This window comes from Pituophis catenifer, unplaced genomic scaffold (assembly GCF_029215685.1).
Source record: "Pituophis catenifer annectens isolate HBS135680 unplaced genomic scaffold, rPitCat1.0.hap2 SCAF_6, whole genome shotgun sequence".
NCBI classification, from domain to species: Eukaryota; Metazoa; Chordata; class Lepidosauria; order Squamata; family Colubridae; genus Pituophis; species Pituophis catenifer.
In genome coordinates, this window is record NW_027256886.1 from 45,446,227 (window position 1) to 45,568,122 (window position 121,896).

The following is a 121,896-nucleotide window of genomic DNA, read 5'->3' on the forward strand; positions in this document are numbered from 1 at the left end:
GTTCCATGATGAAATGAATTTAGCTCATTAAAACTTATCCCTTTTAATAAAATGTATAAGTTTGAAAAGATGATACTAGACTGATTCTGATTTTTCACTACTATTGACTACCATGGCTCTCCTCCTATAATATATTTAAGAACAAACCTAATAAAAGGATGTGAAAGTTTTACCAATCTGACCTGATGTTACTTATCTTTGCCTCAATTTCTCCATTAAATTACCTACATATTTAATTAAGATTTTTGTACCTCAGTCTATATGCCTTCAAGTCAGTATTGATTCTTGGCAATTACCTGGATAAGTCCCTGCAGTTTTCTTGGCAAGGTTTGAGAAATGACTTTCCAATGCCTCCTTCCACAGAATGATTGGCCCAAGGTCATCCAGCTGGCTTTGTGCCTAAACCGGGACTAGAGAACTCGTGTTCTCTTCGTTTTTAAATTGGTGTTTTTACTGTTGCACCAAAGTGGCTCTTGTTAAGTTCTTTACCTTATCTATATACTATATGTATGTCCCACCTTCTCATTCTGGAATTTAGGGCAGCATAACTCTGTGAAATAGGTTAGGCTCAGACAGATTGGCTCAAAGTATCCCAATGGTCAAGAATGGAATAGCACTTGATCTCCTTCTAAATCCAACACTTTAGCCCCTATACCACACTAAACAGCCTTTTTGTACTCTTTTTATTTTCATGCATTATTGCTTTTGGCAGATTTGGAACATGGAAACAAGACTGTCTCACCCAAGTTGGTGGAGAAGTTTGAGGATTTTTTAAATATGCGACAGTGTTCTTTAACTGAAGGTTTTCTTTGGTTTCCTTTTGAAAATCAGTAGGAAACTGCAGATAAATTTCATAGGTACAGTCCCAGAAGGCCTTTGAAACGGCTAAAAAACCCACATTTGAATGCCATACAGAGCCAGCAGTTGTGTACCAAATGCTATATCTTCTGCATGCTGGCAGGAAAGAAGTTTCAGAAATAATTCTGAATATGGAAAAAATGGAGATGGATGGTGTGCTTGCAATATTGGCTTTTCCTTGTTTACACAGAAAGCATAATGAAGGAAGATATATAGCTCTAAACAAGCAACAAATATACATATTACATTTTCCAGGTGTAATTGACCTTGCAACTTCCTGAATTTGCAAATTCTAACCGGCAGACCTAGCACATTATCAGGTTGGAGGAAGGGATTACACAGTTCTAGTGACCAATATGCAGTTAAATGACTTTATGTCAATGTTCTTTGTTAGTTTTTTCCCATCTGTGTCTTCTAGATTTTGAGTTTCTCAAACTGAATTTCCCTTTTTATGTTACACAACTCTGCATGATATTTGAAATAGTCCTATACCATATAATTTAAAACTGGTGTCAGGTTAATACATAAGATAATCTAGTTAAATTCCAATCTCACACAATATATATTTTATTCCTCCTCCAACACTGTAACACTAACTATAATACTTCAGAGACGGATTCTGCTGTGGATTGGAGTGGTTTTGATATAGTCTCAAAAATAACCTCTCAATATTTACTATTTCTTTATGTGCAGATCCTGATGGATATGATGAATTACAGCCTTCCTAACATAAAGATCACAGTCAAATGCTGATTACAAGCACCATGCTGCCAGTGAACATCCCCAGGGACTGCTTTTCATGACTCAATACAATAATGTTGGCAAACTGATAGAAAAATGAAAATGGCTTTATACTGCTTAGGTGAATCTGCAAGGAATTATATCAAAGGAGAAAACTATAGAGTGATTTGTTTTTGTACAACTGAACCACTACAACTAATACTGATTTTTTTTTAAAAAAAGAAGTGTAATATGGAATGGATCCAGGGATTGCAAAAAGAAGAAATGGTGCTTTTGCTTTGGAAACTGCTACATGTGAGCTCCGGGAGAGCCTCATAGATGACAGATCACAACCTTATGTGTGACCTTGTCCAGAATCCTGATAGAGCAGGTATAGTATCTTAAAAACCTCTGCAAGAGCTTGTGTTGAGAAATGATCCAAAGCCTGAGAGAAGCATATTGACAGGTTTCTGTTCTTTTAAGCAAAACGATTGTTCTAAATGGATAAAAGCATTTCCATTTGCAGAAGAGGCTTTGTTCTTGGAGAAGGGGGGGTCCTGCATTCAACCTGATATTGCTTTTAGTGTGTTGAATTTGAGAATTGCAAAAATGCATTTACTTACGAACCTATCTAGTGGAACTGTGTGAGTTAGGTATGATAAATGTGCCAAATCCTACAGTCACCAAGGGAGTTATTTCCCAATCTGTCCCTGACATCAGAAACAATATTAAAAGTTTTTCTCTACTGGAGTTCCTCATTATGTTGAACATATTTTTCCAGATAGTCAAATTTAATAAGCGCATTAGACACATTTCAGTGCCAAGCTACAACTTCTGTTATTTGTCGTAACATTTCATGACTTTGATTTACTGTCACTATCTCTTCTGCAGTGTTTTATTTTCTGATTTTGGTTTTAAGATTTGCTTTTAGGGGAACATTTTGGGTACAAATTAGGAAGATGAACCGGAGGGGGAAAAAGTAGCTAAGATTTAATGTTATTGGGCTTGCATAATTTCTTCAGAGGGCAGGGAATTTCTGGGCCTGACTGAATCAATAAGTAGGGTGACTTTGTTGATATTCATTTCTTTTCCTATAGTCCAGATTGAGTTTCTAGTAAGTTACAATAAGAAATAATTGAGTTGTGATATTTTAAAAAAATTATATTTACTCTTCTTCTCATGTCTGCATCCATACAGTTGTGCCAAATGTTGACTAATATATTTCCTTGAAGTAAACAATCAGGCGGTGCATGCTTTGAAATTTTTAGCAAAAAGGGCATCAGATCCTGCATGATCAGATGGACCTTACCTCTCTCAGAGTTAGGAAAGCAACCCCACCTTTCCTTTTGGCTTCTGCATGAACGTGAAGGAGAAATGCTGCTATTTTAAGGAATCAATCTCCTAAAGATAATGTGACTTTAAAGCAGCCCCAATTGTTGGGCTATTTAATGAATAGCTGAGAGGTGGTTATGCTTTTATGTGCTTGGAAACATTTTCCTCAAAATCATTTTTAAAGAGTGCTCAGTCTAGTAAACATAGCCTTAGGCCTAATGTGAAAGCTCTCCACAATCTTCAACTCGGATTTCTAATAAGAGAAATATGCATGAGGATAAAAAGCCTGCTGTGTGAAATTTAACAGAAAACAAGAAAAGAAAAAGAAAATGGGGCTTTTGCCTCAGTTCTTGTTCTCTTGCATTTTACCCTTCATTGAATTTCAACTTATACTATCCTCAGTTTGCATATACAGTATGGTGTCTTAGAATTATAAGTGGTAAACTAGCACAACTGGATGGCATGAGCTGAAGACAATGTGCAAAGATGAGGAAATATTTTACTTTAAAATTAACTAAGAATGCTTTACTGAAAATGGCTGATTTGCCCTTTTGCAAACTAGTGTGCAGATTATACAGTATGTACAGGACCTACTTACTGATCTATTTTCATGAAAGTGTGTTAAACATCAATATATTGATTTCAGTGCTATCTACCCATCCTGTTAAGATCTGGCAGGAGAGACATGCTCCAGATCCCACCTGCTAAGGAGTCTTGGCTAGTAGCGCCCAGGAACAGAGCCTCATCTGTCATGGTGTCTACTCTCTGAAACATTTTTCCTCTGGAGCTTAGATTGGCCCAATGCCCATGCTTCTTGGCCTTCCCTAAGACTTGGCTCTGTACTTGAACGTGGGTGCCCAGGTTCATAATGGAGCCCAGCTCTTGCAATATTGAAGGTGATTGATGTTTTGAAATATTTTCTCTACTTTATGTATACTTTTTATCCTTTTTAATATTGTTAGCATCCCAGAGTCATGTACATGAGATGAGCAGCCATATAAATCTACTAAATGAATGAATAAATGAATAACACAATTAATATCTTCATCATGTAATTATTTATATCAGCTTGAAAATGCTTGGTTGAAGGTGAACATTCTGGAAAACCAAACCAAACCTCTTGATCAAATGTTGCTATTCCCCTTTTAACTAAAAAAGAGGAGCTTTCTACTACTTAGCATGGCAGATCTTGAAAATAAGGAGAAATTTCTGCATTAACACATTGTATACATTCATTTAATATTATTAGTCAAGACACACTGAAGAAATTCAGTTGAGGATTTACAGAAATAGCAACACAGTAAGAAAGATTTTATTATTTCAGTATAGGATAGGCAGGAACAGTAGTTTTTCACTTTTGATTCCAAGTTTCTACACATCTTTGTCATATATTTTCAGTGGTTTTAACTGTTTTTTCCTTTCTCCCATTGATTTCTTTTTTTTTTTTTTTTTTAAAACAAACTTTATTCATATTTAAAAGAAGACATTTAAAACAATTATAAGAAAAACTGAACAAGTTTTTCTTAATCAAACACACAAATTACAAGTACATATACTATACATATATAGTGCTCAATTTCATCTATCAACTACTTTCTAATGTTATATATACATATATATATATACACACAGTGACTATATTTCCTTCTATATCTCTCTGACAGTGCAGTTGTTTATTTACATTGATTTCTCCTAACTTTCATCTCTAGGCATTCCCTCTCTCTGACTTATCCACTGGTACCAGCTATTCCATATTTTAAAATAATTTGAATCTTCCTTATCCTGTAATTTTAGGGTTAATTTGTCCATCTCTGCGCATACATAGATTTTCTGTATTACTTCCTGATCAGTTGGCAAACGGTCAATTTTCCAGAGTTGTGCCAATGCTAATCTTGCCGCTGTTATAATATGGAGTATTAGGTATTTTATGTCCTTCCTAATATTTTTATTGATCATGCCGAGTAAAAAGACTTCAGGTGTTAATTCAATTTCGTGATTTGTTATTTCTATTATCCATGTTTTTATTTTGTTCCAATATTTTTTGATTTTTGGGCAAAGCCACCAAGCATGGTAAAAAGTTCCCTGTGCTTTTTTACATTTCCAGCAAACCGGGTTCACATTTGGATACATTTTTGCTAACCTTGCGGGTGGCAGATACCATCGGTACCACATTTTATAATGATTTTCTTTGTATGGTACCGATTTTGTCATTCTATAATTATCTTCCCAAGCTCTTTCCCAATCTTCTAATTGTATATTATGCCCTATGTTCCTCGCCCAGGCTACCATCTGCCCTTTGACCAACTCTTCTGCCAGATCGAATTCGAGTAAATATTTGTAAATTTTTGAGATTAGCTTCCCTTCTTTTGATTCTAATAATTTGTCTAATTGATTTTGTTTTAAATCTATTCCTTCTTTCTCTTGGTCTTTTCTGTATCTTACTTTTATTTGCGAGTAGGGCCACCAGTCTATTTCCATTCCTTGTTCTTTGAGCTCTTCCCTAGTTTTCAAATTCCCCTGAACATCCACTATTTCCCTATATTTTAGAATCTTTTGTTTTGATAATATGCTGGGGTGAGTTATTGCTTCTATAGACGATAGCCAACCAGGAATTTTCATGTAGTGTTTTTGTTTAATTTGTAGCCATGTGTTAATTAAGGATCTCCTGATTGTATGGTTATTAAAATGTTTATATATTTTATTTCCTGAACTCCATATAAAGGCGTGCCATCCTTTCATTAAATCATGCCCTTCTAAATTTAGCAATCTTTGATTATCTAAGGTTATCCAATCTTTAATCCATAATAAACTGGCAGCCTTGTAATATTTATCCCATGCCGGGAGTCCAAATCCACCTCTTCTTTTATCATCTTGTAGTATATTCAATTTTATTCTTGATTTCTTCCCTTCCCACACAAATTTTTTAGTTATTTTATCCAAATTATCAAAGAATTTCTTATCTAATTTTATTGGAATTGTTTGGAATAGATAAAGGAGTCTTGGCAGTATGTTTGATTTTATTGCTGCTATTTTCCCCAATAAAGACAGTTTTAGTTTCCCCCATTTTTCTAAATCTTCCTTTATTTTCTGGACTAAAGTATCATAATTGTCTTCTTTTATTGTTGTCGTTTTGGCCGTCAAATTTATCCCTAGGTATTTAATTTTTTTTACTGTCTGCAGACCGGATTCTTTTACTAATTTCTCTACTTGTTTTGTTGTCATATTTTTTGTTATCATTTTTGTCTTTTCTTTATTAATTTTTAAACCTGCTACCTTTCCAAATTTTTCAATCTCTTTTATTAATTTTGGGGTTGTTTCTAATGGGTTTTCTACGAAAAAAACAAGGTCGTCTGCAAATGCTTGGACCTTATAATCCTCTCTCTTGATCTTTAATCCTTGAATTTCTTTATTTGCTCTAATTCTGATTAATAAATTTTCCAATGTTAAAATGAATAGTAAAGGGGAAAGTGGACATCCCTGCCTTACTCCTTTATCTATTCCAAAGAATTTTGTTGGGTCACCATTCACCAAAACACATGCTTTCTGATTCTGATATATCGATGTTATCATTTTAGTGAATTTTTCTCCAAAATTCATACTTTTAATTTGTTGCTTCATAAATTGCCAGTTAACTTGGTCAAAAGCTTTTTGTGCATCCAGAAAGATCAGTGCTACCTGTCTCTCTGGATGCACCTCATAATATTCTAGAACATCCAATACTATTCTTAAATTGTTTTTTATCTGCCTTGTAGGCAGAAAACCATTTTGATCCTGGTGTATTTTATTTTGTAATATTATTTTCATCCTATTGGCAATTATGCTCATGAAAGTTTTATAATCAGTGTTCAACAAAGAAATCGGCCTATAATTTTTTATTAGTGTGGTATCTGTCCCCTCTTTAGATATTAAGGAAATGTATGCTTCTTTCCATGTGTTGGGTAGCTTTGCCTCCATTAGGGCCTCATTGTATATTTCTAACAGTATTCCATTTAATGAGTCTCCAAATGTCTTATAGAATTCTATTGGTAAACCGTCTGTCCCCGGGGTTTTATTATTTTTTTGCCTCTTCAGTGCCTCTTTTAGCTCCCCCATCGTAATCTCCTTATCTAATAATTCTCTTTCTTCCTCTGTTAGTATTTGCAATCCCTCCCCTTTTAAATAGTATTCAATTTCCTCCTCTGTTACTATATCCTTTTCATACAGTTTTTGATAATATTGGACTATTATGTCCTTTTTTTCCTCTAGGGCCCATTGAATCCTTCCCTCATCATCTCGTAATTTCTGAATTGTTCTTTTTTCTCTTTCCTTCCTCAGCTTGTACGCCAGCCATCTCCCTGGTTTGTTTGCGTTTTCAAAGTAATTTTGTCTTGTATATTTCAATGCTGTTACATATTTCCCCTGCTCTAATATGTTTAGGTTATGTTTTGCTGTTAACCAATTTAACCTTATTTTTTCATCCCCTGGGTTTCTTTGCAATTTACATTCCCAATTTTGAATTTCTTCTAATAATTTGTTATATTCTTTCTCTCTCTCTTTTCTCCGTTTTACATTATATGATATCGTGAGGCCTCTTATATATGCTTTAGTTGTATCCCATAGGTTTTGTAGGGAAGTGTGTTGCTTTGTGTTTTCCTTATAAAACCATTCTAACTCCTTTTCTATATAATTCTTATATTCTTTTTCTTGCAGAATCTGTGTGTTCATAGTCCATCTATTCTTCTTTCTCTGCTGACCTCTCCACTTCATCATTATCGGGTTGTGGTCAGCCCAATTATTTGGTAAAATCTCTACTTCTTCTATCTCCATTATTAACATCTTAGTTACCCAAATCATATCCAACCTTGACCATGATTTATGCGGATTCGAATAATATGTATAATTTCTTGCTTCAGGATTAAGGCATCTCCAGCTATCTACCATATCTAACTCTTCCACCATATCCATAAAGGTTTTAGGTAATACATTTTTTTTATTTTTGTTTTGTTGACCACACTCATAATCTTTTCTTACATCTAATATAGCATTAAAATCCCCAATCAGACAGACATTCTCCATTTTTTGTTCTATAATTTTCTCATGCACTTTTTTGTAGAATTCTAATTGTTGACTATTTGGGGCGTATATTACTACCAATAATATCTTTTTGAGCTCAAGATTTAGTTCTACCATGACTATCCTACCTTCTGTATCTACATACCTCATATTACTGTCTATTCCTTCTTTGATATATACCACCACTCCTCTTTTTTTTTCTTCTGCCAATGAAACGTATTCTTTACCTAATTTTTTATATTGTATATATTTGATATCCTGTTTTCTTATATGTACCTCCTGGAGGCACACAATATCTGATTTTTGTTTCAAAATTTTTTTGTAAGTTTGGTGTCGTTTGGATGGTGAATTGAGTCCATTAACATTTACAGATAGTATTTTTAAAGTCCGTTCCATTTTTTTTTTTTTTTTTTTTTATTGACTTTCCTGTTGTTTCTTCTTTATTTCTTCCTGTTCCTTTTTTTTGCCTCTTGTCTGTACTCCTTCCTCTTCCTGGGTCTCTCCTTCATCTGCTTTCCCTCCTTGTTGTGGTGTTCTTTCCCGATCTCTCTTCTGTTTTCCTTTGATATATCGTCCTTCCTCTTCTTTATTACCATTTGTTACTTCAGCCCCCATCATTTGGTCATATAATTCTTTTGCTTTACTGTGCGAATCCACCTTGATTTTCTTTCCCTGCCACGATACTAACATTCCTTCCGGGGTTATCCATTTGAATGGTATATATCTTCTGTTTAGTAACGTGGCCAGGAACCAATAATCTCTTCGCAAATCTCGTATTCTTTTAGGTACTTGCTTTAGGGTGATTATTTCTTTATTTCTATAGTACATCGGTTCGTCCTTTGTTATCTTATATACAATATCCCTCACCTTCCTTCTTACAAATCTTATGTGTACCTCCCGAGGGAGTTTGTTTTGTCGGGCGTAGTTGGTGTGGACTCGGTAGACTTCATCTAGTTCATTAATTATCTCGTCTTTTTCTCTCTGGAGTGCCTCTGCTATCATCTCAGCCATTACCATCGTCAAATCTTCCTCCCGGTCTTCCGCTACGTTCTGGAAACGCAAATAGAATGCTGCCTTCTCCATTTCTAATTGGGCCACAGTGTTCTCAAGTTCCTTATTTAATCCTGTCATTTTTGTATCTAATGCTTCTAATTTTTCTTCCGTCAATTCAGTTTTTTGTTCTATTTCTTTTATCCTTTGATCATTTTTTTGAATGATTTCTTGTATTAAGTCCATTTTTCCATCAATCTTTTGAATGTCATTCTTAACTTCTCTCTTTACCTCGTCCATATCTTTTCTAGATTGTTCATGGTTTCTTGTCATACACTCTTGCATTTTGACCATAGTTTCCTGAATTGTTATAAGCGTGGCCTGCATTGTTGGCATATTAGGTGTACTGGGTTGCTTGTCTGATGCAAACATTCCCTCCAAGGTTTTCTGTGTCACTGGGGAGGCCCCTGTTCCTGTTAAAAATGGTGTTGGCTTCTTAGCTGTTTTCAACGTGGTTGTGGTGGTGCTAGTCATTTCTTTCAAAATCTTGTATTGTTCTCCCAGTATTTTATCAACTTTCTCCCAAATCACCATCCAAATTCTATAATTTCTATAATTCTTTTCTTTTCTTTTCTCTTTTTCCCCCCTCCTTATAAAAGATCAATCCACTAACCCTTCTTTAAATGAATAGATTCTTTTAAATAATTAATTCTCTCTGTATGAAATTATATATAAATCAATTAAGAATGTGATGAGAATATAAATATAAATATAAATATAAATATGAATATAAATATAGCTACAAATATAAATATATATATAAATAAATATCTTATCTAGTTAAAAACTATACAATTGATCAATTCTTAGTATCTTAATATCTAATAATTAGTTATTCAATAAAATCCACTAACAGAAGATATTCTAATAATATCTACTGGTTAATATATAATATATATAATAATTAATTAATTAATAGTAATATGATATTCTAATAATAGTACTTCTAAATCTCTATGTATTGTAAATATTTTCTAAATTGATTAAATACACTCTATATTTCTTAATTAATTAATTCCAATAAATAGCATTAATAATAATTCATCTATACTTAAGAAAAGAAAATGATGATAAGCTAGAGCAGTGCTTTTCAATGTTTTTGTTGGGCTCGATATGTTTTCAATAAAGAAAAAAGAAAAAAAAAACCAGTTCTTTTACAACTCTTGAAGTCTTTTCCGGTTACAGTATGGCGGCCTCTATTCTGCACAGTCACTGTATATAATCCTTACTTTGCCAAGACTTTCTCACTCCTTCCGCTCAGGCAGCTAAAAACGGGGGTAAAAGAGAGTCCATTCTTCTTTTAATCTCCTCTATTTAAGTTCTTTCTCCTCACCTTCGTTTTGTCTATTGTAAAGTTTTTTAGACTTTCTTCACTGCTCCGTATTTTGCCCCTTCCTTTTTGCTCGCCTTTTCAGTTGCCGCCCGGTTACACTTTGAGATCTTCCTTCTTCACGCTGTCCCTCCGGAAAGAAAAGAAACTTTCTCCTCTGTTTTGCGCTGAAATTAGTAATCCAAATTAGTTCTGTTTCTGTTCAACCTCCGCAATTTTGCACTGTGCTCCCTCCTTTGCTCCCGATGGTCTCAATCGGCTCGTTTGGGTCTCTGGGCCGACTGTGCTCACCGCGCCAGCCGACTTCTTCCCGAACCTGGATTGAGGGCTCTTTACGGTACGGCGGGAGATCGCACCTCTCCTCGCCTCCCCCAAAGCTTCCCCTCTTTATTCCCGGTCTCTTCGGGACCGGTCTCCGTCAAAAACAGGCGCCAAAGCTCGGAAAATCGGCAACAGAGAGAGAGCTCTTCTCTTCTGTGCCGCCACGACTCTACGTCACCGCCGGAAGTCTCTCCCATTGATTTCATTTAACTAAAATATTAAGTAAATAATGGTCTGGACTTACAACATGGGGGAAAAGAAATTCCGGGGAAGCAGTAAATGATACAAAGTAAATCCCTCTTTCTCCTCCTTCTATTTTTTTCCATGGTACACTTCCCTGCCAGACAATTTGCAGCCGGATATGGTTGTTGGACAGGGATGGAAATTAGAGTTACTCCTTCATTTAATTTTCTCTTAAATTGCAAAGTGATTTACCATTGCATTCTTCTGCCATGAGTTTTAACCTTCCACGTCGAAGTTGGGCACATTGTCCCCATTCACCAAACTGTATCCTTCCTGGTGCAGAACAGAAGATAGATCAATTGCTACCTTATTTTCCATCCCTAGTCTGTTGTTATTAAATGCATAAAATGGTTAGTTGGATTAACCACTAAAGGCCACTTACCCACATTACTGTATCCAATGGTTCTGAAAAGTCCTGTGAAGCTATGCATAGTTACACAACAAGACTTTTGGCTCAGAATTGGCACAAATTTTGTGAAGTTTCATACTTCCGGCCTTGAGTAACAAGATTGGAAGCACTTTTCTCTCCATTTTTCCAGAATTGGATTGAAGGATGCCGGGCTTAGTAGAAGGGGTAAGAATTTCTCCAGGCAGGAGCGGATGTATCAGGAGATTCAACCTGACTGTGGCAACCTAGAATAAATCTATTTTATGGATAAAACTTTAAATTACTGTCATGAGACTTTAAATTACTGCCTCCCTGCCCATTTTGTACAAAGGATACTCCTCCCTATAAAATGGTTGTCTCATTATGTTTTACTTTGATGATAAATGAAGCAAGGGCCATCAAGCAAATTAATAGAGTTGCTGTATCTCCTAATTATTCTTACAGATGATAAAAATAGATAAGAATTGTGACAGAACTTGTTAGGGATAAGCAGTAGGTAAAGCTAGACTCCTTCCTTCCTTCCTTCCTTCCTTCCTTCCTTCCTTCCTTCCTTCCTTCCTTCCTTCCTTCCTTCCTTCCTTCCTTCCTTCCTTCCAGCTTGTTGCAGAGTGCTATGATTAGTCTAATTGTTTATCACAGTATGTCACTTTCATACCTTATAATTCCAATTAATTAAGGATCATGTTACTTTTTTGCCTTCTTTCTATTCTCAGCTTTTCACAAAGGGGAAACGATAGAGATTGAGGTAACTGATAAAAAAAAGTTCTAGGCAGAAAGAAAATATGCAAAAATAAGTTCTGGATTTATTTCTCCCCTAGAATAGCCTTAACCAACTGGAGCCACCAAAACACAAAGAGTTATAATGTTTAGTTGCTGTAACATGAATGGGTAGCATAGGATCTATTAGTACAAAATTTACCACTTTGGAGAATTTGAATGTTCAACACATTCAGAGGGCAACACCTAAAGATGCACAAACTAGATAATAACAATAGTTATTCACAATGTTCTCTAATGCAATTTATGCCTTTCAGATAAGAATGGATGGAATTTTCATCCATTGATATTAAGATATTCAGCTAGCCTTTGTAGATGCTTAGGATATGAAACTTCTTTTGCTATTCCTTTGCAAAATTATACACCAAGTAATAATGTTTCTAAAATTGAAAATTATTTCTCATAAACTAAAACTAGTAGGCATCCAATTGCATAAATCATAACCGGTAAATACATTTGTTTTAACATAGAGAAAACAAAGGAAAAAATTAAAAGAAAAAAGACAATGAGGAAAACATTATTCATGTATCAACAGCTTAATTTTAAACATAGCGTTAAACCTTGACCACCTAGAGCAATATTGATCAATTTTTCCATTATATTGATGAAAAACCACTTTGTAAGCAGAGAACAAACACATATCATCAATCTAAGATTGTAAATCTGGGTAGCCCTACCTTTCCATCACAGAAGTAATTTATTTTGCCAGCTCCATGTTTAGAAAACCCATTATTCTTCACGTAACAATTGATTTGAAAATTTTGTGATATTATTCAAAATGGCATTCACATCAATAAACCACGTTAGTCTTCCCCAAACCTTATTAATATATATTAAACTAATGATTGTGGGGCAATAACATATTCCTAAATCCTCCTTCAATCCCTTTACACTTTTAAGGATTATAAAACTGACAATCATTTTAATTTTTTGAAATGTTCAACAAACATAGAAAAATTAATTAATCTTATTGTATAATCAAAAGAAAGATAGTATTCTACAATCCACTTTTTGTTAATATGAGGTATTCCAACTCTTTACATCAATGGTCTTCCAAATAATTAATATTCACCCTAATATTACTTTTTAATTGATTGTAAAAAAATCAGTAGATTTGGAACAATATCAAGCAAATATTAATTAAAGATTTTAGACACTGCTAATTTATATATTCAGACATTTGGATTTTTTAATAATTGGACAATTTAAATTTCATGTTTTTTACATATTTAAAAAGTTTTCTTCGCCAATAGCTGCTGCGACTAAAGGAATTATTGTGATACTGCACAATTTTACATTATTGTAAATAATGAACTTATACTCAATCAGGTTCTGGAGCTTTTATCTAAAAGCAATAGAAAGAATGACATGTAAATGATAAATATATAATTAATTTAACAGTTGTGCAATTTATCTTACAGCTTTCATATTTGTGATTTTGCAAAAAATAAAACCACATGTGTATATTAAAAGATGGTGATTTCTAATTTGAATTGCTTGTTTCATTTCCTCTTATAATCTAAAGACTGATGATCATGAGTATGAACCAGCAGTCACTAGAAGTGGCATTTCTTTTTTTCTTTCACCTGTATTGTTTCTAGCACTTTTCCTTTTTTTTCCTATTTCCTCTTTATGTACTTTTCCTTGTTGACCTTTTAACTATCAAAAACTTTCAATAAAATTATATCTATATCTATATTCATATCAGCAGTGCTCAGGTCAGACAGAACTTTTGTGCAAATTTTGGGCAGGTATTGCATATTTTCAAGGCTGAGAAAAAACAGGTGAAAGACAAAGCTTAAAAGACTTATGACTTCAATTTTGTGTTTTAGCAGATCTAATATTCATGACTTGCAATCTTGTCTGCACTTGAAGACTTAATTAATCCACTTTGCATCATTAAAGTTTCTCCTGTTAAATAGTTATTGAATGCAGGACTTAGTTTCTTGAGAACCAACATTTATTGTTGTGAAGCCTGATTATCACATATTTTCCCCACACTATGTGTAGTGAGTATATTAAATCTTATTTATATTTTTAAAACCAACATTGTAGATCAGCCTGTTGAACATTCTGGCTGGCCTTTTCTTCATTGTTTTCAGTTTCCTGATAGAGACAGTTAAGATATTGATAAGTTAAGGAAAAACCTTTTATATGGAATGCAACAGAGGGACAAACACTGGAGAAAAGAAAAAAAAACTTATATACATCCTTCCCAGTTAATTTTATACTGAGCATAGACTGCTGACTGGACAAATATGGAAGTTTTAATTCTTATGCATCTAAATTAGGAAAATGGCTAAAACAACATGTAATGGTCCTTAAATTCATAATGCAACAGATATTGCCTAATTCCCAGAGGGCCTAAGGACTTTCCTTTGGCACAAGAAAGGTTGAGTCACCTGGAATTATTTATTTTCATAGCAAGCTGAAATGCAAATACACCTGTTCTCAGCTACTTACAGAAATCTGATTTGTATGAAGAATTATCAACAGTTTGGACTGTAGTCTTCTTGTGTCTTCTGACTGCTAATTCTAAGTATTAAGGTGAAGTACATGCCTTTTCAGAATGCCTAATATCTAAATATTTTTTTAAAATCTGGGAAGGGATGTCACTATGCAGTGAATTGCAAACATACATTGTAATAACATAGTGTGAAGTTGAGATATATAGAAGCAGTTATAAAAATGTGTAGTTCCCCCCCCCTCCGATTATGTTTATGTAGTATATGTCATGTTTATGTAGTGTATATTAGAGGTGGAGAGTCCCTTTGAGAGCTGTATGCAACAAAATTTCATTTTAATGTATCCTGATTCGTGTACATTCAAAGTGACAATAAAGTTATTCTAACTTCTAAGTCTGTCTTCCCCCAAAAACGCAGTTTAGATAAATATTAGCATATTTTCCAATTCCCATATACAGTGATGTACTTCAGTGAGTGAAATTAGATCCACACAAGAATGTCTGTGATTTGACAGATTGATTTACCGTTGAAAACCTCCTAAGATAATAAGACTCTCCTAATAACTGAGTTTTCAGTTTGGTAACTGTAAGTATTAGAGCAGTGTTTCTCAACCTTGGAAGCTTGAAGATGGGTGGACTTCAACTCCCAGAATCCCCCAGCCAGCGCTGCTTCAAGCTACCAAGGTTGAGAAACACTGTATTAGAGGGTATTTATGCAGAAATCTGGAGCCTCAACTTCCTTTAGTATACAATTGCAAAAAAGCATCTAGCTCTCAGATGTCTCAGATAGGTGTCATTTTATATCTACCTACCTTTGGATACAGATGTATCCACTTTGCCACCAAACACTATTATTCCCTCTTACTTTTGCACAAGGTATCAAAAGTATTTTTAGGAGAACTAGCACGTGGGCGGGCCACAGAATCTCAGTTCCTGATTTAATCCAACCGACTCTAAAGGGAAACAAATGGGTTAGCAGAGAAATATTTTCGGGACGTGCTCAGGACCACCCCTCTTCCTCATCCCTACCGTACCACCGAAAACATAACACCGCTAGGCAATCGGTTCACCTGCCGGTTCGGGGACTCGCGCCTAGGGCACCATTTCGGTTTCCGCGTGTAAAATTACTCGCCCCGCCGACCCTCTTCTCCGACTCCTCCCTCACAGCAGCAGCACTCCGGCGCCCGCATTCACCGGGTCGGCTGCCCATATTTTCCTTTCATCTGGCCAAATAGGTGCGCCTGCGCCCGCCCTTTTCTCCTCAGCGTCCACCTTTGGAGCGAGAGGCGAGGCGAGGCGGAGCTTTCACCGGCGGTTTTCGCTCCAAAACGATTCTGTGTTTCCGCCCCACGCCCGGTGAGGGATGTACGGCCAGGTACCTGTGGACCAGGTACCGTGAAAAGAAAAAAAAGGGGGGGGGCGAGGAAGGGGGAGAGGCGGGGTCGCGCCGCTCTCCGACCGGTCTCCCACTCCAGAGGTGGCACATCTGGTTGTCCACGTGACCCGTCCGGTCTCTTAAATGCCGAGCCTGAGAAGGCAGCTATCGCCATAACAACCAGATTGGAAAGGGGCGCCACAGCTCTCCCCCACCCCAGATAAGGAAGAAATGCCGGGGGAGGAGGAGGAGGAAGGTGGCGGGTGGGGGGTGGCTGATCGAAGGATTAGGAGACGCCAAGTTTCAGCTGCAGCTGATGGCTGAGCGAAGGCGGGGCCAGATGACATCCCTCCTCTTGCTTTGCCTGGGCAAGGTAAAGTAGACGGAGGGAGCCAGCGGGAAGGGAGAGGGGGTGAGAAGGGACGCCGAAAGAGAAGCGGGACTCGGAGCGAGGATTTGATGGGATTCGAATCCACCTGAATTCCCCGAGGGATACAGAGCAGAGCGCCGCAGAAGGCTTCCAGGCTGTTAGCCCAACGGGGAGACAGCTTCTTGCCGTTGGTTTCCCATGCATGACAGCCAAGGAGATGTGGATTTAGCACCATTTATGAGGAAGGAGAGACAAAGGGGATCTTAAGCCGAAGGGCTATCGAGAGAGAGGAGGAGGAAGGTCCGAAGACGGGAGGGGAGAGACCAGCCCTTTGCTACCCTCCATGACCCCCTTCCCCTAACCCAGAGCAGCACAACAAACCTAGAGCCTTCCAGTTCTTGTCATCCCCTTAGCTGCCTTTGGTGCCATGGGGAACAGTTTCTCCAGCATCCCAGCAATGCCTAGGGGCAACCCCAACCGCTTCCACAGGGTCCATCATCAACATCTCAAAGGTAAGAACTTCATCTGGTCTTGAATTTAGCGTGTAGCATGAAATGCTGACTGAAGCCCTTGAAAGTTTGGATATTATAGGAGTCCTCAATCAAAGCTTATACATTATTAAATATCAGCCTCTAAACCCACCCACCCTCCCCTCCATTCTGTAATACATCCCAGGATGGTTAAAGTCACCTGAAACCCTTCCCCAATAAGAATCTTTTTTGTTTGCTTTCTCTCTCTTTTTTCTTTTTTACTCTTGTGATGGGGAATTTTGTTGCAGAAATAGAAAAACTTGATTCCTTTGCAATCATGTATCTGGATACTTGGGAGTCAATGTTTTTCTTTGGAAATAAGTCTCGTTGGACTTTACTGCTGAGTTATTGCAGGGAAATGGGTTTATACCTCTCCTGACTCTTTCTTCAACTATGAATTGGGTAAATAACACATTAAGATGGCATCAAAAAGGAAGGAGGAATAACATGTCTTAAGGAACTAGGCGATATACTTCTGAATGAGTGTGCTGCAGCTGCTGTTGTCTTGGTAACCCCAGAAATGTCATCTTTTTGAGTGGGAGGATCCATTTTAGGAATAACAGATTTTATGTGCATCAATGATATCCTGATGGTTGTAATTCAGATTTGATTAAATATTACAATCCTTTCTAGATGCTGTTATGTTTAAAAATCTTCAGCAGTCACTACTGACATAATTCCCAATAGATTTGTTTGCAAATCTAAATACCCAGCATATGAATCACCTGAGCTTCTTTTGGTATACTGGACTCCTAGGCATTGCACAAAAATATCCTGCTGGGTCACAAAACATGAAGGCAGAATATACTTATTCCATAAATTGTTTGGGACTAAATGGATGTCAATTATACAAAATTAAATGATTTCTCAACCACTGAGAACTCTCTTATTTTAAAAAGTATTTCCATCTATTTATCTATTTACTTATTTTGTTGAACAATCTAGAATAACAGGTATATATTTCATGCATATTACATTCACTAATTCAGTTTTAAAATAAGACAACCAGGGTTGGCTGTTAAAAAGACGATTAATGAAAAATGAACCTTCTGCATCCCGTGTTTTCCAATCTTTCATACTTGCACTTTGGTTGCTTCATTTGTTTACAACATAAGAAGAGGCGATTAAGTGTAGGGCAATGTACAGATTGATAATGAAAAATGTTTGAAATCAAATGATCTATTGTTATTTTAATGAAGCTCCTATGTAGTTTCAAGAGTATTAGTAGCTTTGTCTAGTTCTGCAAATGATGATCAAGAAGACAATTACAACATGGACTGAGTCAGAGAGAAATCAGGGCAAGCAATTGCTCAGTTTAAAATTAGATGTGTAAAAAAGGAGGCAAGCAGATGAATCTTTCCCAGAACCATCATTCTGTATCAGTCTGCAGTAGTTAGGATTCTGTTGTAAACTGCCAAGAAAGATTTATCATTAGAACAAGCTTCTCAACTGGAAATTATTCTGGGAGAAACTTAAATTATAGAATCCATAAACTGACACCACATATCCTCGTAATTATTATTAGCTTATACTTATGGAACACAAATGCAGTTTGGAATAACCTGACTTGAATTGCTTTCATATGACATGCTTTTGGGTGCATTTCATATCTCTTCCTAATCCCCAGTTAAACTGGGTTTGGTTGCTGGGCTGTCACTACTTCTAGCAAATAGACAAAATGGTCCTTGTAGAGTTTAAATGCTAAAGGACTGAAATCACTTAAACGAAGTGTTAACTAAGCTTTCTCTTGCCTTGTATTTTAAAAACAATCCTGCCAAGTAACTGCCAGGGACAATATGTGCTTTTTCCATTTTTCCCCCCAAAAAGAAGATTGCCTTAGGTCCTACGTTTACATGAAGAATAAACAAGTTTGATTGCATTTGACAGATTTCTCTAAAATGCTTTGGAGGCATAGCAGCGCAAAATTATGAATGTGACACTATTTTGTTACACTTGTGGAAATATATTTTAACTGAAGATGTATTTTATTTCAGTCTATTTTCCTAACAATGTTTCAGATTGGGAGGGATGCAGAAATCCTCATAGCTTTAGTGATGTCTGTTTGTCTTTAAAATAAGGACTTCTTGCTTATCTTTGTGAATAATCTTCTCTAAACAAGATAGTGGTACTAATACTGAAATTCAGAGTCCATAAAAATTATATATATGGAGTTGTAGGCTCTCTCTCTCTTAAAGTCCATCTCACACTAATCTGTTGTCTATGAAAAGTGTTGGGACATTTTGGAGCATATACTCCTAAGGGACCTAACCCATCTGGAAGAAATCAGATTGGGAAAGGTTGTTACAGTTCTTGCAACTGTACAAAGAGACACAATATCATTTTTCCAGCTACATCTTACTTTTTCAGTTATCCAAAATGTTTTAAAGAAGGCTACCTATATCCGCATTTATAAGTTCAGGTAAATTTGGTGAACTTCATCCATTTTTCCTTCTCAAAACTTTTTAAAAAGTATAAAATGCACACACACAAAAAATAAAAAAAACCATTAAAAATAAAAAGAAATGGATAAGAAGGCAGGAGTGGGGAATGGAAACAGAAAGGAACAAAAGCTATTCAAAGAAAGTAACTTTCAACTTCCTTCAATACTGATAATAAGCCTAATATCAATGACGTTTTGAATTAGAATGAATGATAACAGTACTTCTATTCATCATAAACAAATTAATTATCAAAACCCAGAACTTCATCAATTTCTGATAAGCAGATTCAGAATAAATTTGATAGCATCTTTCTAGGCTTTTAGTGTTACCCTTTAGATTTTTGTTTGCCATAGAATAACATGGCTATTCTCCTAAAAGAACAAGATTATGAATGATATTTGGTGACTAAGTTTGAATCAATCTCAGTTTCAATTTCTGTCCATTTCTTATTTTTCTGATTCTATAGTACATTCATTTCAGCCTATTTGTATTAATTAATGAATTAATCATATAAGAAAGCTGTATGAAAATTCACATTTTTGAGTATATTTCTCCTAATATCAACATTGTTATATGCATTTCTTTGTGTTTGGCATGATATTTTTCCTTATAGAATAGAATATATTTTGTGTATTTTTCCCTATTTTACCCATTACTGGATATTCTTTTTGAATATACATTTTTTAAAAGTCAGTCTTGACTCTTGGCAACTGCCTGGACAAGTTCCGGCACTTTTCTTGGTAAGACTTCAGAAGTAGTTTGCCATCACCTGCTTCCTAGGGTTGAGAGAGAATGACTGGCCAAGGCCATATAGCTGGTTTTCTACCAAGGCAGGACTAGAATTCACCATCTCCTGGTTTCTAATCTAGTGCCTTAACTACTACACCAAATTAGCTCTCATATGCTTTTTAATACTATTTTAAATTGAGTTGCAAACTCTGATTTAAAATGTTGAAAAGTGTTAATTTCAGTATATAAGTGTTCATATATACTTTCAGTATATATGAACGAGAGATTAGCTAGATAAATGTATATATAAAAATGGTTACAAACAGATTTCTTCTTTACCCATCCCATCACTACTGATGAAAAGATGATGTTTCAAATTGCTGTGGTTCAAATAGATTGACAGAACTTTTATGCTTTTGAATCTTACTCGTTGCATTTGTAATTTATAAGAAACATTGTATGTTTCTTGTAAGTTATAAATCTTCTGAAAAGTACCGTAGCCAAGTCATGTCCTTGATAGGGGACTTCAGAGAGTTCATGGGGGCTAAGAAAGAAGCCATGTAAAAGCAATAGGACTGAGTATGGGTTTTTTTTAATTCAGTTTCTTGAACAATAAAGAGAAATATCTTTTGTGAAAAACTGTCTTTATTTTTTTCCATTGTCTTTACCTTATTCCAATCTTCTTGAATAGGATAGCATTTTATTGTGATTCATCACATATTTACGTAAAAGTAAGATGATCATTTCAGTATGAATTAAGTAATAATGGTATACAATAAGTCATTTTACTACTTGGCAGGTAGATACAAAAGAACAAAATATGCAGAACTGAAAAAGATCACCAAGAGAGCTTGGCTTTCTATAGGGATTCAGAAATGCCCTTATCAGTTGGAGATTCCCGAAACCTTCCTCTCCAATCCAAAAATGGATGTAAAACTCTATACAGTATACAGTATACCACCTAATGTTCTTAATATGTAGCTTTTAGGGAAGTAAGGACAGAAATAGACCTATAAATAAAAATCAAAGTTACTTTTCAATTTCATTAAATTTCATTTATGAAATTCAGATATGAATTTCTCTGTGTCATATATTATATGTGTGTATATACATAATTCTGTATTTGTTTTGTCATGTTTATGTAGTGTATGTAGGAATGTGGTGGCTCAGTGGCTAAGACGCTGAGCTTGTCGATCAGAAGGTCGGCAGTTCAGCAGTTTGAATCCCTAGTGCCGCGTAACGGGATGAGCTCCCATTACTTGTCCCAGCTTCTGCCAACTTAGCAGTTCGAAAGCACGTAAAAAATGCAAGTAGAAAAATAGGGACCACTGTGGTGGGAAGGTAACAGTGCTCTGTGCGCCTTCAGAATTGAGTCATGCCGGCCACATGACCACGGAGATGTCTTTGGACAACTCTTCGGCTTTGAAATGGAGATGAGCACCGCCCCCCCAAAGAGCCAGAAACAACTAGCACACATGTGCAGGGGAACCTTTACCTTTACCTATGTAGTGTATATTGGAGGAGGTGACCCTTTGAGGGTTGTACGCAATGAAATTTCAGTTTAATGTATGCTGATTAGTGTACATTCAAATTGAAAATAGTTATTATTCTATTCTATTCTATTCTATTCTATTCTATTCTATTCTATTCTATTCTATTCTATTCTACTCTACTCTATTCTATTCTATTTATTTTAAAAAGAAATAGCTTGTAAAAATAAATTTGAGGAAGATTAATTATTTTGTAAAATTGGCTAAATTTGAAATCCACAGAGGTGTTTTCTGGCACGACCTGGGTTTATTTGTATTCCATTTTCCCAAAATGGCATGTCTATTAAAATTATATATAATCATATATATAAACATATATAATAAACAACATACAATATATAACAAATAAACAACATACAATTAAAATATCCATGTTAAAAATTAAGAAACCAATACTTGTAAAAAATTAATAACTAATAATAAAATGAGATAGCCAGGGAATAAAATCAAAACAAATTAATTTGAAATAAAGATGATAAATTTGAAAATTAATTAATTTGAAAAATCAGTATGATGACTTCAACTAATCTCCAGATTATCCACTGAAAAGTTGGGTCTTAAGTAGCATCTAGATCATCAAAAGGGATAGGAGAAGGGGACATCTATCTAAAAGGCCAGAGCAGACACTTAGAAATGGTTCTTCCAGGTTTTCATGAATGAAGAAAGGTATAAAAACATTTCCTAGATAGAATGTCCAGGATGGACCCATGCTTTTGAATGGAATGTTAATTTGTAAGAATTGTAAAATTAACCAAAAAAATTTAGATGTTAGAATTGTCTTTTAAATATTTTTAATTAACCACTCTCCATTTTTTGAAGCTGGGGTACTTTCAGTTCCAATGAAATCCACTAAGGCTAAGAACATAAGCACTTTATTAGACAACATGCAAAGTAGTTTTTCTTATCTCAGCATTTTGAAGCAAAACAATAATGAATGATTCACTTTCTTTTGTGCACATGCAGTGGCATGAATATACTTTTGGACTTCCTTTTCAGTGTGTTCCCAACTTGCTAACTAAATCTCCTTTGAGGGTTTGTGCTGTAGCTTGCAGAATATCATTAAATATTCATATAACTTTTCTCATAGCAAAGCAAGGTGCTCATTGTGTGAAAAAATTGGGTGAGAATAAATAAAAAAAGAGAACAGAAGATACCAAACCCAAGTCCACTCCCTGGTATCTCAGGGATGTACATTTTATTCAGGGCACATACTTTACTGGACAATTTCTCATAGAATAAATTGCAAAGCAGAAAATCTTGTATATGTTAATGAACAATTCAAGAAAATGATTGAAAGAAAACAAGTCTCTCATAATTTAGAATATTTGTCACATTAAAAGTGAATTTTGCCCTGTGGGGAAAAGTACATGTTACATATAAAATTATACAATGCATATAATAAATATGAAGGGTTGATAATAAATTGCTTGGACTTGGTTTATTTAGCTTTTAATACCATTTGAGCATAAAAGAGAATGTGTCACATTTTTCAGTTAGATAGATTGTAATCCTGCATATGTGAGACAGGCTGGAGAATAGGAATTTGACTCATCTCAGCATGTACTTTTAGCTGAAAGAGTCTCGGTGCTTCTTTCTTTGGTAATATGAAAGATAAAAACAATATGATAAAGTACACATGATCCTCAATAAAAACAATGCCCAAGCCTTCCTAAAATTCCATGAATGAGACAGATTAACTGAAGAATTAATGTCTCACTTGGAATCACTCTAAAATTGTGGGCCATTATTTCAGTGTTTGGGGAGTCACAAGAATAACTATTCTTCCACTTTATGCAAAGCTGATTATTTACATGAATTTGCCTTTGGGATATATAAGTCTATTGTGTTATACCAAAACCAGAATTTGGCGTTTGATATTGTATGCATATGATTGATTTTGAACATGTTCAAATTGCAAAATTATGGTCTCAGTACTGTATTTCCCATGTGCACAGACCCCTGAAATGGTGGTGGAAATAGGCCTTACGTGCATATATAACAAACTAACATTCTTTTTCCTTACTCACAGCCCAGAAACTTTGCTTTTATTTAAGAGTTCTGAATATTGAATAAACATGATTCCAGGATAAAAAGAAGTTCAAAGCTTTATGTTAGATATGACAAATGTATCATGTGATTGCTCTTCCTTTGTCCTGGTTTTAATCAGGTGTTTTTTTAAAAAAGATACTTAAAAGTCAGCACTGCATTGTTTCATACCTGGTCTATATAATAGTTGTGCATAACATGTACCAACACCACCTAGATTTATCCCATATGGGTTTCCTCCAACTATATGTGGGACAATTGCCGATAGTGGGATCCCAGCTGCTCTTTCTATTTGACCTTGTAACAATGTGCTTTGAATATTGTTTCTCGTCCCATTATTATCCTATTACTGTGAGCACAGCTTTAATTCTGTTCTTTGTTTACGGTGAAACAAAACCATTCTTCTACCAGGTCTCTTGCCAAGAATCAAGAACAAAGGAAGAAGCTAAGGTTCCATTTCATAATGGGATTGAAGATAAAAATTGTAAAATTTTTGTTGCAGTTTTTGTACTTTTCCAGAGTGCAATTTAGATAAATTAGTTTTTAATTTCAAAACACAAAATTTTGGGACAGGTTGATCATTTTCTCCCCTCTTCCAAAAATTGGTGCCAATCAGAAGCAAGAGCAGAATTTTTCAACATGGAGCTCCATCTATTTCTTCAAGCCCTATCAAGGCAAGAAAGGAACATTCACTTACCTAATGCTGCACTACATTTCATATGTTTTTGGAAGTAGTAAAATGATTGCAGTAGTATTGCTTTTTAGTGTGACTGCACACCCAGAAAGAGTAACAGGAGCCAGGAAGATGGGGGAAGGATGTTTTTTCCTGTTCACTGAATTCTCAATGGGTGGACAGAGGTAGCCATCCCCAATTGCAGTAGGGAAACTACCCCGATTGCTCAGGGAAGAGGAGGTGTTAGTTACCAGAAAGAGTAAGTTGCCTTGTATTTTATATAATAGTTGAGCTACCCTGTTTTTCCATTATGGATGTTTCCATGGTTAGAGTACAGCAACTACTAATTATAGGCATATGAATGTGAGAGATATAATTTCCATTCATTTAGCACCCACCTGCCTTCTGCCACCTTGCTAGTTTTCACCTCCAGTATTTTATTTCAAGGCTGTAGCTTTGTTTTCTATTTATTTAACTGATTTGTACAGTTAACATCTTATTCCCCATAAGGAAAAAAAAAACCCTTACCTTAGGTTAGTCTGACAAAGCACACAGAAATTCACACCCCATCCCATTTTGTGTGTTTCACATCTGGCTGGTTTGTTCTGTTTGGGTTCTAAGGGCTCCCGTAAATAAGGCTCTCTGTTTCACAGGGCTGTAATTATTGACCTTTTATTTATTTTATTCCTCAGTTCCTCTTTTTCCCTTCACTTCTTCCTTAAAACCTCAGTAGCTGGTACTGGGTGATCAGGGTAAAAGTTACTGAATAAGAGATTGATGGTGTTATTAAAATAACCCAGCATACGAAAGGCAAGGCAGCACCTGTAAGTCAGTATCTGAGTGGCAAAACTGAAATGTTAGAGAGAATTCTTTTTCACAGGAACTGAGATAAGAATCTTAGCAGTTTATTATATGTCCCAGGCATTTATAACCTGTTGATGCCTTTCCTAACTGGATGCCTTCCAGCTGCATTATTTGCAGAATTCTCACCCAGATTATCAATTTGGGGATGATGCTATTCCCAATATATTCCGTGAGCAAATTTTGAGACACACTGGACCACAGAAATCTACATTTAGTAGAAATTTTGTGTACTGCTTTGTTTTCATAGTTGTCAAATAGAAGTAGTTCTGATTGTAGCTTTATTAAAAATAATAGCCAAAATTGATTCTAAGGTAACTTTTATTTTCACTTCAAAGTATTTGTAGGCATCTGCAAATACTAGCATGCAACGTTGTGACCAATTACAAAATGGTGGAGTTTGCTTTGTGATGTCATGTTGCACATTTTGTCATTTTGCTGTCATTGTGTTTGGGAAAGGAAATCTGTATGTCTGGGATTGGAATAATATTGTGATGGCTAGGAAAGTAAAGGAGAGGAGAATGAAGAAATTGGGGAACAGAAGAAACTGTTGTTTGAGGGTCAGGAAATTGTTAGATCTCAGTTGTTAAGAGTTTTCCTTTAAAATACAGAGGGCTCTTTAGTCTTAAGAGCTTTGTGCTTTGAAGGTTGTTCTCAGATATTTTTATGGTAAACATGATATGTATTTACGATCTGTGTATTTCTGTATGTTATAATGCTTTCTGGTTGGTTAGTGTATTTTATTATTGTAATATTTCCTCTTATTGTAATAGTATATAAAACTTGATACATTGTGTTGTTTCAATGTAGTAGTATTTATGTAATATGTTTAAAGTTATGAACATTCTATTATTTAGAAAGCTTAGAACACTGAAGATAAAAAGAGAACAATTAAAATTCTGCTTTTAATTGAAGTGCAGGATATCAATATTAAAGACATTAGTTTATTTGATTTGCAATCCAAAGTTAAGTGTAACATAAAAACAAATGGTTGCATCATAGTACTGGATTAGTTATATAATAATAGTTTGGTCTTGAACTAATTGCTTAATATTAAGTTCTCCATTGTATTATTACTTAATGTGTGTGTATTGTGTTTTCATAAGAAAACAGCTTATTCATTGCTACTATGTCATGATGTATGAATAGTGTATCGATATTTTGTGAATGGGATCATACATAGGTAATGCTTGGCTTATAACCATTCATTTTGTGATTGTTCGAAGTTACAGCGGTACTGAAAAAAGTGACTTATAATCATTTTTCACACTTACGATCCCTATATGGCTATGTGATCAAAATTTGGGCCCTTGGCAACTGGCATGTGTGTATGACAGTTGCACTGTCCTGGGGTCATGTGATCACCTTTTGTGACTTTCCCCGCAATGGAGGAATTCAGATTTGCTTAATGACCACATGATTCACTTAACAACTGCAGTGATTTGCATAGCAACTATGGCAAAAAGAGTTGTAAAATGGGGCAAAAATCATTTAACAACTGCCTTGTTTAGCAATGGAAATTTTGGATTCAGTTGTGGTTGTAAGTCAAGGACTACCTGTAGCTATTAAAATATAGTCAAGATGACATCTATTTGTACTTTGTACATCTTGACTCTATTGACGTCTGAATTCAATGATGTTTCTTGGAAGTTGGACTCAGGCTTTCATTAAAAAAACAACAGTGATAATTCTAAACAAAATATTGGTAAGTGTTGAAACATTGTACATTTACCCAAACAGACTGAATATTGTTAAGATGTAACCAGGGAGACAGCTTTGTGATGAGGAAGGGAAAAAAACTAGTATTATTTTGTGCATCTGTCGTAAATTTCTGCATTTTTTATTATCCTTTTATAAAGGAAAACTCTGTAGTAGAAAATGCTGAGTAAAATTCTTGTTTGCTTGAATGCACATAGATTTTGGTGATATACTATGTTACAGTGTTGTCCTTTTTAAAGACTCTATCTGAAATGCATAAGAGATTACTGATCAAAATTCCATAAAAAACAGCTGTTTTTGAGGGAATTTTTCTTAGTTACGTTCATATAGCTGCTTACTTAAGTACCTTTCTTTTTTAAAAATCTCTTCTTTTTTAAAAAAAACCTTTGTATATATATATATATTATGAATACAGAAGGAAATTAATTTTCATATCCCTTTGATTTTGCAGTACACAGGAGTCAATTTACAGAGCTAAAAATAGTCTTGTTATCTAACCTTGCAAACTGGAATATAACAGGGGAATCAGGTAAATGATACAACTCAGTATAGCTTTAGCCATATTTCCAGTGCTTGCCTTGATTCTGCCTTTGCTGGCTGGGAAATTCTAGGAGTTGAAGTCCACACATCTTAAAGTTGCGAAGGTTGAGAAAAACAGCCTTGTAGCAATGGAGAGGAAGATTTGATATTTTTCACAGTGTATGGTTGTTTAATGACGCTGGAGGCAAAGATAATAAGAAATACTAATGTTCTTAAATAGGTGGAAACAATTCTCTCTATAGATATCCCAGGTCTTATGTTGCTTTTCAGATTTGAGAGTTTTTATTATAAATATCCTTTGAGTATCTACCAGGAAAGCAAACATATTTACTCCCTTGTAAGGTATAAACTAAACCTGAGGAAATCCTGAAAATATTAACAGAGTGTCTGCAATCACACATTCTCCAAAATAAATTCTGGAAATTGTGTTCCACCACTCTTCATTGTCCCAATTCAAATTAATGGTAATATAGATTTTTTAATTTGTATTGATTCAGTTCTAATAAACCCTTAACATGTTCCTCCTTCATACACAAGGTGAGGCAGTGTAATAGTTTCATATAATTAGGAACAGACCACAATTCCCACTACACCTGAATATGGTATATTTGTTCATATGATAGTTGTTAAGCCATCTGATTTGAAATCTTAATTTGATCTATTTTTTTAATTTGAACAGATTATAATTTCCTGTATTTCAATATTTTTCCAATCCACAAGTAATAAACTTTAGATTTCCTCAGTTTACATGAAAAAAATAGGTTGGAAAAGAGAGAACATATAAAGTTGATGTGGCTCGCAATCACAACCAAAAAGCTGAATTTACGCTTTTGAATCAAACCATTCTCCTGAATCAAACCATACTCAAAAACAAGACTTGTGCTCCATTTATTTTAGTGTTTCAAAAATTCTCATAGCTATCTATGATCTTGAGTATCTGAAGAACAAAATATTGTAATATGCACAGTTGCTTAATGTCCAAGTTTAGTTTATAAAATCTGTTGCAGATGAAAAAATGAAGTTATAAATGGACTGAAGATCAAATAGAATGCAACTAATAAGCTTTCTTAAGATGTTTTCTGGGGGTTTGATATTTGTGGGATGATTGTTGGAGAGGTTTGATTGAACTTGCGAGAAGGTTTTCTTTTACAACATGTTTCCCTGGACACAACAGTGAGGAACGCGATGGAGCTGAAAAGGTAAGACGCATGTCCCGCTTCTTACCCACCCCACTTGCCACCCCCAAGTTGCATCCCTAAAGGGGGCGGGTGGCTAAGCAAGGGACAGGAGCCCTGCTATTCCCAGTGACTGGGGGGGGGGGGAGAAGAGATGGCAAGGGGAACCACATCTCGCCCCACCTGCCACTCCTCTTGATAAAAAGACGACGGGGAAGGGAAACAGCCAGGCTGCTGTTGCCGTTGAGGTGGGGTAGGATGTGTTGGGCCATGAGACACCCATGTTACCTTTCCGTGGTGTTCCTTGCCGTTGTGTCCAGGGAAACATGTTATAAAAGTAAACTCGTGAGTTGGAGAAGTTTGATTGAACTCGCGAGAAGGTTTTATTTTACAACGTGTTTCCCTGGACACAATGGTAAGGAATGCCACAGAGCTTGAAAGGTAAGATGCGCGTCCTGCTTCTCGCCCGCCCCACTTGCCATCCCCAAATTGCATGGGTGCAATTCTGACAGGTGGGGCGGGTGGCTAAGCAAGGGACAGGAGCCCTGCCATGCCCAGCGAGGGGGGGAGGAAAGAAGAGACGGCAAGGGGAGCCACATCTTGCTCCACATGTCTTGCTTCTCCCCCACCCTACCTGTCAGAAATGAGTCTTTGTGAGACTCATCGTGCCGCCGCCACCGCTGCCTCATGGAGCAGGACTCTGCAAGGCTTGTGCCCTTGCATGCACAAATGGCAGCAGTGCCACAAGGTTTGACATACTGGCGCAGCTGCAAGCAGCAGAACGCCAGCTGTGCCGGTATAATGAAGCTCGCGGTGGTGCTGCATTTCTTGTGTGCAACGGCACAAGCCTTGCAGAGGCTGCTCCATGAGGCGGGTGGCTAAGCAAGGGGCAGGAGCAGGGATGAAAACTACTTACCTTACCAGTTTGGAAGTGCACACGCCACATGCATGTGATTGCTTCACGTGTGCGTGCATGTCACGTGCGCGCAGACCCTCTGTACATGTGCAAAACCTTCTGCACATGTGCAGAAGGTAAAAACCACATTACTTCCTGGTTAAAACCAGGATGTAATGACACCCGGGTGGGTGGGCGGAGTCTTGCGCTGCCGTCGCTACCAGTTCTCTGAACCACCTGCCTCAATCGCTCCCGGATTGCTTGATCCAGTCCGAACCAGGAGCATTTCACCCTGGGCAGGAGCCCTGCCATGCCCAGTGAGGGGGTGAAAAAGAAGAGACAGCTAGGGGAGCCACGTTTCGCTCCACGCATCTTGCTTCTCCCCCACCCCACCTGTCAGAAATGAGTCTTTGTGAGACTCATCATGACGATGATGCCCCTCATGGAGCAGGACTCTGCAAAGCTTGTGCCCTTGCATGCACGAATGGCATCAGTGCCACAATGTTTGACATACTGGCACAGCCGTGAGCGGCAGAACACCAGCTGTGCCGGTATGATGAAGGTCGTGGCAGTGCTGCATTTCGTGCGTGCAATGGCACAACAAGCCTTGCAGAGTATGCTATATAAGGCAGCGGCAGCAGCGGGACACATCAGGGCAGCAGCTGTCAGTCACTCGGCCGGCGCAAAGAACAGGGAGGGGAGGGCATGTTCCCCCCTTTCTTCCTCCTCCGGCCTCGTATCCTCAACTCATTTTGGTTGCACGGCAAGCAACCAGAGGAAATGGCAGGATCGGCTGCACATGCATGTAAGTATTTGGTGGGGGGGCTTATTTTAACGCATGCGCTGAAAAGCCCGATTGGGCTTATTATCTGGAGAGATATTATTATCCGAGTTTCAGGGAAACACGGGTAACAAAATGAAATACAATGTAGAGAAAAGTAAGGCTTTACATTTAGGCAAGAAAAACCAAATGCATAAATATAGATTAGGGGGTACCTGGCTCAACAGTAGCAATTGTGAGAGGGATCTTGGAGTCCAAGTCATTTGAATATGTGTGCTGCAGCTGCCAAAAAAAGCCAAGCTGCATTAATAGTGCGATAGAATCAAGATCATGTGAAGTGTTAATACCACTTTATAATGCCTTGATAAGACCACTCTTAGAATATTGCATCCAGTTTTGGTTGCCACAATATAAAAAAGATGTTGAAACTCTAGAAAGTGCAGAGAAGAGCAACAAAGACGATTAAGGGACTGAATACTAAAACATATGCAGAACGGTTGTTGGAATTGTGTATGTCTAGTTAATGAAAAGAAGGACTAGGGGTGACATGATAGCAGTGGTCCAATATCTAAGGGGCTGCCACAAAGAAGAGGGGGTCAACCTATTCTCCATAGCATCTGAAGTGATGACAAGAAGCAATGGATGGAAATTAATCAAGGAGAGAACCAACTTAGAACTAAGGAGAAATTTTCTAACAGAACAATAAGCCAGTGGAGCTACTTGCCTCCAGAAGTTGTCAGCGCTCCAACAATAGATGTTTTTAAGAAGAAATCGGACAATCATTTGTCTGAAATGGTATAGGGTTTTTATGCTTGAGTAGGGGGTTGGACTAGAAGACCTCCAAAGTCCTTTCCAACTCTCTTATTCTATTCTATTCAGTGTGTACCTGTGCTCCATTCTTTTGTAAAAAAAATAATAATGTTTTGCCTATTTCCCCAATCCAGTTTAAGATTGTAGTAGGGAAGACACCCTAGTTCAGGGGTGTCAAACTCAAGGCCTGGGGCCTGGATCTGGCCCACGGGGTATTTAGATCTGGCCCACAAGGTGCCTCTGCCGGCAAAAACAGAACTTGAGAGGCTGCATGCAGCTCTCGTAAGCTCTGTTTTCACTGGCAGAGGGTTGCAGGAGACCATTGCAGCTGAAAACAGAGCTCGGGAGCCCATTTTTGCTGGCAGAGTGCTCAGCTCACCACAGGCATCACTAACACGAGTTATGTCGAGCTGGCCAGGCCCACCCTGGCCTCCTGAGATCAAACACAATCCTTATGCGGCCCTCAATGAATTGAGTTTGACACCCCTGCCCTTGTTCTTCTCAAAAACTATTTGGATGATATATTTAATATTGAGAAGTGAATTTCTTTATTGGCTTGCATAGCGTGAGCAGGCTATGATGTATGGGAAGTATGAAACTTATAATTTGTCACACCTAGAGCTGGGAAAGATTGATCTGGAAAGGTAAGGAGAGGAACAGAAGGCAATTACTATTTTTAAGTAGCTGACTACTCTACACCATTGCATTAAATGTAGAAATCCAATAGACTTTATTGCTGTGACAGTTTAATTTTCCTACCAGCACAAATGCAGCATGTGAAGGTTAAAAGCACAGTACCTAATTTAATCATGTTGCTTTAGCAACACAATGTGGGACAAAATAGTCTCCTTGGCAACACTCTTATCTGTTTGATTAACAATAGTCATAAACATGGAAGCTGATTTTAATAAGAAGCAGAATCATAGATAAGTTACTTTTATAGCTACAGGGGTTATGATCTGATACAAGATCCAATTCTGAAATGAATAGAAACATGATTATCTGTTGGTAAAGAAGTCATGTGGCTCCAATGACAATGTCAGCTTATTTAAATTTGCTCTTAAAATGGGGGAAAACACAGTTGCTTTGTGGCATAATAATATATTGCACCAATTCAGTGGAGATTTTTTTTCCTAAAGGAAACCCAAATGAATAAAATAGAGCTTATTTTGGATTGTCATATATAGTATTAATCTTTTTGTTGTTTCTTTTCAAAATTGGAATTGATATATATTTCATAAAAAAAAATTAGAGATTTTTTTCTGACTACCAGTATTAAGTAAAACATTTTAATATTTTAAGCAGCTTTTTATGCCTATTAGTGTTTTGTTTTCAATCGCTATTTTGTTACTTATCTTTAAACTAAAATCAGTAGTTCAACTATCAGTAGTTCAACTATCAATGGTAGATGTCACAACAGTGTATGCCACCTTAAAATTAATTTATCATTGGTGCCGGTGATAATTGCTCCAGTGAAAACAGAGGATCCAACTATATCTAATTAGGCATTGCATTACAGTTACACAATATCAAACTAAACTAAGGCATAGTCTCATGCTAATAATAGTTAACAAAAGGCGAAAATGATCACACTGGCTTGTGCAGTGAAATAATAGATCTGTTGCCAACACCACGTCCTACAACCAGGCACAACCCTTGTTCAAGAAATTAACATCATTCATTGAATAAGAGTTTGGCTCTGGAACATTTGGATGAACAGCATATTCAGATTTGGAAATTATGATTATCAATATACCTCAGGTTTTAAAAAATGCTTGGACTATTTCAGGTCTATTTTTAAAAAAAATGGGAGAAAAGAGACATTAAAATAGAGCATCAGACAAAACAGTCTTCTGAATGTGCAGCAGCTATTAACTTCACACATAATACGTGTCGGTAGTAAGTTAGCACAATGTAATTGTGACAAAATAACTTCAAGATTGTAACTTTAAAATAAAGGTTTGAGTTAATCCATCTTAATTAAAACTTATTCTTTAGACCCACATTCAACTGTTTATCTTCCAAATGTTTTTTTTTTTTCTGAGATGACATGGCATGGCTAACTACTCTGAAGAATTGTAGATATGTTTTCCCAAAAACATTATTTTGCCTTTGGATCTGAAGCAGTGCATAAGCCTAATAAACAGCTTTAAGACCCAGAGTGGAAAGTGAGGGGAGACACTTCTTAATAATTAGTCCCTTGCACACAAAATTTGTTAATTTAGAAACTGAGCAAACCAATTGAACAAAACAGAACTAATCAAGAAAAACTGCTTTCAGAAATCGCTGGGCTGAAAGAGAATGGCTGTTAAACTTTCATTTTATTGTCTTGTCTTTCCATATTATTTTCCAATATGATTCTAAGGTAGATCACCAAATGAGGTTTCTCTACTCACTTTAGTTCTTGTAATGGTTTTGTTTGCAGTGTCAACAGTTTCCTTGGACCAGGTAGATAATTTGATGAAAATACCAAATGCTGCAATTAGATAAATGTATTTATTAAAGGGGGCAAGAATAAGACAATGCTATTAGCTTTAATTTGTGGTGTTTGCCTTAGTTTTTTCTTTTATTGTGAAACTGAGTTGTAACTCTTAAGTCCTGGTCTAAATGTGGCAGAGGAAAATCCCTTTCTTTAAACTTGGGCCTGTTTGGTCATGTGTAAAGCATGTGTTTAACTGAAAATGCCTTCAGGGTGCACATATTGAAAGAGCTGAACTTAATATGTTGCAATTTTGTCCTCCTGACAAGCATATGAAGTAAGTTAAGCTAAACAATAGTGACTGGCTTGAGGTTACTTGAGTTTCATGGCTCAGTGGAGATTTGAATATTACCCTAATCCAACAATGATACATGGCTATGCCATTCCCTCTCACTGCAGTGCTCCATCATTACAAGACTGTTTTAAAAATATTGTTAAATCTGCTGTTCCTACAATATCCTCTTATAGCAGATTCTCAGAAGAATGGAGAACTGATTCTATAGAGGGGAATGCAGCAGTTGCTGGAGCCCATGATAACAAGATAATCCAGGGAATCAAAAAAATAGCTCATGGCTAATATCCAAAGTACCAAAATCTACTAAATATTCTACCTTTGCCTTCCTAGAACAGTTTTATAGTTTTTTTTATTCCGCCATCTGAAATAATAAACACATACTTTTTGAAGCAAAACATACAAAACTAGTTAACTTGTTCCTCCTGGTATATTCTATCCTTTCAAAAGGATAGGATATTCCAAATGATAATCCCATTTTAAGAAAGAATTCAACAAAACCAATCACATCTTTTTGTGTATCTATATATTGATACCTACTGTTAATCTTTGTATGTTTGTAATGTGGACAGATGGATATATTAAGGTTTTCTTCTGTTCATAGAAAGGCTATTGTTTACAAATAGTCATAATAAGGCTTAGAAGCAGTCCTCTTTTCATTTGATATAGGTTATGGTTGAATATAGATAGCAGCTTTAAGGAGCATCCAGATAGATAGCTTCTTCTTTTACAAAATGCAAGCAATTTTGCAATTGTTATGCCTTACTGGGGGATATTGTGCATTTTCTATATGTATATCCTATTATGTTCATCTATTCCACTGCTTTCATTCATTTTCCATTATTTAAAAAGACTGTGGTTTTAACTTGAGGAGTGATTTACTGGGCAGCTGAAACAATGTTTAACATACGTTACATCCCTTCTGTAATTGAGTCCATCCACACTGCTGCTGATTATCCATGTCTTTCTTCCCACCTTTCCCAGCATTGAAGACTTCTCCAGAACTTTGCACAAAATTCCAAAATACAATAGTTTGAACTTTGAATGATTTGTTCATTTATTTACTTTCCTGGCTATTCATGATATTCTCAGGAGTCTCCTCCAACACCAAAGTTTTAAAAAATGTCAACATTCTTTCTATCCAGCTTCTTAAAAATCCAATGTTCACTTCTATAGCGTTTCACAGGGAAAATCGTTACTGCACAAGTCTGATCTTTGTAGCTATGGACACACCAGGCATTTGAATGTCTTTTTCTTCATTGCAACTCTACCAAGTGCTAACTCGACAGCTGCTTCCCTTGCTGTTGATAATTAATCCAAAAAGGCAAAAGCTCTCTACTATTTCATGTCAATATCTTAATTGTCAATTCTATACTGGTTGTGGTATTGTCATCATTAATTTGGTCTTTTTTATATTTCATCTTAATTTCATTGTTTTCCTTGGTGCACCTTGATTTTATTTCTAACGAACTGCCCTTATTTGCTTAGCCTTAGGGCATTTTATCACTTTCTATTCAAGAAGGTCGACATGGTCTGTTTTTAAAAGATACAAATTTCTGGCAAAAGACAAAATCATATTCAAGTCCCATTTCTATTTTTTTCTGGGTTCAAGGTTAACACAGCTTTCTTTTCAACAAGATTTCATTCTCAAGCAAGTTTTGTGTTACTTGATTCTTTTCAATTATATCTTTTATCTATATCTTTCATGTCAACTCTTATTAAGTATAAGAATTAATGCTATAATATATATAAAGCATCTCTTTATGTAATAAACATACTTAGAAGGTACAGTTAAGAGATCATTCTTATGAGATCAGTATATCAAGGACTTCAGCTTTTGAGAACAAATTAGCAAAGAGCTATTTGTTTACTTGAGTTCTAGGGAGAAATTATGATTTGGAATCTTGCACGATAACAAAAAACACTGACTTTACATTCTAATGCATTCTTTATTTGTAGGAAACAGGAGAAAACTTTGGAGGATTTTTTTGGGATACCTCTTTCTTTCTTACTCTCTGTGGCCAAATTATGGTCTTTCTTGTTTTATATTATTATAGTCTTCCTATGTTGGGGGAAGGCTGGTTTTAAAACGTAGCCAAAATGTACTCTTTTCTTTTTTTATTCTGAAGAAAACATTCAGAAGACTGATATAGACTTTAATTAATTGCTATTACTCTTGAATGGCTAATTTAGTATTGTTCCAAAGTGATTCATTATAATAAATTAGGAGGTTAGTGAACTGTCTTTCCACTAAAAATATTTTGTAATAGGGGTTGACACTAGACTAGAGTGAAAAATTGATTCTTCAGTTTCAAATTTCGTAATTGTTTTGTTTCTTGAGGACTGCTTCATAAGTTACATTTCTACAGCTGTCTGTCAAAGTATTTTTAGATGCACATCTTACCTATAATATGCAGTCAGCTGATATGGCAGTATCATGGGGAAAACCTACTGTGCCTTATCAGTATCAAAGGAACTGGTTGTCTTTGATCAGTAGAGATTGTATATGAGTCAAAATATCTCTAATATTCCATATATCCCTAAAATTCCCAGGGATTATGCCCTAATGTTCAGACATTATTTGAAAAAGTAGAACAATAAAGTTGGATTTTATACACTTGAACTCTGTATATTTATAAAGATATTTAATGTACAACAAAAAAAAAGTAATGGGCACTCTAAGAACTGACATTTATTATGGCATAAGTCTAGTGAACCATTGCTTTCTTCATTAGAAACATGGAGTATTATTCTGAGAAACAAGCATATAATCAGCTATCTTTTCTGGTGTGGGAGAATAAAAAAAGGGAAATGAAATGAAGAAGGAACAGAGAGTAAAAATTTACTTATCTGTGAACAGTTACAAAATCAGATTGGCCTTATCTGAATCAGATAAGTATGCTTAATGTTGCATTGGTGAGCCAGTTAAGATATCTAATATAATAAAAAGCTTTATTAAAGTAACAACAGAATAAAGAGATGAATCTTGATCAGTCATTTCTCACATTGGAAAGTCAACATGCTGCTCCATATTTTTTTTTAACATTGCACTTCTGAATATCAGATTTCTATTGTCTATTTATCATAGGGATAAGCAATCTAATGAACCACAACTTCCACAGTCACATGCCATTGTCTATGCAGGGTGCTAGAAATTAAAACCCAGAAGATAGATTAATTTTTGGTATTATTCTCAGCTTTTGTATACTATTGGAATATTATATTTGGAATATTATGTGTATGGAGAAAGAGAATGGATATTATTATTTGATAGCTTTTTTGCACCAATAGGACTCCTTTAACACTAAATGAATCTGTCAGTCTTGTTGAAATCCTGGTTGTGCATGTCTCTGTAATAATACCGTCTTTCATATTTTTCTTCTTAAAGCCTTAAATCCCAAAGATCTGAGCCCAATCTTCAAAGATCTTGTCTAGGAAGGCAGCTGTACCTATTTAACTTAAAAAATATTTTGGTACCCCTGTTTTTTTCAGAATTTTTACACAAAACTATCAATGATTGCTAGACATGACAGCTACTGTATATACTGCCAAGTCAAAAGCCTGTATCTCTGGATTCCATTTTCTAGATTGAAAAGCTAGAAGGTGTTGCTGTTGTTCTTATGCCCTACTTTCCAGATTGGTCGCTGGGGAAAACTGGATGCTGAACTAGATAGGTCTTTGATTTAGTACAGAAAATGCTTACATTCTTCTGAGTGCTGCCATCTGGTCAGAATATTATACACAGCTGCTTTTCCCTCCTCTTACTTTTACCAATTACTGTTTGCTGGAAGCACTACGTTTTGGCCTTTCAGGGTATGATTAATACATTGCTCACCTCGTTACCATAGCATTACTGGCTCCAGGTACTTGTACCTAATGTGAAATACTTTTAACGACCTCACAGTTTAAATTTTTGTAATTACGTTGTCTATTTTAGAAGAGAACCAACTATTTTTGTTCAGTGGTCATTTCTGTGGACATCATGTGCACTAGTTTTCAATCTCTGTATTTAAAATATGTCTTCAAAAACTATGCGTTTATGCAACTCTCTGTAGTGTAGTGGTTCAGAATCAAAAAAGCATTTAAATTGGGAACAAAGGACGTTGTACACTTATTTTTTAATTTCATCTAGCTTGTTGTTCTCTACCAAATCTCAATCTTTTTATATAGAGAGACAAAGGAATAGGCCTGTGATCTGTTCTATCACTGAATTATGATGTTGTCCATTGAACTATGGTGGTAACAAATTATTCAATAGGTGACGGGTGTCAAACTCGATCACGTCATGTGATGTATCGTGACGTATCGTGACATTTTTGCCTTTGCAGAGCTGGGTTGGGTGTGGCCTGCGTGTGATGCATCCAGCCCACAGGCCACCAGTTTGACAGGCCTGGTCTATATGGAGTACATGCAAAGGGAATTGAAATCCAAAGCATCTGGAGACCTTTAGGTTGCTAATCCTGTGACATATTTCTTATATATAACACCATGGTATCTATCCCTCCCATCTTTGAATGGAAAAGGAAACAACCTGGTAAGCTCCACATATTTTGGAACTCAGCTGATTATACTGGCTTTGTTGTTTAAAACATTTGAAGGGGATCATACTTTTTATTCTTGTCATATAGTTATGGCTCACATATATATGTCAAATAGTTATGGCTTTCTAGGGTGCTTGTGTGCATTTAGCACAAAATATTACAATTGTGCATGGTGATATATCTGTGGTTGCTAGGGTTTGCAAGCATTTTTTATATAAGAAATGTTTGAATCATATGAAATTGAAAAACATGTACATTTATGGGTTGAGTTTATGTGCTATATTTAGAGGATAACTAAAACAATGTAATTGTATAAAGTGCATGTATTACACATACATTTCCATCCAAAATCTGAGCAGTTTTGCATCTGATGTTAACTGCTGAGAAGTTGTTTAGCTGGAACTGTGAGAAATCTATGAACTCTGACCTAGGGGAACAGTATAGCAAACTGATAGAGGTAATTAGCATTGGAAGCACATGCTGTTTGACAATCATTTTGCAAATGCCATTTTAATGCAGACGAACTCAGTTCCTTACCACTGATGAAAAAGTTAATTAAAGTTCATTGGACAATTTATTTGCATTAATACTCTGTCTTTTAATATCTGCTCCTGAGATTTATCTTTCTTTCTTCTTTATAAATTACTTTTGGGCTACCTTCTGTTAAATAATGAGAAAATCTATTTCTTACTCTGTATTTATGTCTGTGTGTACATACACACAGAATTTTCTTGATGATATTCTTTGTACCTTTTACTTTTCATACAACTTCAGCATTAATTAATTGGGCTCAGAAGACAGCTGAATGAAATTCTTTATTGGCTTTTGTTTTAGCAGCCTGTAGTGGCAGAAATAGTGATGGATAATATATATTGGCCAACGGGAATCAGATCATTTATTTATTCAGTTGTGCAGTAGCTAGTTAGGTAGTGTTATATTGGTGGGGATTCTGTGGATAAATACATTTAACTCACTGGCTGGGTTCACAAGCTATATGTGGTTTTGGCCTTAGAATATTGTATGAATTTGAGTGTCTGGTTTGTAAATCATAACTTGGGGCTTAGCATGATGAATGAACAGATCAAATGTTACAAGCTGCAGTGTTAAAATGGCTTAATGTATGTGATACCAATTAATGTATCTAGAATGCAGAGAAGTAACTACAAGGAAAATATGATATTGGAGAAAGAATCCCTAACCTATTGGGGCTTGGTGGGCACTTGGTTTTGACAGCATGTTTGAGAATATTCTTTCCAAAATGTGGGTTGGGAAGGGCTTGTCCATTCACAAGGGCATTGATAGGGGAGACTTAATCAGTTACAAAGCATAGCTGTATACCATAGTCAACCTTACACAACATGCTTATGGTTGTTTAGAGATATCTTTAGAAAGAAAGTTTTTCTGAGGTTTTTATAGTAGGTGAGCTTTTTATTTTGTTTTAAAGTTTTAATTGTAAAAAGAAAAAAAAGAGTGAGTAGGAAGTCTTGATGGCATCAAGGGAATTATCATGGGCACATGATTCCCACAATTTTGGGGACCACATATAGATATAGAACAAGGCAAAACATTACCACAAAAATCCCACACCAAGTTACTTTTCACTCCATATTTTTCCGTGCCAGTTAAGTGCAACATTTCATATACGTTTTTCTTTTGTTTCTCATTTCATTTTTCCCCCTTTATAGAGTTCTTGTGTTGACAGATAAGCAAAATATACACAGCCAAGCAAATTGCATACCAGCAATCACAGAATCACTCTCTATATTCTAACACTTGTATGCAGAGATTAGACTCATGGATAAAGTATTTATTTTTAATTATTTTATTATTAAATCTTTATGTAGCCCATCTTGCTGAGGCAACTGCAGGAAGATTACAGTTATACAATTAAAATACCATATCAACATTAAAACAATAAATAAGACCCATGATTTAAAGTTCAGTTAAAATTCAGTTAACCAGGATGGAAAGGAAGGGAGCAAAGAGAGCATGGGGAGGAGGTGATGTCTGACTAATCCATTAACCAACCCCAAGATGCCACTGCCTATTGGGGCCACAAGCCAGCTGGCAGAATCAGATATTCAAGCCATTTTGGAAGGCCAGAAGGATCTGTCCTTGAGGGGGCAATATGTTCTAGAGAGTAAGTTCCATGGCAGAGAAGGCTCTTTTCCTGGACCCTACCAGCCAAAATTCTTTGATTGACCCAGTCCACAGCATGCCTCTTCTGCTGGAGCAGGTGGGGCAGGGTCATCCCAATGGAATGAACTGGTTCCTCACATAACCTGGACCCATGCCATGAAGAGCTTTATAAGTGATAGCCAGCACCTTGAATTGGACCCAGAAGCAAACCGGCAACCAGTGCAGGTCATGGAAGAGTAATATAACATGGGCTGTCCGAGGGGCCCCAAGAACTGCCTGTGCAGCTGCACTCTGCACCAGCTGAAGCTTCTGGATACTCTTCAAGAGGGGCCCCATGTAGAGCACGTAAAGTATGAATAAAGATGGGAAAGAGACGTCTATGCCAACTCATTTGCGGTGCTCACGAATCATTGGCAAGTCACTGTTCCTTCCTATGAGCAATCTGTTAAGCTGTGTGAGAAAAAAAGATGGGGAAAGTAAGTTACACATCTAATGAAAATGGATGAAAATATAATTACTTCTTTTAATCATCATTACACAGGTCTTGTTCATATTTTAACTATTATTTTGTGGAAAGATAATTTCATTTTGTGAAAATAAACAGTGGTATTTTTGTGTCGAATTCATGCTTTTCCTGTTATGAATAGGTTGAAGCATTCTCCATGATTTAACACAAGATCTTAGGGAACTTAAAATGTATGGATATGGATCAACTACAACTCCCAGTATCCTTTGCCAGGCATTGATTGGAGGTCTTTTCATTTGAAAACTTCTGCTAATTCATCTGGGATGTTAAAAATAGCATCAGGTCATCTGTTAGGCAGCAGACTGTTGATGGGGCAGTTAGGTAGAGGAAAAACTGAGATGTTTATTGCTATTATTTTTGGTGCTGTGGTATTATGAAGAAGGCGATCCAGTGTCAATGGAAAGACTAAATATGACTTAATTTCACCAGAAGAAAACTTGTCAAAAGATGCCTCCCTAACCACATACTTCAACTGTCTGTGTTCCAGCTTGGCTACAGATGCAGATTTGTTTGCCTGACATATTTCTCCATTAAGGTGAAATTAATGGGTGATTCCCAATTGGTTGTTTTAACACTGACATTTCCCATGCTGTCACTAGATGTCACTTTGGTTTCACTAATGTACTGCTAAGAACACCATTTGTCCGGCAGTGAACTACTGTTAGGAAAAATGAATAAAATAAAGAAAATTTTGAAGGGTATAGATAATATCACACCCCACTTCCTGCTGTGCCACCTCATTGTGGTGGTGGGAATGTTCCTGGGTGGCATGAACAAAGAACATTGGGAGTGAATGTCAAGAGTAGATACTAACAGCAGAATGCATGAAGGTCATCTTAGTTGTCCATCTAAAGCAAGCAGGTGCTATATATAGCAACAGAGATACAGGAAGATGCTAAAAACATCTGTTGATGATTTTAATGACAATGACATTAAAGGCAACAATTTCTACTGCATGGGAAAAGACAGTGGTAAACCACCCCTGTATTTTTATCAGGAAAATTACATCAGTGAAATCCAGCAGGTTCTGGAGAACCAGTAGCGGAAATTTTGAATAGTCCAGAGAACCGGCAAATACCACCTCTGGCTGGCCCCAGAGTGGGATGGGAATGGAGATTTTGCAATATCTTTCCCCCAGGAGTGGCGTGGGAATGGAAATTTTGCAGTTTCCTTCCCCTGCCATGTCCACCAAGCCATGCCCACCAAGCCACACCATGCCCGCCACGCCACACCCACAGAACCGGTAGTAAAAAAATTTGGATTTTTTTACTACATGGATGTAGTACATGATGTAGTAGATGAACTACATGGATAGAAAATATAAAATAATCGAACAGAAGACATTATTACTGATGTGTCAAGCAGTGAAATGTGCTTTAAAAAAACTGGGAATCAAATACTTTTTCCCACCCTTTGAGAAATTTATTTGCATATTCCTCACAGGTTGTGATTTACTGTTCAACTGACTTTTTAAAGTACCTTTAAAAGAATAGTTTTAGTCTGAGACATTTTTATTCCTTATGTTGATTTAGTGCCATTTTAAAAGAGCTGCCTATCTATGAATACTGATTTACTGTACACGGTAAAAGATTTGGTTAAGGCAATCTTACATCTTCTTGCAGAGATCACCAGTATTCCATTTTCAATCTTCCCATCACAAGCTAGAAGGATACAGGAGAGTATCAGTGCTTTCACTGCGTGGCTTTTTCTTCATCATAGCTTTGGAATGCTTACATTTATTTTGTATTTTTATTCTAACCAGAAATGTGTCAAGGAATGGATCTTTACCAGATCCAGGGCTGGATCAGTGGTTACTTTGGAGCTTTGTCTAAGAACAGGGAGGTAGTACACTATGTAATGACATTCTGTGCTCCCTTTGGTGTGCTTATTTACTATCCCAATGTCAGAAAAGAATGCCAGTGGACATTTTCATGTTAGTTGAGAAGTGATATATGCACTCAGCTCTTGTCTTCTGCAATTCAAACTTTTAATTCAAAGGCTGAGTTCTTCCTGAACAACCTACCTGGATTAGGTTGAATTCAAATAATCCTCAAATTTTGATACTTGGTTGGACTGAATCAGCCCAGCGTTATTTAGGATTAAATCTTAATTTATGACATGAAGTAAGCCTGCTGAATAATAATATCTGGAATATAGTCTAATTTTAGATATTAGTTTCAAACAGTAACCTATTTATTGGACCACACAGGAATTCATTGGCCACCCATAATTCTACTGGAATTCATAAACTCTGGTCTATAAGGTCAAAGAAAACAACATTTGAACTATTATATTTTATTCAGAGGAGGCAGAGAGAATTTACAACTGTCATCTATTTAGATTATACTTTGATGTAAATCATTATCTTTTCAAAGTAGAAAATGACGAACTGGAAAAAGAACAGCACATCCTTTTCACATATAATTAATTAACTAAATTGAGACTATAGTCACATATCTTTTGCTATTTGTATTGTGCTCATCTATAAATTTGCCATGAGGGAAAATCTTGTTTTTATTTAGGTGTTGGTTTGGTGGCTGCATCCCCCAAAATGAAACATTAATTAAACACAGGAAGAACCACAATAATGCAGAAATTGTGGGCAGCACTGTATTGTGCTGGATCCCCTCCTTTCTCCAGGACCACTTCCAGTTGGTGTTGATAGAGAAAGAGAGATCTAGCCCATGACCCCTACTTTATGGAGTGCCCTAGGGCTCTGTTCTCCCTCCCCTTCTATTTAACATTTACCTGAAGCCACTGGGTAAGATGATCCGTCAATTTAGACTGAGATATCATCAGTATGCAAGTGATACCCAGCTTTATATCTCTAGCCCAGGCCCCTTGAGTGATGTTATGGATATCCTACTCCAGTTTCTTGAGGCTATTGGGGACTGGATGGGGAAAAATGGGCTCCTAGCAAGGTGGAGTAGCTGTGGGTGTCTGGACTCCCCCCCCCAGACATGGTTTTTCATCTCTTGTTCTGGACGGGTTGCACTGCCCCAAACAGACCCAGTATTTAATTTAGGGGTTCTCCTAGACTCACAGCTCCTGCTGGAAGAGCAGTTGGCAACCACGGCTAGGCATGGTTTGGGTGGTGCGGCAGATGTGCCTGTAGCTGAACTGGGAGGTATGGTCACACTTTTGTAATCTCCAGGTTAGACTACTGTAACATGCTCTACATGGGGCTCCCTTGAACACCATTAGATTTTGTTGAATCTGTTGTACTGAGAATTGAGCATGGGGGAGACAACAGAGGAGTTGCCGTTCAAAATATCTGAATGGCATCAACTTGGGAAAGATGATATACCAATTCAGGAGATACAAATGTAAAAATTTTCAGAAGAATACAAGTTGAATGATCTTGTCTCCATCTGTAAGCAGAATGACTATTTCTGTTTGCAGTAGAAAAATAAATGAATCTTGAAGCTCTTCTAAATGTAACATATAAACTGTTTCTGTTTTACAAGACTGTTTACTGCTTTCATCTGATGAAGTAAGTGCTAGACCATGCAAGCTTTTGCCATAATCATAAATTAGTTCATCTTTATGTCAGCCAGGACATTTCTTTAGCTAAAATGGACCAGTGAGGCTATTTTTATTCTATGTTTATGACAAATTAATTTGCAGATTTGTTTTACTAGGCAAACTCATGTTGTCTTATCTAACAGGATAATGCAGCTTTCTGTAGAGGCTGTGGCCCCTATGAGCGTGCATAGGGGAAATGAGGGAATTTTAGACAACTATCAGAATGAGATCAACTCATTCCCCCCCCCACTTTTCCTTATTTTTGCAAACTTAAATCTGTCTCTTTTATAATGGAACTTGATAGGCTGAGTGCTATAGTATTGTAAAGTCCAGAAAATACTTCTGGGAAAATAAAACTTTTCCACTTTCCTCCCTATTTCTTTTCCTCCCTCTGGAAACAAACAAGCAACTTTTCACTTTTAGTGGTTAATACTGAAAATATGAAGGTCTGTTTAGTCTTGTCTCGCTAACATAAACCATCCAGAACAAGGCAGCTTCAAGGAAGTCTGAAACAAGTTCCCTTATTTGGAATAAGAGCCATTGTTTGAATGTAACTGGTGTGAACCTTATGTTGGGGGAGAAACATTCTGGATGAGAGAAACATTAGAAGCCCAAGAAGCAAGATGAGGAATCATTCCAAGTGATCATTTTTAGAATATTTTTAGAAAGTAAAAAATTTGACTCTCTAACCTGCATATGGATGTGTTGTGCTATATTAAAATATTTTATGTACCAGAAAAATGTGAGGACATATTCCAGGTGGTAAAAGTGGAGAAGGGTCTTGCATCAATCTCAGAGCTTAAATGTCTAGTTTCAGTCTGATTTCAATTATGTTCTATTCATTGTCAAAAAGAGAATGTAAAAATAGCCCCCGTGATGAACAAATCACAGTCTCTTTCTTTTGCTGCTTGTGAAGAGCCTTATGTCCAACTCTACCTCTTTTGCATCCAGTGCAGTATTTCTCTTTCCTCATTATGGTGACATATTTGAAAAACTATCAGTAAGAACATAAATACCTGCCTTATACTGAATCAGATCATTGGTCCCTTTGAGGAGGTTTTCCAGTTTGATCTGGAGATGTTGAAGATAAAACCTGAGTTTTTATGCAGGCATTACAGGTGCTTTAGTTAGCAATAAAACATGTATACAGAACAGAATTCACTGTGAACATAACTGACATAGAAGTAGGGAAAAAGCGTGCTGCCTGCCACTATTTCAGGGGAAGAAATTTTTGTGTTCCTTTTTTCCTGAACAGACAAGTAAATAATGGTAGCTCAGCAGCTAATCAGTTTCAGTTCTGCTTTACAGTCTCTAGTTGGTTGCACAGTCCTGGCAGGGTTTGTCTCCCTCTTCTCTGGAGCTACGTCTGCTAGGTGTCTTTTCATATATTTCTACATTTCATATTTGTTTAAACTTGGAATCTGTCTAAATAGGGCATTGCAAGAGAAGATAAGGAGAAGACAGGCAGAGTCCGATTTGGACCCAACCTCTTTCTCTTTGAAGTGTCCTCATTGGGGAATATTTTCTTCTCTAGCTAGTGATCTACTGAACAGGAATGATGTGGTAGCAAAGCCAGGGGAGAAAACTTGTCTGCTTGCTTTAATGAATTGCCATCACTTATCAGCTAGGGAGTTAGAATAGTCACACAGAGGCAGGGTAAGGATTGGCAATGGGAACAATCAATTTCAGGGTTCCAATTTGTTTTGTGCTGAGTCAAGGATGTCAGAAATCTCCTACCCAGAATTTCCCGCGAGCAGTGGGTCAAGGGAGGTTGCTGTGGATCCTGTTGCTAAATTTGGGAAGTGGGGAATCGCTAAGAGTCAACAGAAAGGAGAATTGCATGATCATGAAATCAAACTCACTTTAATATAGTAGAATGGCTCTTTTAAAAATACCTTACACGGCCCCCTGTGACCATGTAAAACATTTCAGCAAAATGAAACCGGAGTTATACAATCTCCCTTTATTTATAGTTATCACATGAGAACTACTCCCTCTGTGAGTTCCATACATTCCATTCTTCAAAGGTACATATTTATGTATTTATTTACAGGTCGCCAACTGGTTGCTGTCAGGCTGAAGGTGAGAATTTTTCATAGATATTTGCCTCCCTTATCTGTTAATTGAACCGTATTAGAAGTGTAGGAACTGTAGTTTGAAGCAACCGCTTGCTGTCCTTGTCTCTGATTTGTGTGCTCTGGTAATGAAGAGTTAAAGGGCTAAAAGAGAACACTCTGTTTGTGAGGAAGCAGATTAGGAATCTGTTCTTATTTAAGCCATACGCAACCTCTGCCATCTGTCATGCATGGTCCAATTCCTACACACAGTGCAAGAAGAAAAAGACCTCTGTCCTGAGCTAGCTTCTTTTAGTAGCTTTTCCATGTGGTTATTTATCAATGTCAGTAATCAAAATATAATGCCTATTTAAGCTGGCACTTAGGAATGTACCTCTGAAATGTCTCTAGGTGTGGTTGTAGAAACAGGGCACTTGGCAGGTGGCGCGATTCCAGCCTTGATTCGGTTGGTGTAAGGCCTATTCTCTATCGCTGCACTAGGATTGTATAGTGCAAATCAGTACAAACTGACCTTTTTTATTGTTTGCATTGGTGCAGTAGGTTTTATTTCCAATTTTTAAAAAAAGGACTATAAAAGCAACACACATACATGATTTTTCCCCACAAGCTTTTCTGAATAATTTCTCATGATAGACATAGCTTTTTATGCTATTAACCTATATTTTCCAGGTATCATTTTATAATATAATTTTCCTGAAAGCAGATTTTTAAACATATATTTCTCTAATGTGTAAATTCTTTCTCTGTATTGCTCTTTTTAAAAAATAGTTCATTACTTTTGTATGCGGCTTTCAGAAATCCTTATTTCTTAGATATATCTTTCTGTGTCCATATCTGTGAGAAAAGAAGAAAGAGATAGAGAACCTTTGACTGGAAAAAACAAATGCTAATTCCATACAGTTCTGCTCTGTGCTGTGGCAGAATCTATTTTGGCCATTCTTGTAAATCTTTCCCTGCCAGAAATGTGACAAATTTCTTTTAAATTAGTCACTTCATACAGGTGACTACATGAAACTTGGAAATCGTGAGCAAAATGTCAGTAATAAAGAAGATGGAAGTCACACTATCTTCTTGTACTATTTCTGGACACTATGGCTGGAGTCTCATAGTCTGTGGGCTATAGGCAATCATTTTTCAATTCTTAAGCCCCCAAAATCTGACAGCAAAATTGCAATTCTTTTGCGTCATGATTTTGTCCTTATAAAAAATGAATTCCTAAAATATTGCAGATGTATTATATTTTTAATAGGCTTAATAAGACAGATTGTCCTTGCTTGCCCCACCCCCATCATCCTCAAAAGCAAAGATTCCTTTCTCTTCCAGTAACAACAATATATTACCACTAGGCTCACTGAGTGGGCTTCGATCCAAAAACAAAATAAAAATGGCCGCATTTGTACATGAATTATAATGATTCATGAATTAGCCAAACAAGCTAATATTTTATAACATGCAACAGTTCCCAAATCTAACCAAGGATAAAACCAACAAATGGTTGTGCAAATGCAGTTGCTAGGTGTTTAACTTGCCTAGATAAGCTTTTATGTCTCTAAGCAGACAGAAATGGATTATTGCTGTTTTAGTCTATTTTATACCTAATATCCTGCATATAGCGGCACTAGCAACTCCAGCAGGTTCCTATTTCCCTGCCACTGTGATGTATGTGTTGCTTCAGAGTGTCTTTAACATGACAATTTTCTCAAGAGATCAAGAAATATTTTCATGTTTCTAATATAAGCTTCATTAGATTGACAACATTCATTTCCAAACACTGCATTGGCCATTCATTTGTACAATACAAATTAATGTGCGTGCATTTATCAAACTGAAGATGTAGAGAGATTGCCAAATAAGGTATGGAAGGAAATAGGGAAGCAGGTTGGTGGGTTTTTTTGTTTTTGTTTTGCTATACTCAGGTACTCCTGGTGAAACTAGTCAGCAGCAGGATGGAAATAGAAACTTCAGAAAAGGAAAAGAAAGGAAATAAAGCAACATCAATTATATTTACAGTATCTTGTCCCAGGATGCAAATATTTTATTTCAAGTTGCTTAAGTATTCTTGAGAACTATGGGTCTTTAAAAAAGTCAATTTACAGGTACCCTCATGGTTCAGCAGTCTAGATAGTAGCTTGGCAGTTAGGCAGGCATTTGCACATGTTTTCAGTTCCATGGGAACAAGTCCTTTACATTTCATCCACAGAGGAATTGTACAGACCATTAGGTTCTGACCTGTCTGCAGCCACCCAGGACATTCTTCTCTGTTCTGGCTAGCAACCTTCACGCTTATGGCTTGGCTTCCTTTTCTAGAATAAAGACATTTTTTAGCCAAGATGCCATGGTATCGTCAACAAAAACCCAAAGAACAAGATACACGTGTACAGAGAATTGGCAGGTTCCAACTTGTCTGAAGCAACATTCAAATCCCGCCTCGTTTTATCTTTCTTTTTTTAAGTTCACGAGAAAGAATTGTTTTCTCTCCAGGACAACAATCTTCAAAGCTACTATCTTCAGAGACATTTCAATAGTGAATTAGACTGATTCATTTCGCTACCCTGAGTCTGAGTTGTCCAGTAGGAGTTTCAAATGTGAACATTGCCTTATAGACATAAAAAATTATCATCACAAAACTAATTAGCCATAAAAACTGCTCTGTTCCCTTTCACCAGGCCAAATTTAACTCTGACCTGGGGCTTTGGCAACTGCTGCACCCAGCTTCCAAAATGTCCGACTCAATAAAAAGCTACTGTCCCTTTCTCCACTGTGTTTCCCAGTTGCTAAGGTCACTTTTATTCTGGCAATTTTTTTATTGCTTGTGGTCAAGGTTTTTAGTGCTAGGTTCAAACTCTGACTCTTGTTTCAATTGTCTTATACAAAATAGTCATTCTGAAATATTAAAAGCTGCCTTTGGTTTGGTTATGCATCTGCACAGATAGAATATCCATCCATGCATTCATTCATTTTTCAAGGAATGATGGTAGCAGTTGTATCCCCAATGGGCTGGTGACCAACTAAGATTTTAAAAAGATTTTTAAAAAAATATTCTCTTTTCTTCAGTGATGGCTAAAGGAAAGATCAAATTTGCCAGCATTCCATGAATTCAAGGATTATCACCCTTCTGTAAAGGAGAATAGCCTAAACCAGTCTATATGTGTAAGTAGATATGATAAAAGAAATACTTCCTTATTATCAGCTCTCTTATATGGAATTCATAGATTGTTCTATTGTGGCCACAAGATTAGCAGCCACTTGCTAGTCTTTCATCTTTCAAGGTGGACTCATTAACCTTTGGAGTTGGATCTCCTCCCAGTCTTCACATTCACATGGATACTGTTCTGGAATGAGTATATTGTAAGGAATTTGTACATTTCACAGCAACTGCAACATGAATTGAAAACCTCTCCGGTCATTCAAGACTCAGGATTCCATAACTTTTTGTGAGTTTAAGATTTATATGCACACAGAGAACAAAGAGAATCTACCAGTCCTACATACAGTGTAGTGTTCTGAGTCCTTCGGAAGGAATTCAGTATAAAATATATTAAGGAAATTATTTTTGAGCTTTTAACAGCCACTGCTTTTTCAATTCAGTCACAATGGCTAGAAATACGTTTGAGACATAATAAATTAGGTATTTTAAAATCCTACAACAGTAGGAGATAACCTTCAACCAGCTGGTTTCTAAGCTACTTTAATCATGATTCTAAGTAAAATCCTCTTTGATTATAGTATTACAGTCTTCTCTTTGACAGGTGGTTTATGGCTTGACTTCTATCATCTGCTTTGTGGACCATTTATAGTTCTGTACAAAAAATGTGCAGGTCATAGAAGCAAAAAGTAGATATATATATAGATATAAGAAAAAGCAAAGAAATGAGTTCAGTTTATCAGATAGATGAGCCAAGTAGAATCCCAGTTACTGAATGTAGCTACAGAAAACAAACTCTTCTGTTGAGAAGGCTGGCTTATGGTGATTCAACCTTGATCTTATCAGTTACAGCACTTTCAGTGCACAAAATATTTCATAGGCTTCCTCTAATTATCTTTTTTTTAATATTCTGCAATAGGATGTTGCCAGTTGTAAGTGGATATTATAGTCTCTGAGGATCAAATTGCAAGCAAATAATGCTACCTTAAGAGCTGCTGCTTTTGTGCTGAGGGCCACTTTTGGCTTTTCAGTTGTTGCCTCAGACTGTGCTGAGCTCAAAAAATATTAGAGGTTAGGCAGGTAGGGAAATTTGTTTACATTTAACTATTATTATATTTCAAACCAAATATGACTTCTTCCCAGTACTTAGTAATTACTCTGTAAAATTTCAGGAACTACTTTCGGAAGGACTTTGAGTCACACTAAGGATTTGGGAAACAGTAAATTGGGACTTCCTGCTCTAGAGGCAAATATGACAGCAGAGGGTTAGTTCCAGATAGATAGACAGAGGGGAAGTACAATTTGCACAATGGGCCTACAAAGCTATGAATATGAATTATCTTTTTATGATACAGCCAGATAATGTGAAGAAATTAAATCTAGCCAATTTAAGACTGGACACTTATATGGAAATAAAACAGGACTTCAAAATAAAATATAGCCGGATAAGGAATTAAAGTATGCAGTGTCCTAGGGTGATGTATTTTTTGTTTCAAATGTTTTAAAGCCAAATTCCCTCTGTGCTTTCCTTTTGTAGTAAATGGTGACTTCGATTAACAGTGGTAAGAACAGCACTGGTTCCTTTGATTTCTATAAATAGCTACCTCTACTCTTCCACAGATGCATTGTTTGGAATGATTCATATTTGCTGTCTTGGTGTGTTCTGGCCTTTTGAAATTGGACAGTGGCTCCTCTCTTTGATGAGCAGTCATGCACCACAGAGCCGTATTTTAAGCTCATAAACTTTAAAAAAGAATATGGTACAAAATTTGTGTGTGGAAATATCAACATTGTAAATGACCTGAGAGGAATTTAGCCACCTATAAGGCATGCATACTCTGACTCAAACATGGACAATGAGGAAACAATATATCTGGTAATCCTCCACAAGACAATAGAAGCATCAGAGCATTGTCTTGGCGATACTGGGAACCACAGTCAGTAGCATCTCAGCCACTTTTGTGGCAGCTAAAGACAGTCATTTCTTGACTTTGTGTTATATATTTATAGTTTTTTTTTTTAAAAAAAAGAATATGAGATGACCCAACTGGGATTTGAGCCAACACTGATGGAATAGATGAAGGCTTAGCCTCCCCTGCTTTCTCTTTTTTGTTGACTCTTGGCAAATGTCTGAATTAGTCCCTGTAGCAATGGTTTTTGGAAGTGATTTGCCATCGTCTGATTTTTAGGGCTGAGAGGAATGACTGGTCCAAGGTCACCTAGTTGACTGTGCCTAAAGCAAGACCAGAATTTGCAGTCTCCCAATTGCTATCTTGGTACCTTAAGATTGCTTGGTACCTTAAGATCCCAATTGCTATCTTGGTACAACAAACTGGCTCATTACTTTCCATTTATTATCCCATACTTGCTTACAGGAGTGAATAAGGAAAAAAGAATAGTAAGAGCTCAGTTTTGCCTTTTGTTTCCTGACTGCTGAACATTTAATGAGAGGGCTAAATTGAAGCTCATCTTCTGGATCTGCCCAATTGGATAGTCCAGAAAAAGGACAGTAAGCTAATAGCTAACTATGAATACAGTGTATACTTAAATAAATAGCTTTGCTTAACATGTCATGTGCCTGATGGACTGAATGAGTAAGGGGTCTTTCTAAATTTCTATATATAACTTATCTCATAACTTTTCATATTTGGTCATATGCATATATATACTGATTTTTAAAAACTGCCTTAAATCTTTCCTCAATCCTGTGTGATTGTAAAGTATGTAAAGAAATCCATATTTTTCTCAGTTCTTTTTTCTCCAGAGGTTGTGGCCTATAAAAAATAGAAACCAAACCCAACCTGGTCTTTGCTTGGAGAGTTTATCTGAATTGCTTAATATCTTATCTTCTTTCTTTATCTTTATTTGATTTATATACCGCCCTACTCCCGAAGGACTCAGGGCGGTGAACAGCCAAAACAGTAAAAATATATAAATACAAAATTTAAAAACAAAATAAAATTGAATTAAACAATTTGGCCCAGACAGATTAAAACACCTCAATCATTTAAAAACTGATTAAAATTTACATAATTAAAAAAGAGGGAAAAGATTAGGCCAGGCCCGCCCGATGGAATAAAAAGGTCTTGAGAGCACAGCGGAAGGTGCGCAGATATGGGATCCTCCATATCTCCGGGGGTAGCTCATTCCAGTGATGCAAGGAGGAAAACTTCTGTTTAAGGTATTTCCTACAATCAAGGTTTTTTCAATGAATACATCAATATTTATTACATACTGCCTTTACATCTTTTTTCCTAGTTATATACATAAGGTATATTTCTAACCCTTCCAACCCTTTGATTACTATTTAGTGCTCATGCTTTTTTTTCTAATTACTCCATTCAGTCTAGTGATCCCATGTTTTAAGTTCATCTTATTACTTGATTTTTCAGTCTAGCTTGTGTCTCAGAAATTATTCAGGGAGACCTTAATTTCCCCATTACTTCATGTTCTTGCCAAGAAAATCTTCCTTTGCTACATTTATGTACACTGGGCTGCTGTTAAAAAGCACAATCTGCCCTTCTTCTTCATGATTCTTCTAACGCGGTTTTTCTGTTCACTGAAATAGAAAGAACCCTGGGAAATTTCTTCATGACATCTTTTCATTCAGTAAAATCAACAGCACTGATGTTTCTTTAGGAAACATGTATTAAAATTGGGAGGAGAATTATTTTCCCATTCCATATAAAAATATAGAGCTAGACATTCTGCAGCAATATTTTACCAGCCCCAGAATGCCAGAAATGAGGATATGGCCTAGCAAAGTATAGTGACATCATTCCTAACCCTAATCCTACAGTGTGAAAAACCACAACATAAAAACACATAATATTACCTTGAGCCAGAAGAGATTGTCTACCTGTGCTAATAACTGCTCTATTCTTCAATTCCTTAGGCACGTCACTGATGTCGTCCCCTCATCTTATAGGAATGTACCGGCAGGTTTAAAGGAACATCAATTGTTATAAAGCTGCAGAAAATATGCGAGAGCAATTGGAACTAATTATATTTTGAATTATATTTTGAAAGAAGGTAGGACCAACTGGCTGGTGAGAACTCTTTAACAAGAGCATCCATGCTTGAAGGATTAGATAATTGTTACTTTTGTCTTTGAGGATTGAAGAATAAATTAAAATATATTATTCTTACTCCACAGCACTATTTCTTGAAGACAAAGACCACAAACATTTTAATACAGTTTATGCTCATTAGAATAAGGTAAAAGAAAATTATCTTGGGACCACATTGAATCAAGAACTCTGAAAAATTCTATTTTTCCTTTTTACTGAAAAGGCATTCATTTTCTTTTCTGGATGGGGCTACTATAACATTTCTCTTAGGAACATTTTGGACAACAGTAGATGATTTGGAGTGGAATGGGACAACTCACAATGACTGATTCATGCTGTCCGTCTTGCTGCAGCCAACTCACTCCAGCCGATCCACTGTGGTCAATTTGCCATGAGACAAGACACTGCAGCCACAGGACAACTTGCTCTGAGACAATTCAACATGGGATAACTCAAGAGAGGGACAAGTAGAATTGTAGCTCATCCCAGCCTCGAGGATTTCTAACTTGAGAAGGTTCAAACTTAAAGCAAGACAAAGCCCGCTGCAATTCACTTGTCCCTCTCTTGAGTTATGTCTCATTGAATTGTCCTGTGGTGAGTTGTTCTGTGGTGAGTTGGCTGAGTCAGCCGGGACAAGGTATCCTAGACATTTTTATGCTTCTTCAAATTCACCTATATTTCATGCAGTAATATCAAATGGATTATTCAAAACATATTTGAAACCAAATTTTGTAAGATGTGATCACTGGATTTTTCTTCAATCTCAGAAAGACAACTTGATGCCAAATTACAGAGATAAAGCACTTGACAGGGCAGAAATTTTATAGATATGACATATCTAATTAGAAATTTTTTGCTATTTACCAGCTTGACTTTCTGTGAGCATTTCCACAACAACCTGGATAGTTTGTGCATTAGAATTGCAATAGTTTTGAAAATCATTAAGAAACCCAACCGGACATCAATATGCTCGAAAAGAAAGGGACTCTGTTGCAGTGGAGATAGTCAAATCATAGTGTCAGACCAGACCTACAAACAGGAGAAAATATACTCCTGCTAATATCCATATTTCCCCCCTCTGTGTGTGTTTTTTCAACATGGTTCTAAGCTTATTTCTTCAAATCCTCTTGGCTCCATTGCCAAGCATGTAGGTTTGCTGTTCAAAAATAGCATCATAGGTTGTTCCTATCTAATTAATGTTGATGGTCTGTGCCAAAATTAAGTCTTAACCCAGTATCTGGCCAGCCTAGAGTAGACTAAAGAATGTTAATAGCCCGGATATTCAGTTGATGCTCCTCTATCAAGAAAGGTCATCTTCCAACAATTAGTCCCTATTAAAAGACCACTTTGGAATGTGCTAAAAAGATAGAAAGACATTTTGGGGGAAGGTGACACATTCCTTCCATCTGCTTTGGAGGTAGGGACAAGCTAGGTGTGAGGAGAAAACAGTAAAATTGCTTTGGCAGACCGACAATATGGAGAGACAGACTAGAAGAGATATACAGAAGTTGCTCATCTTAGCTTTGAGCTAATGGCATCTGAAGAAGCCCTTTCACCAATGATGAAACGTTAAGATGCAATTCTGTTTATTGTCAGTTTAGAAATAATAAATAACACATTCATTACAGAAATAGCCTAAGGATCTCTTCCTGCAAAGTAGTTCAGCAGCCTGTCTCTTTGTCAGCAGAATAATCAACTGAAAACAAAAACAAAAAAAAATATTGACTATATTCTGGAAGAGAGAAGTTTGAAAATGGATTGGATCCAGAAAATAATTCCACAATGCATCCTTATGGGAATATTGTTGAGCAATGATGCTTTTAGAAGTCAGTTGAGTTTTTCATAGGGATCATTGAGATGGCAAGATCCACAGGAATAAATTATATATTCTTTCTGATTCCTCCTCACATGTATGCATACATATGAAGATAAACCCATCCTTGTTACATTCTCTCTCTAGTGTACATACATACTTAAACAACATATATGAATACATTTTGATTAGTCCCTAGAAAGTGCACACAGATGTAATGCATTATCTTTACACAGGAAAATATAGATGTCTCCTATGGCCATTGCTCATAAAAGGGTTGGAAACAATTCCCTAACATCTCTGGAAATAACATTATACTGTTCCCATTGATCATTTTGTTCAAAATTACTAAAGACACACAAAAATGTTGTTGCAAAAAAAGTTACTGTTCATTTAAAAGTTTTGTTTCTCCAAACCAATAACCATCCTTTCTACTTTCTGGCAAATATACCGATGATGGTAGATTGGCAGAATATCTCATTCAATCTTGTAGTCACTATTGCAGGTGACTCCTTTCTTGAGTCAAGCTAGATGTCTGGTGACTTTATGGATACTTCCATGTAGTGTTCATGGCAACAGTACAGAAGCAATTGACATTCCAGCCGATAGTCCTGAAGCCCCTGCAGGTCTTCCAGCCAAATGCTAACCATGGCTGCCTTTGTTTAGTTTCTGAGCCTAGGCAAGGAAGGTCCTAATAAATACTGTGTGCCTCCCATGTAAAGGATGTTATGACATCATCCATCTTTCAACTGATTTTTTTCAAGATTTGGATGACTCAAAACTTCCCAGGATATCTTCCATACCAAATTCCACAGAGGTTTTGCTTTGTTTTATGAGGCATAATATTCCCACGCTTTAAAGAGAATGTAACCATAGAGTCACTAACATAGCTTTGTAGGAGGAGAGCCATGTAATCATTAGTAGCCAAAAATCGGAAGGAGTCTCAAAGTATGTTTTCAGTCTAACAAACTGTATTAGTCTGAAGTACATCTAATATAATGATATGTTAATCTGAAAAGATGCTACTGGACTTCTGATTTTATGTGGTATTATAATCTAAAGCCAATTATAACCATAAGCCAATTGTTTTGCTCTGTCTTTCAGTACTGTGTTAAAATAGTGATGACATTTCAGTGTTAGTAGCTCATTCAGTGAAGGTTGTGCGAAGTTCAGTCCATTACCAGTTACTTAGCTTATCTGTGTTGAATGTATTATCCCCATTCATCAAATTGTTTCCTTCATAATGCAGAATGTGGGAGGGCTCAGCTGGTATCCATCTCTGTTCTGTTGCCATTATGTAAATAAAAGGGATAAAGTTGGAATAATAAAAAGTTTCCCCCTTTGGGACTTTTCATGGCAATTATCTACAGCACTATTCCCAATGGTTCTGGAAAGATGGGTGTCTTTTTGATGTGGATATACAGTAGATAATAATTCAGGCCAGCCATGCATGTTTCTTTCTTTACTTTCTTTTGTCTATCTTTATCCCATTTTACTAAGTAACTGCTTTTTAAAATGTTTGCAGATGTTTAAATTAATTAATTAATTAATTAATTAATTAATTAATGTTAAGCTATATTTTTGAGTGGCATATGTGCTTGTTTTAATCTGTAATCATTTGCTATCGGTCATTATTTCATTTTCTAAAACTCTAAGCAGGACTTGACTGAACCAAGTTGTAGGTTTAGCCCATCAGTTCTTCAGAACTGAAGAAGCTTCTTGGATGACAAGCAAACCGTCTTCAAGGAAAAACAAAGTCCAGTTGCCTTTGTAAAAGCACCTTTGAGACATATACTTGTGAGTTAATATTTCTTTGGCAAACATAGCACTATTATGGGAGAAAAATACCTGTTCATACACTTCTTACATTGTCATAAGAAGAGGCTTGATGTGGTTCTTGAAGGTTTTTTTCTGGTCATATTAATTTCCTTTAATTTAATGTAGCTGGTATGAACTCAATGGTAACAATATACCAGCTAAATCCTGCAGAAGAAAGTAATGCTTTCTCATTATATTTATGCTTAGCTGATACTTTCTGTCATAAACTGGATATGCATCAGGAACAGCGAAACAGTATGCCTGCAGAGTATCCAGAGGAAACAAGTTTTCTAACAAGATAGTTTTCATATTAACACCTGCAGTGCACCTTAAACAGTAAGCTGATAAAGGTTTTGAATAAATCATGTTGTGCCAAAGATAAGATTCCCAAAGAGCTGTGATAAAGTTCAAGCTGAATCCTGTTCTTGATATTACCGTGTTAGCTGCTTAATGACTACAGTGGCACACTGAAGTCATCCATAACTGAGTGATGGAGTGATGCTTTCAGAAGCTTAATGAATACATTATTCATGTAAAAGTACAGGTTCTTGATTGGTAAAAATAAAATATAATTGTTCCTGAAAGTTACAGGTGATTAATTTTGTTCAATTAAATATATGTTATACTAAATGCAAAAGAAGATATCAAACCTCTCTTCTATCAGTAAGTAATAGCTTTTATTTCCTAAATTTTCATCTGGATCAAAAATGCCTTCATTTTGTAATCTGGGAAATAGAGAATTATGTTTACATTAATCCTACTTAATTGATTAAAATTGAAATCTTAATAAATTAAAACTGACTAAATTAATTGGTAGTAACCGTAGATTTTGTAAACATATATTCTGAATTCTAGGGGAGAGATAAAAAGGGGAAGATTTGTGAATGGTAAAGAAAACTGAACCCCTGATTAACATTTTTTAAAACAAAAGCAGCAATACAGTCTAAATCTGAAGTCCTTTGGAGAGCAGGTACAAAAAACAAGATGGCTTAATTTTTGCACATCCTGAGCCAAGTATCATTTAAGCCTGGAATAACATTCTGATTTGGGGACTCATGTTTTGGTTGGTCGAGCTTTTTCAAAAAAAAAAAAAGTATCAACTTTAATTTTTCCTTCTTCATGATGTGGCATGAAGCTACTTTTGAATCTGAGCAGTATGTTCAGGCATGTCTATCATTCGTTATCACTGGCTTCCGACAAAAAGAACGAACAACAACTATCAAAATAATTCAGTCTTTTAACCAATTTCCAATCTTCTAAACTAGAACTCATAGCCAATTTGACAGCATATAGATAGATAGTTTGCATTTTAAGTATGGATATGGATATGGATATGGATATGGATATGGATATGGATATGGATATGGATATGGATATGGATATGGATATATATATATATATATATATATATATATATTCCTTTCCCTAAAACTCTTATTAAATGGGATTAACTGGGCTTGTCTCTTGATCTCCAGCAACATATAAAAAACATTCCTTATTTTTAATAAATTTTCCATAAAAGAGAGAAGCGAGCAGTTTTGGACTATGATCTTCAGCTGTTTAAAAATAGTCTTTATTGCTCCAGAATAAAATAGAGAGTGCATTCAACAATTATTGTTCTGAAACATGCATTAAAATATATAATACATAATGATATAAACATAGTCTGCATTGTATGCAATGATCAAGGAAGCACATTGTCCTAGACCAAGTTTCCCCAAAATGGTCAATATCAACACCCAAGGACTGAGGAGACTATCCAAGATGTTGTTATTATTTGTAGTATTATTGGTAAAGTAGTGTTTATTGTATTATATTAATGTAATAAATATTTTGAGATCAATGAACAATCTGAAACTTCATGAAGAGGTCGATGAACTGAAGAGTTTGGGGATCCCTGTTCTAGACCTATTCAGGTAAGGCCACCATATCTGGGTTGCCAAATTCCAAGTGACCAGTTGATGGCACCAAAAACATTAATAAAACTATAATTCTATACTACTATCTAGCCGTCATCTGAGTTTTTGCAATTTAGTTGTAGCCATACCCTCATGTAATGAAAAAAAAACCCAACCCTTTACAAGCCAATGTAGAAACAAGCAAATAGAAAACAAAAAAACTGAAATATTTTTAAAATAGGAAATAGGGAAAATAAAAGGGAATTACAGAGAAAACTGAAAGAGCTGAAGAACTGCAGATAGACTGGAAATAAAGATTATCAGGGATTTATACAGCAGAGAGAGAGAGACAAGAATAAAGGAAAGACAAAGATTAAAGGGTATAGATTTTGGAGAAAGGAATAGTTAGAATAAATCTTGTTCTTCCTTTCTCTTCTATTCGATCCTGCCTAAATACTTTTTAGCAATCTGCAGAGCAGCAATTGTTCAAGTGACTTAATAGGCAGTGTTTGTGAAGATGATAAAATTCATTGGTTGGTTATAGTCAATATATGAGATCCTGTCACTTTCCTCAAACTCTCTTAGCTTTGTCTATATGTAATATGAAATTTGCAAAACTTTAGAGTCTGTAAGGTCAGAACATACATCAAATCTCCAAATAACCTACAATTTCTCCAAATCAATTTTATGGAGACCTAATTTGAATCAAAGAGATAATTTGATGAAATCTTCCTTAAAGCGAATCTTCCTCTTTAAGCCTAATATAACTAATGATCAAGTCCTATAGTTCTTTACGTTTGTGTCTCTGTCTGTTTACTTGTGGCAATAGCTAAGCATGCTTCCTGATGCTATATTGGGATCTCTTAAAGTGGCTTGTGTTTCATGTGATTTAAGAAATTGCTTGACTGAATAATACACATGTAACTAAATAGCAGTTGTAGAGAGATTAGTAAAACTCTTAATTGCACCCTCCAGGCACAACAATTTAAGATAAAAATACATGTTCTTTAAAACCATTGTATGCTGTTTTGATATTAATAAGCATTTATTTCTTCTAAGATCAAAACATTTCCAAATAACAGTCTTTGTAATTTTTAGTAAATTAAGCTCTCAGATTCCTTCTCTTCCAATAACCTCCCATTGTGTGGTATTTATTGTACTTAAAGAATAAAAGTAAGAATATGCACTATTTGGATGTGACTATGATACAATTAGAACAAAATAAATAATTTCCAAAACTAAGTTTTAAAAAATAAATTTCATGATATATTTTAATTTAGCAATATTGTAAAATATCAAGCATGGCAGTGATGAAGGAATTGGTTCATGAGATATGGTGATGGTACTTAGAATCAGAAAAGGCTGCTGAGTCTCTTATAAGATAATGAATACATGACATAACATTCTGCAGAAGGTTACACAGATGAAACTCTGAGGCAAAAGTATTTATCTCTCTAATGGGAGTACTAAGAATGACAATAAAAGGTATTGGGACCAGTCTATTTGTCTCCATCCTTGTCTTCATATATATATCACTAACATTCTTATTGGCACTTTCATTAATTGGATGAAATGGTGCAACAATTTTTGAACCAAAGGGCCTCAAATATACAGAATGTGTCCAAAATTGGGACTCATGATTCCTGAGGGAATGATATTTGAGAAAGTTGTGGGGGGTTGTGCTGTGGTCCCATGATGATCATTTTGAACATTTGTGACAGTTTTCCTACCACTGTTGCACTTCCTCCCTCCCTCTCCTGCTCCCCCATAGCAAAGTATTGACTCATTATGTGGATCTTGTAGAAGCAACAACTTTAAGGCACATAAAGAAAAGCCTGGATATTTTTATTGCTCTACATGCCTCTTCTATGGCACACAAACATGCACATATATCTATATCCATGATTATCCAATCTTCATTTAGGAAATTAACTAAGACATTCACAGTGTTCCATTCTCCTATATTATTTCACAACAATTTTGCGAGGTCCATTGGGCTGAAAGTCACAAAATGAGCTACTATAGCTATAGATGGAGTAGAAATTGGATCTCTCTGGTATTAGTCAAATACATTAGCTGGTATTCCTTAGTCCTTGCCCATGCTGTTTCCTTTTTCAGCAGCTTCCTATTCTGAAACTTAGGGTAGATCAGCCCCTCCTTTGGCTGATGGAGATAAGGTCCTGACCTAGCCCTCAGGAGGTTACATGATCCTATTTTTAAACTATGTCTGACAGCTTCCTACAACTCAAAGGAGAAGCTGGCAGGCCTTCTGAACTGTTATGAGGTGACAACTATGACACACAACATTGTGGCAATAAAAATAAATTAAAATAAAATATCATCAGCATAATTATGTCACATGGAAACAGGAAATCACAAGGAACAGTACAGAATGAAGAGACAAGAAGAGATTGCGGAGGAAAGGAAAGATCAATGTGAGAATACCCTGTTTCCCCCAGATTAAGACATCCCCTGATAATAAGCCCAGTTGGGCTTTTGAACGCATGGCAGTAAGGCCAAGCATTTATTTCAGGGTTCCAAAAATATAAGAAAGAGTCTTATTTTCAGGGAAACACGGTATGTGGCAGACACTAATTACTGCAAGAGTCCCTCAGCATAATTCCTGTCTTCAACAGCAATACCTCAACTGAGAAAGAGTGAGGTGAAATGCAGGACTTGGACGACATATTTTTGATGATGTTGGTACCTTGGCCAAAGTCGATTCTCACTGTCATGTGTTTCTATTCTTTGGAGCCAATTTTTGCCATATGAAGAGAAAGGTCAGGATAGGCAATTTGTAAACTCTGCCTAATGAACTCTTCAATTTAAATAGCAATGATGAACTTATTACAGCCAAGTTTAGGTATAGTATCAGACAATATAAATTTCTCTACCAAGTGATATATTTTAGTGCCAAAGAAATCCTTTCAATGAAGAATGAATGGACTCATTCTGTGATTATTCAAGGGTAAATCCAGAATTACATTGGACATTTAATACAAGACTCCAAACAGCAAGCCAAATTTATTCAAATTTGATCCTCATGACAGTATAGAATTAAGAATGGGTATGTTGTGTAAAGATGGAATTCAATGTGAGATTGTTGTATAATTGGAAGGAACAGTGAGAGAAGCAGGGAAGGAAGGAAGGAAGGAAGGAGGGAGGGAGGGAGGGGGCGGGGGGCAGGCAGGCAAGCAAGCAAGCAAATAAGGAAACAAGCAAGATTTCTGACACTTCCTGTCAGCTTCCCACAAGAAAACTCAATGAAGAAGCTGTCAGAAAATCGAAAGTTGTTCCTGCTATCACTATTTTTTTGCTTACCCATAGTCATTCTGTTTCTTGGTTTGGGTAAGGAAATATCTCCAAATCCATAACCCAATGGGCCTGGATCATCTGTTGTACTCTAAACACAATACCTGAACAGTGTGTGTGCAATTATTTATGCATAACTAAAAGTGTATAGAGTGTATAGGAAGCATAGTATATAGTTCTGCTAGCGATGCATACATAAATTGGAATACTGCCAGCACAGTCCATGAAAGAATGCTGTACAATTGTTCCATTTTTTTATTTTGGATTATATGTATTATATAATCATTTTCTAAAATTTGATTATTTTAGAACTAAACCTAGAAATGAATTATTTAGCTCAACTAGAGATGTGCTGGTCTGGATCGTAATATATTTTCTGTTTCTTTTTCTCTCTAAGATCTTTCTAGGTCTGAGATTTTAAAAATGTTGTGGCAACTCCTTTGTGTACCAGAAATTGTGAGAATTTGTCAGTCTTCCATGAGTAGATAGGAAATGCCAACAGGACTGGGCCAAGTCAAACAAGTAAAAAGAAGTTTTCACCCATTTATATGTTTACATAACATATTAATAGGACTTGTGTTTGGTTGTAAAACATTTGTCTTTTGAACATTATGTTCAAAATGAAAGACAGAACGTGAGAAACTTGGGATAATTTTTGGTAGTTAACTGAGAAAGAACAAGTAGCATTTTTCTGAGGGACTCTTAATCTCTTCCCTTGACTTTAGCATTCTTTCTTTAAATATTAACTCGAGCTTTCTGGCGCTTTTAACTGAGAATACTAATTAGTTTATATGGTTTTATCCACCATGAACAAAAGAGCACTCTTGTGTTTCCTTTATCTCCTGAGCAGGATAACCAGGACAAAATTATGTTAACTGATATCTCTGGCAGCTGGCTTAACATGTGCTATCCAAATAAAGAGAGTCACATAATAGTAGTAGATACATGATTTTGCTTATCTGTCTGAATAGTAGTATTAATCATAATAATTGCTGCATGCTTGTTCTGTAATTTTTGTTTGGATTTTTTATTGTTCAGCAGTTGCATTTTGACAATATAATGTTTTAGGGAAAAAGGGGTCTTTCTGTTCTTTTATCAGCTTTCTCTCTTGATATTTTAAAGCTACATTACTGCTCTCCAAATGTGTTATATAAATTGCCACTGATAAAATGAGTTCTAGATCAAAATATATGGATGCTATTATTGAAGTTGCCAAATATGTGGATATGCCAAAAATAAATTTGGGGATTTCAGAATCTGGCCCAAATGCTGGGATAATTATGGGAAAACCTTCTTACAGGTTTGTCTTTCACTGTGAACATGGTTAAATGTTTTTGAAACCCAAATTTTTTAAATGTTACCATTTTAGTCTCAGGTCTTAGTAAATTTGAGCTCTATAGGTAGTCCTTGTTTAGCAACCGTTCAGTTACAACTGTGATAAAAAATACTTTTGCTTCTAATCCTCACATTTAGTTTTGAAAAGCTAAGGAAAGCTGAAGTAAGATAATAAGCAAAGCTGTGGTCACTGAATGAGGATTATCCATAATAAGAGTTCTATTGTATCTGCTGAACATTTCTGAATCAAAAGAAAACTTGGCCATTTCAATGCAATTTGAATAGCATAACAACAAATATTATTTTGTCCATACTCAACTATGTATTGTCTTTTAAGTCCTAAAAACAGTTTTATATATATATCCAACAAATTTTCTTTATGGTTATTCATTATGTTCATTCCAGAAGCAGAGGGTCTTTTGTAGTTCCATTCTGGGAAATGTTTTGAGGGCCATATTCTCCCCCCATCCATGCCTTTTTTCTAATAGAATAAAATAAACTGAATAGCCACAAGGGAAAAAAAAGACTTTTCCAATGCAAGCAAGAACATCGACTAGATTGTCAAAAGTGATTTAGTGTGTCCTATTCCCAAATAACCTTATGTAAAATTGTAGCCTCTTTTTAGTGTTCCAGTATAATTCACCTGGAAACCAGTTCACCTGGGTAGCAACTTTACTTTTCCTGTATAGTTTGCAGTATCTGGATGTCCTCATCTGGACGTGAAAGCTAAGTAGCACTGGGCCTCACATGATACCAGCCATAATGTAACCCTGTGAGTCACTTCTCTGACATATCTACGCAGGTCACAAGAAATCAAGCTGACTTGAAGGAGACCACATTTCAAAACACAGTGAAATCAAACAGTTAGAACCAGGTAGCACTGAATGTATCTGCAATTTTGCACCAGCTTTTGATAAATGATTTTTAAAAATCCCTTTATCTCTTATCTCCACCTTGTTTAACTTTCAATGTATAACTTTCAATGTATAACAGTTATGCCTTATGTATTAGAACATCATCAAATATAGCTAGATTGGAGGAATCAGTCTATTCTTCTCTCAGATTTTGCACAAGCAAATAAGAATCTCCTGGGTATTAACATGCAAAGGAAGGCAAATTATAATTTGATCTTAACTGGATGAAAACCGATCATAATTTCAATAATAGGAGGATGACAGATTCTGGACTGGTAAATGTATATGACCCCAAGAACTCCGAGGGAAGAGTGTAGCTGAAATAGCATTAAACCACTCAAAAAATATATTCAGTTCAATTGTTTGGAGAATTTTCTCATTGTAAATTGTGGAACCACACTTTTGAAGAAAAAAAAAAAGACAGTTTCATAAAATTTGTGACAGTTGATTAGTATGTTCTTCGATGTTCATACATGCTCATTTAATGTTCAGAGGAGGATTTTAATGTCTGAAGGGAATAGGATGAAATCGTTCAGAAATCCTACTGTCAAAGGTCAATAATTCATATATTTTTGTAGCTTCTTATTTGTATCTACCTTACAAAATTCATTATCTCTCACTGGAATGATATGCTATCTATCCTGAGGTGATCAAGAAATGTGTCATAAATACAGAGAAAGCAATTTAAGATAAATAGGAACAAATTGAATTGAATACTTTATTTGGCCAAGTATGATTAGACCCACAAGGAATTTGTACAATTCAGTATTGGAAGGAATTGATCAGGAAAATTATGGATTTGTTGAATAGTGGTTTACAAGTAAAGCATCAGCAGTAAATAGCAAAAGTGTAAATAGCTGGAGATACTTATTTTAAGGAGCCTGAATGGTACAGCAGACTAATGCTACTGTTAAAAGTAGTATTTAGCTTCCAGCTGCCTGCAATTACTGCGAGTTCAATTCTCACCAGGCTCAAGGTTGACTCAGCCTTCCATCCTTTCTAAGGTAGGTAAAATGAGGACCTGGTTTGTTGGGGCAATAAGCTGACTTTGTATAAAATATACAAAAGTATGAAGGCTATTGCTTAACGCATTGTAAGCCGCCCTGAGTCTCCGAAGAAGGGCGGCATATAAATCAAATTTAAAAAAAAAAGATGTCTAATTTCAGAGTTGTGAATTGAGGAGTTGTGAGACTAAATGAACACAAATATCCATTCTACAATAGAAGACTTGCTATTGTCACTTTACTACTGTGCATTTAAAATAATTATTATACTGTTTTATTTTTCATCAAATGTGTATTAGGCCAGTGAATAAAAATCCATTAGTGCTTTTTCACCATTTGCATAAAGAGAAATTGCGGGAACAAGTGACAGATATTGTTTCAGGCTAGCAGGATTTTTCTTTTCCTCTCTCTTTTTCCTATTTCAAGTTTCCAGGAGTGTTGATAGGAGATGGATTGGATTGGACAACTTTGCAATCATTATTGTCTTTTGCCTTAAATGCCTCTGAGTTCCAATTAATTAAGGCAGTGTTGAAGGAAGGTCCCGCAGGGGAGAGAGAGAGAGAAATGCTCTTGCCTTTGCCTAAGCTGACCTTTCTCTTTTCAATGCCAACCTTTTAAAAAAAGAAAAAGGTTAATATTTTTTCCTTAAAATCTTGGCATTGATATTTGTCCATGTGCTCCAACATGTGATTATACCAGACTTGCTTCATCCCAATATCTTAATTGGATACAGTGCAGATCCACATGCAGATGATAAGTTTGAGCTTTTTCTTCACATACTACTAGCATAAGTGATGCTTACATCTGGGTAAATAGCAAAAATAGCAAAAATAAATAGCAAAACTCATTTGGAATATGAAGAAAATATACCTATGCCCTAAATATAGGTTTCAGGTAATGATACAAAGAATGTTTAGTAAAGTAAAGTGAGTTCAGAAAATAAAAATTGTGATTTAACCATAATATGAATGTAAGAAATGTACTCATATAACATACTTTTTAAAAGTTATTTTCCTTTTTAAAAAATTTATATCTCTCCTTTCCTTTTTTGCTCAAGACAGCATATATAAATAGTATTCTGTCCCATAAGTTTCCTAACAATAACAACCTTTTGGTATAGGTTGAGATTGGCTCAGGATTGGTTCAAAATTATCCAATAAAGTCAATTGCAGATTGCTTAATGCAAACATGGGCAACATGGTGCTTCTTCACAGTCCCTTATCTTTAGTGATGCTGGTTGGGATTGGTGAATATGGGATCCAAAATCTATAATACACCAATTGCAATGTGATTTGGAATTGGCACATGTTACCATCAATCCTTTGCAATGGACAGATCACTGCCTGTTGGGGGTTGCACCTCCCTGCAAAGAAGAAAAACTTATTCAAACATTCCTGCTGGGCCCTGTTGGGTTCCAGAAGAAGCTTGGAATTGTTTCTGGGACTTTGGTATATATGTGGTTTGACTGAGTTCTTGGTTGCTACTTGGAATGAGATGGCAACCTTGGCCTTGGATTGACTTATATCTGTGCTGCCTCTCTCTGCAGGTGGATCCCAAAGGGCCTTCTGATTTTCAAAGTAGCTTTGAGTGATGAAGTGCTATAAGATGTTCTTAGAATATTGCTGGAGGAAAACAAAGAGTGTTCTTAACCAAGCATACTGTATACTCCAGGGGGTAAGAGTGCTTCTTAGGGATTACTTCATGGTGATACGGCTCACTCAAATGTAGCTATTACTCTTCCTTATAGTGTCCACAGAGTGCCAAATATTGGCCCTTTTCAGAGTAACCTGGTCTCTCTTTAATAAAGAGGGCTCGTGGGAATGCCTACAGGGCCACTGTGAGGATTATTCTAGCCATCTGTCAGATAAAGATTCTTGGATTAATACAGAACTGGAACCTGCGGGACCTGATGAAAAGACAGGTTCCTTGCTGTGAGTTGGCTAAATCACTTGTGTTTTAAATTTCTGTCCCTCCGCTTAATTAATGTCACCTAGGAGGTGACAGATGGTTAGGTCCAGGCAGTGGTGAATACATCTCTGTGAAGGGAGGTAGTTTCATTCATTTTGAAGGAAGCTGTTGTTTGCCTCCATCTCAAAAGACAATTGCTGGATCCAACATTTTCTCCCACCCCATTTTCAATGTTCCCTTTTAGGGAATGTGGTTGGCCTACTACTACAAAGGATTTTGGAAGGATTATCAAGATATTTAACATTCAGGATTCAGGCCTGGCTATAATACTGAGGCAGCATTCATTGTGCTTGTGAATGACCTCTGGTGAGTTCAGGATTGGTATAGTGTATTTATTCTGGTTCTCTTTGATTTCTCAGAAACTTTCAATACCATCAACCTTGGGATCCTTCTTGCCTGGTTTAGGAAATTGGCAGTCATTGTGTTATAGTGGTTATTCTTCTTTAAGGTCAGTTCTACTTGGTCTTGGTAGGAGATGAGAAGTCAAGCCACAGGCTCCACCTGTATGGGGTGCCTCAGGGTTCTATCTTCTCATCACTCTGTTTAATATCTACATGAACTTTCTGGGTGCTGGTGATGGGGTACAGTATTAGCATCATGCTGATGCATTTCTACCTTGTGCTAATTAAATGATGCCACAGAGGTCCTTTCCCAGTGCCTGGAGATTGAAGGACTAGATAGGGGAGAACAGGATTCAGCTTAACACTGGTAGGAATGTCTGTGGCTCTAGAAGTTTTCTACTTTTAATTCTGCCTGGGGAAGCACTTCCCATGACAGAGTCAGTGTACAACTTGGAGGTCCTCTTGGGCTCATGGCTCCTATTTAAAGAGCAGGTGCAGCCATGACTGGGAGAGCCATTGCTCAGGTTTGGCTTGTGCACCAATTTTTAAAGGGCAGAGCTGACACAATTGTGTCCATATCTGGATTGGGAGATCCTCCTAATGGCTCCTCATTCCTTAGTCACCTCCTGTTTGGATTACTATAATATACTGTACATGGGGTGGCCCTTAAAGAACATGAAGCTGCAGCTGATCCAGGATTTTTTTTTGTCTCTTGCAATACTGCCTACTCCATGAGCTCCACTGGCTCTCAGGCTTCCAGGTGCATTTCAAGGTGTTGATTGTTACCTATAAAAGCCCTGTATGGCACAACACCAGGCTACTTCAGGATCATCTTTCTCCCATTGTTTCTGCTTGCCACATTAGATCTAGCAGAGGGGGCATGTTCTGGGTCCCTTCCATTAAGCAATGTCACATTGTTAGACCCAGGACTTATGCCTTCTGTGTGGCAGTGCTTGCCTTGTGGAACAGCAGTCCTCTCAGAGAGCCAATAGCACCTACTCTGCTAGCCTTTTTTAAGACCCTGAAAGTATCTGGGGCAGGTTAGGCAAACTCTGTTGTGCATGGGATTTTGCATTTAATGATTGGGTTTGTTTTTAATCTTTGTATGCTATTCAGAGATGGGCAGTCCTACAACAAGAAAAACAATTAGAAGAGAAATTAGGCATACAAATGACAAAAAGAGTAAAATACCTAGGGATATGGCTGACCAATAAAAGTTCATCAATTAAAGAAGATAATTATGATAAATTAACAAAACAAATTAAGAAAGACTTAGAAATTTGGAAAAAGTTACAGCTATCTCTTTTGGGAAGGATCGCCTCCATTAAAATGAATGTGTTGCCTCGAATACTATTCTTGTTTCAAGTGATTCCAATAAAACCGGGGAAGAACTTCTTCAAGGACTTTAATAAACTAATTGCAGACTACATATGGCAAGGGAAGAAGACAAGAATTAAACTAAAACACCTACAGGACTCAAGAGAGAGAGGAGGATTGGCATTGCCCGATTGGGAAATATATTACAAAGCATCAGCATTAATTTGAATCAAGGAGTGGATGGAACTCAAAAACCATAGACTATTGAATTTGGAAGGATTCGATCTTCAGCGAGGATGGCATGCCTTCTTATGGGAGGGCACAGACAAAAGGCATGAATATTTTCAGAGACGTACAATCAGACACATTATACCAAACATGGCAGAGTATTAAAAAGGCACATTATTACAAAATCCCAGAGTAGTTGTCAACGATGGAAGCCCAGATCTATCCAAATGCCATGGACTATAACAAAACGAAAACTTATAAAGATCTGTTAAACAATCAGGGGGAACTAAGAACGAGGCAAGAACTAAAAGAGATGGGTACAGACATTGACTGGTGGCCGTATATACAAATAAAATCAAGATACAATAAAGATTTGGCTCAATTTGAATTTCAAAAAGGTCAAACAGAATTAGATAAAATTTTGCAAGGGACACGGGACAAACTGATCAAAAAAATTTACAATTACTTACGAGGATATAAATTAGAAGAAGAGGTAGTGAAAGAAAATATGATAACCTGGGCAAAAAATTTCGGTTATAGTATTCAATTAGACAAATGGGAAAAACTATGGAAAATAAATTATAAAATGACAATGTCTGTATCCTATAAAGAAAATCTCTATAAAATGTTTTATAGGTGGCACTTGCCACCAGCCAGATTGGCAAGAATGTTCCCCAGCATGCCATCAACATGTTGGAAATGCAACCACCACAAAGGCACCTATTACCATATGTGGTGGACCTGCCCAATGGCGAAACAATATTGGCAAAGGATCAAAATACAAATAGAGGAAATAACACACCAAAAGATAGACTAAGACCAGAAAGCTTCTTATTAGGCATAGTGAATGGATACTATGAAAAAGAAACAACCTATTTAATTATACATATGATAACAGCAGCACAAATACTATTCGTGCAACACTGGAAGAGTAGTGATATACCAACACCAGATAAAGTAATCAATAAAATTATGGAATGAGCGGGATTAGATAGACTCACAAAGGAATTACAAAATAGGGAAGAACATGACTTTTACTTAGTATGGGAAAAGTGGTATAGTTGGTTGAAAGATAGGAAAGAGATGAAGCAATAGGAAGTAAATAAAATGACCAAATATAATATGATGGAAACAAAGAACAAACATAGGTTAACAAAGATCAATATTAGATAGATAAAAGGGAATGACCAAATAAGGAAGAGTCAAAATACAAAGAGAAATGTATATTATAGTTGCGACAAACTGGACATGTATTGAAATGGATGTTTATATGTTTTTATGTTTTGTACGTTTCATTGTTCTGTTTAGTTTATACTTATAAATAAAAATTGGAGAAAAAAAAATAATAATAAAAAAAAGAGATGGGCAGTCCTACAAACAAACAAACAACAAACTTAAGACCTGCTGTTTGATACTAGTGATTTCTCTATTAATCTGGAATTTTCTAGATCTAAAGGCTCTGTCAAAAGGCAACCAAACTCTCTTTGTTTTTCCTTGAAGATGTCTTACTTCTCACCCAACTGAACTCTTCTTCAGTTCTGACTGAATGGTGGAGAATGGAAGGATTTATATTTCTTACAGTCATTTGTCTTTAGCACTCTTTCTGAAAGACATTGAGACCACTTGAAGATTTATCTGTACTCTTGGGGGTCACCTGAATAATGCAAATGGCTGTGAAACAGAAAGAGTGCTAACCACCACATGACTGCAAGGAACATAAATCCTTCCATTCAGTCAGAACTGCAGAAGTTTCTTGGATGGGCAGCGAAACATCTTCAAGGAAAAACAAAGAAAGTCCAGTTGTCTTTAAAAAAAAAGCACTTTGGGACAACCATGACCTGGATGACTGAGAATCTCCATAGACTCTATTCTACATTACCCTGCACTACAGCAGAAAGGTCAATTGTTAGGTTATACATGGTCAGGATTCTGCTTGTGTTTTAATTATAGATCTATTTCTTCATAAATATACGTCCATAGATTTGATTGATTTAATTGCTTTTTCAGTGCATAAATTTCAATTTACTCATCCAACTATAGGAGATGACTTGGCAGGTTTTATGTAGGGTTGCCACATTTTTGACTGTTAGATTTATAGTTGATTTAATTTGTGTGGGTTTTATGCAGGGCTGTCACATTTTTTACAATCTCAGATTTATAGTTGGTTTAATTCTTGCTTTAATTCATTTAATTCATATACAAGGCCATTTTGTACATTTTGTACAAAAAAATATAAACTGTCATATTATACCTTTGGTTTTAATCTTTTTACACCACCTAACATCATCTTGGTGAGATGAGTGACTATATAACTATTATAAATAAATAAGTTAATGATATCTTATGTTTTTTTGAAAGACCAGAAATCCCTATTTCTAATCTCATTTTAATAATACCTGAATTTAGCATCCTGTCTCGTTGTTCTACATATTGAAGTAAATCCAAAATGATACTATATTCAGGAAATAATACAGGAAATAATATGGGTGGGTTGATTATGATCTGACTCTTTTTTCAGCAGGTAAATTTGAATTTATCTTCCGCTTTGATACAAAATGAAATATGACCTAATCAGACCTAGAATTTTTTTGAATATCTGGGGATGATAGAAATGTGATTAAGATGAGTGTTACTCAGAAGTTGATTTACATTTTGGGATGCTATCCCACATTGATTCTATTCTATGGTTTTAAATTTATTTACAAGATGCTGAATATATTTCTTTAGCAAAGACATCCTGTGTGATTTCTACTGCACAATCTGTAATGTCACATTGAGGAAGGTTGATTTAACTTTCCAATTTTTTCAGGCTTATTGCTGTGGCATTTTTCTAGCTTTGGTTATTGGCTAGTATAAGGAATTTTAGAATCCACCTCTTCCCGGAAATCTGCTCCAGAAATATTATTTGACTTCACTGAAATCCTGGCACGTAGTGAAATCTCTGTTTCTTCAGGTATTAATGTCAGGTCTACACGTAATGCTGAAAGCCTTACATGGAAATTATTAGGCCACACATTTATTTTGATCCTTTTTACAACCCCCCCATCTTATATTATGAGATAAACCCATTTTTAAAATGGCATTTACATCTTTTTTAGGGGAGGGAATGATCTGGATTTGTCACAATGTTATTACTTTGGATGAACTCACTTCTGATGAAATCTTTTAAAAAGCTTTTGCAGAATTAAAAAAAAGTTTGATTTAACTCAGAGTGCTTTTTGGCAATCTATTCAATTTAAACATTTCTGTTTTGGTTTATTCCATATCTGAAGTGGTCAGAGGTTTTGGAAGAATTGACTGGCTCCTAGCTAGAAGTCTTATTAAAATAGGAAGGTAATAAAACTGATACTGGACAGCTTACATGACAGAAAATAAGCTTATATCTCCTGTCCAATTAAATCAGTGCAAGTTTCCTTTTAAATATGCAATTAGTGTTATATGATCTTAAAATGAGGTTACTTCAACAACACAAAAAATGTTTCATCTCTATTAAACATTTCAGTTAATTGTAAAAGGAGTTCATTTACTTGTTTTACATGATACACATCTACCAAAGGATAGTGAGCAAAATTAAAAATGGAATCAAAGCCACTATTCATTACATGAAAACAACAAAAAATAAACCCTAAGTAGGATATCTCAAAAAATTCAATAACAGCATAATAGACATAACAGCATCCTCATCAGAGATCCATTAACACAACAGCCAAGTCCTCATGGCCTTCTGAAAGGCCAGCAGTCAGGACAATCTCTATCTCAGCAGGAAGCAGGCACAACAGAGAAGACATGGTTCTTAGGACCCGCTAAGTTCACTGCTTCACAATGAGACCTAGTGCATGTATGTTTTGACCAAATTGGTGGAAAGCAGAAATCAAAACAAAGAGACGTCCCACCTAAAGGTAATTTAGCCACATGCCACGGAGGGTTTTAAAGATGACAAGCATTCTGGGAATCAATATAGTTCAGGTAACAATAATGTTATGTGGATGGTGCACCCAATGCTGCACAGGTGCTATGATTTGGACCAGTTGAAGCTCCAAATGCTCTTCAACGTGAAGTCCTCACCTAATGACAACTTGATCCAGGCCTAATGACTGCAAGCAAGAGTACCAAAACTGCTGTTGCTATGCAGTATGATCACTTAGCAATGGAAATTCCAATGCCAATTAGGCTTGCTCTATAGAAGATGGACAATGGCTGTCTGTGGTTGGTACAATTTTGATTTTTGGAATCAAGGAAGCATGAATTTAGCTTGATTCTTTTGCAGTAGATCCTAGGGTACATGTTTGAAAACAATAGGACTGATTGGTTCCTATTTGGACTATTTAGATCCAAAGCAGGGGTGGATTCTACTTACCTTTACTACCAGTTTGCATCGCGCCCACTTGCTTCGCTTGCATGCCCATGTGCTCTTCTGAGCATGCAGAGAAGCTTCTGCGCATGCGCAGATCACCTATGATGACGTCCGGGTCAGGGGTGGAGCCTCTCGCCGGTTTTACTACCGGTTCTTGCGAACTGGTCTGAACCGGGGGCAACCCACCACTGATCCAAAAGTCCCAAATTCTGACCTATCATCCAGGGACAGAAGCCCAGGTGCTTGAGCTCTCCCTGCCCACAAACCTGCTTCCATAGCTTAGTACTTTTAATAATTATTCAGCAGAGATAATGGACTGAAGTGGTGGCTGCTTTCTGCCTGAGTTAAACTGCAGTCCTACCAAAAAAAGCTAGTTTGAGACTGTGTGTGCAGAAGAAAATGTTTCTGCTGTTGCTATCTAGAATGAATCGTGCTGCATTTCAGAAAATGCTTTCTTGCTCTGAAATGTTGAATAATTAAGCACAGAGGAATCTGAGCCAACAGTGTTTAGTAGTGTGAATATTTAGAACTCAGTGTTACTGCAGCAAATATGTGATAAATTGATCCTTCCTTCCTTCCTTCCTTCCTTCCTTCCTTCCTTCCTTCCTTCCTTCCTTCCTTCCTCCCTCCCTCCCTCCCTCCCTCCCTCCCTCCCTCCCTCCCTCCTTCCTTCCTTCCTTCCTTCCTTCTTTCCTTCCTTCCTTCCTTTCTTCCTTCTTCTTTTCTAACAAAAACCTTTAAATTGCACAGTGATGGAGGTGGATAGCAAGTTTAATTGACAGCCAGACATTTGATTTATAAACAAATCTGCTTTATATTTACAGTGAAATTTGCAGAGGCAGCAATTTTGTTTTGCTTAGAAACTAGAATACCTTTGGGGTGGAGGAGCAGGCACGCTGCCATCCTTTTGCCAGCAAAGAAATCCACTCTATTTCATCCAGTGATTTATCTGAAGTGTGACCCCCAAGTGAGGAGAAAGAGAATGGGCCTAGGGTGTGTTGATTGCCCTTGACTCACTTCGGAACTGGGATGTTTTGTATGTGTAAAATGCTTTGAGCCGCTGGAGCTATTTCAGAGTCATAAGTCTCCTCCTTATGTAAATAATCATGACATATGCCTCTGCTTACTGCTGAGCCTGAGGGGGTCGGAAAGTGGGTGGAGGCTGATTGCTGGCTTCTGTCGTATGTTCATGAGTATGTATTTATGGAGAGTCGTTCAATCCTCTCTCCTGTCGGAGGATCCATGGCTCTCGGCTGCTGACAATGCCTGCCTGCTTAGAGTTCTGCACCTCTGTCCTGTGAAAGAGAAAGCTGCAAGGTAGCCAAGCCACCTTGCGCAGTACGATGGGGGGACAGCTAACGAGAAGCACAGTATACGGTAAGGAGCTGGCCAGCAGCACTGATGGTTAGGCAGCAAATTCTTAATGTTGGTAGATTGCTTGCCTTTTGCCTGAGCCTTCTGCAGCAAGGGACAATATGGCTCAGAAAGGTAAGTGAGTTATAGTAAGAAGCTGCAATCTGCCCGGTCTCCTTCGTACTCTCTGCCTTTTCTTTTAGAGACAATCTTCCTACGAGAGACTTTATTTAATCCAGAATCCATAAGGGCAGGAGGGGGGAAAGAGAGAGAGAGAGAGAGAAAGAGTGTATACCTATGTGCCTCTTTTATCTGATTGTATGCAATATGCTGCTTTTGTTTTATTGCTTCGGACAAATGTTTGTCTAAAGAATATTGCTTCCTGTGGATTGACAGATATCCTGTATGGGAAACGAAAAAGAAAAGAGCACTGGTAGTGTTTGACAAGACAGTCTAAAGGCACAGAAGATGCATCCACTTAAGAAATGGATCAGGGTTTTATCTTAAAGATTTCCTGGTTAGTGGGATATGGTTCTCTTTGACTGTAATGGCATTTGCTTTACAATACAGCTTGTTAAGAGCTGATCCATTGTAAAGCTTTTTAGCACAGAATGCTGCTTGCCTTGACGGGTTCATGGAGAAGAGTACATAAGAGAAGAGGGAGGGGCATTGCAGGGACAAAAGTTTCAAGATGATGAGCAAGATGGAATATTCTCTGCATGCTTGTAGTTGGTGATTTTACGGACATTAAGGCATATCAGCCTGAGTAATTTCAGTGGAAAAGTTAAGCATTTCTTCACACTGATATCAATAAGGCTGAACAGCGCTTAAACTTTGGATGGAGCAGAATATACTTAACACAGAAATTATTTATTCTTCACAGCTGTTCTCTGTTACTTTTTTATATTACATAGGAAACTCTCTTATTTTAAAGTGTTAATACAAATGTCCATATTTCAGCTTTACAATAGAATGAGAATAGATTTCATGAGTGTATCTTTGTTTATAAATATGATATTAATGTGGACTGTATCATTTGTTTTCCACAATGTTATATGTGGTAGCAATATCTAAGATGCTTGCATTGAATTTTTTTATCTTTACACATTGCTAATAAAAATGCAAATCAATGATTTGTCAAATGATTAGATGTTCAGTGTCAATATTTTATTCTCAACATGCAACCATAATATTACCTATTTTTATAAGCATATCACATGTCATGTACTGTTTGCAAAATAGCGTTAATGTATTTTCACAACAAAACTGAGGAACCCAATAAAAAGTGCTGGGTTTTCTTCAGATTTTAAAGGATATGTGGAGCTGTTAATCTGGGTGAATAATTACTATCATGAATCTGTCTAAAATCTGTGCCCTAATTGTGAATTATTTCTGGGAAATATTATTTACTAGAAGTTAGTAGTTATTTCTGCATATGGTGACCATACTATATTGGCTTAATTTATTTGGAGAATGATTAAACAAGGAGGATAACACAGAAAAAAGGTTGTATATGTTAGCACAGTATGGGAGAAAAAATATTTCAGTTAATGAAAACTAGGTACAAGGTTCTAGTTGCTGCAAAAGTCCTATTAAAACTATTAAAAAAGAAAATGGAAATGGAAAAAAAAACCCTGCAGAGTTTAAGTCACAGATACATTTCTGCATGCTATGTTATTTATTGTGGAGCACTAAATAGTCAGCATGCAAATGCAAGTAGATTAATAGGTACCACTTCAGTGGGTACCTTCCGTGCACCTTTGGCATATAGCCAGGCTGCCATATGACTATGGAAATTGTCTTTGGACAATGCTGGCTCAGCCAAGAAATGGAGATGAGCACTGTGCCTTAGAGTTGGACATGACTGACAGGGAAACCTTTACCTTTTTAATGAATTACTACCATGAAATACTAACTTTCTATTTTTTCCTTTCATTGCCATAAAAAATACTTATTCCAAGTATTGCTTGGAATAAACAATTTTATAGCATAGAGTCTACATGCATATTCCCCATGGGAGACTTGACACATAAATTTTACCTATACATTGCCTAGCTGGTCATCATACCCCTTATGAAGAAAAAATTACGCATGTTCTGGATTTGGTAACTTCATAACTTTCATTTGGGATATGCCTGTTTTCTTTCCCTTGATGCATTATTTGAATCTCTAGAGAATCATTGATTCATTTCTCTGCCAAAATGCATCTTTTAATGGATCTGTGTTTGGGATTATGCATACTGCATTGGAAGTTGGCCTGTTTGGTCTTGAGCTTCTTCCAAGTTTCTTAAAACAAGATTTAGAGATTGAATGGGCTTTAATATACTGCAGTTATAAAAGTTCTTAAAGTAATATTTTAAAATGAGAAATGGTGACAGATTGGTAGTGGTTGATCCTTCCTTCCTTCCTTCCTTCCTTCCTTCCTTCCTTCCTTCCTTCCTTCCTTCCTTCCTTCCTTCCTTCCTTCCCTCCCTCCCTTCCTCCCTCCCTCCCTCCCTCCCTCCCTCCCTATCAGTGTTGAGTCGACTCCTGCTCACTGCAGGGACTAGTTCCAGCAGTATTCTTGGTAATATTTTCAGAAGTGTTTTGCTATTATCTTGCCATTGCTTTCTTCCTAGGGCGAAGTGAGAGTGACTAGCCAAAGTCTCCTAGCTGGCTTTGTGCCTATGGTAGGACTAGAACTTAATGTCTCTTAGTTTCCAGTCAGATGCCTTAACTACTACACCAAACTGCCTTGATAGATCTCATAATCAGGACTAGAAAATTATATTATTGTTTTGAAATAAGTTACTGAATCACATAAGAAAGGGATACAAAATAACGAAAAGTATAGGAATCTGATACTCCTGAAGAAGATAATTTGCATCCATTCTTGAAAGTTATATCCATGCTATTGACTGGAGATTAAGCCTTGAATCTTTTTATTGTGCACAGAGCAGATAAACAATAGACAGACTGTTCAGAGTAATAATACACTAATTTAATTTTGTGCAAACAGAAATTGTCCTTTTCATATGCAATATGAATAAAAGCATTTTCTTAAAAAATTCAACAGAAGTGGTTATTTTCTTAAAATTAGGCAGTCAGTTGGGTCCTTCTTTCCCTTTCTATTAGATTATACTGAATTTGTTGACTAAATCTACATAACGTACACATGGTATTGATTTAAAGCACAGTTGCATGTATAAGTATACATTTAGATTATATTTCAGAGTAATAAAAGTGGACACTGTTTCTATCATAGCTGGTGTTTTATTGTTCTATTATTTAGAGATAAAGCCACTAATTTACAAGGAGTTTGATTTCTAACACCTTTTTTTATTTGTTTTAAGAAGATGTGTATAACAATTCATGGACAGCTCTTGCTTTCCAAAAAGGGTTGAGACCCATGACACCTCTTTTTAGAAGAAGATTTCATTTAAAGGTATGAAATACAGGACTTAAAACATCTGTTTTATCTCCCTCCCAAACTCCAAAAGGACAACAAAACAAAACCGATTCTGTAATGTTTCACCCAACCACTTAAGGAAGATCTGGCAGAACTCATAAAATGTATGATTAGGGGCTATGTATAGATCTCAGGTAGCACATTTTGATCTACATAGAAAGCAGAGTTGGTTTAAACATTTCCTACAACTTCTCTTCTTGTTCATTTAAATTTGGAACAAGGTAAATATTTTGCATGTATTCATACAACAGCTTCTTCTGTTTAATTATATCCAGTTCTTGAAGAATGCCTGACAGGCCTCTGCAGTTTTCTTGGCAATGTTTCTCAGAAACGTTTACCATTGCCTCCTTCCTTGGGCTGAGACAAAGTGATTGGCCCCAGGTCACCCAGCTGGTTTTGTGCCCAAGGCTAGACTAGAATTCAGAGGCTTTCCATTTCTAGTCTGGTGCCTAAGCCACTGCACCAAAGTGTTCCAGCAGTAATAAAAAAATATAATTCCATGTTATTCCTAGGGAAGATTTTTAAAACAATTTTATTAAACTGATCATAGTAGTGGAAAAATGGGGAATGGAAAAGGGGAACAAAAGAAGTGTAGAGTAAAGGGGAAAAAGAGAGAAAAGCATTGACCTTTGACTCTTTTTAGTGCAGTAGAATAAAGTAGAATAAAGTAATAACATTACAGCCCCAGAATTTTACTTTTATATACTTAATATGTACTATAACAACAAACTTATCTAATCAGCAAAACCCAAAGTTTCACTTTTTTCCATCTCAAGCACAAAATCCAGAAGTAGTTTCCAAGTAGAAACAAAGTTGGATGTATTATTTTCTTTGATTAAAGCAGTTAATTTAGCCATCTCTGCTAGATCCATCAGTTTTCCAGCCCTTCATTCATTGTGGCAATTAGAGTACGGTACCTTTACATGTTTGTGCATACAGCATCCTTGCTGCTGTCAGCATAAAGAACAGTAAGGGAGATTCTTAAAAAGAAATCAAAAAGAATGCTTTTGTTACAGAGATGCCTTCGTATAAACCCGTATATGCACCAAACTTCAGTTATTAAAAGAGAATATGTATAGTGGATCAGTGCACAAGAAAGTACAATCAAAATGATTAAAGAGCTAGAAAAAAATAATCACATTACCTCTGTAGTGGAAAGCAAGTTGCTGTTCTTCTTCCTTCATAATGCTAGAATATTCTGTTATATAGTAAAATGGAATATTTGACCATTTATTTACTTATTAAATTTCTACGCCCAACTCCCAGTTTCTGGATGGTTTACAAATTCTTAAAAATAAAACAGATAAAAAGAACAAGACAGCAGAGATAGCAAACCCAAATGGGAACATGAAAAAGAAAAAAGTGTTTGTGTCTATGTGTGTGTGTGGGGTATGTGTGTGTGTGTGTGTATATATTGAATTAGTCACACTTGTCAAAGGCCTGCACAAAGAGCCAGATCTTCGGAGACCTTCACCATACCAGTAGCATTTGATTCGGTGGAATCTCTGATTCAGTGCTATCTGAATCTCTGGGGAACGCCCTTTCAGAGGGCTAGCTCTGCTATACAGAAGGTATGCTTCTGGGATCCTGATAGATGCCCTTGTTTAATCAAAGGAACCCAGAGTGTGCCAATACCAAATGAACAAAGACAGGACTTCTTAAACCTTTCCAAAATTCAATTAAAATCTGTTTCTGGAAGATGTAGCAAAGAAACCAACTTGAGCAGTTTTAAAAAGGATTAGGAAAAACAAAAAGGAAATTAATTGTTCAATATTATCTCCTAAAACAAGAAACAGCGGTGGTGGCCCCAGAGCACCTGATTAGTTACGTTGAGATCCAGAATATTGAAGTAGGTAAGTCTTTGGTGTGATTTAGTACAGCAATTATATACTCATCTAAAATGAACATAGCCAGGTGATTTCAGCTTTTCAGAAGGCTGCCTAAAGATGTCAGCTCCTTGAAAAGTGGCTCTCATAATAATAAAAGCAAGAGTATACATAAAACCTAATCAACTAGAGGAAGAAGTAAAAATGACCCTAAATGTTTTTAAGAAGAATGACTTTTTTGTCAGATGTAAAAGGGGATTATTATTTTTAATTATGATATCAGATATAATAGCAATTGCAGATAAGAATAACATGGACTGGCTACCCTAAAAACTGGCATTCATTCTTGGAGCAAAGCATGCTGCAATTCTATTATACCGTTTATAGTAATTGGCTACCAGTTATTGTGCAAGACAGCAGATGTCCATAATAAAATACTGTATGCATGGAGTTCAATATAATGATGTTGAAAACAGCATAAATAGAAGGGCACAGAAGTTTCAATAGTATCAGTTCTGTATTCCACCCACAAGAAAAATATCATTTCTTCTTGAACATTAAAAAAAAAAAGACTGTCTTTCAGTTATGTGATATGCTTCATTTAAGAGTATTTTTGTGTGGATAGCTTTTTACACAAGAAATGTTTGTAACACAGGCTTCTCAGAACAAGGCAAGTATGAAAAAAACAGATTAAATAGCTGGATCTCTTTTCTAATTATATAGTTATGAGAAGAAAACCACAAAACTCCCTTACTTTCTTCATTTATTACATACTTATATACTACCCTCAGATAATCCACAACCAAAAATGAACATGGATATCGAATTATAAAAAATAATATTCAACATATCAGCTTTAAGTTTTTTTCCATTTTTATAATGGAGAAAGGGAATTTATAGTAAATGAGTAATCTTTTAATGAAAGATAAAGCTGAATAATATATGAAGAGCCCTGCTGGATCATATGCCAGTTAGTCCCAAATAATGTATATAAATACGTCTGAGAAGCTCACAGACTTTAATATGGGTATTGTGCATTTTTTAAAATGGACTTTTAAATAGATTGGGAGTGATAAAAAAGGTGCAAAAGCTAAGTGAAAAAATATTGAAGCATTACTAAAGGGAGACAATGTTATTCTATTAGTCTCAGATGTACATATAAGTAGTTGTTTATATATTCAGCAATACTATTTCCATAATAATTTGGCTTGCAAACACCCAAAATAGGAACAAGGATAGGTTAAGACAATACTTTTTTTGAAATTGACTGTGAAAACTTGATAATGCATTTGTGAAAACACAATCTTAGGGTTACACTTTCCTTAAAGTTGAAAGGTTGAGGGTGGGAAACCTAGAGCAATAGGTTATAATTCTAGGTAAAGATACAGATATGTATTGTTGCTCAGGTCTTACATTCTCTAAAGGAGTGCTGTTTGTTTACTTTTATAAAAACTAATCCATGCGTTGACTGGATTAATCCATTGTCTGTCTGTCTGTCTGTCTGTCTGTCTGTCTGTCTGTCTGTCTGTCTGTCTGTCTGTCTGTCTGTCTCTCTCACACACACACACAAATATAGTAGCATTTAGGCATATATACATAGCGCTTTCCAGAACTGTCTGGGCAGTTTACAATGTAAGCATTATTTTCATATTCCCCTCAACAATCTGGATTCTCATTTTACCAACCTCGGATGGCTGAGTCCCGTCAGTATCAAACTCCAGGTTGTGGGCAGAATTTGCCTACAATACCGCACTTTAACCACTATGCTACCAGGGCCCATCTATAATCTATTAATTTATCATGATATAATGAACTTGCTAAATTAAAAATTTCTGATGTTCCCTTGAGTTGAATAGCATTACGTTTTCAAGTAAGATTAATCAATATTACATCTGTACTTTGGAGCTTACTTGACAGATGTGTTAAAGAATAGTCTGCTGCTTCCAATCTAACATTTAGGGTAATTTTTAAAATTGTCATTCAACACTTCCTCCTTTTCCCCAAACACTCTCTCAGAGGCTGAAAAAAAAGGCACACTTTTCACCAAAACTAGGCAAGCTCATATGCTTTCAGTTTTCCAGCAACACTTTCTTCCCATTCTTAAAAAAAAAACTGCACTTAGCCTTTTTATAAGCCCAAGAAATGATTCTTCATTTTTCCCGAACTGCTCTGATATTCCAGCATAATAATTAGACTGTCCTCTCACAATCTGCGTATGAAAAAAACCTGCCACTGTCCCTGAGTTTATCCTTCAGTTTCTTGACAAAAGAGATGAACTGATATACATTCATACTGGTAATAGAATTTATGGGGAAAAAATGTTTTGTGAGTTGTTTTACTGTGCCTATAAATTGTGGAAATAATGGAAAAATTGGTTCTGGTTGAATTCAGTTTTATTTCAACACTTCTAAAAAGAAGATGGAGGCTAAAGAAGATGGGGCAAAAGCTGAATGGAGCGTTTCCCTGCCTCTGGTCTGCCATCTGAAATGGATGCTTTTAGATGGCAGACCAGACCTAATAAATCTACATCAGATGAACTCAGAGAAATACACAAACTCATCACACCTTTTCCTCTTCTACCAGATGAATTTGCTCTACTACAAATATCCCTTATGAGATTTACTACAAATGTATGAATTACAGGTAGTCCTTGACTTACAACAGTTTGTTTAGTAACCAAAGTTACAATGGCATTGAAAAATGTGACTTATGACCATTTTTCATAGTTAAGACCATTGCAGCATCCCCATGGTCACGTGATCAAAATTTAGACATTGGGCAACTGACTCATATTTATGATGGTTGCAGTGTTCTGTGATCATGTGATCACCTTTTGCGACTTTCCGACAAGCAAAGTCAATGAGGAAGCCAGATTCACTTAACAACTGTGTTATTAACTTAGCAACTGCAGTGATTCACTTAACAACTGTGGTGAGAAATAGGGCAAAACCCACTTAACAACTGTCTCACTTAGCAACCGAAATTTTGGGCTCAGTTGTGGTCATAAGTCGAGAATAACTTCATACTATACTTCATACATAATATAACTTCAACAATTTGCAGACAGTGGGAATGGTAGTCCAAAATCTTGAAAACATCAAGATTGGAAAGGCTGAATGCTATCTATAAACTGAAGAAAAGAGACAAAACCCAGTCAGATTGTCTGTTTTGTAGAATTTAGATTCAACAGTTTGTGACACTAAATATGCCACATTGAAAAGAAGTAAAGGCATGTTAATCAAAATGTTCTCCCCATATACTTACAAAGCATTTTGTTATATATACCGGTATAACATACACAGCTTCCCTTCCCTGTTGCAAGTCCATACGATATTTGTTCTGAAAACTGTCATATGAATTATTTCAGTGTTTGTTGTGGTTGGGTTTTGTTTTCAGGAAACAAACCATACTATTGGGCGTGCCCACTTCAGCAAATTTTGCAAATTCAAATAAAGGCTAATCTAACAATTCCGGAGAAACCAAACCTGTACGTTGTTTGGAAAGTGGTGTATCTTACACTAACTACTCTAGTTAGCACTATTTTTGGGGATCTCATCTTGTGGTTTTTTTTCTTTCTTTCAGAAATAATCAGGCAAATCCTACTTATTTGTTTTTATTCAAAATGCATACTTATTGTGAAAATCCTGCAAAAGTCTTCTATCCTGTTGACTAGCTTTACTACAAAATACTTGATTTGCTGTGCCTTTATTTTATTTTGGTGCTTTCAAGAGAGTTTATAACTTCTGGCGACTGCCTGGACAAGACTCTGCAGTTTTATTGACAAGATCTGTCATTGCTTCCTTCCTAAGGCCGAGAGAAAGTGACCGGCCCAAGGTCAGCCAGCTGGCTATGTGCCTAAGGCAGAACTCGGGATCTTCCCATTTCTAGCCTGGTACCTTAGCCACTACATCAAAGTGCTTACTTTTAAGTTTTACTGACGCATAACAGGAATTTTCATTTTCTATTCACTAATCAACCCTTTCTCAAGCAGGATAAATTTTATGCTGTGGTATTGTTTTTTTAAATTGGAACTTGAAGATCCATTAACCGCAAGCTTGGTACAAAATGGAGACCTCAATTGTATTTAATTTCAGAACTGAATAGAAGTTTTAGCTCTTCTTAACAAAATTTCATTCCTTGTTATATTAGGCTTCATTCACTTTAACAGGATAATTTAAGGTACTTAAAAGGTAAATTCAAAACCAGAAACTTTTGCTAATTTATTCTAATAATATTAGAATAATTAATAAATAATTTATTAAATAAATATTCTAATTCTACAATCTACATTTACTCAAATGTATTAGTGGATCCTAACCTACTAACTGCTTTGCCAAAATCAGGAGAAATGAGTTTTAAAATGAAAACAATGTTCATTTATTATTAAGATTCTATGCAACCCATCTCGCCAAGACAAGTTATGTTGATACTGCTTCAGATTAATCTAAGAAGAGAATTAAGAACTCTGCTTCTTAATTGCCTGAAGAGAATGCTAATTCATACATTTATATTTCTCTTGCTACTTTCTTTGAGGGTAAGCAACATATACAGTACAAAGCACAAAAAAGTAAGAGCAAAACCAAGAATAAACCAAAATAGGGAAAAGCATGGTTAGCTCATTTTGTATCTTGGCATATTGTTGCAAAACACTCTTGCTTTCACCATTTTCAGGCATAAGTTTGCATGCTACAGTATGTTTTTGTCCTTTAAATGTCATCTCTCTGTTTAGGAATTCATGAATTAAATAATTATTCTAGCTGATGGTGCTATAATTGTATTAATCTCACTGTGTATAAACTAAATTGTTTTCAAAATGACTCCATTTTAACTTGTCAGTTTTTAAAAACTGATTTTGCAAAAGGAATATTGGAAACATTGGACATGTTTTCTGGATCCGAAAATCAGAACACCCATACCATAAAGAGACCCGGTTTGGTTTAGTGGTTAAGGCACCAGATGAAAAACTGGGAGACTGTGAGTTCAAGTCCCACTTTAGCATGAAAACCAGCTGGGTGATCTTGGGCCAATCACTGTCCTCTTTTGCCCAAATATTGCATGAATTCTTAGTCTTCAGTTAAAAAGATCCACTTTAATAATAGATACTTTTGTTAGAGGGTCATATATTAAAATTATAAACAAATAATTATTATAATTACTTTAAAATAGAGAGCTAATTCGGTCTCATGGTTATGCCACCAGGCTAGAAACCAGGGGACCCTGAGTTCAAGTCCTGCCTTAGCTATGAAAGCCAACTGGATGACTTTGGGCCAGTTATTCTATCTCAGCCCCATTAACCTCACCAGGGTATTGTGGGGAAAATAGGAGCAGGAAGGTGCATTGGATACGTTTGCTACCTTGAATTACTTCTAAAACTAATAAGGATGAAATACAAATAAATAAATAAAAATATTTTTTCATTCTGCAGGGCAGTGAAGAGAATCCAGAAGACTATATTTTTTTTCTAATTTTCCTCTCCAATATTAAAAAAGGGTTGTAGCCTCAAAAGGAAAATTTGACATGGCAGGTGAAGCATTCAATCTATTAGATGTGCTCTTAGCAGCACTAATTGTTTTGAATGAAAAAATGAAAGGGTCTGGAGAGTTCTAAATATCTTCACCTTCAGCTATGTTCTTAGCCTAGGAGAAAACATAAACCAAATATTCATTCTCTTCCATTTTTCCTCCCTGAAACAGCATTGGACACACCAAATACCATTTATTCTGGCACCAGAAACTCTGAATGAAATAAGGTCTCCTCTCAGAATGTTTCTTAGCTTCTTATCACAGATATTAGTCCTTTATTTTACAAAATACATAATATTTTGAGAAGTAAGTACTCCAAATATTAGTTCCCTTTGCCTTAAAATCTTGACAGTTTTTGCCAGAATGTGTGTTCCTTCTTGTTTCCTTGATTTGGGCAATAAAAAAGATTTATTGAAACTTAGAACATACCTTAAAATAGAAAATAAATAACCTTGCAAGAAAGTTTTCTTGCTCTTTAAAACTTTCTTGGTTCTCTTCTGTCATTTGGGACTTGTTTACTACTTCTTTAAGTTATCTCAAATTAGATTACCGTATTTTACATTGAAATAATTTCTGGAAGAGTTCATTTTCTCAGAAATATAAATATTGCCATTTTGCTTTCTTTTTCTTCTGAAAAATTCAAGATTCCAGTTTTTTTACTTCTAAAACTTCTTTTACTTCCTAAACTTCTATTGTGGTATTTTCGTTCATGAATAGATTAGCAGAAGCATGCACATATTTTTCCTCGTTCAGGACTCTGCTTCACCTTTGAATAGCATGTTAAGGACCATGCTATGAACTAGTGACTGGATAAGAATAATTGAGACTAATAAATGTATTATTTATTTTTGTGCCTTAACAAATTATCCAGTATTCAATGCAATTTCCAAAAGACCTCATGATTTCTTTTTGGTATGCACTGTAGAATTCATAGCTGTTCTTGAATTTAATACACTGTACCATTGCTATGTATTGTCTATTTCTGTATGAATTCTTATTAAGATTCTTTATCATTCCCTATCTTCCTATTGTTCCTGGCTTCTTCCACCTTTTCCAGCTCTGAACCAAATTCTGATTTATAATCTTGTTGAAATTTAATAGGATAGCTTCCAAGTTAAAGCAATGTGCATAGAAAATATGCCCGAGATAAGCTTTCCATTACAACATAATTAAACTAGAAGAGAATACTGGCACTTTAAAAAATATTCCAGAACTAAATCCTAAAATACTATGACCAGCATTTTTTCTTTCTTTCTTCCAAAAGATTAACTGTTAGTTTATATTTAGCAACAGAGTGATTTTTTAAAAGTCTGCACTACTTGAGAGGCCTATTGAAGGAAAGCAAACAACATTCACATTGATTTGTAGACCACAGAAATAAACAATGATCATTAAATATTCACAACTAGATTCTCCTTTTACATGGCTGGTGTTTCCAATGTCAATTTCTGTTTACACTCAGCGAGCATTCTACACTAATGGAAATTGAAGTTTTAGCATATCTCTATTTATCTGCACAACACTACTGGACAGGAAAGGGAAACAAATATTAGGTATCAGTGCTCAATACTATTTACTTTCAAATTGATTTGCCATGGTATTTCCTGTATTTAGTGCCTGACCTAAAATTTATTACCGTGTGCAGAATTCAGATCAATGTGCAATGTTTTTATGAATCACCGAAAACCACTGAAAATAGGCTATATATTAAAAACACATGCACCACATCATGAAAACATTGCATAGCTTCAGCAGAATTGTTGGTTCAAGGAAAGAGAACATTCCTTACCATTTTGAGCCAGATCACACTGACATTCAACTTTCTGCCATTTTAAGTAATAGGCAGCCCATTTGTAAGTATGAGTTGTCTGTAAATTGAATGTTCTTAATCCAGGGATTGCCTGTATGTCATATTGTATTTGGTTAGGGTTAGGGTTAGGGTTATTTCCAGGCTTTCATGGCAAGCCATAAATGCTATCCATCCATATCAACTATCTTTGGTGCTCTTTGAGCTTGGTTGTTTACCTGAAGATGTTTCACTACCCAGCTAGGTACATCATTGTATTTTTATTCTACACTCTTATATATTTTCTAAAGATTTATAGATTTAGTTAAAATCTGGGACTAATTGCTGGGAAATACAGTAAATACAGAAAATGCAGTACACTTGTTCTTTCCCTTCTATATATAGTTTCATCTAGAATTTATTTTACATAATTTATTTTGAATTACTGATATTAAGCAATTGTGACTAAAGAACATTTTGCAAGCTAAAAAAGTGTTTTGAATGCTGTATAGTCCCTTGACTTAAATATTTATTTATTTTATTTATTTATTTATTCAAATTTCTATACCGCCCTTCTCCTTTCGGACTCAGGGCGGTGAACAGCCAGATAAAAAAACATCTATCCATCCATATCAACTATCTTTGGTGCTCTTTGTATGTATGTATGGTTACATTGTGATTATTTATATTACTTATATTATATTGTAGTTTATGTTATACTGTAACTATTGTAATTTATACATTTTTTTATAAATTACAATAGTCTCATAGCTAATCAATGATTTCATTCAATGTTTTTCACCAATAGTGGTTCCTTTTTGTTTGATTTAAACAAATCAATCTCTCTCCTTATTCTTGTCTCAGATTCCATTGGTGGGCCCTTTCTTGCTTCCTCTCATCGATGTCACCACAAGCAAAAGCACTGTCTACCCATCTCACAGTGTGGCACTCTCTCTGTCAGCCCACTGCTTTTCCATCCTCACACCAAGGGGTCACAGATCATTATGGATACCACTCAGAAAGTGGTCAAGCGACAGGCAAGTTTCTGCAACGCCATCACCTTCACCAACAGGCCAATAGTCATCTATGAGCAAATCAGACTTAAGGTGAGTTGGTGCTTCTTTCTACTTGCTGTGTTTTTAACACAAACATTGGCTTGATATGGCAGCCTTTGCAGTATTTTCCCATATGTTTCCATACTGAAAGAGATTTCATATTTTGCAGAAATGATTTGATTGGTGGAGTTGGTATGATCTGAGTTCTCTCAATTTAGCAGGAAAGTGTCCCTTCTCTGTTATGGTTGAATTAAATTGTCCATGTGTTGTGGCCCACCAGAGAGCTGGCAGCAGATTTGGACAGTGAGGAGGTTGGGGACGAACGTGGGCCAGTCCTGGAGTCTGTGGAAGGCTCGAATGATGGCTCTGAGTTGGAGGCAGAGAGGGGGCCAAAGCCATCTGGTAGTTCTTTGCTGCCTCCGGAGTCTGACTTCAGTGAAGCAGAAGAATAGTGTTAGCCTGTTTCCAGTGTGCGCATGCGCAGAGCTGCCAGGAGACAGGAACAATTAAGGAAACAGGGTTGATTTGGGAATAAGGCTTGGAGATGATTGGCCCCTCCCATAAGACATAAAAGAGAAACAAGTGGGACGTGAGCTTTTGCAAGAAGCAATTAGTTCATCTGGCCGATTCAAGATTTGAAACTTCTGTTTGTGACTCTGTGCCAAGTTTGCCCTGCGCCTGGAAATTAGATCTTCAGCAGCGTTCCACGTGAGATAGGTGGGTGTTGATAACCTTCCTCTGAAAGACTGTTTATCAAGCCTTGCAGACTGTAAATGAAGGTAATTTACAGCCATATGAATTAAAGAGGTTTGCCAGCACTAAGTTTGTGCTGTTTAATTTCTAGGAAGCCTAGGTAAGAACACATGAGACTAACAATGGAATTACTGTGAAATTGCCTCTAGACATCACCATGATGATTGGGAACCACACACAACTTATTGTTACAGTATTTGTATCACATCCTCATTCCTTTCAAAAACAGATCTCATAACATATTGTATTCATATTTCCACGCTTTGTGCAAGCACAGTTTCTTCGTCCGTATATCTCCACCATCAGATTGTTAAATGTGTTAAAATTCCTTATCCATTCATATTCTTAATCCTATGCATACCTAATAAAGAGGCAAAGTAATTATACTGATCTTGTTCTGTTTTTAGATCACAAAGAAGCAGTGTTGTTGGAGTGGAGCTCTTCGACTGGGATTTACGTCCAAGGATCCCTCTAGGATTAACCCAGAAACTCTGCCCAAGTATGCATGCCCAGATCTGGTTTCTCAAAGTGGATTTTGGGCAAAGGCCCTTCCAGAAGAGTTTGCAAATGAAGGAAATATCATAGCATTCTGGGTGGATAAAAAGGGACGTGTGTTTTATCGCGTGAATGATTCTGCTGCCATGTTGTTCTTCAGTGGGGTAAGGACAACTGAACCATTGTGGGCTTTGATTGATGTCTATGGACTCACTCGTGGAGTGCAACTATTAGGTAGGTACATATTTGAAAACAATACAGCATTGTTATGAGTTGCTACAGTACATCCTTGTATTCTTTAGAAGAAATACTTTAATTCTTGCATTATCTGAATTAGTAATGACTCTCCAGTGGCTGAACAACAGAATCAGGCCATTTCTAGTGATGTGAGTTTCTGAAACAATATAGCCATCCATGAATTTTTATCTCTTGATTTTTTTTTCCTTACTCCATATCCTGTTATGCTTATCTTCTAGTCACCGTTTCTTGTTCTAGTTCCAAAAGTCAAGAAGTTAAAGAGCAATACAGCAGATTGTCAGTACACCTTAAAATTGTTTGCTTTGGACATAAACTGTTAATGAGCTAAGGACTCAGCTGGCATGAACTAAACTTTATAGAGAGCTATTGCAGGCTTTTTGCATTTTATTGTCATTTGACTTTATGGTACATAGAAACAAAGAAAATGTCTTTAATCCATGGCAAGTCACTTCCATATGGTAGATATAGACAATATCCCTGTTGGAAGTGAAATGCTTTTAACTTAACTGACTAGAAAATCTGTAAAATGATCTTTTTAAAAAAAATCCAACTGGAGAAGTCGGTAGCTCAACAATGGAAAAACTATCTCCCCCCTCCCCCTCCCTTCCTCTCTCTCTCTCTCTCTCTCTCTCTCTCTCTCTCTCTCTCTCTCTCTCTCTCTCTCTCTCTCTCGTGTGTATATGTGGTTTGCATGTGTGTGTGTGTGTATGAAACAATTTGTCTGTGTCAAGCAAATGTCATAACTGCCAAGGCATTCAAAAGCTTCACCAGGCCATTTTGAAGGAAAGGAGGAAAAATGAGATAAGACTGTTTCTGCCTTTGTGCAGTGGGTAATCAAAGTAAAGTGGGCTGCCTAAGACAATGTAAAACACAGCATGTAAACTGGATCACAGCACTTGAACCAGCATAAGCCAGAAAACATTATTGTCATCTTGAAATAGGAAAATACAGGCAGACATTCTATTTATGATGAGTTGGAGATGAATAGAAGGCAACATCATTTATTCCTGCCCTCCGGAAATGGTTGGTGGCCCAAACTCATGAGAGGTAAATATGGCCAATGTCACCCTAATCCCTAGGGCAGTTCTGTCACTGAGGAAAATGCAATCTAATGTCTGTTCTGTGTGTCAGTCTCTTTAAAGTTATTGGTAGACAACTTCTGCATTGTCTTTATTGAACCTGTTATTTTCTACATGCAAAACTTGTGCTGTTTCATTGATACCTAAAAATATATCATCATATAATATATAATCTCCAAATACATTTATGTGGTCTTTTAATCATATTTTCCTTGAACAGACATAATTAGACATATCAGACAATAACAGATGATATTAAACCATATTTGTTGTAAAAATGATGCTTGATGCCCTTTTTACATTTTTACATTTTGTTTATAAGAACATCCAAGATCAAGCAAACATTTCCAGGATTGGAAGCCAGAAATTACTATGAAAATAAATATCATTAATAAAATATTTTTTGTTATGACAGACCATTGGTGCATATTTTAAAATATGGAATGTACTTTGTTCATTCCCCATGTATTGCATATCTCTGTTACAACTGGATAAGGAAATTAATTTCAGACTGCACCCACAAAGAGAATTAATTGGTTATTGCTTTATATAAATCTTAGATTTTAAGTGCAATTGCTGATGTTAAAACTACTAGTTTACAAAATTGAATCTGTTTATTTAATTTTGGACTCTGAAAAAAAATTACTCTTCTGCTTTATTGCATAGTAAAGGTATGACAAACAGTGCTCCTTTAGTGAAAGTCAGGGTGATGCTCACTTGTGCATCTAAGGAAATAAATGAATTCATATATATTAGGGAATTATATAATTTATTGTGCTTAATGTGGTAACAGGCTATTTTCTATGCTATATAAAGAAGAAAGAGCACTGAATGACTTAGATTAAATATTGAATTTGTAAAACAGATGGCTCTGTCTGGACATAAAAAGGCAGCAGATTGAAAAAGCAAAGAGTAAAGAATGAGGGCAATCCCAAAGAATGAGGGGAATCACAACTAATTTGCATTCATTTCCATAAAACATTTATTGTTCCAGTAGAGCACATAGTGACCCTAAATGGTCAAAGCCTTGTCCAGAAATTGAAGAAAATAAATTCAAGAATTGATTTCTATAGTACGTACGTACATATGTATGTATGTATATATGTATGCATGCATGCATGTATTTTTTTTTTTATAAATTTTATTTGTTGCTCATCTCATGTCCAACGATTTAACAGTAATACTAGAAATTTTTATAATTTATTAGAGAGATTTTCCTAATTGTCTGGTCCTGTTAGATATATCAGAATGTCTTTTACATCGCATGTTACAGCCATCTTCTGACATTGATTGATTATGTGCCGTCAAGTGAGTGTTGACACTTAGTGAGTACAGATAATTTCTCCAGGACAATCTGTCCCTAACCGGGTCCTTAAAGGACTTCTAATGAAGTCCCCATTGACAATATAACTGAATCTATCCACCTTGCTTTTGGCTTTCTTCTTCTCCTCTTTCCTCCACTTTTTTCAGCATCAGAGCCTTCTTCAGAGAACTAGGTCTTTGCATAATGTGTCCAAAACAAGATAATATGAGCCTGCTAATAAGTGCCTCAAGCGGGAACTCTGGTTTGATTTGGGTTTTTTGATAGATTTATTTTCATGGCTGTCCACAGTAATCTCATGGTATTTTCTCAACACCAAATTTCAAAAATGTCAATACTCTTTTTATCCTGCTTCTTGGAAGCCTAACTTTCATTTCCATAGAGTGTTAGAAGGAATACAATTGCTTGCCTAGTCTAACCTTTGTAGATTTAGGACACTGCTATTGAATGTCTTTTTCAAAGCCTTCATTGGAAGTTCACTGGTGCTACTCTTTCTTCCCTGCATTATTCCTTTTCTCTTGATGATTGATCCTAAAAACCAGAAGGTAATTATTGCTTCTGATATTCAGTATCTTCATTATCAGTTCTAAGGCTGGTTGTTGTATTTGTTATCTATTAGATTATTCCTCTTTGTATTTCATGTTAATCTAATTTTTTTCCTTTCACCTTGATTTTCATTATTAGAGATTGCAGATCAGTTGCATTTTTGGCTATCAGCATAGCACTTGTTCTTGATATTACTTCTTTTAAATTTAAAACCCACACTCATCTTCTCCCAATCTACCTTCTCATAATATATACTCAGCATAAATGTTGAATAGATAAAGGGAGAGTGTACAGTCTTGTTTCACTCTTTTGCCAACTGGAGTTAGTCTGTCTCACTATGTTCTGTCTGTACATAGGTTTTTCATCAGAACAATGAAATGTTCTGAGATTATCCCTTTTTCTAAGCATATTCACGACTTGATATGACTGACACAATCAAAGATCTTTCTCTAATCAATGAAGCACATATGGGCTTGTTTTGGTATTCTTTAGCTTTTTCAGTTACTGTACCCAGTGGGCATTAACAATAATATCTTACGTTCCTGAGGTCTTTTCTTAAGCCAGTTTGAACATCTGGCATAATAGGCTTATCACTGTTTTGGCATCTTGTGCTACTGAAGAATGCCTTTCCATAATCTCCTAGGAGACTAAAGTTTTTTTATTTAGTTCACATTTTCATTTCAGAATATTGTAGAATTTTCTACTTCCTTTTATCATCTGACATTGGAGACTGTCAGTCTGAGATCTGAAGATGACTCTGTCTACCAGGGAATTTCTCTAATAGTTTTTGCTCTGATTTATTTTGTCAATATTTAATGTAGTTTACGCATGCTATTTTTTAATTAATGTCACAGAGACAACAGTCCATCCCAGTAGGAAAGAACAACTTTCTTATCACTCTGAGAAAAGCAATTCTGAGCGTACATCTTAAAATCTTTCTAAAATATTACCCCACCACATCTTTGAAAGAAATTTCATTCTAAGGGAAACTTTTCTTTCTATAACTTGACATCTTTCCCAGTTTTATGTCGAGTGATAGTTTATCTTAGAACAACTTAACAGTTCTTTTCTTCTCATCTCCTTGTCTCAGCTTTGAGATGGAACACTACCATCTCAGAGTGTTAATTCAATCAGATAGCAAATATCAGAGATAAAATGAATCTGGGTGGGTTGAATCTCCATTAATAATAATTTGCTATTTATAAAGTCAAATAGTGTGCCTAAATTTCCTGGCAAAGGCTACATCATATAAGAAAAAGAGCAGTAGTTTCAAGATAACCAATTACATGGGCAAAGCTATTCATTGTATGAAATTTTCTTATACCACTGTCCCAAGATAGCTGTAGGCAAAGCATTAAATTTTTCTACTGTCGTATCTTGTCTATAATTGTCTGATATGTCAATCGATCTCACATATGTGGCAGGCAAAGGTTGAGTACCCAAAGTAGACGCCTGCTGCCACATAGAATTTTGCTTCCTGACTTTTTTTATATGTTACACTCTGCCTTACCTTGGCTTTCGTATGATCATGAGCTAAGGCTAAAGTGGCTTCCAGTGAGAAGTCACAGTAATTTTAATTATGTAAGGTGGCCCCTTACCATTTGCTGATAAATTTGTCAGAGGAAATCAGACAGACCAGACCATAAAAAGATTAGACCATAGGGACTCCAATCTTAAGATGTTTTTATAGGGTCCTATCTGTGTACAGATGCTGTATTTGGTCTTTAGCAATAAATCATTTAATTGCAGCTAGAAATAATACTTCCCAAGATCTGTATAAGTTTTGAATAGCCAAAGTTGATTCCTCTGAATTGTGTATTCTAAAGCTTTCTGAGATATTTTATTACCCAGGTACTTAAATTGTATGGTCTGTTGCATCTCATGACTATTTAGTGTCCATCTATAGTCTATGAAGTTTATGGGCTGTGCAATAAGTTATTTTCATAACTGATCTCTAAACTTTCTCATAGCAGAATTCTGAGAAGGACGTAGTCTCTGTAAAGTAACCTTTGTTAATGCCAGTACTACTACATCATCTGCTTATGAGAGGAGATAGAAATGCTTTTCAAAAATCTTGAAAACTTGTCAAGATTTCCCTGGCATAAAAACCTTGGATGGATTTTTATTTTTAAACTGTCATGGAATTTTTATAAAGATAGGAGTAAAAACTATCAACTGAGGGTTTATTCAATTTTTGCCTTAACCTTTTTCTGGAAGTTGAGTCAAAGGCATAATTAAAATTAGCAAAAGCAACATATAATGTTGGTGTTAATTTATTAGTATAGTTATCAACCATGAATTGTAATATTAGGACTTGATTTATATGGTAGTGCCCACTCCATCATCTGTCAAGATATGTTCTGCCTTAACCTAATTAAACAACTTCCTTTTAGATGAATGACATACATTTTGTGGATGATAAATTAATACTTAATCCCAGAACCCTATAAAAATCCATCCACTCATTCAGTCATTGAAGTTTCTGGAAACCAAATAAACAGAGACTTTCTTTCCAACCAGCCAGCCTCCATTTTATTTCCAACTCTTTCTCCCACCTTCTAACCGGACCAGATTACACCCCCCCCCCATCCCTGCACACACACTATTATAGTTCCTGATAATCAGCTGCATCTTTTTCTCACCCTAACACTAAAATACAATGCTTACAAGTTTGATATCTATAACATTTATATCCATTGATGGCATCCAAAATCATCTCCTTGCAATATGCTGAGTGGAATGGCAACCCTGGAGGAAAGCATTGTGGTGAAAGCACATGGAGATCTTTTTAATTCATTTTTCCTATTGTTTTTATTGAATTGTGATTAACAGTTTCAAGTCCAAGATGGATATGAAGAAAAAAAGTAGAGAGAGAGAGAGAAAAAGAACTAATATAAATAAATAAAGAGACAGGTATCGCACATGTACAGATTATAGGTTATAGCTTTATCAGATAACCATCACAAATGAAAAAAACAACCCATGAAAAACCTTCTCTAACATTTGGAAGAATAATTTTGATATATATGTGCCAATCTAATGAAAATCAAGTGCCAGTGATGCATAATCCTTCTTTGCAGTTATTCCATTGTAGCTGAGGTGAATCCATCTTTCCATAATTTCTGCCAATTTATCTCCTGAATGGGATTCCCAATATCCCAAACTTCCTTTAAACCAAATGGTGGATCTCCTATTTCTAATTGCAGTAATAACCTATATTTTTTTGAGATTATTCTTTTGGTTGTTCTTAAATAGTAAAGTATTAAATTCTCAAAATTTATGTTCCAAGGGTGCTTTTTCAAAAGACAACTGGACTTTCTTATTTTTTTCCTTGAAAACGTTTCATCCAAGAAGCTTCTTCTGAAGTTTACCTCAGGTACTGAAGAAGCTTCTTGGAGGAGAAGTGAAAAAGCCCAGTTGCCTTTTGAAAAAGCATCCTTGTGAAAACCATGACCTAGATGATTAAGAATCTCCATAGACAATATAAGACCATGTTGCAAAAGCTCTTTCTGTTACACAAAAAGATATGATACCCAAAGAGCCATATCATTTATCATCTATTCATTGGTCTATCTGATCTTTATTGAGAGTTTCCTTATTATTATAAAAAAAAAAATAAGGAGTTTAAGAAGTATCTTTTTTCAAAGCTTCCAACTTTGAAGCATCAATTTAGTTACGACATCTTCAAATTTCTTTATTCTAGAAAAATATTTTAGATGAAAAAATAACTGATTTACAAAATTATTTGGCTGTAATATAGTTTCAATCTGAATCTGTTGTTTTGAAAAGTCTTCCATAATAAATGGAATCATATGTTCTAACTGTGCTGCTTCATAATACATTATTAAATTGGGCATACCTAAAGTGCTTTGTTTCTGAGGCTTATATAAAATCCTTTTATTTACTCTCTCTCTCTTTCCCCACTCCCCCTCCCCCTATCCCTCCCTCCCTCCCTCCCTCTCTCTCTCTTTTGCATGAAAGTAGAAGCTTTCTATTTTTCTTCCCAAGGGCTTAACCCCTGTTCTGAAATTTCCATTGGGAAGCATTGGAACAGAAAGTTGAGCCATGAAAGGATTTTCATTTTTACCACTGCAGTTCTCCCTAAAATGTTAACATGTTTTGAAGTACAGTTTTGCATTTACCTATTTAACTTTTTCCATGTTGTTATAGAATTATTAGGTAATAATTTGTTAACATTCTTACTAATTATGCTGCCTAAATATTTTAAAAAGTTATCTGCTGTTCAAATCTTTAACGTTGTGGAAATTTGCTTTTGAGTTTTTGGTGGTATATAAAAATTAAAACAGCAATGGACAAATAGTGAATAAAACCAAAGATATAAGTAAAGAATTCAAGCAATTTTTCAGCAATTATATTCTCAAATAATTCATAACCAGTAAAAATTAATAAATATTTAAAAAAATATTCCCAGAATTAGCTTCAGAAGATATATAATTTATGGAATCGCCTTTTTCTATTTCAGAAATTTCAGAGATAATTAATTCAATTCAAAGTGGAAAGTCTCTGATGAACTGTTAGGGGAGTTTTATAAAAGAAATCAAATAGTCTAAATTTTTCTTTTTGGGCAATACTTTGCAGAAAGGAAACCGCTTACCAGAATCTTACCAGAAACCATCTAAGATAATTTTGAACCTTAAAAAATTCACAAGAATTGACATTTTAGAGGCCCACCTTACTTCTCAATGTGGATTATAAACTAAATAGTTGGCTAAACCGTTAAAAATTATTATGTAGAATTATTCATATGGATGAATCTGGTTTTATTTCAAATCTAAATAGTATATCTAGCCCTGTCAGGAAATCATTAAATATTATACAAATGAGATATTTTTAAATTCATGAATCTGTGTCTGTATATTCCAAGTGACCACTCAGCACATAAATGACAGATATGATGGACATTCTGCTACGTGACGCAGAGAAGTATTCCAGAAACTATTGTATGTGTAGAAAATAATCTAATAGATCTAATATAGATATAAAAATTATAAAGTAGCCAACATAAAATGATCATAGATGGGTATGGACACTAGATTATATGCAATATTGCATTATCTTTAGAGTGACAAAAAGTGTAACCATTACAAGTTTTTAAACACTGTATGTTCTTGAACTATCTCAAATGGACTCCTCCCAAAATGGTTAGATTACTGTTAACTTGTTCTTAGTGCTGGTCATGCATAATATTCAGTGGTGGGATTCAAATTTTTTTACTACTGATTCTGTGGGTGTGGCTTGATGGGTGTGGCAGGGGAAGGATACTGTAAAATCTCCATTCCCACCCCACTCCAGGGGGAAGGATATTGTAAAATCTCCATTTCGTCCTGATCAGCTGGGACTCAGGAGGCAGAGAATAGATGAGGGTGGGGCCAGTCAAAGGTGGTATTTACCGGTTCTCCAAAGTACTCTAAATTTCCATTACCAGTTCTCCAGAAATGGTCAGAACCTACTGAATACCACCTCTGATAATATTGTATAAATAGAAGATCTTGGTCTCATGTCCCTTTATTGTGAATCTTGTGACACTTAATTTACAATTTGGGGAATTATTCAGGCTTTCAGATTTGGATTTACTTTTGTTTGTGATGTCTGACTATTTCAGGATCACAAGACACATGGTATTTTTGTAGTGCTCTGCTCATGTCTCTGTTTTGCTATTTTTAATTAGCAGATCCAATCACTCTGGAAAATTATCAGGGTCATATAGGGGAAAGCGCTCATCCTAAACTGCTCATCTTTCCTATGCTGAAAACATTTATTTCAGATCTTCTTTCTGTAGAAGTACTGATTGGAAAGAGGCCAATTCAGATAGTTTCTCATACTATTTTTCTTCTGTCTCCACATTCTATTTTTTATTTATGGGACCACTTGCTTGGTAGATATTTTTCATATGACTGGTCATGTTAGTCTGGATATGATTAAATCTTTAGAGATTTTTCCAGCATAGTTACCTGAAAGAAATATCTTGGGTATGTTCTTAAGATTCTAAAGATTTTACTATTGTATGCAATCCCACACTGAAATAAAGACAATCTTTATTACTATTCCTAATAACATCTTGTTGCCATGGAACTGTGTTTATGAAGAATATTCTGAAGTGAAGAAATAAAATGAAATGTAAAAGGAATCACACATAGAGTTTCTCTTAGATTCATTAAATTCAAAACCCTTTTCCAAAGTGTAATATTTTAAGAGAATCTGTCAGGCTTAATTTAAGAGTCTCCTTCATTTTACATTTACATGGTAAATGTATAAACATGTACACCATTTATTTTTTATTTTATTTTTATTTTATTTAAATTTGTATATCGCCCTTCTCCTGGTGGACTCAGGGCGGTGCACAGCCAAGTAAAAAACATCCAATACAAAATTTAAAAATTTAAAAGAATTATACCCTTTGGCCAAAAATTAAGAACCTTACAACTAAAACCCATTAAACAATTAAAAAATCTAATATCTCAAAAACGGGGGTGGGGGTGTTTCACGCCAGCCATTTCTCCAACTTTATTATAAAACCAAACTTGATCTGAACAAACAGCAGTTTGGAAGGAGAATGTCCAAATTCTAATATTTGATGATTTCTTTATAACAACTCTGGAGGCTCTGGAGGCTGGGGACAGCAAAAAACATAATTTCCTGTCCCACTGGGAGTTTCATGCCTCCGGAGGGTCTCGGAGGGGGTGGTGAAGGCTGTTTTTGCCTTCCCCAGATGCACAGAGAGGATCTGGAGCCAGGTGAGAAAGAAAAACAGGTCTACCGGGCCATCGTGTGCCAGGAGCGGGGGGGCAGGGGGGTTGCGCATGCATGTGCAGGGCAGGGCACATAGAATTATGGGTGTGGGCACGCGCATGCGCAAACCTCCCCCCCTCCTGGCACGCAATGGCAAAAAGTTTAGCCATCACTGATATATAGTATTTGTGAATAGTTTACTGCTAAATGATACCAAGTTACCCACTTTTTAACCGAAAGAATAAATTTCTGTATTCTTTAAAACGTAATGCTTTATAAATCCATTAAACATAGAAAATCATTCAAGCCCAAGATTTGAATTCTTAATATTATCAAGCAACATGAGAAAATGATACCAATGATCTGTTACATAAGAAAAGTAGATAGGTCCAGTAGTTTGTTGAGCTTTTATAAAAAATATAAGAGAGTGCTATTTGAAGATGGAAGCTTATAGGATATATAAAGTTGTGGAGAAACAGGAATTAATTTAGGTAATTGATATTACTGAAGTCTGTGGATGTTACTTGATTTAATCTTGTAAACGGATTGAGGTGACAGAGGTTGTTGGCATATTTCAAATGCTATACTTAGTCTTTGTTCTGTTGCAACATATGGGGTGTGGGAGAGAGACAAGGAATAAATATCAACAGACGCAATAGACTGCCTAAACCTGTGCACCGGTGCCCTTGATAAGTCTTACTTGCTTGTATGATTCTCTCCATAGCAACCCACTTTCAGCATTAAACTACTCATTCAGCTGAATAACTGTTAGCATGGGTGCTAATGCTACTAGTGCCTAGGAAACCCGATGCTTAAAGGAGGCAGCTAGAATGAGATTAAAATGTTCTTCAGTTGCAAAACAAATAAGTCAAAAGGCTATTTATATATTCATCATTTCTATTTGGGCAGGACCAAAGTAGAGAATCAGCACACTTGATTTGACATAAGCTTTAATACTTAATGGTCAGAAAAACAACATAATTATGTAGATGTAGATATTCTAGAAATACTGTACGGTAGTAGTTACTGACCTAAAAATGAAATTTGATGTATAGTTATTTTCATTGATAAACTGGTATCTCACACTGAAAACATTTTTTAATCTTGGTGATTAAATGTTTGGATAGTCAGCTTTATTATACTCAACAAAAGTTAAAATGGATGCTTTGCTCATTTTTAATATACAGATAGAACATATAATTCTATGTGGAAATTTTAATTTAGTTTTTTATTTGTTAATGGATCATATCAATACTCCAAGGAAGTTTTAATCACAAATGTGGAATCTACTTCAAACATATATATTGGAATTTAATTTTAATATTTGGCAGTGATTAAAGATAAACCTGAAAAAGTTTATCCAGCCCGATAATAGTCTTGCTGTCTTATATGTTATGCATATAAAAAGGGAGGAAGGGGAAGATATTCTAAGTTTTTCCTACTTTGTAGTTTGCTTACAACGTTACGTATTTTTTCTTTTTTCTTTTTGTGTTTTGTAGAGGGATATTTTTTTTTTAAAAAAAAAATCATTCTCGGTTACCCATCAATCAACATATTACAGGAATTCATCAATATTTGAATTCTTCAAAATATCTTTGGGCATAAAAAAAATACCTATATATGGCTTTCCTTGGTACCATTCTAGTTTTCACTAGAACGTAGAATTAAAGTTATCGAATTAGAGCTACTATTTCAGCTATTTGCTTTGCATCTGTTTCTAATGCAAGGAATTCTTAATTTTACATTTAAAAATTAAGATTACCCAAGGTTTTTGTTTTTTTACTTGGAATATAGTTTAAATGAGAGCATATTTTTTCCTGGTATCATCTTAAACTCTGTAAATAACTGACTAAAGAAATAAGTGACAATTCACATCATAGATTTACAGTAACTTAATTTGCTTCGGTTTAACATGTTTGGCTCCTATCCATGTATGTTAAACATCTGATCATATCCTTCTGCTTGTAATAATTTTGAAAGTCTCAAATGGGCTTTGAAGAAATGCATTTAAGCACATGTGCAAACTTGTTTTTTCATACCTGAATTACAGCGAAATTGATGAAGTGGCATGAAGGAAGTATGAAAACTGAGCATTCCCTATAGACTGATTTTGGTTGTGAACTAAAAATTCTGAATTATGCTGGCATTCTCTGAAGTGGCATTGAATATCTTCTGGTGACATTTTAGTACAATTAAAGCTGGTCAGAACAGCTCACATATCTGAAATCTGAAATATATAATATTAACAGTTGCCATACAATTATTTGTCTTAGAAAGTATATTCCAAATAATCATTATATAGCTCTTGTGATCTACTGCACCAAGCATATCTATTTAAGTAATTCTGTGTTTCTTTATTTCTGATTTATTTCATTCATATTTCTTTACTGCACACTTCTGGCAAACCATGGCAGATAACTACAACAAAAATTCTGAAGACTATCAAGTCAACAATAAATACTAAGCTAATTTTTTATTCATAAAATAGGAGTATCATAAATAATTAAAAACCTTATTTAGATCATAAAAATGTGTAAAACAGCCTATAAACAAACAAAAAGGCTAGAATATAAAAGATATTTCTAAAATTCTTCTTAAAACAAAGTACAGAAAGGCAGATCAAGTTTTTAGGGGTGAGAATTCCAAAACGCTGAAGCTGCCACTAAAAACACCCTTGTATTAAGTTCCCACTGTGTCCTCTCCCAGGATGGTACACCTCTCTGTAACTGGTGTTACATGCTCCCTTCAGAAAGTATTTGACACAACTCTAACCACTAGGTTCTGGACCTGTTGTAATTTCTGAGTTCCCTTCCAGAAAAAGATATGGTGAACTCCTCATTTTTATCCTATGTGAACCATATTGCAGAATGCATGACGTACAACAGGTTAAAAATGAGAGAGATTTGTGGTTTGTGTCTTTAAGGAGATATCTCAGTCAACAGAACTTCAGGATTCTTCCTGAAGCTGCTGCGGTTAATTTTATGGTTGTTGAATAGTAAGGAGAGAGAATATAACCCACAGTACAATGACTGAGCTGGAGCAATATTTGGGTAAACAACCAGACAAAATCTCAATAGTAGGAACAGTGGAACAGACTGCCTCAGGAGATGATGGACTTTCACTCATTGGAAATGTTTAAATATATTGCATGAGATCAGATATGGTCTAATTGTGGATTCCCCGTTGGACTAGGAATTGGACTAAATGAACAAAAGCCCTTCCAACCTTTATATTCTTTGATTCTATTCCAATTGTATCTCTTTCTATGGCCCTGCCTGAAAGCAGCCTGAAATGTATCTAAAAAACCAATTTCATCCATGAATGCTTGGAACTGATATGCCGCTACCTACTCAACTACTCTGACAAGGAATTTTAAGCCTGATACCAGCTTATATCTATTTCTATCTATGTACCATTGCCCTTTGCACCCTCCTCGGTTGAAGGAGTATTAATAATCTAAACCCCCCCCCTCCCCCCAAAACACCCATCTCCCTCAGCATGTTCCTCCTGGCTAAAATCATCGAAAAGGCAGGTGAACTAAGGATTTGAGCCACCACTACTAAAAGTAGTGGTGGCTCAAATCCTTCCAAGCACTCTGTCCTTGGACTCAAGATATACAGAAACAAACTGTATAAATTGGTGTGTTTGTTGGTCTCCTGATCAACACACTAAGGAACATCTGTCTCCCAACAACTATGAGTCGGTGTGAAAAATCCTTTAAAAGCTGTGCAGTATGCATTGATCACATTAGGAAGTTACATGCAGTAATCTTTCAGGTAATTTTCAGGAAACACAACAGAAGCAAATAAAAAACATTTCTTTTTCAATGACACATCATTGGCCCTCTGTTCCCTTTTCTGTTTTTATCACCTATGCCTTTGGTATTTGTTCACCTGCTCCATGAAGCACATTTCCTTAGTAAACCAAGATGACCTATAAGCACATCAAATATGCAGAAGTTGCTTGGGAACCACATAATCAAAACCCTAATCACTCAACCTGCCACCAAGGCTGATTGTACACATATATTTCTCTCTTCATCCAATTGGTCAGTTAGAACTGTTCGGATTTGCTTCTGGAATAAACTTAGCTTTCTGCACTGTGATATTACACAGACATGCCTTATTTATTTTTACTGCTGTGATCCATGTCCTTGATAATCTGAAGATTATCAGATCCTATTTTACACTTTGTATAACTGTGTTGCAACTAGAATTGGTTTTGATTATTATCTGAGTCACAATAGCTAAGGAAGTTTTTTGAACTGCACAGGGAACTACTAATTTCTTACAGTCAATAAGTTTGAAGTTAAAAATATAGCAATAATTCTGGATTACAGTATATTGAAATGAAACAAAGATTCTTGAGTTGTTTGAAAACAGAAGTTTCTTTTGCATTAATAAATAGTTAAAACGTATCATAATTATAACTGTCCCCTGCATACTGTATACACCATAGAAACTACAGTGATCACCATAGTATTTATTGGGATGAGATGACAAGACTGACACACAACGTTTTGGATAACTGTTTGCTCAGAGTTTTAAAAACATTCCTCAGACAGAAAATTTGTATATCTTGAACTAATATTTCAGTCGAGTCCATGTAGTTGATTATCTTTCAATAGTAAAGTGTTTGTGGATTGGAAAACAATTCAGAATTCTAAACAATTCTAAAATGGAATTTTTACTTTGGTCATGAAAAATATAATAAAACCAAGTTCTAACTAAATCTGTTATATTTGAGACATGTGTATATAAATTTAATATATGTAAAAGTGAATTGTAAAACACTGAGTGGCAGCTAATTCTTAATGTCTGTGTCAGACTATATGTATACCCTTAGGAGCAAAACAAATGTGAACAAGGAAGGGCTGTAATTGAAGACTTTATAAAAGACAGAACCACAACTATCAGGAGCCACTTGGGATAGATTTTGTCATCCTAACTTTAGAAGTTAAAAACTTATAAAAATCTTGCAAGGTGTCTGATTCACTCAGTGATAAATTTATATCTGATTCACTAAATCTGGCATACGGATCGGGAACATGCTCACCGTTTTCCCTTGGTATTGTTCCCTTGTCTCACCCTCTGCCTTACCTCTCCACGTTACACTCTATCAAACACAGGCTCGCATTTATGAAGGCACGATTTAATGTGATCCCCTCGAATGTCCTCGACAGTAGGCTTTTGGGGGGGGGGGGTAAAATCCATCCATTGTACATGTGACGGCCGATCCCCGGAATCCCTGTTCCATATTACATTTGTATGTCCCCACTACCAGGATATAAGATCAAGACTCATTTCTCCTATCTCCCAGAGATTCCCTGGTTCACCTGATATGTTCAGCCTTTATTTCCTACTCCAGGATGCAGACCCCAATATAACTCTAAAGGTGGCAAAATTTTTTGCTGCAGTCGTGGCTGGAAAAAAACGGGAAAAGAGACGGGTAAGCCCGACGGCAGAGGATCACTAGTATTGACAGTACAGATTGTATTTGAGGCAGTAGATGGTGTAATGTCCCATGATCTATCCATATTTGTAAAATATGCTCCCTTTCTTTGTCTATTTTAATTTGGTCTCTGACCTCAATAAAGCTTACTTACTTACTTACTTACTTACTTACTTATCTGATTCACTCAGATAGAGGATACAGCCATCTTTGAAGTATAATCTGATATTTTGATACAAAATTTGCAATATGTATCTCAACATGTATTCAACAGATAAACTTGGAGAAGGTTAGGTTCACTAAATCCAAAATATTCTCCATCTTCTAGAACATTTCTAAAGTAGGGAGTTTTTGTGTTAAATTTCTTCCTTCCTTCCTATTTCAGTGATAAGGGGTCAGATTAAATATGCATACACACACACACACACACACACACACACACACACACAGAGAGAGAGAGAGAGAGAGAGAGAGAGAGAGAAAGTAAAACAGAAGATATTTTCTTATATCCTTTTGCTCTAGAAATCATGGAGCGTTTCATCATGCCAAATGTAAAGAACTACACACCTTGTAAAACAGATATAGGCAAGTCCTGATATATGCTTCATATACAGTATGTGTCACTGCTTTGCAGTACTTTGCAAAAGGTAGCAATAACAAAAGCCATCGAATAAAAATAGCCCTATATTCTGCTATATTTTAGCAAAATAATACATGTTTTATGCCTCAAATAAACAATCGGTCAAATAAACAGAGGCTGAAAAAATTTATGTGCCTTCTCAGATGTAAATGTCTCATTGCTATGAAGTTCAAAAACATTGTCTAGTAAAAAAAGCTGTTAATTGTTTTTAAGCATGGCAAAAGTTATAGATTAGAACTGAATATTTGTTTTGATGAGTGATGTTATTTCAATTTCCTGAGTGTTTTTCAATGATGTCAGCCAGTTAATGTTGAACTAACACAAAATTCATAAGTTTAATATTAGTCTTAAAGCACACTCCAACAATGTCAGTACTTTTAGGTACAATTAAATACAGCTCTACTTTGCTTGATTTACGATGAAAAATTATTGGAGAAATCTTATTCTGGTTTTTTATAATATCCTGCTCTTACATTACGTAAATAGACCCCTTGATTATTAAAAAACATTAAAAAAGAATGACTTTTTGCTTTGCTATAAAGAAAAACAGGAATGAGCTTCAGAATTGAATAGGATAAGGATTTAGAAGAGGAATAAACAGGCATACACATCAAAATAAATGAATTAGTTTACTTAAATCGTTTGTGGCCCCAAGCATGTTAGGTTAAAGCCAGAACCGTTTCTTTAGATATGAATTCCCCATTGTTGCATGCTTACTCTCTTGTAATGTCTAACACTCCAATCTTTCCAGTCTTTGAATGGGACGGGGAAGAGCAAAACAGGCATAGAAAAGATTGCCTAAAATTGATAAAGGCCTGATAGCCCTTTAAAGCTGACCAGGTCAAGAAACCACTAAAAGGATTCTAAGAATGTTACTTTACTGTTGTAAGATACTATAGTAGCAGCATCTTGAATGTTTATTGTAGGATATAGTAGCAGCATCTTGAAAGTTTTTCTGTTATAGTGAACAAAATCAAGAGATGGTAGTTTAATGGATTGATCTTGCTCCTTTTTTTAATCTTTGTCGATTTTTAACTAATTTAATATCACTATTTAGTGTTTTAATATTTTTATTGTTTTTAATGATTGTAAGCATCAAAAGATGGACGGCATATAAATTGAATAAATAAATAAATGGATCAGGGGTGGGTTCTACTTACCTTTACTACTTGTTGGCAACGGGAGCGCGTGCTTGCGCGCTCGCTTAGCTCCCACGCGTGCCTTGCTTCTGTGTATGTGCAGAAGCTTCTGCGCATGCGCAGATTACTTTTGATGACATAAGGGTCAGTGGGCGGAGCCTCCTGCCGGTTTTACTACTGGTTCTATAGAACCAGTCCAAACCGGGGGCAATCCACCACTGAAATGGATTGAAGTGATGATAAATGCCATAAACAAACCAAATAAAATATGATCTAAGTCCATATTTTCTATGCTATTGGGGTTAAGACATCTTTTCCTTTTCTTAAAAACTTTTTAAAATCCAACTATGTACTCAAATATTCTTGTCACTGTATCAGCGAAACTGGTTCTAAGAACAAATTCAAAGCATAGCTTTCAGGACTGTGTAGCAATCTTCTTAGAGGTTTCACACTGGAGCCTACTTATTCTTTCCCAATGTTGTCTCCTGTTTTAGGAATTTGCTGTTTGAGAGGTTATGCAGAAGAGTGACCAAAATGTTTACAAGAGATTAAACATGTGTTGTGGCATTAAAAGAAAGCAAGATATTGCATTCCTTTTTTGAACAACTGATAACAGAACTGAAATATTTTCCTCACCTTCGGTTACCTTTTCCTTCTCTTAATTGCAGATAGTGAAATTATTCCTCCTGATTGCCTCCGTCCAAGATCCTTCACAGCTATCCGCCGGCCCTCATTGCGCAGAGAGACTGAGGATACCCGTCTATCTGTAAGCCTTTGTGATCTCAACTTGCAGGAGGACAATTTCCAAGTCATGACAGCCATGTGTCCTATTCCACAGAATTCCCTCAACTCTCAGCATTCCCACCTCCTCCCATCTCAACTTGAAAGCGATCTCCGCTTCCATCAGCTCAGGGGAGCCCATATTAAAATTCTGGATGACCAGACTGTGGCCCGTCTAGACCATGCTCGAGATGAGAGAACTTTGGTTTTTACCAACAGGCCGCTTAGAATCAATGAGACTATATTTGTCAAAATCAATAAATCCAACACGTCGCGTACTGGGACACTGTCATATGGGGTAACCACTTGTGATCCTAGCACCTTGAGACCCAGCGACCTTCCTTATAACCCAGAGTCTTTAGTTGATCGAAAAGAGTTCTGGGCAGTCTGTAGAGTGCTGGTGCCTCTCCAGAGTGGAGACATCTTGGGATTCATGGTGAATTCAGAAGGAGAACTGCACTTGAGTCACAATGGAGCAAGTGCAGGCATGCAAGTATGCGTGGATTGTTCCCAACCATTATGGATGTTCTTTGGTTTACATGGAGCAGTGATGCAAATTCGTGTCCTGGGTATGTTTGTCTCTTCTTATATGCATGCTGTTATTTTGTCAGTTAATTAAATGACCAGTAGCACTAAAATACTGTACTGTGTAGCAAAGAAAAAGTTCTTTCTTTTATGAGATATGTTAGAAAGAGAAGACTAAAAAGGCATATTTGTTTTCCAGTCCCTTCAGCTTCAGCCAAATCTGCAGATGGAGAAGATGTATTATTTATTCTGACATCAATATCACTTTCCAGTCTTTCTTTTCCAATACCAATAAAATCTACCAAAAATAGTTTGATAAAGACCTCAATTTACAAAAAAGTGATAAGGAATAAGACTTAAAGAAATTATTTTTGTGATTTATGATAGTAGTTTCTTTGCATTGTACCAATTTTGTGATGGATCCTATTGCAGTTTCTCAAATTTCCAAATTTTCTGTATCTACAGGTTTAAGCAGATTAAAGTTACGTTTAGCTAAAGGAATATAATGACTATGGACTTTTGATACTTCTACAGTAATTGGCCCGGAAACCAAACTTAATCTAATTCTTATAGCCGTAGCCCTAAAGTATTCCTTCATCTGTAACTGTAATTATAATAATATATAAGAAACATATTTTCTATAGGTTAATAATTTGGTGTAGTTGAAGTGAATAATTTTTTGCAAGTGGGGTTGACTTTTCAAAAATAAATTTTCATCCTCCACAGATGATACAAATTGGGACAATGGTGTGATGATGTCTTTAGAGTGCTGAATTTGCTTTGCTGAAGTTGTTTCTAAGACGTATGCTAAGTCTAGCGATGGCTTAAACTATAGATTTTGATTATTGCTTACTTTTTTTTTTTTTTACAACTATGCCATCTGATGAAGGTTATGGACCACAGAAAAAGGATTGCAGTGCTGTATAGTATACATGAAGTTCGGGTTGTCCTCCCTTGTTTCAAGTCTTGTAAATATATATAGCAAGAATATATACAATGTTTTAGACAAAACCCAGGGATATGTGCTCCAGAGTACTGAGGAACTGGAAGAGTTAATAAGAAAGGAAACAGACCATGAAAGGCTAGTGCTCAGTTGCACAAGGGTGGAACTTTTTAGATGCTTTTTTCTAAAAGGACTCTGTAGACTCCATACAGGATATTAGACCTATTGCAGAGTCTGTCCTGCTAAGCACATATATCAACTCTTCTTCATATGTAGTGTAGCTGGAATGTTTTTCAGTTGTTCAACAATCACAGGCATAGTGCTATGCTTACCACTGAAACAGCCACATTTCTTCTAAAATCCCTCTTTCAAGATTATAGCAGTCTCTTTTAAATAGCAGATTAGAATGACTCCATCACAAGGAGAGTTTGGCAGATGCAAAACATGAAGTGTTTTTAATGAATCTCTTTATCTCACATTTTCTTTCAGGTGCTTTCTCCAGGTTCTAGGAGCAATCTTTTTAATTTGACATTATGGAAAAATGGTTTTGTTAAAGAGACAGAAATTTAGTAGATCCATCTTTTGAGGCAATCCAAAGAGATTTGGTGGAAATCAATTTCGAAGTAGCTTTCAAAGAATAGGATTCTAGCATACGCCATCTGCCTCTTAGAAAGGAATTAGCCAAAAGTGTGAAATATTGACTGACCCTATCCATCAGGTTCATGTTGCTCTTTTTCTTTGCATGTTAGTCATATATTAGTAATGATAATTTTAAGATACAGATATTTCTAATAAATTTAATCTTCAAATTTCATTACTATTATACATTTGACATTATACAGTGTCCTAAATTCGTCTTCTATGGCAGCAGCATTTAAAGTAACTACTGTAAATTTGAAGTTGCTTTGTACCTTGTGACAGTGGAACATTTCCTTTGTAGAGACCCATCTATCTTCTGAAAAAGCTTAGAAGTTTCTTGTTCTATACTGTATTTTTTTTATTCGTTAAGGTGTTTTTGCAAACCATATCAACTTGTTTTGGTCTGGAATAAGCATTCATATTGTTAATAGAAGGTAGAAAGCAAAATAAAGCTAGTTCAAACTGAAGTTCAATTTAAAAAATGTATTCAGAAATGCATTTCAGCGTAACATTTGAATATCGTAAGTGATGGAATTGAAATAACAAAAGATTTATTTTACTGCAGAATCTGACCTTGAGATTCTCAAGTTATCTTTCTCAGAGATTTTCAAAGGTAACATGATTCACAACTTCTTCCTTGGATGATGCTTTTATATGATTACTCATTTCTCTCTTGATGTTATCTGTGGTTTCAAGACAATAGATACAGTCCAGCTGTAGTTTTAAGCAATGAGCTGCATTAATAACTGGTTGTCCTGGATAAGGCTATGCATTGGAAGGGCATCTTGATTAGTTGGAATCAGGAGCATTCCTCCCAGAGGGTGCTATGGTTCCAGAAGTGTTATGTATCAAGTATGAATGAGAGCCTGTAAGTTACAGTAAAGAAATTTTCAACCAGTATGTAAACTTTAACTTTTGTACCTCTGTGAGAATAGAAGTGAATAACTTTCAGACTCAGAATAATAACATTGCCTTAGGTGAAACAGAATGTTACTAATTAGTGAACTTGTTCCCTTAGTGTTCCCGACATCTTATCCTTGTATAGAATAAATTGGATACATGGTGATTTATCATCTTTCTGAATGTATTTGTTAATTGCAGGACATATAATGTATATTTATTTCTTCCATGAATACCAAAGTTGGTTGACTTTTCTTTTGCTTTCTTACAAGAGTGACAGAATAGACTAAACTTTTAAATAACTGCCAAGTTTATACTTCCAGCGAAATGTGCAATACAATAACACATTTTTATTATGTTTACATTTCTACTTTGTTCATCTACCTCCTCTACAAAAAAAATCACTCTTTGTGTACTTGTGAAATCAAGGATTTTTGAAACTGCACCCAAGCTGCCATTACATTGATATATTAGGACTGCAATTTCTAGAACTCCCAGCCAATGTGAATCTCAGCCAAATTGGAAAATTACTGCACTGCCATGCCTGATGCATTTCTTTTTTGAAAGTAAATCTCTTTAAATCATTTGTGACACTCCAGAGGTCTTAATTCATCCTGTACATCCTTGCTATGGGATAAGCTTTAGTTGACTATAATCCACCATTACTTTGCAGACAGCAGAGAATTCATTAATGGTCAGTAGATGTGACATTGATGAAACAAAATGTTCTTATCATTAGCTTACAAATACCAGACCATTTTAGTCATATGTAACAACTGTTATGTAAACAGTCACAATGAAAAAAGACAATTAACACTATTTGTACCTTAAACATTTTATTTCCTTATGACCTCATTATTTATTGTTTCCATATACCACTGGAAAATCAGTGTTCACATATTCTTTCCTACAGGATAATACTTCCTATATCTGGTGAACTTTTAAAGTGCATTTTTCTTTTGTTGCAATAAACTCTCATAATTTATTATATATGGTGCAAGAGGGCACAGAAAATTGTGACTAGTGGTCTATAATTTTCTAGACTGGATGTGGCGGGCTTATCCTTTTGAATCAAATTTATAATAAGGAATCTTTTTAAGACTTTTCCTATTCCCCTGGGTTTGGGGAGGGAGTTGGGGTGGAAGGGTTGTTTTTTTTTTTTTAAAAAAATGTGACTAGCTCAGGAGCCTCTATATTAATCTGCAGAATTCTCCCAGTGTGATATTAGTAATTAAAACAGTGGATCCGAGTGGAATTATTTTAATTTCTAAAAATCTCTGATTCATTGGAGTTATTGTGGAAAAGAAAATAAGGACTTGTTAAATGAGATGTTATCTCATTTAGGCCAAACATGATTGGAAGGCTTTTAGTTTCATATTTTGGGTTGAACATTTGTAACTGCTGTTTAGTCTTTCTCTTTGTTGTGTGTATATTAACACAACTGTCCCTTGCTGTCATGTTTACAGTATACAGTTTAATTCTTTTCAACTGAACATATTCTGAGGTAGGGAAGCAAGGACAGGGAGAAAGTGTGGCAGGTCCAGAACATTTGGATAACACTTGCTGGACGGAAGAGAGCCTTGTTTATACAGGGCTATGAATAGGACTGCAGCAAACCATTCCATGATGCTGATAGGGACAGAAGAGAAGTTGCTTAGAAGCAGTAAGGAAACTATTATGTTGGAGATTATTCTGAGCTGACCACACTGTTCACATCTTGTAAGAATTTCCCAAATCTCCATGATAAGTTAGTATGGCTAGAATAACTTCATTGTTCATTTCAGATAACCACCATAACCCTTTTTTTGCAAATGCTCCAAAGCCTCCAAGATAGCGAGCATTGCAATAGCAGAAAAATAAGCATTGTCTGGCAATACCCTAGACTTTAAATACTTGATGTGTGACAATATCTGCAGAAAATTAGGAGTTGAGATCATTATTTCCTTTCTGCATTAGACACTATGAGGTCAACACAATTGATGCCTGTAGTTGGTGTGCAACCCATTCTTCTACTTTAAACTTATGTAGAAACAATAATATGCTTGTTCAATAAACCGGAGTTAAAAACCAGACTACCGTGTCATATCATGGGTTAATTGGAATTGCTTCAGGAAGTTGACATAATAACTTATCATAACAACCAACATTTTTGGTTGAAAATTTTATGTATCTGGATGAAATTTTCTGAATCATTTTGAAACATTCAAACCTGTTCCATTAGTGGAATGGCTTTTGGTGAGTGCAGGTTTAGTTTTAAAGAAAGCAAGATGAGATTTCTTGAATATAAGTTGTCATTCAATTTATGTTGTTTTTTTAATTGCAATAGTTTTCATTATTTCAATGCAAATATAGATATATTTATCATTATGTCATGAAATTTGGTTCCAAATTTGACTAACAAATGATTGGTGCAGACTTCTCCAGAATGGATTTGTGAGAGGAATTTAATCCTTTTCTTCCAGTACAATAGGGGTGTCAAATTCGTGGTGTCATGTTGTCATCACGTGATGTATCATGACTATTCCCCCTTCACTAAAATGGGGGTGGCCATGGCAGTGTCATGCATCCAGGCCTCAGGCCACGAGTTTGACATCACTGCAGTACAGTCTTCCCTTCCACATTTGCTGTTTGCAATGGGAAAGTGAAGCCAAAACTGCACAATATGTTGCTTTCACAAACTTGTTGGCATCAAACCTTTGTAATCTGAATATGACAAACCTGAGTGTATTCCAAGGATAAGGACCTTTTCCACTATCTAGTTGGAATAATCTCTGCCCATCTTTGAGTTTTGCAGAAAACTATCCTGATGAGACATCTGTGTCTCTAATGCTGATCCCTCTCTTGCCTCTTTTCAAGTCAGCATCAATCAGTCACCTGACTTTTCTCAAAAGGGAAAGGGTGGCAAAGTCAGATTTTATACAAAGTTTTGTTTGGATCTTATTGGAATAAGTGTGAGAGTGCTACTTTAAGGTCAGGACAGTTAAATAGTACTTTAATGTGTCTTATTCATGAACTTAATGAGTCTTTAAAAATAACAGCCAGGTTGACAATAAAATGCCATCTCTCAAGCAATGTTGGGCAAGTTCATTATTTTCAATTGGGGCAATGCAAGGTTCAGGGAATGTATAATCTAGAACAGATCAACATTTGCCTGCAAACTGAGTCTGCTTGTGAATTTGGTGGGGAATAGTTACTCTGGCTCATATTTTAAGCTAGAGGCTATTGTCTCCCCATTCCTTTCCTCTTTCTCATTATTGAACTGATGGTAATCAGTTAACATTTAAAATTATCTACAAAAGCAGAGCCATACTGACTGCCAAAAGAAAATAGTCAAGAACTCCCCAGATTGGCCAAAATTTGTTGTTAATGAATGGTCCATTAGAAACAGCTGACTTTTGTCAGAACATTGTCTTCAGTGATCTTGGCATTTTGAGTCGCTTTTTTGATTTTATTGCCTTTCCTCTACTGCTTTCGTTTTTAAAATGGTAAAATTAAAATGAAGGGATAGTTTTGTGCTACATCAAGTAAGACGAGAGTTGAAATAGTTACTGTAAATTCAGTTTATTATTGTGAGCTCCATTTTTGAAAAACTGACTTGTGAATGTGATTTGGATATTTAAGTATTTACTGATTGATAAAAGACATTATGGAATATAACTGAAACTGTAAATTCCACATTACTGTTTAGATTTGCTAAACTTTAATTCACAAGACTGCCCTTATATATTATTAAGAGATTCACAGAAAGAAAAACAATTGCAAATCATTTTGTGAAGGATGAAGTATAAGCATTGTCGTCAGAAGGAATGAATTTTTTTTAAAGGTACAGTGACATTCACATTAAATTAATATAGATTGTAGATAATATAGATGGTGTGATATTGTTTGATACCCTTTGGAATCTTGTCCAGGCTGTATTTATACCTGCCTGTTTTCAAACTTGTAGTTGACTTCCACATGTAATGATAGGTATGCACTCTTAACTGGGAAGACAGGCCTGCAGCTCTCTAATCTTTGCTCCAGTTGTTAATAATGGAATTCCAGTTGAATTGTGATTGTAACCTTTATCTGACTTGCACAAAGTCAAAAACTAGAAGAAAGTTAGAACATAGTGTGGGAAGAAATATCCATCTGGTTCAGTTCCAAGCTGGCAGAAAGACACTGAAAACATGGAGGCTGATTGGAAAGATGGTTTAATGATGAACAGAACCACCAAGCACATGGTTCTGGTGCAGCTGAACACATGGAGTTGAGAGTAGGTAGCTTTTATACCTTCACTTGTCCTTCCTGTTCCTCTGCAAGGACATGTTTTCTATTGGCTATTCAGACTCCCATGGGGCCATGTAGGGGTCATAGCTGACTTTATAGGCAAAGTACAAACCTAAGTGTTTGTCTGAGCTAAGTTTGGTTGAAGTTTCTGAGGGTGATGAAATGAAGAGGCTTATGTTCTGAAAGGGTGTTGGGCAATTCCTTTTTTTTTAAATATATGTTTTATTAATACATTTTTATATCACATTAAAAATTCCATAGCTATCTGAACAGTGTGTTGTCTGGGCACAATTAATTTTAAGTAGAAATGCCATGTTAATCAACATTAATCATAATAATCATAATAAACATATCAGTAATAATCGCAAAATAGTAATACAATTAGTTTATCTATCTTATAAAGTTTTCAAATACAAAAGTTCTTATTATCTTTTGGATCTTTTTAGATTCTAATCTCTGATTCTGTTAATTAACCATTGGTAAGTCCCATGTCAAAAAGTATTCTGTTTCTTCCTTTTCTTTTCTTTTAACTGTCCATCTCACCACATTCTAATATTTTTTATAACACTTTCATCTGTAGGGATCTCTTCATTTTTCTATTGTTGTGCAAACACAATTCTTTCTGCCATTAATACATGTAAAATTAAATATATTTTCCCTTTGTCATACTTTCTGGTAATATACCCAACAAGAATATCTCTGGTTTGAAATCTATATGTTGCTTTCTCATTTTTTCTAGCCAAGTATGTATTTTAGTCCAATATTTTTTTGCCTTTGAGCATGTCCACCACATATGATAGTGACAGGGTTCCAGCCACTGCCCTAATTAAATCATGAGCCTCGAGCCAAGTCTCAAAAGAAATCCAGTTATTTATTATGAGCTTCATATCAGATGACAGGTAGTATGAACCTGGTATCTGATTGCACTTCCAACTTTTAGCTGATAAATTTTCATACATCTTTGCTAATATCACTGGTGGTAGATGCCATCTATAAAACATTTTATATAAGTTCTCCTTATAGGCCGTTGACATTGTTAGTTTACAATTTCTATCCCACAGTTTCTGCCATTTATCTAATTCTATTGGGTAGCCAAAGTTTTTAGCCCATCTTATCATTGTTTCTTTCACTTGTACTTTTTCCAGTTTAATACTCAGTAAATAATTGTATATTTTTGACAATTAATTTTTCATCTGTCCCAGGGGTGAAATGCTCCTGGATAGGACCGGATCGGCCGATCTGGTAGTGATGATAGCTGGTAGTTTAGAGAACCGGTAGCGATGGCAGCTCGAGGGTCCACCCACCCGCCCAGAAATCAGGAAGTAACCTGGTTTTTTGAGCCTCTGCGCATGCACTGGGGCCAAGAGGGGCAGTGGTGGCAGCACTGCATGTGCAGCCCCGGGACATCTGCCCTCTCTCCAGAGTGCTGCTGCCGGCCCAGAGCTTGTCTTCACCTCTGCAGCCCACTGGCCCCTCTTGCCCTTCTCTTTCTGGGTGCAGTGTTCCTGCTTGTTGGGCCACTTCCCCGCAGTGCTTCTGCTGGTGCCATCATGCAAGCCTCCCATGAGGAAAAAGAGGGAAAAAAGCAAAGCAGCTGCCAGCTTCAGGAAGTGGCTCAACAGGCGGAAGCGACATGCCCAGAAAGAGACTCCGGCCTTGCTCCGAAGCCACCACCCATTCGCAGCCTGCTCACTAGCCCTTCGCCTTGGGTCAGAGCCATGGTCCAGGGACGCGCCATCTTGCTGTTAACTGAATTCCTAAATATTTAAATTTCTTCACTATCTGAATATCTGTCTTCTCCACCAGCTCTTTTTTTTTCTCTGTAACATTTTTGACTAATATTTTAGTTTTCTCTTTATTCATTTTCAGTCATGCCATTTCACCATATTCTACTATCATTTTTATTAGCTTGGGTCCAGTTTTCTGTGGTTCTTCTAAAATAAACACCAGGTCATTTGCAAATGCCTGTAATTTGTATTTTTCTTTTTTTATTTTCATTCCTTTTATTTCTGGGTCATTTCTAATACTTCTATTTAATACTTCCAGTGTTAATATAAATAGTAAAGGGGGCAGAGAGCATCCTTGCCTCGTTCCTTTCCTTATGTTAAAGTTCTCTGTCATGTTCCCATTGACCATCACAATTCCTATTATGGCTTAATGGCTTTGTCCTGGTTTGGCTCTTGGGTGACGATATTTGCTTATGAATAGAGCAGTTTTTAATAAGCTCTTTATCTCTTAAGTGCTGACATCTAGTGAGGGCTATTAAGAAAAGGTGGGGTTTGCTTTCTCCCTCTAAAAGAACATGTTTCTCCATTACTCATCCAGGGAAATATAATATTCTGCCTTTTTAATATTTCTCAAAATATTTCATTCTTCTAGAAGAGGGGTTGATGCTAACTTTCTACAATAGAATAATAGGATTGGGAGGGACCTTGGAGATCTTCTAGTCAAGCAGGAGACCCTCTATATTCTGAACAAATGGTTGTCCAGTCTCTTCTTGGAAACTTCCAGTGATGGAGTTCCCAGTTCCTTTTTAATTTACCATGTTTCTTTCTCATATTATTCATTTTACTGATGGGTTATTTATTTAAGTAACAACAACAACACTATTTGTGCACTATTGAAATGCTGCAGCAATCTTCTTGTCTTTTACCCAGCTTTCTTTTAACCTAGATGAAAAGTATTAAAAAGGCTTATTACTTACATGCCTGCAAAATATGTTGCAGTACTTTTTCATTTTACACTATTTGGGAGCTGGGGTGAAATCTTTCTGCCTCAAATGACAAATGGAATAATATACTATGGAACCTGTTAAACAATCCAATAATGTAGGTAGTTCAGGGAACAGAAAATAGTATGGTAATATAAAAAACAAATCTGTGAGACTTTACACAGGTGATATTCCGCGTGTCAGGCTAATGTTATGGTACTGTGCGCCTAGACCCAGCAAACAGTATTGAATTAAACATAAGAAAATGCAAGAAATGATTGGTTGTTGTATTGCATATAAAAGTTATAATTTGTATATTTAAATATGATTTGACTTTATATAGAGAGAAGGAAATTGGTGCTCACATTTAGCATCATTTCTATTTTCCTAGGCTTTTAATGAGTTTGAATTGTATTTTAATTCATATTGTTTTAGACTTTGAATGACAATCTCACTGTTGCCTACTTGGCATTTTTTCTTTATATTGTTTTTATTCAAATAGTACTTTTTAATATGCTTTTCTGTGCATAGTGCTAGACAGGGTATCTTTGACTGGAGACTTAACAAGCTGAATTTGAGAGTTTAATACGCTAACCATATGCTTTATTGATGAATAACATTTTGCCATTTGTCATTCTGTTCATTGAACGTTAGGATGTGAAAGTAGCTAAAGGTTATATAAATACGCTATGTAAACAGAAATAAAGTGATATAGACCAAAAGGACTATAAAATCTAAAGCAAATAAAATGCAGATATTGGGTACAGGCTGTTTTCTCTCTCTCTCTCTCTCCCTCCCTCTCTCTCCCTCCCTCCCTCCCTCCCTCCCTCTCTCTCTCTCTCTCTCTCTCTCTCTCACACACACACACACACACACACACACACACACACACACACACCACCTGCCTATTTTTGCTCTCACTTCACACACCAGACTTTTAGCATACTATCATGTTAATTTCTTGAGTTTCTCTTAAACAAAGGAGAAGACAAATAGTAAGAGCAGAGATGAGAGGGAATAAACTTTCCACCTGCCTATCATATACTTATATATTATCTGCTTCCAGAATAATCAGGCCAGTATGTGTTCTAAAGCCAGTATTGTTTCCTATCAATTGCACGAATTAATTTCTTACTTATTTTATTACAGAACTTCCCAAACTCCCTTTTTTAATTATAAAAAAGTTCATAATTTTTTCTGTTTTATCCAAGTGGGCTGTAGCACTAGGACTGGCTCAAAGAAATTCAACAAACTTTGCAGTAGAATGAGAATGTGAACACACATGTGCTTGTGCTCCAATTACAGCATAATAGGGCTATTTGAACTGCTAAATTATATTACTCTCTTTTACAGGTTCTACTCTCATGGCAGAACATCTGGCGCCATCAGCACCAAGCTCACCCACCTCATCTCCCAATTCATCTTCCATTCTTTGCAATGAGGTTTCTGATCCTGTCCTATGTATATCTGGTTCTGGCCCACTTGGCAGCTCAATCAGTGGTGAGTATTTCTCCCACAGCACCAAGTTGCATCCCTTCCAGTTCTGAATATTTCATTATCTTGTAAGACTGAAAATCCATAGTCTTTTTTTCTTTTGATCACTCACAACATACAAGGAGAAGGAGTTAGATTTTCCCCCACCAAAAAGAACAAAGAATTCAACATTTAAATGCACCATATTTTAACAAAAGGAAGAATTCAAAATGTATGTAATATGGAATTAGCAAGAAGCACCATCTGTGGAGGCACAGGTACAGTTCAAATGACTTTTGGTGCCATTTAAACATTTTGCATAACAACTTCCTTAATCCTATGCCTCTGACTACATTAAATGGGGTTGCCAAATCTGAAACAGGATGACACCAGGTTAGCTTAATCCTATGAAAGATTGTGCATAAACAGAATGCTTTTGGAAAAAGTGTAGTTCCACTAAATAGGGTGGGAGTTATGGACATAATCTCTATATTTTAACCTTTGGCGTAGAAATTCTAGACTAGGGCAACTGTAAAGCTGATTAGGGTTTAAAATTTAAAAAAGTAAAAATGTCTTTTATTTTGCAGGTACGGCTCCAAACTCTCCAATCAGTATGCCAGAATCCCCTCTTTCCTCTTCCATCTCAGGATCTTGGAATGATGAGTGTACTATTTGCTATGAGAATATGGTGGACACTGTGATTTACTCCTGTGGACATATGTGTCTGTGTTATACATGTGGGCTCAAACTCAAGAAGATGGCTAATGCCTGTTGTCCTATCTGTAGACGTGCCATCAAGGACATAATCAAAACCTATCGCAGCACTTAAAGTTGCATGGCAGAAGGGTAGGAGCTAGCAAGAGGATCTTCATAAACTTAACCAGGACAAGGAAGGTGGGAGGAAGTGGTTCCCTTCTTTAAATATGTAGCTAATTTTGAATGTGGTTAACTGTGGGTACAACCTCCCACCTGAAATTAGAGGGCTAAAAATATCTTCTTTTCTTGTCATCTGACAAAGTGCTCCTGTGAACATTTAATATGTGTAGCCAGCAAGAAAGGCTGGATTTCATGTCTACCTTTCCTTGGCTCTCCATTGCATTTTCACTGTCCTTTCTTTCTAGTTGGATGTTACAAGGATCAAAGGAGAAAATAATATGAAATAAGCAGATTTTCATGTTAGATTAAGTGAACTAAATGAATACTTGGAATGAGTACAATAAGGACAAATCATTTCAGTGCTAGAACTACCTTGATAGGCAAGAGAGCGCCACATAGGATTCCCCCCCCGTTTTCCTAATCATATCAGTGGCTGCCATATTCTACAAAAAATTATAATGCAGCGCATGCTGCTACTAAGGAAGATTATGCTTGGATTGGTTTTTCTATGCTGTGCTGTGCACAGAGGGCCAACAGATAATCGTTGACCTTGATTCTACTTTCTATAGCTCTCCTCTTCTACTTTTTCAAGGCAGAAGCTGTTCATATCCCAGAAGCATGATATCAGTTCCTTCTTTAATCACCTTCCTCTTTTACTTTTATTTCCAAAGTTCATTACACTAGAAAATGGTGCTTTGGGAAAATGATTTCACATGATGTCAAAGCCATAAGGATGAAAGTTGGCAAAGTTTTATTTTTAATTTGTCGTCAGGACATCCATTATCTATCCCAGGTTTGAAAGGAAAGAAAATGATCAGTTGTATAATCTTTTGCCAAAATGAATGTGTGTTACAGAGCTGGATTTATATTGTTGGAAGGAAAAGAAATCAGGACCAAAATGGATTTTAGTTTTTATTTGCCTCTTTGATTTAATGAAGGATTCATATGAGAAGAACATGTGAAGAATATGCTAATTTCACTTACTCAGAGAACCATATGGATCCTTGGCATAATTGAATTCTTAAAATATTTTTCTGTCTCCATTCACAAGTAATGTCATATTTTATCTTTCATTTTCAATAGTCCATTGTTTTTTTATTTTTAGCTGTTCCACTTAACAAATCTTAAATCAGAAATTGCATTTCACAATTAATATATTCCAAGTGAGCTAACTATCCTGAGATGGTTGATTGAAAAATGACAACAATCTCATACCCTAGGTCACAATTTCAGTT

The 121,896-nt window shown here is 35.9% G+C and overlaps 1 protein-coding gene across 1 annotated transcript; it reads left to right on the top strand.

The window, feature by feature from the left end:
* The first annotated feature begins 16,707 nt into the window (after positions 1 to 16,707).
* Positions 16,708 to 120,614, top strand: NEURL1 (neuralized E3 ubiquitin protein ligase 1). The gene is made up of 6 exons (XM_070945878.1): positions 16,708 to 16,792; positions 88,924 to 89,165; positions 90,275 to 90,596; positions 108,215 to 108,895; positions 119,666 to 119,812; positions 120,373 to 120,614. Exons 1-6 carry the CDS (start codon positions 16,708 to 16,710, stop codon positions 120,612 to 120,614), a joined length of 1,719 nt encoding a protein of 572 aa, XP_070801979.1.
* The last annotated feature ends 1,282 nt before the right edge of the window (positions 120,615 to 121,896 follow it).

What these genes read in the sequence shown, in the direction of transcription:
- NEURL1 (XM_070945878.1), top strand. Translation starts at nt 16,708, where the DNA reads ATGGGGAACAGTTTCTCCAGCATCCCAGCAATGCCTAGGGGCAACCCC. An exon ending in CCATCATCAACATCTCAAAG is followed by an intron (nt 16,793 to 88,923) that starts GTAAGAACTTCA and finishes TTCTTGTCTCAG; the next exon opens with ATTCCATTGGTGGGCCCTTT. An exon ending in ATGAGCAAATCAGACTTAAG is followed by an intron (nt 89,166 to 90,274) that starts GTGAGTTGGTGC and finishes TTCTGTTTTTAG; the next exon opens with ATCACAAAGAAGCAGTGTTG.